Here is a 125,406-nt window from a genome sequence, read left to right on the forward strand (position 1 = left end):
ATGGTGCATTTCATCCCTTTTCCTGGCTTGCCCAATGCTAAGACGCTGGCGCAGCCATTTATTGATAACATTGTCAAATTGCATGGTATTCCTTCAGACATAGTCTCTGATAGGGGCACGCAGTTTGTTTCCAGATTCTGGAAGGCTTTCTGTTCTTGCTTAGGGGTTCGGTTGTCATTCTCTTCTGCTTTCCACCCGCAGTCGAATGGCCAAACAGAGCGCGTCAATCAGAATCTGGAGACATATCTGCGCTGTTTTGTGGCGGAGAATCAGGGGGATTGGTGTTCTTTTTTGTCCCTTGCTGAGTTTGCTTTAAATAACCGTCGTCAGGAGTCCTCTGATAAGTCACCGGTTTTTGGTGCATATGGGTTTCATCCGCAGTTTGGGACATTCTCGGGAGAGGGGTCTTCTGGTTTACCTGATGAGGACAGATTCTCCTCGTCTTTGTCATCTATTTGGCAAAAGATTCAGGATAATCTAAAGAGCATGAGTGAGAGATATAAGCGTGTGGCAGATAAGAGACGTGTGTCTGGTCCGGACCTGAATGTTGGTGATCTGGTGTGGTTGTCTACTAAGAATATCAAATTGAAGGTTCCCTCCTGGAAGTTGGGTCCTAAGTTTATTGGGCCTTACAAAATCTTGTCTGTCATCAATCCTGTTGCATACCATCTTGATCTTCCTCAGACTTGGAAGATCCGTAATGTTTTTCATAAGTCCTTATTAAAACCTTATGTCCAACCCATTGTACCCTCGTCTTTGCCTCCTCCTCCGATTATGGTTGATGGTAATCTTGAATTTCAGGTCTCTAGGATTGTGGATTCTCGTGTTGTCCGCGGTTCTCTCCAGTACCTCGTTCATTGGGAGGGTTATGGTCCTGAGGAGAGGATGTGGGTCCCAGTGACGGACATTAAGGCCACTCGTCTCATCAGGGCTTTCCATAGGTCCCATCCTGAGAAGGTGGGCTCTGAGTGTCCGGAGTCCACTCGTAGAAGGAGGGGTACTGTCACCACCAGACATCTGAGAAGCTCTGACAGATGCCTTTCAGAACCTCCTCCTTGAGCTTCCTTTGTTTTGCTTTCAGTTCCTCATCTCGTTAGCCTCTCTCAGCTGTCATTTAGTTGTACTGATTGCATCCCTTTAAATTCCTCCCCATAGTGCATCAGTTTGCAGTTTATATTACTTCCTGGAGTGTGTGTGCATGCCGATTCTACTTCCCAGTCTTCTACAAGATAAGTGTTGTGCATTCATTTGTGTTTTTCTGTTTGCTGGATCCCAGGTGACCCTGACTCCCTCCGTATCTAGTGTAGGGAGCCGGTGGTCGTGTCCCCTCACTATTATAGGGTGTTCAGGTGTTATACAGTCGAGGTACGAGGATATGTGATCATCTACCATTGGGATTTTCGCATAGGCTGAGCAGTCAGGGAGAGTGCCAGGTCTGATGCAGGGGGATGCAGATGTTCCTTAGTTCTGGATCCAGTGAGTCATATATTCTTTTTGTGTTGTCTTGTTTCCTGTACACATTCCGTGACAGCCACTCAAGAACATTCACAGCGTGGTCCCTAAGCCACTCCTTTGTTTTCTTGTTGGAAGGTGAACCTCTGGCCCAGTCTACAATGTGAGCACATTGGATCAGGTTTTCATAAACAATATCTCTGTACTTTGCTACTTTCCTTCAATCATAACCAGTCTTCCTGTCCCAGCTGCTGAGAAACACCCCCACAGGATGATGCTGCCACTACCCTGCTTCACTGTAGGGATGATATTGGGCAGGTGATAAGCAGCACATGGTTTTCGCCAAGCATGACGCCTACAAATAAGACTAAAAAGTTCAATCTTGGTTTCACCAGACCAAAGAATCTTGTTTCTCAGTCTGAGCATCCTTTAGGCACTTTTATTTTTTGCAAACCCTACTCAGGCTTTCATATGTCTTTTACTGAGAAGAGACTTTTTTGGGCCACCGCTGTCCAGAATGGTAAAGTGCTGAAGAGATTGTTGACCTTCTGGAAGATTTCCCTGTCTGCACATGGGATCTTTAGAGCTCAGCCACAGTGACTATTGTGTTCTATTTGGTCCTCTCTTTACCAAGACCCATCTCCCGCGATTACTTAGTTTGGTGGGGTGGCCAGCTCTAGGAAGAGTCCTGGTTGCTCCAAACTTCTTCTATTTAAGAATTATGGAGGCTACTGTGCTCTTCAAAATTTCAGCTGCACTGAAGGTTCCGTATACCCTTCTCCAGATCTGTGCCTCCACACAATCCTGTCTTTGAGCTCTACAGGCCGTTCTTACCTTCTCATGGCTTGGTTTTTGCTCTGATATGCATTGTCTTCTGTGAGACCTTATATAGACAGGGATTTGTCTTTCTTAATCATGTCCTGTCAACTTAATTTACCACAGGTGGTTTCCAATTAAAGTGTAGAAACATCTCAAAGATAATCAAGAGAAATGGGAGGCCCCAGAGCTAACTTTCAAAGAGCAAAGGTTCTGTATACTTGTTAGATTTTCCTTTTTAATAAATTAACAAAAATTTTAAAAATTCGGCTTTCACTTTGTTATTATGAGGTATCGAGTTTAGCACAAGGCTGCAAGATCAAAAAATGTAAACAAAGTGAAAGGGTCTGAAGACTTCTCAAATGCATTGTGTGTACAAGAATATAATACTGCTCCCGGAATTACAAGAATATAACTACTATAATGCTGCTCCTATGTACAAGAACATATGTACTACAATCCTGCACCTTTACGTACAAGAATATAACTACTATAATGCTGCTCCTATGTACAAGAACATATGTACTACAATCCTGCACCTTTATGTACAAGAATATACAGTAACTACTATAATACAAAATGTAAAAGAATATATTTATTATAATATTACCCGCTATGTTCAAGAATATACACAGTCAAGTCACATTATTATGACTAGCAACTAATATCCAGAGTAACTAATATGTGCAGCATGGACAGCAGCTAGACAGTCTGGGTGTGACTCAATAAGGTAGTGGTAGTCACAGATATCCGGAGAAATGCTGGTTGCAGTGCATCCCACAGCTGCTGGAGGGTGCATGGAGGAGAATCCACAGAGCGAACACGACGATTGAGGTGGTCCCACAGAGGCTCAATTGTGTTCAAGTCTGGTGAATTTTGGGGCCAAGGTAGTACTTGGCAGTCTTGGTCATGCTCTTCTAACCACTGTCAGACATTTTTAGTGGGGTGAGATGTTACATTGTCTTGCTAGAAAATGCCATCTGCCCCAGTTAGGTTAATACGCATGTATGGGTGTACATGATCTGCAAGGACTGATTCATACTCAAATCAGTTGAGAGTGCCTTCCACATGGATGAGTGGTCCCAGCGAATGCCACAAAAACATTCTGCAGACCATAACGCTGCCACCACCAGCTTGTATTCCTCCAACAATGGTTGCAGGGTGTTTGTTCTCTGATGTTTCTTGCCTGACACGCCAAAGTTCTTCAATTCAATGAAACATTGAATGCATTTCATTGACAAAGGCAACCTATTACCAATCATTGGAGGTCCAATTCCAATAATGTTGTTAAAATTGAAACTACTCTTGCAACTCTGTGAGCATAGATGTAGTGACCATCCATCTGTTTCAGAGCCCTATATGCAATAGGGATTCACTGAACTGTTGTTCTAGACACACATCTGGTACTGCCCTGCTTAATTATGGCAGTGAGCTGCTCCACTGTAGCATGCCAGACCGCCCTTGGACACGTGCATAGCCAACGTTCACCTCTCACATTAATGGCATGTGGTGCTCTGCAATTACCACATTGATTATTCACAATTATGCCATTTGTCCACTCACCATACACTTTCACCACAGTAGCATGTGAACAGTTCAGATTGCGCATTTCAAAAATATTGCCACCCTTGGCCCAAAAGCCAATAATCATACCCATGACAACTAGAGACCACTAGAGAACACCAATCAGCTCACCACACGTGACTTTGTTCATGAGCTACATACACACTGCTGACATCAAAGGTAGGAAGTGGTCAGAACAATGTGACTGGACTGAGTAATCACTAGAGAAGAGCGAAGTACTGTACTGGAAAATACGACTAGTTACTTTGTCATGAAGCGTATCTCTTTGTAAGTAGTAGGTGCAATAACAGGGAGTGCCGATTGTGCGGGCCCCCATCATCGTACCCCTCAGATGCCACGTTCGTACATTATTACAGCATCTGATATACATAACACTGTTTAAAATAAAAAAAATAAAAAAATCATACTTACTTGATCCATTTGCTCAGGACGGGCCTTCTTACTTGAAGATCTGGCTCGACATCTCGCACAGGCCAAGATGACATCATCACGACAGCCGTTGTGATGACGTCATATGTCACGGTGCATAGGATTTCGGCCAAGATCTTCGAGCAAGATAGCGGTGGCCGGCCTGTTGCAAGCAAATGGAGCAGGTATGATTTTTGTGTGTGTTTATTTCCGTGGACTTTGATTTTCTGAACACTAATTGCTAAACCCTAATTACTATAATACAACCCTTATGTATAAGACTATAACTACTATAATATTGCTTCCATGAACAAAATTATAGCTATTATAACACTGTCCTTTATGTACAAAATATGGATCACTCTGTATTTTATAATATTAGGACTCTCCTTATTAAGTACACGTTTCAGGTTACCCACAGACACCAGTGATGTTCAGGACTTTCCATGATGTTGTGGTAAGTGAGTAGCTGTACTCTGTCTGCTGACATCCCCATTGCTGAGGCCTCCTGAACATGTAAATGATTACATGGAGAGGAGCCTAGAACAAGCGATGAGATCATAGGGGTTGAAGTCTAGATTAGATGAAGAATCTTGCTGCTGCGCCAACTCCTATCACCGAAAACGCTGCAAGACAAAGTGGGTGCTATTTGTCCACCGGACGGATTATAGCTGTCCTGGGGTGACTGTCTGCTAAATACCAACGGCCTGCTTCTCGCAACTGACCCTGTACAACTTGGCATCCGAGCAAATGTTATAGAGATGACTTCATTCCACTATTCTTATATTTGCCAAAAGTAATTAACTCCTTGCGCCAGTGCAAGAAACGCTAATGATTTCATGGTTCGTAGAACTTTCAATAAAAAGACTTCCAACATCATCATTCGAAATTAAATTGTTAGAATTTTCTTAGTTTTTCAGTATGGTTGCAGTCGCTAGCTTACCATTGGGAATTTGATTATTCCAGGTCAAACATAGAATCTAATTAAATTCTAAAAATGACCCCCACAACACCCGGGTCACTCCTATAAATCATACTTAACGTCACTCCGGATCCCTGCATGGCACAGATCAAAACCTCTGGCGATGGGGGATGCAGCCAATAGCAGGCCGTGACGGTGGCCAGCTCCCTTGCATCACGGATCACTAGAGATACATTATATTACTTATCTTGTAGTCATCTGCGCAATTTGCCATTTTTTGGTCTCTTTGTGCTCCCTCCCCAAAAAATTTAATAAAAAGTGTTCAAAAAGTTCCCCAAAATGGTACCAATGAAAACTTAAAGGGAACCTGTCACCAGTTTTATGGTGTCCTAACTAAGGGCAACATAAATAAGTGACTGATTCGCTTAGCAAAATGCTGGGTCACTTTCTTTAATTGACCCAGTCAATCTGCCAACATCTTGTATTGAAAAGCTCCAGCTGATAATGATGAGTCATGAATATTCATGAGCTCCTGACTCTCCCCGCCCACCTGCTGCTGAATGACAGTTATTTTCCATATGAATCAGCAGCAGGTGGGCAGGGGAGTGGCTATAGCTCTGAATTAAATATACACTGGACTCAATGACATCACGCCGGACTCCAATAAGCTCATTAGCATGCAGCATCTTTGTGTGTATATTATGAGGTAACCATCTGTCACACCAGTAAGTGAATACATCTAAGGCACTTTTTAGTAGTTAATGATTGATTATAATCTAACTAATTATATACAAATATCCACATGACAGGTTCCCTTTAAGGTAACCTTGCAAAAAAACAAGCCCTCACGCAGCTCTGTAAATGGAAATATAAACAGTTAAGTGTGTCAGAATATGGCACTGCAAAGAAAATTTTTATTTTTCAAAGGTTTTTATTTACTTATTTTTCTGCAGTAGTAAAACATACTAAAAACTACATAAATTTGGTATTGCTATTATTGTACTGACCTGCAGAATAAGTTCACCGTGTTATTTTTAGCGTATCAATGAACACTGAATTTATTTTTCTATTTTATCTGACAAATAATTTTTTTTTTATGTTAAGCATAACAAAACATTTCTAAAACCATTACCGTATGTTTGTACTGTGAAAAAATTGTGTGTATGGTTAAGTCGGCTATATTATTGCTAAAAGTTGTAAAAATAACTATAACTTTTTAATTCTTTTATTTTCTTTATTTGATTTTGTATTTATTTTTTATATTTGTATTTTATTTATTTTTTATGAAAAGTAAATTACCAGTCAGGGCAATAAGAGGCTAATTCACAGACTGCAAGCTCATAGTTAACTTTAAAGACAGCAGGGGGCGCTCTCACATCAAGAAGACCACACCCCCGCTGGCTTTTTGACTTTACATTTCAATGAAATGCTGTAACAACTTGTAGGGACACCACTTTAGTTGATCTCTGGGGTACTTACTGTGACCACAGCTGTCTAATGACAGCAAGGACACAGAGGTCTGCAGTGCCAAGGGGCTTCAGCAGATTGTAGTGTAACCCGACACTTTTATACACTGACTTACAAATAAACGCTTACTGCCACGACGTACATAGGATAGGTTACAAAAAATACAACTTGTCTAACAGAAATAAGCCCTTATATGGCTATGTGAATGGAAAATTTAAAAAGATGTGGCTTATGGAAGGCAGAAAACAAAATGTGACCTAGCCCATAAAGGGAACCTATCACCATGAAATGCAGTGTAATCTGCAGGCAGCATGTTAGAAAGCAGGAGGGGAGCAGACTGATATATAGTTTTGCAGGAAATGATTCAGCAAAATGTATAATTTATTTACTGACATCCCTGCTCCTTCTTGGCTTAGGAATCATGTGTTTGGTCCTACTCAAGTTCAGTCAGTTTTATCTGCGTTCAGTTTTTTAAAAAACTGAAGGTTTACAAACAACATCTCTTAGCAACCATCAGTGAAAAAAGCATTGCATCTGCACTTGCTTGCGGATGCAAAGCGTTTTCAACTAAAGCCCCATTCACTTCTATGGGGCCAGGGCTGCGTGAAAAACGTAGAATATAGAACATGCTGCGTTTTTCACGCAACGCAGAACTGATGCATGAAAAAAAACGCACACAGACCCATTGAAAATTAATGGATCAGGATTCAGTGCGGGTGCAATACGTTCACGTCAAGCATTGCACCCGCGTGAAAAACTCGCTCGTGTGAAAGGGGCCTTAAACAGGAAAGTTTATCAATTACTGATTACAACTAAGCCAGTTTTGCTTTACACCAGTTTTGATAAATCTCACCCTAAGCCCTCATTCACATGGCCGTATTTTTGGTCCACATCCTATGTGCATTTTTTGCAGATTAGATGCGGAGCCATTAGTTTCAATGAGGCTGCAAAAAATGCAGACAGCACACCATGTGTTGTCCGCATCCATCTGTCCGTTCTACAGTTCTGCAAAAACTATAGAACATGTCCATTTTACAGACAAGAACAGGCATTGTTACAATGAGTCCAGAAAAACAAAGGACACCAGGGTTTAATTAGGTGCGAAACTGGCGAAATTCCATAACTGCATTGTGAATGCATGTTTGTTGATGCAGTAATTGTATGCAGTTTTCAACTGCATCCCAACTGCGCTGTGTGCCAGTACCCTTAACCCCTTAGCGACCACCCATACGCCTTTTTACAGCGGTCACTAAGGGGCCTTGTAAAGGGCTGCAACTTTTTCACGCCTCCCCAGTCTAAGCACTGCGCGGGTCCCCCATGCAGCTGGGAGCGGGAGTAATTTACTCCAAAGTGGCACCAATGAAAATCAAGCCCTCACACAACTCCATAGAAATAAAAATAAAAAAGTTTTTGGACTTGGGAAGCAGAGATTTTTTTTCTTTTAAAAAAAGGGTTTTTATTGAACAAAAGTAGTAAAAAAAAAAAAACAACAACATGTATTTGGTATCGCTGTAATCGTACTGACCCAGAGAATAAATATATTGTTATTTTTACCGTAAAATTTATAACATAAAAACTCAATGGCAATATTGCTGCTTTTCCCATCTCCCTCCCAGAAAGAGTTAATAAAAGTTCATCAGAAAGTTGTGTGCAGCTATATAGAAGGAAAAAAGTTATAGCTCTTTGAAGGCGACAATGTAAAAAGGAATAAAAACGCTTGGTCAGTAAGACCCGAAACAGGCTGGTCACTAAGGGGCTAAGGTGCATTTAGAGTGATGAATTGAGTGCTTGCTTCCTATAATCTGCCCGTTTGAAGGTGCCGCAGATCACCCGATGAACAAGCAGAATGCTGATTCATCGGGTAAAACGATCTTTGGTGCAGACACCTCAATCATGATTTCTGGGCAGCAGATCTTTCTTCCACCTCTCGTTATGACCATAGGACAACAGCAACTGAATGCCTAAAGGAAATGCATCACCAAGATTTATTTCTTCCAGTTAGGCTACATTCACACTGATCTGCAAAATATACGAATAACGTCCTTTTGGCATCCGTATTGCATCAGTTTTTTTGTGGATCCATTGTAACAATGCCTATCCTTGTCCGCAAAATGGAGAAGAATAGGACATGCTCTATATCAGTGATGGCAAACCTTTTAGAGACCAAGTGCTCAAACTGCAACCCAAAACACACTTATTTATCGTAAAAAAGTGCCAACACAGTGATTTACCCTGAATACTACAGTCCAATATAGTATATCTTCCATGTACTTTATCATTTAGCTATAATAGCCTGCCTGCATTCAGTGCGCTGCCTGTGCTGTTCATAGTGTGCCCTGCGCTGATGGTTGGCAGGAAAAGTCTAAGGCATATTGGTACACCATAGACTTTATCCAGGGTGTGGGTGCCCACAGAAAGGTCTCTGAGTGCCGCCTCTGGCACCTGTGCCATAGGTTTGCCACCACTGATCTATATTATTTGCCGGGCTACAGAATAGACATACAGATGCAGACAGCACACGGTGTGCTGTCTGCATTTTTTGTCTGGGCTGTTCTCAACAGCATTTACAAAGCATTAAGAAAATTGCTTTACAGCAGCCCCATAGACACAATAGTCAGGAGGGGACTCATTAACGTCTATGGGAGAGTCTTCTAGGCATGCTCTGTGACCTGTGCAGAGGTCATTGTACAAGGAAAGAATAGATAAACTTTGACAATCACCTGTTACGAATGGTGGATCTTGTCTTATCTGTCATTCTAATCCTGCCTGTAATGACATCAGCTCTGTGTATAGATAAGCAGGTAACTGCAGTAAAGTGGTGCCTATTATTAGGCTTAGTGGCCAGTGCGAAAACTGCAGGATTTTATAGTTGTTGTTTAAATATAGTGACATGGAAAATTAAAAATAACCACCCAAAATTCTTTAAAAATATGAAACATAAAAACGTGATTTAAACAATTATTTCCTTTAAGCAGGTTTTTCACCTGCTGGCCTTTGTTTCCAAGCATAATTGGGCTGCTGCTTGGTAAAATGTAGGTAATAAGGAGCTTCTCTCTCATATTCATACTAACTCCCCAAAAAATTAATATGGCAGTGACTGGTAATTAGAGATGAGCACATTTCATGTTATGAAATTCGTTCATGCTTTGTTTGGTGGTAAAAGCAGAATTGCATTATGGATTCCATTACCACGGACAATAACGCAATTCTATGATGGAATGCCTTTAGAGGCATTCCGTTATTCATTCCGTCATAATAGAAGTCTATGGGCTGCAAAACGGATCCGTCCCATTTCCTTTATGTAAGGAGTCCTCTCCTGCATAACTGAAACGGGGCGGATCTGTTATGCGGGCCATAGACTTCTATTATGACGGAATGAATAACGGAATGCCTCTAAAGGCATTCCATCATAGAATTGCGTTATTGTCCGTGGTAATGGAATCCATAGCGCAATTCTGCTTTTACCACCAAATGAAGCGTGAACGAATTTCAAAATATGAAATTCTCTCATCGCTACTGGTAATCCCATTTCCAGCCATTTTCTTCAGATTTCAGATGCCATTATTATTATTTATTTGAAAGCGCCATTAATTCCATGGCACTGTACATCCAGATGGGGTTAGACAAAAAAAAAAAATACAATAAACAAACTGTTAACAGACTGGTACAGAGGGGTAGAGGACCCTGCCCACAAGAGCTTACAATCTACAAGAGTAGATTGACAGTAGACTGTATTCTGTTTGTGGAGTATTCGCAGCAGCCTATATTAAATATCACAACGGGCTGTTATCCATAATTGGGGTGTTCACAGCAGTTTGTATTATGTACATGGTGTATTTTCATCAGCCTATATTGCATATATGGAGTATTCACAGTAGTCTGTATTCTGTTTGTGGCAGTGGCGTAACTAGAACCGACTGAGTCCCACAAAACATTTTTAACCCCCCCCCCCCCCCCCAGTCTCCTTAATGCAGTCCTCAGGCCGGACCAAAAAAAATAAATACTCCCCTCTCTTCTCCTCCTATAGGTGCACTGGTTCTAGGCACGCACTACACTATGACCCGATGTCGCACAGTGTCAGGTCATAGTGCACTCCTATGCACACTATGTCCTGTCCTGAAGCTGTGTGCAGTGCAGTCGCCCAGAGAAGGGACCCTGAAAATAAATCCATTTGTCCTCCTCACAGGCCCCGTCCTGAGTTCGGGCCCTGTCGGAGCCACTTCCCCTGCTTCCACGGTAGCTACGCCCCTGGTTTGGGTTATTCAGTCTTGAAGTTGTGGTTTGAACCTTGTAGATAATCATGAAGAGGTGAACTGGCGGGCTGTAAACAAGAGCAGGTGTAAACTCCATGAGCTGATCTTGATGCAATCGGATTTAGCTCTGTGACTAAACACATTTGCAAACTGGAACCAATAATAATAAGCAGATCTTTCACACGAACATGAGCGTTGTAGTCAAGCCTCAAGAATCTTGGTGCTGGACATGATCAGATAGACACTAGTGTTGGTGTGATGTGTGGGGGAATGCAGAACTCCGAACTGTTAGTCATCATGACATAAGTCAGGCTCTTACCGCATCATTCCAGAACAGGTTGATACGTACTTGCTCCAAAAGCTATGAGTCATCGGTGGACAGCAGAACACTGTCCTTGGTGTTGGCCATCAAATAGTTTCCATTATAAATAAGTCCTGAAGACATATACAGCAGATGTTGTGCACCAAAACAGGAGACATAAACTAGGAACACAAGAACATGTTTGTTTCCGTGAGAAATTAACAGAAAAGGTCAGTGCAGTCCTATGAGCGGGTAGACATTGGCCCCGTGTAAGTAAAGAAAGCCTAATTGTGTCCCTGGGAGGTGTCCATCAGGGGCCAATGGCTGCTCAGTGCTGATTTGATCATGTCTACTTTGGTGGCTCGTATGTCTGTTGTGCTCTGTGGTCAGACAGTCGTAGCCATGTAACCGCTGTGCTGTACAAGACATTTTCATAGAATAGGACATTCTGTACATGAATTATTTACATGTAACTGAGAATATACATTGGAGGCAATAATAAAAGGGAGGGATCACTGCAAGTATCATAGGGACCTATCAATGTAAAAACAGAGCAGCATCCTGCATCCTTAGATTTTCCCCTTTGTCTGCCAAGTTGGTGTAAGGAGTCTTAAAGCCAGACAATGCCGCCCATTGGATAGCTAGCCTACAAGTCAATGTCTGACTCTTGGGACATTCAGTTATTTAGACACATTTTTTCAGGGGAAAATAACTAGACCCTCCCTACAGTTATATTCCAGAATGTATAGATACAAATTCCTACTGAAACTCAAATAGGTGGCTCCAACTTTGCGATTTTATCCAAAATGATTCCAGATGCACTGGTGATGATGTACTACAGTTGCTGACATGCCCATTGTTAAGACATACAGTCATGGCCTTAAGTGTTGGCACCCCAGAAATTTTTCCACAAAATGAAATATTTCTCCCAGAAAATGACACGTTTTGTTATACACATGTTTATTTCCCTTGTGTGTATTGAACAACGCAGAAAAAAAAGGCTAATTGAACATATTTTCACATAAAACACCAAAAGTGGGCCTGGAAAAAATTGCTGGTACCTTTTCAGAATTGTGGGTAAACAACTTTATTTTAAGCATGTGATGCTCATTCAAGCTGTGAAAAGTAACAGGTGTGGGCAATATAAAAATCACACCTGAAACCAGATAAAAAGGGGAAAAATTGACTCAATCTTTGCATTGTGTGTCTGTGTGTGCCACTCTAAGGCCCATTTCACACGAGCGACTTTTACACGTGGGCGCGATGCGAACGCATTGCGCCTGCACTGAATCCGGACCCATTCATTTCAATGGGTCTGTGTACATGAGCGTTGTTTTTCACGCATCACTTGTGCGTTGCGTGAAAATCACAGCATGTTCTATATTCTGCGTTTTTCACACAACGCTGGCCCCATAAAAGTGAATAGGAATAGGACTGCATAAAAAATGCATTGCATCCGCAAGCATGTGCGGGTGCGATGCGTTTTTCACTGATGGTTGCTAAGAGATGTTGTTTGTAAACAGTCAGTTTTCTATCACGCGCGTGAAAAACGCATCAATGCGCATTTCACCCGCGCAATAAAAACTGAACACAATCACAAACAAAACTGACTGATTTTGCTTGCGAAATGGTGCGAGTTTTCCTGAAAGCACCCTGAATGCATCCGGACCTAATCCGTATCATTCGTGTGAAAGGGGCCTAAGCATGAAGAACAGAAAGGCTAGAACAGAACTGTCTGAGGAATTGAGAACAACAATCTCAAGGTTACAAGTCCATCTCCAGGGATCTTGATTTTCCTTTGCCCATGGTGCGCAACATAATCAAGAAGTTTACAACCATAGCACTGTAGCTAATCTCCCTGGATGTGGACGGAAGAGAAAAATGTATGAAAGGTTGCAACACAGGATAGTCCGGATAGTGGATAAGCAGCCCCAATCAAGTTCCAAAGAAATTCAAGCTGTTCTGCAGGCTTAGGGTGCATCAGTGTCAGCGCAAACTATCTGTCGACATTTAAATGAAATTAAACGCTATGCTGGGAGATCCAGGAGGACCCCACTGCTGACACAGAGACATAAAAAAGATAGACTGCAGTTTGCCAAAATGTACGTGAGTAAGCCAAAATCCTTTCCGGGCAAACATCTTGTGGACAGGTAATATCAAGATAGAGCTTTTTGGTAAAGCACATCATTCTGCTGTTCACCAAAAACAGAATGAGGCCTACAAAGAAAAGAACACAGTACCTACAGTCAAATATGGTGGAGGTTCAAAGATGTTTTGGGGTTGTTTTACTGTCTCTGACACTGGGTGCCTTGACTGTGTGCAAGGCATCATGAAATCTGTAGATTCCGGATCTAAATCCCATTGAACACCTGAGGAGAGATCTTAAAATTTCTGTTGGGAGAAGGCACCTTTCAAATATGAGAGACCTGGAGCAGTCTGCAAAAGAAGAGGGGTTCAAAATTCCAGTTGGTGTAAGAAGCTTGTTGATGGTTATAGGAAGCGATTGATTTCAGTTATTTCTTTCAAAGGGTGTGCAACCAAAGTTGAGGGCAGGGCGGCGTTAGGGGGGAGCAAACTGGGAAATTGCCTTGGGCCCCCATCACCAAAGGGGCCCCCTTCCAGTCAGTGGCGGATGATGTTCGGGTCGGCAGCCCCGGGCCCAGCACTGCTGGGGGGCCCAACGGCGACCCAAATGCCCACATACTGCGGCGGGGCACAAGAGCGCATAGTTCCCTGCCCTGCCGCCGATCCCCGCCATAGGCTTCAGGCCTAGGAGGCCTGAGGCCTATACGGTAGTGAAATCCCAGCGCAGGCGTGCGTGATGACGTCATCGCGCACCTGTGCCGCGACGCAGTACAGTGAATTGTACGCGCCTGGACATAGGTGATTATTTAGCTTTTACCTTTTTTATGTACCTTTTTTATTATATGTGCCAATTTTGGGGCACATGGGGGGGGACACACAGGAGGACATGTGAAGACAGTACATCGGGGGGGGGGAATTGCAGTATGGGGGCAAATTACTATGTGGGGGGAAAATATTATGGTGGGATTACTATGGGGACATTATAGCTGCTGTGGACACTATAGGGACATTTGGGGTAATTTATCAAACTGGTGTAAAGTAGAACTGGCTTAGTTGCCCATAGCAGCCAATCAGAGCTCACCTTTCATTTTTGACAGTTCTTTTGGAAATCCAGTTCTACTTTACACTAGTTTGATAAATGACCCCAATTATGTCTATTAGGGTCACTATTTTTTCAGCAGTATAGTACCTGGGGCAATGCGGGGCACAACAGGCACAGTATTGGGGGTGGCAGCAGGATGACATTGTGGGGACACCAGGATGGGGAGGTTGAAGGAAAAATTGAGAAATTTAACGTGTCTGTGTTACAAACTCTGTAGAGACGAGATGCGGCTGAAAGAATTTGCCATGGTGGTCTGGGTCAAACGGAGGAGAAGAGGAAAGAGAAGGTCTACATGACAGGAGATGTCCCTGGATGTAAGAGGTATGACATGTAGAAAGTGTTTTTAAAGGAGAGTTACACTTTAAAGGCTATATTTGCTTGTCTTTTCAACATGCTTCTTGTTTTTTCAGTTAAAAGGTTTACCTGGGAATTTGATATGGATGGTCTATCCTCAGGATAGGTCATCAGTATCAGATCAGCGGGAATCCGACTCCCGCCATCCCAGCTGATCAGGTGTTTCAAGAGGCCACGGCGCTCACCAGAGCTCCGGTGAGCACTGCGGTCTCTTTATAGCTTACCAAGCACAGTGCCGTACATTAGACAGGAGTGATGCTTGGTATTGCAGCTCATCTCCTTTCACTTGAATGGGACTGAACTGCAACTAGGCCATGTGACTGATATACAGTGACATCACCTGGCAGGTGTCCCGGGAGAAGGACGCCAGCCGATCTGATATTGATGACCTATCCTAAAGATAATCTTATACACCTTGCTGGCACTGTATTACACTGCAGTTTCTCTGCACGAAAATCTGCGTGGAAAAACTATGTGTAATCCACAATCAGTGCAGGCAGGCTATGTGTGAATGTGTTGTCTGTGCAATATTTCTTTTGGGGCCCACTTAAAAATTTTCCCAGGGCCACACTTTCTTTAAAACCGGCCCTGGTTGAGGGTGCCAGTAAATGTGTCTGGCCCATTTTTTTAGTTTTGCGTGAAATTATATCATTTTGGGCTTTTTTTTCTCCTTTTTTTTGTGTTGTTCAAATACACAAAAAAGGAAATAAACATGTGTATAACTAAACATTTGTAATTGCAATCATTTTCTCGGAGAAACACGTAATTTTCTGGAAAAATTTCAGGGGAGCCAACCCTTGTGGCCATGACTGTAAATCACCAATAATCAATCTTCTCCCTGACATCTGCAGTTTCTGCTGTTGGAAGGCGCAAATACAAACTTTTTTTTTTTTTTTTTTATTCTTTATTTATATGTTTCAAAAGTATTACAAAGCTTGCAACATGTTACATCACATATCACAAATATGCATAGCCGAAACCCGTCCAGCATACTAATACACGGGACACACAGGTACCCTGACAATATAGTCTTAATATACATTGCCGACGGCAATCATGAAAGCAACCAAACCAAATAATAAAGGACATGGCGGACAAATAGAGACTATACTCCAAAAGTAGCTAGTCTTGAAGAACACCTATCAAGACCTGAGAACAGTAATCAGACCGACAAAAAGGAAAAGACACACCACATACGGAAAAAAAAAAAAAAGGGGGGGGAGGGGAACACACCAACGAAGGGAGACTGCATAGACCAAACAAGCATAAAGGACAGCTCAGGTAAGTAACGACTTGTACTCCGCTGAATCTTGGAAGGTGAACCAAGGGGTCCAGGACGTAACACAGGTCTTATTGTTGCACCTCAAGGATGCCGTGAGTTCCTCCATTCTCCGGATCTCCTCCACTTTTTGAATCCACATTCCAACGGAAGGTGGAACAGGGGATTTCCACTTCACCGGGACGCAAGACCTAGCCGCAATGACCATATGCCGCAAACAGGAGCGTCTGAGTAAGCTCATGGGCAAATCCGAATGGAGCAGTAAGAAAAAAACAGGCGAATTCGGAATGTTGAAAGGGAAAATGGAAGATAAAGCCCTATGAATTGAGTCCCAGAAGGGCCTAATTTTGTCACATTGCCAGAAAATATGTAGAAGCGAACCCTGAGACGATTCACAACGCCAGCACAGGGGGGACGCTGTCGGAAACATCCTTTGGAGTCGTGTCGGAACATAGTACCACCGTGACAGAATTTTGTAACTAGCCTCTTGATATTTACTGGCAATGGAAGACTTATGAGCTAATTGGAAGATTCTAAGCCATTGGTCAGAGGAGATATCCAGCTGCAGATCCTGAGTCCACTTGTGTACGTAAGAAGGGCAGAAATCCTTGTCAGGCAGTACCAGTGTCTTGTATACCTCAGCGAGAGAGTGGCGATAGACACCCGAACCTATGCATATTTTTTCAAAGGGAGTGAGGGCTCTATCAAAATCCGGAGAAGATGGAATAGAAGAAAGGAAATGATGCAGTTGCATAGCTCTCCATGGACCGAAAGAACATGGCTCGGATTGCTCCAGCAGTTCGGCGTGAGTAAGCCACCGTCCCGTTTTCCTAAAGAAAGGCGCTCGACACCTCCCACTCCGTCTCCACTGCACAAAAGGGCCTCCCGAAATACTTGCCGGAAAGTCCGGGTGCCCCAAAATTGGGAACAATGGGGATGGCGTAGGCGATATCGCAGGAATGCTTCGGTATTTACTAAATTGGAGTAGAGTAGGGCCTATGATAGGGTGTGAGGAAATTTCAGTCGGGGTCTTCCTGTCCACCCATGGTAGTAAAGCCAACGGGGTACGGGAAGAGAGTTGCTCAATAGAGATCCATTGTTTAAAAGGGACGTGTCGGCACCAGTCTTATACACGCTGAAACATGGAGGCAGCATAATATTTCCTTAAGTCCGGTATCCCCAAACCCCCCCTGTCCTTCGGTACATGCAGCAAGGATCTAGACATCCTTGGACGTCTTCCCGCCCAAATAAATTTGAAGAGGTCACGGTGAACAGAATTGAAAAAACTAGCTGGTAACTGGATAGGAAGGGTTTGGAATAAGTATAACAGGCGTGGGAGGATATTCATTTTGAATATTGCGCACCTACCAAACCAGGTATACAGGCATTTGGACCATCTCTTTAGGTCCACCCTAATCCGACTCAGTAGGGGAATAAAGTTCCTAGAGAACACTTCCTTCAGATCCTTGGGGATCATCGTGCCCAGGTACTTGATGGCATCTTTCGTCCACCTGAAAGGTAAGGAGCCCGCCAGATCCGCCTCAAGGGAATTTGGAATGGAAACATTAAGGGCCTCAGATTTTTGTAAGTTAATTTTCAAATTTGACAAGTTATGGAACTTCTGAAATTCCGTTATAAGGTTGGGGAGGGTGATCCTGGGGTTTGTAATCATAAACAACAAATCATCAGCGTAGGCTGCTATCTTAAACTCCTGATTCCCCACCACCAGACCCGAAATGTCAGGGTTTTTCCTTATCGATCTCAGAAGGGGTTCCAAAGTCAGGATGAAAATTAAGGGTGATAAAGGGCAACCCTGACGGGTGCCATTCCTAATTTCAAAGGGAGGCGAGAGCACTCCATTCACTTTTGTGGACGCTGAGGGGAAGGAGTAGAGAGAACTTATCCATGATAACAGAGGACCTTCGATACCCACATGGCTAAGTACTGCAAATAACCAAGGCCAACCCACCCTGTCAAACGCCTTTTCGGCGTCAGTAGATAAAAGACACAGGGGGGAGCGTTGTAGTTTGGCACAATGCATCAAGTTCAGCACCTTCGTGGTATTGTCTCTCGCCTCCCTTGAAGGGACAAATCCAACTTGATCAGTATGTATGAGATCAGATAGGAAGGGGGATAAACGTGTGGCCAAAATTTTTGCAAACAACTTAATGTCCACGTTAAGCAGAGATATGGGACGGTAACTAGCACAGGCGGTCGGGTCCTTACCTTCCTTGTGGATCACAGTAATGTGAGCGTGTAACATATCCCTAGGGAGGGGAGTACCAGAGCTCACACAGTTCAGGGCGTTAGCAAGAGGTGTTTGAAGAAGGGAGAGATATCTCTTATAGTATGAGGCCGGAAGCCCGTCAGGACCCGGCGCCTTACTAGGTTGCATCGACTTTAGGGCTACACCTATCTCCTCAGTAGTAATTTGGCCATTCAGACCCTCTAGGGCCTCACTCGGTAGTTTAGGTAAACCTGAAGCTGACAGGTATGTACTCATGACTGAGTCCAATGACAAACCAGCTTGGGTAGACTGCGGTAAGTTATAAAGGTCTCGATAGAAGTGGGCAAAAGCCTCCGTTATGGAATCGGGGTTACTCAGAGCGTGACCTCTAGGAGGAGTGATACGGGGAATGTAATTCCTAGCTCTCTGTTCCCTCAATGATCTGGCCAGTAGCCTGCCACATTTATTACCATACTCGAAGAAATGCCTCCTACCCTTGGATAAAAGAAAATTTGTACGGGTGTCTAACTTATCCTTGAGTTTACACCTAGCTAGTACAAGAGCTGAACAAGCCGATTGCGCATGAGAGCGTTTATGCAACTGTTCCAAATCTGAAATCTCCTTCAGGATTTGAGAGATTTCCAGTGCCCTTTCCTTCTTTTGCCGAGCTCCATGTCTGATGAACTCCCCTCTAATCACACACTTATGGGCAGCCCACACCGTCAAAGGAGAGGTATCATTAACCTGGTTCTCCTCAAAATAGCGTGAGAGAGCTAGGTCAATGTCTTGCGAGATTACCAGATCCTGCAGTAACGACTCATTAAGACGCCACTGCCAAGATCTAGCCGTAGGAAGAGGAGATTTCAAGGAGACATGCAGCATGGCGTGGTCAGAGAAAGTAATCGGGTCAATGGAGGAGGAAGCTACTAGTGGAACAGCCGAGTGTCTAATTAGAAAGTAATCCAATCTAGAATACACATCTCTAGGGGCCGAGTAGAACGTATAATCCCTGGTTTCCGGATGGACTGTACGCCAAACGTCTATCAACTGATGAGTATGGAGAAGGCTCCTGATACGGCGGATATAGGAATAGGCCAAGTGAGAGGAACCCTTCGATACATCCACAAGTGGATCCAGCGCGACATTTAGATCTCCTCCGACCAATAGAGTGCCTTCCGCAAAATCATCTAATTTAGATAAAATTCTAGTTAGGGCTCTCAGTTGTTTTGTGTTAGGAAGGTATATGTTAGCCAAAGTGTACACCTGGCCACCTAGTTTACCTTTGACAAACAGAAACCTACCGGTATCATCCGAGCTCGAATCTAGGAATTCCCAGGGAGTAGATCTGGCAATAAGGATACTCACACCCCTAGATTTGGATAGGTCGTAGCAGCTGTGGTAGGCATCCGGGTATCTGGGGGAACCAAATTTCGGCATAGAGTCCTTGCGAAAGTGGGTCTCCTGAATGAAGGCAATCTGCACCTTTTTACACCATAAGAGCCGGAGAATGGAGGAACGCTTCTCAGGCGTATTCAGCCCATTGGCATTGATGGATGCGAAGGTGAGTTCAGACATGACCAAAGACTGCGGAAAACAAAAAACAAAAAACAAAAAACAAAAAATAAGGGAGAAAACAATCGGGAGGGGGGGGGGGGGAGAAAAAGACGAGACAGGAAACAAAAGGCCAGACAAACCACACTAACAAACCAGTTCAACAGATATCAATACGCCCCAAAAAAAAAAAAAAAAAAAAAAAAAAAAAAAGGAAGGCGAGCAATCAGAACTGGCTAGCCCAGTTCAGACCAAACTAATAAGAACCAATACAGTGGAAAGTGGTATCCACTATGCGACTCTTGGAAAGCCCAAAAACAAATGAGCGAGCCAAGACTCACGGACCTAGTGGGGGTTAAGCAGAGCAGACTATGAGGCTACCCTTTCCCCCAGGCCCAGAATCTGTTTTTAAACATTCTGATGCAAAGAACAGCAATTATAAAGGAATCGGGAGGAGACACAGGAAGACAGTGAGAGCAAAGATAAAACACGCTGTCCTCTGTGTCTGCTCCCCAACTAGAACAGTTCCAGGTACAGTAGAACTTATAAGAGGGGTAAGGCTCCATCCCTTATCAACAGGAACAACTCGTCAAGAAGAACAATCCCCTATCCTGGAGAGTGCGGGACCTGAGGTCGGATTCTTTGGGAGCCATTATTCAGGCGTGGCAGGGAGCCAGTTGTTGGGGTCAGGAAAATCGGCACATCAAGCCAGTCCGGTAGAGCGATAGGCGGACTGTCCAGGAACTGGCTAAGCTCACCCGCCTGATCTGGAGAATGCAGAGCAAAAGTGGCACCATTTCTGCGAATTATCAGGTGAAACGGGTGACCCCATCGGTAGGTGGCTCCAGAGGTGGTGACGACCTGCAGAAGAGGTTTCAAAGTGCGCCTCATGAACAGGGTCCTTCTGGACACGTCCGGTAAGATTTAAATCTGTGCGCCGTAGAAGGAGACTGGACCCCGTCTCCAAGCTCTCTGAATGAGTTCCTCTTTTTCCCTGAAGAAGTGAACTCTGCATAAGACATCACGTGGAGCAGAATTTTCTGAACGTCTGGGTCCCTGGACCCTGTGCACTCTGTCCAGCTCAATTTCAGACTCCTCAGGTCTGTCTAAGAGAGAGTTGAAGATAGCGGTCACCGCGTTCCGTAAATCCATAGCTTTGATATCCTCAGGGATCCCGCGGATCTTGACATTATTACGTCGACCCCTGTTCTCCTGGTCATCTAACTGTAACAGCAGGTGCCTGTTTAATGCCTGTTGGGAGGCGACAGACGATTCCACGGCAGTGAGGCGGGCATCCAGCTCGGCCGAGAATTGATTCTGCGAAGTCACTTTAGTGGAAACAGCCAATAGGTCAGTTTTGACTTCAGCTATAGCCTGGTCATGTTTGGCTTCAACCCTCTGTAAGATCACCTCCAGATCCGACTTAGTTGGGAGCATACTGAGGAGAGACCAAATGTCCTTCAGCCTAGGCCGCTTTGCCCTCCTACCTTGAGATGAGGAGGAGGATGATGAAGCATCAGACAAATCTGAGGCGTCTGGAGGGTGGAAAATGGCAGGAGTAGAGGAGAGGTCCACAGAAAGAGCCTGTGAAGGCTGCACATCCCTCGTTGCGGCCTGCGCGCCATTTTGGGCCTCCTGATTAGGTACACGAGAGTCCCGTATGGAACTGCGTCCCCCTAGCTGCATGGATGAGGGTTCGGGGAGTATAGGGCGACTAGGCATCGGAGACTGTGCCTGCAGTTCGACGGCGGCTGGTGTAGGTGTAGCGTCACCACGCGTCTCACTTACCGGAGTAAGCTTGGGGGATGCGCCGGAGTTCATGGGCCCGGTGTCAGGCGCTGAGGGTTGCTGGAGCGGATCACCGCCAGTAAGAGGCACCAGGGCCTGCTGCAGTGAGGCCTGCATAGGAGAGTCCCGAGAACCATCTCGAACGGCCGTAGCGGGGGTAGCCCCCATCCCTGGAGTACCTTCCGCCGCCATCTTGGACCATGCGGCCGCCTGGACATAGGACCTCTTGCCCAGCAAGTATGAGGGATCCGATGTGGCCGCCGATATCACTGGCCAGTCCGAAGAAGAGGAGATCGGCGTTGAGGGGATCACTCCCGTCTGGACGAAACAATCACCCGTTCGAGCAGCGGGAGGGGCCTGCAGCGTCTCGGCGCCCTCCACCGGCGCCATCTTTGAGGGTTCCGGAACGGGAGCTGGCGTGACGGAGAAGAACCTCGCGATATGGGGTTCTGAGGCAATGTAAGTGGACCCGCGACGACCCGATCGTCTGACCATCCTGTGCGAGTCAGTCAGAGTCCAATTGCTGCCCTTAATATCTTTTAGAAGGGCCTGGGATCCGGGAGCTCTGAAAGGTGCGACTTCACGGCTGCATGCTCAGGCCACGCCCCCCCGCAAATACAAACTTCTATAGTTTGAGGATTGTATATTTATCCACCAAAGTCAACAACAAAAGTAAGCAGCTGTGGACGCCAGTTTGTGGACAGAGATAATAAAAAAAAACCTTGTTTATACAGAAAATGTCCAAATATGGACGCTCTTAAAGTCATAACTGACCCAAACATGAGGTTACGCGTGTCCCAGGCAGAATGTCCAGACAGTGACCAAATGACTGGATAACATAATAGTTCATGCTCCATCTGTAAGATCCTGAATTCTGTGCTTATTTCCAGGAACATTTTTGGTAAGTGCTGACCCCGGACTTAAAGGGACTCTGTCACCACTTTCTAACCCCCACTTTTTTAACTATCGTTTTATTCATGGTGCCCTTCTGATTACAGTTGTCATCTTATATGTTAGATCTGCGGTGCCGTTTAGGTAAAAAATCGATTTATATCACCTGTCAATCAGCTAGATAAGGTGCCCAGGGCGTTCCTCTCCTCTTGAATCTGCCGCCTGCCGCCGCCGCCGTTGGTGCCCAGCTCCTCCCCCGGTCTCGTCAGCGCTGCCTCAAACAACACAGATCCGCCTCCGGCTCTCCCTCAATGCCCCCTCCTTTTTTTCGGAAATCTCGCGTGTGCGCACAGGCCTGCGCCCGTGCGTACGCATCCTTTTCTCGCGCATGCGCATAACGCGAACTTAGAGCGATGATGCCGAAAGGATGCGTACGCACGGGCGAGATTTCCGAAAAAAAGGAGGGGGCATTGAGGGAGAGCCGGAGGCGGATCAGTGTTGTTTGAGGCAGCGCTGACGAGACCGGGGGAGGAGCTGGGCACCAACGGCGGCGGCGGCAGGCGGCAGATTCAAGAGGAGAGGAACGCCCTGGGCACCTTATCTAGCTGATTGACAGGTGATATAAATCGATTTTTTACCTAAACGGCACCGCAGATCTAACATATAAGATGACAACTGTAATCAGAAGGGCACCATGAATAAAACGATAGTTAAAAAAGTGGGGGTTAGAAAGTGGTGACAGAGTCCCTTTAAGATGATGCAGCTCTGGCTTCTTTTACTCCACTATAAATATTTACTGACGGCTTGTGTAATAAGAAATAAATGAGTAATATGAGAATACAGCGGCAAGAAGACCGTACTCTGCTGTTCATTTCCTGCCTATGTGTTAAGGGGAATAATAATTGTTGATATTTTGGGTAATCTCAATAATTAATATTCATAAATAGGCGTGAGACGTCTGTTGACGACTCCGCCTATTTATACAATATATACAACTAACTCTCTGTTGCTTACTCTACACTGAACTACATGCGACTTACTACTGCTACTATGGCGGCGACCATAAACACTATACACTGTATTATGAACAATAAAATATTTATGACACAATACAAATACAGTCTATTACACTATATCTATATAGATTTATATATCAATGGTTATAGACGCACACACCACAGTACAGTAATAGCACTACAATACACACCTAACTGCACTACACACAGTACAATGTTCCCATTCCACCCCAAACGCTACCTAAACATTACACACATTACATCAGCAGCAGCTCCCACCCAACCTGGCTCTATACACTGTCCCTGCAGGGTAACGCAATTGTGGCACTGCAAGGGTTAACATAATGCAGGCCAGGGGTAGGAGCGGTCCTGCAAGGGTTGGCTGGAACTGCAGGGGTTAAAGACCTGCAGGACAGTGCAATAGGGGTAAATACTGGGTTAATACAGCCCAGCAAGGGAGGTGATCAGCCCAGCAAGGGTTCAGGGGTTAATGCTGGAATGCTGGGGTTCAGGGCAGCAGGAGTTAATGCTGGGGCTGCACACAGGGAATGCAGGGTAAGGGGTATTCAGGGCAGGGGTAACTGGGGCAGTTCAGGGGTACTCAGCCATTAATGCATTAATGCTTGTCTCCAGGGGTTGCTCATCGTCCTGGGGATGATTTTCTTCACGGCCTCCTCCTCCTTCTCCCTTTGGGGATGCAGGGGTTAACTGCGCAGTGCTACCTCCTCAGGGCTACCTGCGCTTCCTTCGGGGGGGGGGGGGGGGGTCTAGCGCAGCGCAGCTCGGGGCATGGCTGCCTGCTCGCTTTCTTCTGGGGGGGTAGAGGTTCTGACTCCGGAGCGCTGGTTGCGCTCTCTTCTGGGACCATAGGCGTGCGCAGCCTATTACATTAGGGTGTGCACCCTAAAGCACAAACACACACGACGCGCGGGTGTGTGTGTATGTATGTATATATATATATATTATATCCACAGATCCTCCATAACAGTGTGTCAATTTTTATTGTACTAACCTACTACTTAAAAGAAAAGCTTTCAAGAGTTTTCCTTTCTTCCTCGGTACGCTTGAGTATTGAGAAACAATCTATTCCTAAGGGTGGGTTTACATCTGTGTTATCCCATTCCGTTATAGGTTCCGTTTCAAACAGAATATATAACGGAATGGCCAGATGGAATGCAAAACGGAAACCTTTAAGAGGCATTCCGTTTTGCTCTGTCCTAATAGAAGTTTATGAGAAAGCCCAATCCGTCTGGGTCCTGTTATGCTGTTATCCTGTCGACAGGACTTTGTTTTCCGTCTTGCATAATGGGAACCAGATGGATCGGTTTTAATTCCCATAGACTTCTATTAGGACAGAGAGCAAATGGGATGCCTCCTGCAGAGTCTGCACTGTACGAGAGAGAGATAGCAGTGGCTATGAAGGGAAAAGTTCCAGAGCACACAATGACAGCCCCAGAGCCTTTCTGCTGCCTGTATGCTGCCACAGCGCCAGCCTGCAGGACATCAGAGAGGCCTGGGGTCCACATTACAGCACCAATACATTTATTTATCAAAAAGCATCATACATAGCTAAAAACAAAACAAAACAAAAAAATGTTACTGTCCCTTTAAGCAAAAGCCAGAATATAATAAAAGACAAAAAAATAAAACAATTTACTTACAAAAGAAGCTATTTAGTCGTCTGCTGCGCCGTCCTCTGCTTGCTTCCGCAGATTCTTTCCCCTCTTTTCTGTCTCTCCTCAGGCGCACTGTTATGGGGGATTTGTGGATGACACACTGTTATGGGGGATCTGTGGATGACACACTGTTATGGGGGATCTGAGGATGACACACTGTTATGGGGGATCTGCGGATGTCACACTGTTATGGGGGATCTGCGGATGACACACTGTTATGGGGGCATCTGCGGATGGCGCACTGTTATGGGGGCATCTGCGGATGACGCACTGTTATGGGGGCATCTGCGGATGACGCACTGTTATGGGGGCATCTGCGGATGACGCACTGTTATGGGGGCATCTGCGGATGACGCACGGTTATGGAGGCATCTGTGGATGATGCACTGTTATGGGCATCTGTGGATAACGCACTGTTATGGGCATCTGTGGATAACGCACTGTTATGGGCATCAGTGGATGACATTATTATGCGGGATCTCTGGATGACACTGTTATTGGGGGCATCCACAGATCCCCCCCATAACAGTGTCATCCACAGATCCCCCATAACAGTGTCATATTCTACACAGATGCCCCCATAACAGTGTCATCCACAGACCACAGTTATCTCCTTAACAGTCTATTAAGAAGATATTTGTGGAAGGCACTGTTATGGGGGTATCTGTGTGGAATCTGACACAGATGCGGGGGGGTCTGTGGTATGTGGATGACACTGTTATGTGGGGCCGGGGGGGATCTGTGGATGACACATATATAGCAGCATCTTGTGCTATATATGTGTCATCATCCACAGATCCCCCTCCCCCATAACAGTGTCCCTGACAGTGACCCCCAACAGGGGGTTGAGGCCGCCGGGGTCTTATGCAAGCAAAGTATTGTAAACTTAGTGTTGTAATAAACTACTTACTGGGAGACTCCAGCTAGTATTCCACAATCACTGGGCACTGGGCAGGCGGCAGCGTAACGTGACGTCGCTCCGTCACGCCGCACGCACCTGCTCCTCCCACTTTATTAATGAAGCAGGTGGAGCAGGCGTGTGACGTCAGAGTGAGTGACGTTACGCAGCCAGCCGCTGGGACACGGAGCATGAGAGCAGTCTGAAGATATCATTGTGGTTGTGCGGGACAGCCGGGGCTCAAGTGGCAGTGCAGGAGGTTGAGCACGGAGGTGTGATTCGGGTGTGCCCACGCCTATGTCTGGGACACGCTAGGCTAACTTCCCTAGCGCTTTTCTTTTGGGGTATTTAAACCCCGCTGTAATTACAGCACCGGAGGTATGCCACAAACTTTTGTTCCCCTATCTCTGTTATGCTAAACAGAAGACAGCAGATCTTATCGATCCCCTGTCTTTTGATGAGGCCGCACCTAGACATGATTGTCCAGCCATGCAGGCAGCATTTTCCTTCTGCAGGCACGTTGGAATGAGCCTGCAGGAGGATTTGGCTGGGGAGGGGGCACCCGAGATGGGGGTATTATTGGGCCACATTTAGAGTATATACATAATTGGGGCATATCTATATACATGTATATGGATCCAGAAAAAAGAGCCTGGGTGAATAAAGGGTTCACTTGCTTTTATCTACTGGAGTGCCGCTCTTTTTTCTGGATCCGTTTATTGCGGTAAAAAGTCTATTCCCCTGGGGCGCGCACCCAAACCTTGTTCCTTGAGCCAGTGCCGCAATTTTTCTTCAACTATAAACATATAAATTATACACAACTGGGCCCGAAATTACAATATACAGGGAGCATATTATATACACACACACACACACATATATATATATATATATATACATACACATACAGTAGATGTGTGCAATACAAGGGGCATACACACATCTCTCTCTATATATACCTACACATAACTAGGCCCGTACTGGGCATACAGGGCCAATATACATATGTATATAATAAAAGACATATGTACATATATTTGCATTAAAAAAAGACCCAAAAAGACTGAGTGCTGTAATAAAATCAAAAGGTGCTTAAACAAAGTATTAGTGTAAGGGTCCATTCACACATCCGTTGTTTCTTTCCTGATCTGTTCCGTTTTTTGCGGAACAGATCTGGACCAGTTCTGTACCTATTCATTTTCAATGGGTCCTGAAAAAAAATCAGACATTGTGCTGTCCTTTTTTTTTTTCAGGACCCATTGAAAATGAATGGGTCCAGATCTGGTCCAGATCTGTTCCGCAAAAAACTGAACAGATCAGGAAAGAAACAACGGACGTGTGAATGGCCCCTAAGGGTGTGCACACTTATGCAACCATATTATTTTATTTTTATATTTTTTCTTCCCTAAAAGATTTCAGTTTGTTTTTCAATTGAGTGGTACAGTTTATAGGTCACATTAAAGGTGGAAAAAGTTCTGAAATGATTTATCTTTGTCTAATTTTTTTTTACAGCGCAGAAACCTGACATTTTAACAGGGGTGTGCAGACTTTTTATATCCACTGTAGGTCTTTACAAGGCAGGTCAGAATTTCTGAGTAAGAGGCGATGTCATAGTACCTAAATTCTAACTGCGGGAAAGAACACCGCCCTATCTGACATTCAGTACAACCCTTACTAACTTCACCATTCTTGGGGTTAAGGTTGCAAATAACTTGGTAAAGGAGGGGCCTGATTGAAAAAAAAAAAACTTTACCTGTCAGAACTATCAGGCTATGGACGCTCAGAATCCACTGAGCAGTGGGCCTGGCTCGCCAACGTTAAGGGGAATATTAATTGTTGATATTTTGGGTAATCAATAATTAATATCTGTTGACGACTCCGCCTATTTATACAATATATACGACTAACTCTGTTGATTACTCTACACTGAACTACATGCGACTTACTACTGCTACTATGGCGGCGACCATAAACACTATACACTGTATTATGAACAATAAAATATTTATGACACAATACAAATACAGTCTATTACACTATATCTATATAGATTTATATATCAATGGTTATAGACGCACACACCACAGTACAGTAATAGCACTACAATACACACCTAACTACACTACACACAGTACAATGTTCCCATTCCACCCCAAACGCTACCTAAACATTACACACATTACATCAGCAGCAGCTCCCACCCAACCTGGCTCTATACACTGTCCCTGCAGGGTAACACAATTGTGGCACTGCAAGGGTTAACATACATGCAGGCCAGGGAACATAATGCAGGCCAGGGGTCGGAGCGGCCCTGCAAGGGTTAATGCAGGGTTGGCTGGGACTGCAGGGGTTAGGGACCTGCAGGACAGTGTAATAGGGGTAAATACAGCCCAGCAAGGGAGGTGATCAGCCCAGCAAGGGCTCCGGGGTTAATGCTGGAATGCTGGGGTTCAGGGCAGCAGGAGTTAATGCTGGGGCTGCACACAGGGAATGCAGGGTAAGGGGTATTCAGGGCAGGGGTAATTGGGGCAGTTCAGAGGTACTCAGCCATTAATGCTCGTCTCCAGGGGTTGCTCATCGTCCTGGGGATGATTCTCTTCACGGCCTCCTCCTCCTCTCTCTGGGGCTGCTGGGGGGGGGGGGGGGGGGGTCTAGTGCAACGCAGCCCAGCGCATGGCTGCCTGCTCTCTTTCTTCTGGGGGGTAGAGGTTCTGACTCTGGAGCGCCAGTTGTGCTCTCTTCTGGGATACACCAAGCTAACTTCCCTAGTGCAGCGCCACCGGGGTATTTAAACTGCGTGGCGCTCGCCCCCGTACTGCGTGTGCAGCCAGGTCCACGTGGGCTGGCGCAGTGATATGAATCTCCCGCCTGAAGTGCCCACGCATACCGCTGGTGCTGTAATTACCGCACCGGAGGTATGCCACAAACAGAGGGAGGGTAAATTTTGTTCCCCTATCTCTGTTATGCTAAACATGTCCAGCCCTGCTGGAGATGTTTAACGCAAGACAGGAGATCTTATCGATCCCCTGTCTTTTGATGAGGCCGCACCTAGACATGATTGTCCAGCCATGCAGGCGGCATTTTCCTTCTGCAGGCACGTTGGAATGAGCCTGCAGGAGGATTTGGCTGGGGAGGGGGCACCCGAGATGGGGGTATTATTGGGCCACAGCTAGATACAAGTATAAACATAATTGGGGCATATCTATATACATATACTGTATATAATACACAACTGGGCCCACAATTACAATATACATATTATATAAGTATATATACACACAAATATATACAGTCAAGTCCATAAATATTGGGACATCGACACAATTCTAACATTTTTGGCTCTATACACCACCACAATGGATTTGAAATGAAACAAACAAGATGTGCTTTAGGCCTCATGCACACGACCGTTGTTGTGTTCCGTTCCACAAAATTGGGTTCCGTTGTTCCATGATCCGTTTCCGTATGTCTTCCTTTATTTTTGGAGGATCACCAGACATGAAGGAAAGTAAAAGAAAAGTCAAGTTTGCCATGCAAATGATTGGAAAAAAATGGACGCGGATGACAATCTTGTGTGCCTCCGCATTTTTTCACGGTCCAGTTGACTTGAATGGGTCCGCGAACCGTTTTCCGTGAAAAAAATAGGACAGGTTATATTTTTCTGACAGACTGGAACCATGGATTACGGACGCAGATGACAAACGGTGCATTAGCTGAGTTTTCAACGGACCCATTGAAAGTCAATGGGTCCGCAGAAAATCACGAAAAACTGAACAACGGAATGAAACAACGGTCGTGTGCATGAGGCCTTAACTGCAGACTGTCGGCTTTAAATTGAGGGTATTTACATCCAAATCAGGTGAACGGTATAGTTATTATAACAGTTTGCATATGTGCCTCCCACTTGTTAAGGGATCAAAAGTAATGGGATGGTGTCCATGGCCAGGTGTGTGTTATTCCCTCATTATCCCAATTACAACGAGCAGATAAAAGGTCCAGAGTTAATTTCAAGTGTGCTATTTGCATTTGGAATCTGTTGCTGTCAACTCTCAAGATGAGATCCAAAGAGCTGTCACTATCAGTGAAGCAAGCTATCATTAGGCTGAAAAAACTAAAACAACCCATCAGAGAGATAGCAAAAACACTAAAACATTAGGCGTGGCCAAAACAACTGTTTGGAACATTCTTAAAAAGAAGGAACACATCGGTGAGCTCAGCAACACCAAAAGATCCGGAAGACCACGGAAAACAACTGTGCTGGATGACCAAAGAATTCTTTCCCTGGTGAAGAAAACATCCTTCACAACAGTTGGCCAGATCAAGAACACTCTCCAGGAGGTAGGTGTATGTGTGTCAAAGTCAACAATCAAGAGAAGACTTCACCAGAGTGAATACAGAGGGTTCACCACAAGATGCCAACCATTGGTGAGCCTCAAAAACAAGAAGGCCAGATTAGAGTTTGCCAAACGGCATCTAAAAAAAGCCTTCACAGTTCTGGAACAACATCCTATGGACAGATGAGACCAAGATCAACTTATACCAGAGTGATGGGAAGAGAAGAGTATGGAGAAGGAGAGAAACTGCTCATGATCCTAAGCATACCACCTCATCAGTGAAGCAGGGTGGTGGTAGTGTCATGGCGTGGGCATGTATGGCTGCCAATGGAACTGGTTCTCTTGTATTTATTAATGATGTGACTGCTGAAAAAAGCAGCAGGATGAATTCTGAAGTGTTTCGGGCAATATTATCTGCTCATATTCAGTCAAATACTTCAGAACTCATTGGAAGGTGCTTCACAGAGCAGATGGACAATGACCCAAAGCATACTGCAAAAGCAACCAAAGAGTTTTTTAAGGGGAAAAAGTGGAATGTTATGCAATGGCTAAGTCAATCACCTGACCTATATCCAATTGAGCATGTATTTGACAAAACTGAAGGGAAAATGCCCCAAGAACAAGCAGGAACTGAAGACAGTTGCAGTAAAGGCCTGGCAGAGCATCACCAGGGATGAAACCCAGCGCCTGGTGATGTCTATGTGTCCCAGCCTTCAGGCTGTAATTGACTGCAAAGGATTTGCAACCAAGTATTTAAAAGTGAAAGTTTGATTTATGATTATTATTCTGTCCCATTACTTTTGGTCCCTTAACAAGTGGGAGGCACATATGAAAACTGTTGTAATTCCTACACCGTTCACCTCATTTGGATGTAAATACCCTCAAATTAAAGCTGTCAGTCTGTAGTTAAAGCACATCTTGTTCGTATTCTAACAGTCTATTCAGTAGGACTATCAGCTGTGTATCCACCTGACTTCTCCACAACGCAACTGATGGTCCCAACCCCATTTATAAGGCAAGAAATCCCACTTATTAAACCTGACAGGGCACACCTGTGAAGTGAAAACCATTTCAGGTGACTACCTCTTGAAGCTCATCAAGAGAATGCCAAGATTGTGCAAAGCAGTAATCAAAGCAAAAGGTGGCTACTTTGAAGAACCTAGAATATGACATATTTTCAGTTGTTTCACACTTTTTTGTTATGTATATAATTCCACATGTGTTAATTCATAGTTTTGATGCCTTCAGTGTGAATCTACAATTTTCATAGTCATGAAAATAAAGAAAACTCTTTGAATGAGAAGGTGTGTCCAAACTTTTGGTCTGTACTGCATATATCTACACAAATACAGATGTATATATTAAAAGACATATATACATATGTTTGCATAATAGTTCATCCCGGTCGTATGAATCTCAGTCACAGCCATTTCATCCTGAAAAGGGAATTCTGAAGCTTCACCCAACATTATGGTGGACTCTGCTCTTGCCAACAGCCACATCCTGGTGCTAGGCCACCAACGCCTAAAGATGGCATCAGGTCAGGCAACCTATTGAAATGTGGAATTGTCCAGAAATGCCTTAACTGCTGATATACAGACGTGGACAAAATTGTTGGTACCCTTTGGTCAATGAAAGAAAAAGTCACAATGGTCACAGAAATAACTTTAATCTGACAAAAGTAATAATAAATTAAAATTCTATAAATGTTAACCAATGAAAGTCAGACATTGTTTTTCAACCATGCTTCAACAGAATTATGTAAAAAAATAAACTCATGAAACAGGCATGGACAAAAATGATGGTACCCCTAGAAAACACAGAACATAATGTGACCAAAGGGACATGTTAATTCAAGGTGTGTCCACTAATTAGCATCACAGGTGTCTACAACCTTGTAATCAGCCATTGGGCCTATATATATGGCTCCAGGTAATCACTGTGTTGTTTGGTGATATGGTGTGTACCACACTCGACATGGACCAGAGGAAGCAAAGGAAAGAGCTGTCTCAAGAGATCAGAAAGAAAATTATAGACAAGCATGTTAAAGGTAAAGGCTATAAGACCATCTCCAAGCAACTAGATGTTCCTGTGAGTACAGTTGCACATATTATTCATAAGTTTAAGATCCATGGGACTGTAGCCAACCTCCCTGGACGTGGCCGCAGGAGGAAAATTGATGACAAATCTAAGAGACGGATAATCCGAATGGTAACAAAAGAGCCTAGAAAGACTTCTAAAGAGATTCAAGGTGAACTTCATGCTCAAGGAACATCAGTGTCAGATCGCACCATCCGTCGTTGTTTGAGCCAAAGTGGACTACATGGGAGACGACCAAGGAGGACACCATTGTTGAAAACGAATCATAAAAAAGCAAGACTGGAATATGCCAAACTACATGTTGACAAGCCACAAAGCTTCTGGGAGAATGTCCTGTGGACAGATGAGACAAAAATCGAAGTTTTTGCCAAGGCACATCAGCTGTATGTTCACAGACGAAAAAATGAAGCATATCAAGAAAAGAACACTGTCCCTACTGTGAAACATGGAGGAGGCTCTGTTATGTTCTGGGGCTGCTTTGCTGCGTCTGGCACAGGGTGTCTTGAATCTGTGCAGGGTACAATGAAATCTCAAGACTATCAAGGAATTCTAGAGAGAAATGTACTAGCCAGTGTCAGAAAGCTTGGTCTCAGTCGCAGGTCATGGGTCTTGCAACAGGACAATGACCCAAAACACACCGCTAAAAACACCCAAGAATGGCTAAGAGGAAAAAATTGGACTATTCTAAAGTGGCCTTCTATGAGCCCTGACCTCAATCCTATTGAGCATCTTTGGAAGGAGCTGAAACATGCAGTCTGGAAAAGGCACCCTTCAAACCGGACACAACTGGAGCAGTTTGCTCATGAGGAGTGGGCCAAAATACCTGCTGAGAGGTGCAGATGTCTCATTGACAGTTACAGGAAGCGTTTGATTGCAGTGATTGCCTCAAAAGGTTGCGCAACAAAATATTAAGTTAGGGGTACCATCATTTTTGTCCATGCCTGTTTCATGAGTTTATTTTTTTACATAATTCTGTTGAAGCATGGTTGAAAAACAATGTCTGACTTTCATTGGTTAACATTTATAGAATTTTAATTTATTATTACTTTTGTCAGATTAAAGTTATTTCTGTGACCATTGTGACTTTTTCTTTCATTGACCAAAGGGTACCAACAATTTTGTCCACGTCTGTAGGTTCATATGTTGTCCAATATCCTATTCTCCCAGAATTTCAATTTTTTGGCAAATTTTCCATTTTAATCTATTTTTTCCCAGTAACAAAGCAAGGGTTAACAGTCAAACAAAACTCAATATTTATTGCCCTGATTCTGCAGTTTGCAGAAACACCCCATATGTGGCCGTAAACTACTGTACGGGCGCACAGTAGGGCGTAGAGGGAAACAAGCGCCGTGTGGTTTTTGGAAGGCAGATTTTGCTGGACTGGTTTATTTTCACCATGTTCCATTTGAAGCCCCCCCTGATGCACCCCTAGAGTAGAAACTAAATAAAAGTGACCCCCATTTTTGAAACTACGGGATAAGGTGGCCGTTTTGTTGGGACTATTTTTAGGGTACATATGATTTTTGGTTGCTCTATATTATATTTTTGTGAGGCAAGGTTACCAGAAATAGAAATTCTAAAATTTCATCTCCATTTGCCATAAACTGTTGAAGTACACCTAAAGGGTTAATAAAGTTTGTAAAATCAGTTTTGAATATCTTAAGGGGTGTAGTTTCTTAGATGGGGGTCACTTTTATAGAGTTTCTACTCTAGGGGTGCATCAGGGGTTCTTCAAATGGGACATGGTGCCCAAAAAAAAAAAGCCTTCAAAATCTGCCTTCCCGAAACCATACGCCGTTCCTTTCCTTCTGCGCCCTGCCGTTTGGTCATACAGCAGTTTACAACCACATATGGGGAGTTTCTGTAACGTGCAGAATCAGGGTAATAAATATAAAGTTTTGTTTGGCTGTTAACCATTGCTTTGTTACTGGTGAAAACTGATTAAAATGGAAAAGTTGCCCAAAAATAGCTATTTTGGCACAGTTTTTAATTTTTTTGACAGTGTTCATCTGAGGGGTTAGGTCATGGGATATTTTTATAGAGCAGGTTCCTACGGACGCGGAGATACCTAATATGTCTACTTGTTTTAAAATGTCTTTAGGTTTCACACTATATTATCCTTTTATAAACAAAAAATAAATACATTTTAGTATCTCAATAGTCTAAGAGTCAGTTTAAGTTTTTAGCCAATTATCTTAGGTAAGGGCTTACCGTATTTTTCGCCCTATAGGACGCACCGGCCCATAAGACGCACCTAGGTTTTTGGGGAGGAAAATAAGAAAAAAAATATTTTTAACCAAAAGGTGTGCTTTTGGTGGGTTTGGAACTAATGGTGGTCTGTGGGTGGCACTATTACTGGGGATCTGTGAAGGACACTGTTATGGGGGATCTGTGGATGACGGACACTGTTATGGGGGGATCTGTGGATGATGGACACTGTTATGGGGGGATCTGTGGATGACGGACACTGTTATGGGGGGGAACTGTGGATGACGGACACTGTTATGGGGGGATCTGTGGATGACGGACACTTATGGGGGGATCTGTGGATGACGGACACTTATGGGGGGATCTGTGGATGACGGACACTGTTATGGGGGGATCTGTGGATGACGAACACTGTTATGGGGGATCTGTGGATGACGGACACTGTTATGGGGGGATCTGTGGATGACGGACACTGTTATGGGGGGGATCTGTGGATGACTGACACTGTTATGGGGGATCTGTGGATGACTGACACTGTTATGGGGGGGATCTGTGGATGACTGACACACTGTTACAGGGGGGGGATCTGTGGATGGCACTGTTACAGGGGGGGGGGTGTATCTGTGGATAGCACTGTTACAGGGGGGATCTGTGGATGGCACTGTTACAGGGGGATCTGTGGGTGGCACTGTTACATATGTGCCATCCACAGACCCCCCACCCCATAACAGTGCCATCCACAGCCCCCCAGCCCATAACAGTGCCATCCACAGCCCCCCCAGCCCATAACAGTGGCATCCACAGACCCCCCCCCCTTAACTGTGCCATCCGCGGATCAGCTCGATCATCCAATATCCATACCCCCATCCCCCCCCACCGCCGCTGCCATACTAATATTAATTGTCTTATTCAATTAAATTGCATTAGATATGCCCCCTCGCTCCTATATTGCTAATCGAACCTTAAATCCTCATCCTAGGTGCTGTAATGCAGGCCGGGCGGCCGGCGCGTCACTCGCTGACGTCACTTGCCTGCGCCGCCTGCTTCATTCATAAAGTAGGCGGCGCAGGCAGGTAACATCAAGGAGTTACGCTGCCGCCCGCCCAGCCTGCATTACAGCACCTAGGATGAGGATTTAAGGTACGATTCGCAATATAGGAGTGAGGGGGCATATATAATACATTTTAATCGACTAAGACATTTAATATTAGTATACTGGAGCGGCGGGGCGGTGCTATACTACACTGATTGCACCGCCCCGCCGCTATTCCCGGCCCCCAGCTCCTCCTCCCAGTCCCTCCCCCGGCCCCAGCTCACGCTACATCGCATCCAGCGATGTTAAATTGTCAGCATTCGCCCCATAAGACGCAGGGGCATTTCCCCCCGATTTTTTGGGGGGAAAAAGTGCGTCTTATGGGGCGAAAAATACGGTATTTTTTGTGGAATGAGAGGACAGTTTTATTGGCACTATTTTGGGGGGGCATATGACTTTTTGTGATGTAAGGTGACATAAAAAATACCTTTTTTTGCACCGTTTTAATTTAATTTTTTTGACCGTGTTCATCTGAGCGGTTAGATCATGGGGTTTATAGAGCAGATTCTTACGGACGCGGCGATACATAATATGTTTCTTTTTTTATTTATTTTAGTTTTACAAAATAATATTTTTTGTTTTAGTGTCTAAATGGAATTAAAATTGGGGAAGGGGATTATATATGTAGTACTCCACGGAAGTGTGGTACTCCCTGAAGCAACCGCCAATGCAGAGGCCTGGATCATCGGAGCACATGTCACACTGAGTAGTGGTGTCCTTCTGTATCCCCCTCCTGTTACACACACTGCGCTTTTTGGGGGGATCATCCCTTCTTTTCAGTATGGGGGACCACACCTGGAAAGTGTTGGCCAGGGACAATCCGGGCGCCTACAGTTCCCGAGGTACTCCGGCCTGCTCTTTCCAGAAAAGATCAGGGCCTTGAGGACTGCCTCATAGAACTGGAGGAATTTTCCTGTGTTGCCAGCGCTCTGGGACAAAAGAGTTGTACAAGGCAACCTGTACCAAGTAGACAGCAACTTTTTTGTACCATGCCCGGGGTTTGCGCATGGCGTTATATGGCTTGAGGACTGGTTTTGCGGTCTGCGCAGACCTTTAAAAATGAGAAAAAGATAAATGCCGGATCTGTTTTTCCGGATGATAACCGGATAGACGAATCCGCATCCGGATCAGTCTACAAATGGTCTCCGTTTGCATACAGATGGCCGGATCCGGAATCCAACAAGGCACGTGTGAAAGTACCCTTATGCGCCATTACGCAGATCTGGCAGCTGCTTTAGTCATTTCTGTCTGAGATCCATTACTCAGAACAGAAAACTAATCAGAACAGCATGCCTGGGGCTATTTGGAGACTTCAAAGTGCCCTTAGAAAGACCGTCAGGGAGCACTACTACTACCACCATCATTGTTGCTGCCAATACCCAGCAATCGTGAGGACATATTACTATGGGGTGACCTATATATAAGAAGTAAGGACCTCATACTATAAGGTGGGGACGTGATCTATTTTATACAGTGAGGTCCCCCACATGCTGACATACTACTATGGGGTGACCTATATATAAGTAGTAAGGACCTCATACTATAGGGTGGGGACGTGATCTATTTTATACAGTGAGGTCCCCCACATGCGGACATACTACTGTGGGGTGACCTATAGAAGGTCGCATACTGTGAGGTACCGAAAGTCTGTTTTACGGCGCCACAAAAGACTCGATGCTGTATCTAGGCAACCGTGTGAGCCAGACAGTCACCGCCCTCTTTGTCGCGTCACTCTGCTCACCCCCCCCCCCCCCTCTCAGTCGCGCTGCATTGTGGGACACAAACAAACTGATGCGCTGTCCTCCCCTTCGCCATTGAGAAGTGGAAGATTCCGAGCGCCTAGGCCTGTAAACGCACACACGCAGGCAGAGTCTGCCGCTGACGGCGCGCACCAACTACCTAGCGCCAGAGGGGGAAACGGGACGAGGAGTTAAGGCGGTGGCGGCCAAGAGAAGGGAGAGTGTCAGCTTGGACGGGCCGCCGCCAGCCTTGGCCAGAGTCGCTGCCCTGTGGGGGACTGAGGCCTGTGAGACGGAGAGCGCGCTAGGACGCCTTGTAGGCCGCACAAAGCTTAAACTGGCAGGTGAGCGCTGAGCTGTCTGATAGAACGGGGCTATGTTTCCCGCCTGGTCTGGTTCGGGGAGGAGGGATTAACGTGTCTTCCCCCTCCCCCTTATATCTCCTACTGCCCAGGTGCAGAGCCTCATCGTGGGGGGTGGGGGCCGCTCCCTCCATCACCGGCGACGATGAGGCTCCACTTACAGAACTGTCTGTGTGGCTATTGTAACTGTACATGGGACACACAGGGCTCCCAGTATAGCTGTGTATTCCCCATACATAATATACGTCTGTGTACATCACATTATGTGTATTCACCGTAATATACCTGTATAAAAACCATCCAGGGTATAGCCGTATATAACGCCCATCGTATAGCCGTATATAACGCCCAGCGTATAGCCGTATATAACGCCCAGCGTACACCCGTATATAACACCCAGCGTATAGCCGTATATAACACCCAGCGTATAGCCGTATATAACGCCCAGCGTATAGCCGTATATAACGCCCAGCGTATAGCCGTATATAACGCCCAGCGTATAGCCGTATATAACGCCCATCGTATAGCCGTATATAACACCCAGCATATAGCCGTATATAACACCCAGCATATAGCCGTATATAACGCCCATCGTATAGCCGTATATAACGCCCATCGTATAGCCGTATATAACGCCCATCGTATAGCCGTATATAACGCCCATCGTATAGCCGTATATAACACCCAGCATATAGCCGTATATAACACCCAGCATATAGCCGTATATATAACGCCCAGCGTACACCCGTATATAACACCCATCACATATAGTGGCTTGCAAAAGTATTCACCCCCCCCCCCCCCCCGACTTTTTTTGTGTTTTGGTGCCTCACAACCTGGAATTAACATGGATTGTTTGAGGATTTGCATCATTTCATTTACAGAACATGTTCACAACTTTAAAGATTTTTTTTATTTTTTATTGTGAAGCAAACAACAAATAGGACAAAATAACAGAAAAAGTCAATGTGCATAACTATTCACCCCCCTAAAGTCAATACTTTGTAGAGCCACCTTTTGCGGCAATCACAGCTCCAAGTCGCTTTGGATAAGTCTCTATGAGCTGCCACATCTTACCACTAGGATTTTTGCCCATTCCTCCTTGTAATACTGATTCTGCTCCTTCAGGTTGGATGGTTTACGCTTGTGAACAGCAATCTCTAAGGCCTCTTTCACACTACAGTATTTTGCGTTCCGTATACGGTCCGTTTTTTGCGTTCCGTATACGGTCCGTATACGGAACCATTCATTTCAATGGTTCCGCAAAAAAACTGAATGTGTTCCGTATGCATTCCGTTTCCGTATTTCCGTTTTTCCGTTCCGTTGAAAAGATAGAACATGTCCTATATTTGGCCGCAAATCACAGTCCGTGGCTCCATTCAAGTCAATGGGTCCGCAAAAAAAACGGAACACATACGGAAATGCATCCGTATGTCTTCCGTATCCGTTCCGTTTTTTGCGGAAGCATCTATTGAAAATGTTATGCCCAGCCCAATTTTTAATATGAAATTACTGTATACTGTATTTGCCATACGGAAAAACGGAACGGAACAACGGAACGGAAACGGAACCACAACGGAAGCAAAAAACGGAACAACGGATCCGTGAAAAACGGAACGCAAAACACTGAATTCAACATACTGTAGTGTGAAAGAGGCCTAAGTCTGACCACAGATTTTCTATTGGATTGAGATCTGGGCTTTGACTCGGCCATTCCAACACATTTACATCTTTCCCCTTTGCTGTTTTGCCATGTTCTTTCCATTTGCTTTTTATAGATTCGATGGTGTTTCTGGGGATCATCAAATATTTGGATATTTTTTTTATAACCTAACCCTGACTTGTACTTCTCAACAACATTGTCCCTCACTTGTTTGGAGAGTTCCTTGGTCTTCATGGCAGTGTTTAGTTAGTGATGCCTCTTGCTTAGATGTTGCAGCCTCTGGGGCCTTTAAAAAAAAAAGGTGTGTATATGTAATGACAGATCACGTGACACTAAGGCCTCTTTCACACTTGCGTTGTCCGGATCCGGCGTGTACTCCACTTGCCGGAGGTACACACCGGATCTGGAAAAACGCAAGTGTACTGAAAGCATTTGAAGACGGATCCGTCTTCAAAATGCTTTCAGTGTTACTATGGCAGCCAGGACGCTATTAAAGTCCTGGTTGCCATAGTAGGAGCGGGGGAGCTGCATACTTACAGTCCGTGCGGCTCCCGGGGCGCTCCAGAATGACGTCATCCATGCTCCCTGACGTCACTCTGGAGCGCCCCAGGAGCCGCACGGACGGTAAGTATGCTGCTGCTCCCCCGCTCCCCGCTACACTTTACCATGGCTGCCGGGACTTTAGCGTCCTAGCAGCCATGGTAACCATTGAGAAAAAGCTAAACGTCGTATCCGGCAATGCGCCGAAACGACGTTTAGCTTAAGGCCGGATCCGGATCAATGCCTTTCAATGGGCATTAATTCCGGATCCGGCCTTGCGGCAAGTGTTCAGGATTTTTGGCCGGAGCAAAAAGCGCAGCATGCTGCGGTATTTTCTCCGCCCAAAAAACGTTCCGTTCCGGAACTGAAGACATCCTGATGCATCCTGAACGGATTTCACTCCATTCAGAATGCATTAGGATAATCCTGATCAGGATTCTTCCGGCATAGAGCCCCGACGACGGAACTCTATGCCGGAAGACAAGAACGCAAGTGTGAAAGAGCCCTTAGGATTGCACACAGGTGGACATAATTTCACTAATTATGTGACTTCTGAAGGAAATTGGTTGCACCAGAGCTTTTTATGGGCTTCCTAACAAAGGGGGTGAATACATGCGCACATGGCAATTTTCTGTTTTCTATTTCTAAACAATAGTTTTATTTATATATTTTTCTCATTTCACTTTACCGACTTGTGTTCTGATCCATCACATAAAATTCAGATTAACAAAACATTGAATTTAAGGCTGTAATGTAACAAAACCCGAAAAAAGTCAAGGGGGGTGAATACCTTTGCAAGGCAATGTACTTGGATATAACATCCTGTACCTGTATATAACATCTATCATATACCTTGTGGTGATTTGCTCTGGTAGTTAGGATTAGCGGGTGCAGCACAGAGGCAAAGTACAAGTTATTGGTTCAAAACATCAGTGTTTATTCACATGTGAAAGAAAAACAAAAAACGCAAGTTGCTTGGTGATCGTTCACACACATGAAAAGTTAATTTACAAAACAGTCACCTTTTCTCCTGGGTGAAGTACACTATGTGGGAAGTTCTGCTTTGTCAAGTCCACAGGCAGGCGTTAGGCGGCCTGTTCACCCTCACAGGGGTCTGAGCCCTCCAGCCCGGCTCAAGCCGCGGATCCCAACACAGACCTCCTGAGCTCCACTGTCAGACGAAGGTAATCCTCTTCACCTGGCAGTGCTGGCTGGTTTTTATGCCTAGCAAAACCCGGCCTGGAACATGGGGAGTAGTCACCCACCTGGCACTTTGACTACTCCCAGTAAGAGCCGCCCCGGATCAGCTATTACAGCCATGCTAAGTACCAAGGTGTCAAACAGCAACTGCTGCTGACACATAAAAAACGGCTCTTACTCCATCGAGGCTAGGAACCTCGGTGACAAGTACCTATCATCCACAATGATTCCTTGTACCTTCTTACATACCTCCCTCCTTTGTTCAACCCTGAGGGGGTGAACACATGCCACAAAGTATACCCGGGACAGGGCATCCGCGTTTCCCTGCATCCGGCTTGCCCTGTGTTGCACTGAGAACTTAAAGGGATTCTGTCACCTCCCCTAAGGCAAAAAACGATTTTAAAGCAGCCATGAAGCACAGCTTACCTGGATTAGGCTGTGCTCTTTTATCTTGAAATCCGTCCAGCAGTTACTGCAAAAAACGACTTTGATTGATATGTAAATGTGTCCTGAAGGTGCCCAGAGGGGCGTTTTTTTCTTCTTAGAGAGCCCAGTACCGCCCCTCTTTCAGTGCCCAGCCCGCCTTCCTTGTACTGTCTAACCGCCGCCCCCAGCCTGCCACAGCCTCTCCTCCCTCTCCTCCCCCTCCCTCACGCCGAACGAACTCTCGCACAGGCGCAGTACCCACTGAGGGCTGCGCCTGTGCAATCAGCAGGAGACTGAGGGCAGCAGCTTCATCTTCGTCACTGGGCATGCGCCGAGCCCAGTGACGTCCGATGCTCGCTCTTCCCTCAGTCAGCAGGGAAGAGCGAGCATCGGACGTCACTGGGCTCGGCGCATGCCCAGTGACGAAGATGAAGCTGCTGCCCTCAGTCTCCTGCTGATCGCACAGGCGCAGCCCTCAGTGGGTACTGCGCCTGTGCGAGAGTTCGTTCGGCGTGAGGGAGGGGGAGGAGAGGGAGGGGAGGCTGTGGCAGGCTGGGGGCGGCGGTTAGACAGTACAAGGAAGGCGGGCTGGGCACTGAAAGAGGGGCGGTACTGGGCTCTCTAAGAAGAAAAAAACGCCCCTCTGGGCACCTTCAGGACACATTTACATATCAATCAAAGTCGTTTTTTGCAGTAACTGCTGGACGGATTTCAAGATAAAAGAGCACAGCCTAATCCAGGTAAGCTGTGCTTCATGGCTGCTTTAAAATCGTTTTTTGGCTTAGGGGAGGTGACAGAATCCCTTTAAAGTTCTGTAAGGACAGTAACCAAACTGAGAAAAAAAGGGCTGTCTCTCCAAGAGAGAATAGTGCGTTCGCACCTCTCCCTGGGTACTGCTCAAAAGTGTAGTTTACAAAAAATCAAAAAAAGGGGAGCAGTAACATAATAAAACTTAGCTTTTAGGCTACTTTCACACTAGCGTTCGTCGGTCCTGCTCGTGAGCTCCGTTTGAAGGAGCTCACGAGCGGACCCGAACGCCACCGTCCAGCCCTGATGCAGTCTGAATGGAGCGGATCCGCTCAGACTGCATCAGTCTGGCGGCGTTCAGCCTCCGCTCCGCTCGCCTCCGCACGGCCAGGCGGACAGCTGAACGCTGCAAGCAGCGTTTAGCTGTCCGCCTGGCCGTGCGGAGGCGAGCGGATCCGTTCAGACTTACAATGTAAGTCAATGGGAACGGATCCGCTTGAAGATGACACCTAATGGCTCAATCTTCAAGCGGATCCGTCCCCCATTGACTTTACATAGAAAGTCTGAACGGATCCGCTCAGGCATCTTGCGCACTTAAAAATTTTTCTAAGTTATTAATGCAGACGGATCCGTACTGAACGGAGCCTCCGTCTGCATTAATATGATCGGATCCGTTCAGAACGGATCCGATCAAGCGCTAGTGTGAAAGTAGCCTTAATTATACTAGATAAGAACTCCCATAAACCGTGAGAAAGGAACCCCTTACAAACATACAGACGAACAAGTGCAGGCCAATTTCTTATCGCCTCTAGGACCTAAAAATAAAATGTGCTACACAACAGTAAATCAGCGACACACTAAACTAGGTTCCAACATAACAGACCCAAACCCTAATATTTGGTTTTACAAGACGCAATACTCCAGATCTGTGTACCGCAGTGGTAAAGCAGGGTCACACAGAAAGTTAGGTACCTGCGTCCGAATCACAAAAACTAAAGCTAGGCCAAGCAGGACGCTTTATCAAAACAAGGAATGGTCTTATCAGTTTCAGTTCAGAAACCTCACTATTCACACAGTGCGGAGTGTCAGTAGAGAAAGCGGTCGGTCACTTCAGGCTTGTGGGCTTTAGATACCAGATGTCCAGATAGAAGAGGATAATACAGGCATCAAGTCCTCAGGTCACCTGGTGACTCAGGCATTCCTCTCTTTGGCCTGGCTCATCCACTTGAGAGGGAAGTGGTCAGCCACCAGGCGGAACTTTCTCCCCAACAAATAATAGCAGAGAGACTTGAGTGCCCACTTGATAGCCAGGCACTCTCTCTCCACTATACTGTACCTGGTCTTGGCTGGGGTGAGCTTGCGGCTTAAAAACACAACAGGATGCTCCTCTCCGTTGACTTCCTGAGACAGTACAGCACCTAGGCCTACTTCGGAGGCATCTGTCTGTACTATGAATTCCCGCTGGAACTCGACGTCACCAAAACCAGTGAACCGACACAGGGCCGACTTCAAAGTGGAGAAAGCCTCTTCCACCCAGTCATTCCAGTGAACCATCACTGACTTGTGTCCCTTCAATAACCCTGTCAATGGAGCGGCTACAGTAGCAAAGTGGGGAACAAATCTCATGTAATAGCCTATCATTCCTAAAAATGACTTTACTTGTTTAGTGGTGACAGGTCGGGCCAATTTCTTATCGCCTCTATTTTGTTTACTTGGGGTTTGATCAATCTGCACCCAATGACATACCCTAGGTATTTTGTCTCCTCTAACCCTATCACACATTTTTTGGGGTAGCGGTTAGTCCAGCCTTCCTAAGGGAGTCCTCTACAGCATGCACTTTGGGCAGGTGATTTTCCCAGTCGGTACTGTGCATGACCATATTGTCCCGGTAAGCCGAAGCGTACCAACAATGTGGTCGCAGCACAATGTCCATTAGCCTTTGGAAAGTGGCGGGGGCGCCATGCAGACCAAAGGGTAAGACCTTACATTGATACAGCCCCTCCGGTGGGATGAAGGCCATTTTCTCTTTGGCAGCCCCCGTTAAGGGAACCTGCCAGTACCCTTTGGTGAGGTCCAAAACAGAAAAATACCGGGCTTGTCCTAACCTATCAATCAGCTCGTCTACCTGGGGCATGGGATATGCATCGAACTTGGGAGATTTTGTTTAGTTTTCGGAAATCGTTACAGAATTGCAATGACCCGTCCGGCTTTGTTATTAAGACTATTGGACTGGCCCACTCACTTTTGGACTCCTCAATGATGTCTAGTTGCAACATTAGCTGCACTTCCTCTGAGATGGCTTGTCGCTGAGCCTCGGGTACCTGGTATGGCTTCAACCGGATTTTGGCCTGAGGCTCAGTGACAATGTCAGGCTGGATTATGGCAGTGTGTCCAGGGAGGTCCGAGAACACATCCGTGTTCCGACTAATGAACTCCCTGGTCTCCTGAGCCTGTTTAGAGGAGAGGCTGTCAGCAATCTTCACTGTGGCAACCGCTTCCCTTACATAAGACTGAGAGGCCTGTACCTCTCCTCCTAGAAAACTCGTCTATGGGCTATCGTCAGTACTGGTACCCTATCCTCCAACGGTTTGAGCAAATTTACATGGTACACCTGCTCCAGCTTCCGCCGCCCTAGCTTGTGTACCTTGTTAGTTTACTTCTCACGATCACCCGGGTTAAAGATCCGGACCGTGCCTGCCGATTATACACCCGACTTTGAGCTCGCTGAGCTGCCTTCATATGTTCCTTTAACAGCGGCAGCACGGTTTCCATACATTCCTGCATCTGGGTAACATATTCAATTACGCTTTTATATGGTGTAGGTTGTTGTTCCCACGCCTTTTTGGCTATATCCAACAGACCACGTCGATGTCTGCCATATACAAGATCGAAGGGTGAGAACCCAGTAAAGGCCTGGGGCACTTCTCGCACTGCAAACAAAAGATAGGGCAGAAGGAGGTCACAGTCCTTCCCATCATTAGACACTACTCGTTTTAACGTAGGTTTAATAAAATGTTAAAAACTTTCTACTAGGCCGTCAGTTTGCGGGTGATAGACAGACGTCCGTATCTGCTTGATGTTCAGCAACTTACAGAGTTCCCTCATCACCTTGGACATAAAAGGGGTCCCCTGGTCAGTCAGAACCTCTTTAGGTAGCCCCAGTCTGGAGGACATCTCCATTAACTCCTTTGCTATGAGTTTGGCCGATGTATGTCGCAGTGGCACCGCCTCTGGGTACCGAGTGGTGTAGTCTAGGATACCAAGATATGTTGGTGCCCTCTAGCGGACTTCGGTACTGGGCCTACGAGATCCATAGCGATTCTTTTAAATGGAGTCTCGATAATTGGGAGAATCACTAAGGGACTGCGGAACAGGTGCTGGGGGCTAGTTGTTTGGCAGGTCGGGCAAAACTTACAAAAGTCATCCACCCCTCTAAACACACTGGGCCAGTAAAACCGTTGTAGTATCTGGTCCTGTGTCTTTTGCAGTCCCGAATGACCCCTGAGAACATGTTAGTGGGAGTTTTTGATAAGCCCGGGGAACCACCAACTGTTCAATATGTTCACCCCGCAGCTGGTTTACCCGATACAACATATTCTGATGAACCACAAAACGGAGAAACATCAAGTTGGCCCCAGGTTGTTGGGGTACCCCATCAACTATTACCCCATTCTCCCAAGCCCAGGATAGGGTTGGGTCTCTGCTTTGAGACCCAACGTTGAGGTCTGCCAACTCAGGTCCCGGTGGCAATTCCCCCATGTCTCACACCATTACCCTACGCAGGGTTGTCTCCCCCTCTTCCACCGAGGTGGCAGTCACCCCTACTGCTGGCCCTTCGGCCTCAGGTTCCCAGGGTTCTGTCCGTCCTCCTGAACAAGGCCAATCTCCTGGGCTCACCCCCTGACTTAGGGGTACCAGTCACTCTCACAACCGGCCATACGGCCGGGAAACCCGGAAAGTCTCTCCCTATTATGAGTTCGTAGTGCAAGTTTGCGGCGACTGCCATTTTGTTGGTCCTCCTGCCGGCTACCGTGTTTAGAGTCACCAGCGTTGTGGGGTAGTCTTTTAAGTCTCTGTAAATGCACATAACCCCAACTTTCCTGCCAGTATACTCAGCGGGCCGCACTAGAGTAGCCCTTACTAGGGTCACCAAGCTCCCTGAGTCCAGCAGTGCCTCAACTTGAGTGTCTCCCACTTCCACCTGGCACAAGTGGTTTAGAGCCTCCGGGGAACCTGTGGCACACAGTTTCATAGTATACAGTGACTGACGGTAACCACAATTAGTGTCCATGGGCTCAATCCGATGGGGACACTCAGCCCTTATATAGCCAGGTTCCTGACACCGCCAGCAGATTAAATGGGTCCGGCCCATAGTGGGAACCTCCCAGGTAGTTTTCACCGGCTCATGCTGTTGGGCCTGGGGAAGGGAGTTCTGGGGTTTACCTGCCCCTCTCCCAAAAGAACGCCCCTTAAGATTCTTAGTGGCCTCATAGCATTCCACCATTTCCAGGGCATTTCTAGGAGACACCTGGCCGATCCAGTGCTGGAGAGGGGGTGGCAGCGCCCTCCAGATTATGTCAGCCAATAGTCTATCCAGCATAGCCGTGGGACTCAGCACATCAGGCTGTAGCCACTTTTGCAAAAGGTGGAGTAAGTCATAATACTCGGGTTTCACGGGCTCAGCCAGCTTAAACCTCCATTGATGTACCCGCTGGGCCCGGACCAACACATTTACCCCCCAGTCTTGCCAAAATCTCACCCTTTACCTTCGGGAAGTCAAATATACACGCTGGGACTCTGATGCCAGGAAAGGAGCGATGACCTCAGCCCCCTGGTCTTGGGGCAGCTTTTCCCTGGTGGCCACTTTTTCGTACATCGCCAGGTAGGTTTCGATGTCGTCTGCAGGTGTCATCTTAGGGAACGCTGCATGGACTGCTTTGGGGTTGCTCCTGCTGTTTGCTGTTGCTTATTAGCCTCCCAGGTTGGTCTCTCGCTGCTGTAGATTAGCTTCTACGAGGGCCTTCACAGCAGCCTCTATTTTGTTGTGGGGTACAGGTTGTAATACTGCTGATTTGATGTACGACATACAACCGTGCCCAAAAATGCAAAAAAAAATAAAATTCTGCGTTCATGCCTGCCTCACTGCGCTTTCCCGCATCCTCCACCAAATGTGGGGATTCGCTCTAGTAGTTAGGATTAGCGGGCGCAGCACAGAGGCAAAGTAGAAGTTCTTGGTTCAAAACATCAGTGTTTAATCACACGTAAAAGCAAAACAAAAAAGCAAGTTCCTTGGTGATCGTTCACACACATGAAAAGTTCATATACAAAGCAGTCACCTTTTCTCCTGGGTGTTACTTCACACTATGTTGGAATTTCTGCTTTGTCAAGTCCACAGGCAGGCGTTAGGCGGCCTGTTCGCCCTCACAGGGGTCTGAGCCCTCCAGCCCGGCTCAAGCCGCGGATCCCAACACAGCTCTTAGATCACAGCACACAGACCTCCTGAGCTCCACTGTCAGTGCTGGCTGGTTTATATTCCTGGCAAAACCCAGCCTGGAACATGGGGAGTAGTCACCGACCTGGCACTTTAGACTACTCCCAGTAAGAGCCGTCCCGGATCAGCTATTACAGCCATGCTAAATGCAAAGGTGTCAAACAGCAACTGCTGCTGACACATAAAAACCGTCTCTTACTCAACTGAGGCCAGGAACCTCAGTGACACGTAGCTATCATCCACGATGATTCCTTGTACCTTCTTACAACCTGTATATTACACATTGTGTACCTGTATATAACACCCAGCATATACTTGTATATTACACATCGTGTACCTGTATATAACACCCAGCATATACCTGTATATAACATCCAGCATATAGGTAAGTATATGTATGAAGGGACATATAAAAAATGTCACTAATTAATTACAGGAATCTATCCTGTAATTAATTAGTGACATTTTTTATATGTACAGACGTCTATAGATACCTATGTATGATTAACCATTTTTATTGTTTATTATTTTTTTGGGGGATTTACGCTAAATTTTAACTTGGATATGTTGAAAGGTCGTATAGTCCTTGATACTCAGTGACCTATAATGAGTTGTTTTAATAAAGAAGCTAAATATATAACCAATTTATTGCCATCTGTTCCGTGCAGCATCAGATCTGAGTGTGCCTTCATACATATACTTACCTATTTGCATTCACTGAACAGCTTTGGGTGTGCCGATGTGCATAATACCAAACCAGTGAGCCACTGTACCATTATTTTTTATTACAAACGCCTATCATATACCTGTATGTAACACATCCTGTACCTGTGTATAACACCTGTATATAACACCCATCATATACCTGTATATAATATTCATCCTGCAGCTGTATGTAGCATGCTGTACCTGTATATAACACACTTCGTATGCCTTTATGTGTATAGACCTTTATTGTTCAGGTTAGGAGGAGTTCCCATGTAGAACTAACATCAGCCGTATTGAATGGAGTCCAGCTTGACTCCCCCCCCCCCCCCCCCCCCCCCCTTCCTTATCCTTGCAGTACATACCTGCTGCAGGGTCCAGTCTGGGCACTCATTATAAGTCATGTCTGTCTCCCCCATCAGAGACATGCTCTACTGCAGCCACATAAACCATAGGCACAGTAGACAGAAGTTGTCCATTGATATATTTGGGGGAGTTTTCTAGACATGCTCTACCTGTGCAGGGAGGGGAGTATATAAGCTCTGAACATAGCTTATTGTGAATGTTGTAATCCTATGTTATCTATCTACAGATGATACCTTTCATTGTAATCCTGTCTGTATTAATAATGAGATGACTGATCTACTATTGGGTTTAGTGGCCAGTGTGAAAACTGCAGGAGGGGGTTATTTACAAAGACTGCCTTTTACGCTGCGCTGGTGGAGAAAGCACTTAGGGGGTCATTTAGTAATCCGAAATACGCCTAAATGAAGCGTATTTCAGGCGCAGATTCCCCGATTCTGCGACTTTTCCCCCCTCATGCTAGTGCGCTTGGCGTAGGCGGGGGAAGAGGACAGGCCGGCATAGAAAATGGTCTAAATGTAAGACAGCTCGGAATCTGTCTTACATTTAGAACTAGCGGAGGATCCGCCGAAGTTATGAAGAGGCGCCAGTTTAGGGCTTTATTAAGACCGCCGTCTAAAACACCGGCTTTAATAAACGTGTCCCTTAATTTATGACAAGGCTCAGGCTTCAGCTTCGGCAGTCTGTGTGCCTGGAGTAAAAACTACTCTAGCCTTTAACTGGAATAGTTTTCACTCCGCTTTTACACCTTCTTCCAGGAATAAAAGATTGTAAATGTGTTGGGCCCAATGTCACTGCTCCAGGCAGGGCCCCGCTACGCTCCTGTCACTCCCTCCCACTGCCAAAACGCTTGTAAGACAAAATATTGTTACAAAACAAGGTCTTGCGACTATTTACAGCAAAAACTTGTGCAGTAAATGACCCCCAGAATATTTTGCCTCTAAAAGACCCTATTAGCCCCGGCCTTGATGCTCTTAATTTATAACGAGGTGCACAACTTTTCATAAATGAAGCACCTCCTCCGGCAGTCCGTGCACCTAGAATGAAATCTAGGGCATAAATGATGGCAAACCTCCTGTGGGCAATGGCACAGTGCCCACTGCGTCACATCAGTTTCTCAGAAAGTGGCCAGGGGCTTGTGACTTTTTCTCTCCAGTTTTCTAGTGTATGGAGATGATAACTCTCCCCCTGCGTGTCTTAGAAGTTGTTGGCAAACCTCCTTAAAAAGTGCCAACAGCTCCAGCATGCTGTTTTTGATAGCTAAAAGGGCGAAAAACACCACCTAATGAGCAAAAATGGCAGTAGCAACACCCTTGTGTGTCCTGCATTTCCCGCAGACCCATCAGAGCAGCACGGTAGCTCAGTGGTTAGCACCTTGCAGCGCTGGGGTCCTAGGTTTGAATCCGGCCAAGAGCAACATCTGCATGGAGTTTGTATGTTCTTCCCGTGTGTGGCCTCATGCACACGACCGTTGTTTTGGTCCGCATCCGAGCTGCAGTTTTGGCGGCTCGGATGCAGACCGATTCACTTCAATGGGCCCGCAAAAGATGCGGACAGCACTCCATGTGCTGTCCGCATCCGTTGCTCCGTTCTGTGGTCGGAAAAAAAAATATAACCTGTCCTGTTCTTGTCCGCTCTTTGCGGACAAGAATAGGCAGTGATATCAAAGGCTGTCTGTGCCGTTCCGCAAAGCACACACCAATCGTGTGCATGAGACCTTTCTAGAGGTACTCAGGTTTTTTCCTAAACTCTGAAGACATACTGATAGGAAACACAGCTTGATGCTGGTATAATATCGTAGCCCTAATAAATGTGTAAAAAAATAAATAAAATAGACCTTCATATAACATCTGAAGGTGGCGTTTTTGCTGAAAAAACGCCACTGCAGAAAAAGGGTGTAATACCACAATAGTACTGTCACCCACAACCCGGCCATGGAATGCATAGAGAGGACTCTCAATACACAGCTTTTTACGCCGGACTTAGTTGTCCCCCTGCAATGCCATTGTATATGGCTAATTTATGATGTGGCTTCTATCCCACCCATCCTTCGTACTTGGCGTAAAAACAAAAATGCCCATTGCAATTATTTTTACTCCAGGCGACCTTAATAAATAACCCCCCATTGTACACCTGGTTTGAGGACACACAGCAGGGGGACCATGGATGGTTATCCAGATAACATTGCTGACCTGGAGTCCACATCAGGTGTTCTATTCTTGTATAAGGGGGCAGTTCCATTCATTTGAATGTGGCAGCAAGCGCATGGATTTCTGCAAGTCTCATTACAGTGAGTGGAACTGATTTTCAGTGGTGGACTTTTCTGCCGCGTGTGAAGGCACCCTGGTTGTGGTTTATAGGGTTTGTCCTAGGTGGCAGGGTCCCTTTAAATATAGGTGAAGACAGAAAATGAAAAATATGACCAAAAGCTGTATTTAACATAAAAACGTGATTCAAACAAATCCTTTTCTGATGACATTTTTGGCGTAAGGATGTCATACTACTTACCCTTTTTGTAACTTTTTGAGCCCCCGTGTGGCAATATTTTGACTCATAGACGTTTTTGTGCCGCATTCAATACATAGGAGTGGTGAGGTCCGGGACCTCAGCCCCGACACATTTGCCAACATTTACACCCGGAAACAGGCATAAATGTTGGCGAAAAACTACTGCAGCCAGGGGCTGGTCTAGTCTTTCTGCCAGGCACACGGACTGCTAAAGGGCCGCCTAATTTATGACTAGGTGCACGCCCCGTCATAAATGATTTATTTATTTTATGCACGTAATATATTCCGCAGCGCTTTACAGACATTATCATGACTTGCTGTCCCCAACAGGGCTCACAATCTAAGGTCCCTATCATTATGTCTTTGGAGTGTGGGAGGAAACCGGAGAACCTGGAGGGAGAACATACAAACTCCATGCAGATGTTAGGCGCATCTTCCACCAGCAAAGTCAGTGCTTCCCTGAATCTGCCGCTGGAACCTGACCTTCTGGGTTGTTTTCTGTTAATGTCTGTGAAGGTTCTTGTGGGGCAATTAAAAATGTCACCCTGGTTTTTGGAGCAGTCTGCCGGCACAAGCACCTGTAGAAACAAGTGAGAAGTCCACATTAGTTTGGGTCCAGGTACTGATCTATAGAATGGCATTTTATGAATAGATCTTTGCGTCACCTCTACCACTAGTCGCTTTGCTAAGATATGTCAGATAGGTGCTGGTCTCACCTCTGGAACATGGTCCTATCTACAGAATGGGGCCCCCAAATTGATGGAGAGCACATTGCGCCTGTGCGGCACAGTCTCCACTCACTGCTATGGGAGCTCCGAAAATTGTGGAGTGAGTACTGTCAGCTTGTTTCAGAAATGCCATAGCTGTGAATGGAGAGCATACCGCGCAAGCTAAGCTACCTCTCCATCCACCGCTACGGGACTTCTGGAAATAGACAAGCCAGCACTCAGCTCTCGTAGAAGTGAATGGAGGGTGGCCGCACATCTGCAGCTGCTCTCTTTTCACTTTGGGGGTCTCAAAGTCACCTATTTAACATTGATAGCATATCCTAGAGATATGCAATCAGTATCCCAGATGGAATACCCCTTTAAACTGCTAAAAATGTATGTGTTCAGTCCATGGAATGATGATATGTGCATGACGTGATAATTGTAGGGTATGATTAGCTTCACTGCTCCACATAGAGCGGTTGGGGCTTGTCTTGCGGTCTGTAGTGAGATGCAGGAACGAGGGTCCTTACAGTATCTTTAGCTGTGGTTGGTAGTCGCGGCTCAGTCCCGGGAGGGAACATTAGTCTTTGCATATTGAGCGTGAACAGATGTCCTGAGGGCAGTGTGGGGGGCACGGAAATAACCTAGTGTGGCCATCTCTCTATCTGCCATAGACTTTAAAGGGACACTACATCAGGAACAGGTGAGACAGCATTGGTCATACGTCCCTCTGCCATAAGTGTCTACGTGGACTTAAGACTGTGCAGGTTATTACTTAGTGAATACCCAGTTCAGGCATGAAAATAGGAGGCAGCTGAGGGTGGCAGCGCTTTACCTGCTGCTTATTATAGAGTGGATGGCACAATCCCTCTGTAGGATTTAGTCACCATAGAAACCAAACTAGGACAGATAAGGTGGGTTCCTGCGCAGCGCTCGTACATCCTCACGCCCATCCTCTGCCTGCTTGTTCCTGATTTAAATGTATAGACGGTGTCCCCCCACCCTCCCAGGCATGCCTGCTGCAGCCTGTGTGCCAAAGAGGAAGCTGGGGTAGCGCCAATCCTGATATCTCCAGGTCTTCTCTGGGAGATAAAACGAATATTCATGGGTTTGCAAACTGAAGAGACTCCAGGATATAACCCTATTGGCGTACAGGATATTGTCTACTTATTAGCAAGAGAAGACAGCACTCACCCTCACAGAGAAAAGAGAGAAAATGAGGTGCCCTTTAAGATACAGGATCCGTTTTTTTTTTTACCGGATCCATTTATTTTTATTTTTTTCAGTTTTTCAGAAGAACGGAATCCCTGATACTGACAGAATTATGTCAGTATTAGGGTACCTTCACACAAACGTAAGCCGTGTTAATACCGTATTGCTGCGCGGACCCATTTACTTGAATGGGTCAGGGATCCGCAACATACGGCAAAAGATGGGACATGTCTTATCTTTAGCACTGGGGAGGCATGGACCAAAAGGCCCACGGAAGCACTTCATAGTGCTACCGTGGGTTTCCAATCCGTGCCTCGGCGCCGTATATTGAGGATTGCGGACCCATTCAAGTCAACGGGTCCGCATCCATGATATGGGATTCACACGACTAGTGCCTGTGCATTGTGGACCACAGCTTTTGGTCTGCAGCACTGGCACGGACGGCTTACGTGCATGCAAATGTACCCTAATTCAGTAGATAGAGGCAGTGTTGGACTGGGGTACTTCGGGCCCACCAGTGTAACTGATTCTGGGGACCCACCTAAGGGCTCCTGCACACAAACTTATTTTTTTGCCATGTCCGTGCCGTTCCCTTCACTTCAATGGGGCTGCAAAAAATAAATGACTCCGTGTGCATTCCGTGTCTGTATGTCCGCATGGCCGTTCTGCAAAATGATAGAATGTCCTATTATTGTCCACATTACAGACAAGGATAGGACTGTTCTGTTAGAGGCCGGCTGTTCTGTTCCGCATAATGTGGAATGCACACACACGGTATCCATGTTTTGCAGACTGCAAAACATCCAACAATCGTGTTCGTGAGGCCTTACAGCGATAACAGAAATATTAAAGATGAAGTATGAGGGCAGACACTCACAGCACAATGCACAAACATACAGGTTGCTGAATTTACACATATATGGATATCCTGCACTTAAGTCAGTCAGAAACAAGACACGCAGCGCACACCAATCACTCATTGGACAGATGTGGGACACAAGACACTTATACACATGTCACATACTGCACATACACCACTGTTACATAGAACATATATAGCACACGCAATGCACACACCAAGACATTTATGCCTAAGTGTAGCACACTTAAAGGGGTTGTCTCACTTCAGCAATTGGCATTTATCATGTACAGAAAGTTAATACAAGGCACTTACTAATGGTTTTGATCACTTGCAATCCAGCAGCGGTGGTCGTGCTTGCACACTATAGGTAAAGGTGTTGGCCTATGCGCACTTCCAGCCTTTCCCTATAGTGTGTAAGCACGGCCACCGCTGCTGGATTACAGGGTGGTCGTAACCACAGATACGTGCTGTGTATAATGTGATGCAAAGGAGGCAATACACAATACACTAGTAAGTGCCTTGTATTAACTGCATGATAAATGCCATTTACTGAAGTGAGATAAACCCTTTAAGCACAAATGTCTGGCATGAAATTTTACCAAATTGTAACCTCCTCATATTGTACATAATCTACATTATAACGGTTGTCCTACTATAATGACCGATCGCCTATCTACAGGATAGGTAATAAATATCAGATTGCTGGGGGTCTGACTGCTGGAACACCCACGGATCATGAAAAAATGGGTCCTTAGACATTCAGTTACATTACCACCAATTTATGTACACAAGGGTCTTAAGACCACGTTCCCTTGATCATGGGGTCCCAGCAGTCAGCCCCCCACCAATCAGACACTTATCACCTGTCGTGTCATAGCTGTTGGACCTTTTCACAATCCCTATCCTTAAAGGTTTTCTTTGGGTGTAAAAAAATTAAAATTAAAAATCTGACTCAAAATATGTGTCAAACTAAGGTAACTTTCACACTCGCGTTTGGTGCGGATCCGTCAAGGATCTGCACAGACTGATCCGTTCAGATAATACAAAAGTCTGCATCCGTTCAGAACGGATCCGTTTGTATTATCTTTAACATAGCCAAGACTGATCCTTCTTGAACACCATTGAAAGACAATGGAGGACGGATCCGTTTTCTATTGTGCCAGATTGTGTCAGAACGGATCCGTTTGGCTCCGTTTCGTCAGCTTTTTGGTGTCTGCCTCCAAAGCAGAATGGAGACGGAACGGAGGCAAACTGATGCATTCTGAGCGGATTCTTTTCTATTCAGAATGCATTAGGGCAAAACTGATCCGTTTTGGACCGCTTGTGAGAGCCCTGAACGGATCTCACAAACGAAAAGCCAAAACGCCAGTGTGAAAGTAGCCTAAAATAGAAATGCTTGCCAGTTAAAGGGCCTGTGTCCACTTTTCTAGTTATCCTCTATCCACAGGATTGGAGATAACTGAGTAGTGGGGGGTCTGAATGCTGGGGGCCCCACTGATCCCCCTTTTTTATTGTGACTCACTGTGACTGAGAAATCAGCCCAGCACCGCAGAGGACTCCTTCTCTCCAGCAACCACAGTTTTCTGACAGCTGATAGGGCAGGAGGATGGCCAGACATGTTCTCTCCTCCTTCATAGACAGCAGCATGGTAGGATTTTAGCTGTAATGGTTGTTGCCTGTGATCAGCCATATTCTCCCTTCAAGACTGATGCACAACCCCACAGACCTCCTCCCCCTCCCCAAATATACAAGACTCCCCACCCTTTCCAAATGTCTGTATTGAATTAAGAGGGATTGCTCTTTATGTCTCCCTCAGATTTGGAATCTTCCATCACTTCTATTTCTAATGTCAGACATGGTCAGCGCTTGTTCCCTGAGCCCCAGTGGACAGTATAGGGAGCGTGTCCCTGTTGGTGGCTCTTCTGAGTGATTCCCCCTGCTTTTCTGGGGGCAGCCTGCTCCTTAGTCTCAGGCACAGTCCTCAACCTTGTGCTGCGACCTGCAGGTTACAGATTGGGTGTCTGGGGATGTTTGGGTGCCCAGCTGCATTGGACATTGGGAGTTGGCGCACTTGCTGCTCAGTTGGTGCTGCTCAGGGGTAACACTGCCCAGGAGCAGTCATTGAGGGGGGGAGCCAGTCTCTAATATACATGTTACCCCACTTCTTCCTCCCTGCATTATACAATTTCCTCAGCTTGCTGTCAGTGAACGGGACAATTCTTGTTTAAAGGGAACCTGTCACCGGGATTTTGGGTATAGAGCTGAGGAAATGGGTTGCTAGATGGCCGCTAGCACATCCGCAATACCCAGTCCTCATAGCTCTGTGTGCTTTTATTGTGTCAAAAAAATTATTTGATACATATGCAAATTAACCTGAGATGAGTCCTGTCCCTGACTCATCTCACGTACAGGACTCATCTCAGGTTAATTTGCATATGTATCAAATCATTTTTTTGACACAATAAAAGCACACAGAGCTATGAGGACTGGATATTGCGGATGTGCTAGCGGCCATCTAGCAGCCCATGTCCTCAGCTCTATACCCAAAATCCTGGTGACAGGTTCCCTTTAAGTACAGACCTAGTGCTTCTCACAGCTCACGCACGCGACTATGCTATGTGCAGTCCGAGAAACGCATGTGTCGGCTCGGCTGCATATCCCAGACCGACACACTGTATTATGGTGACTTATGATGCTGTCAGTTCCTATCTGACAGTGGGTCTATTGTACTGTACTCACATCATCACGTGAGCACAGTTCAATAGACCAATGATCAGACAGGAACTCGCTGCATCATAAGTCACCACGATACAGAAAGTTCAGGTCAGATGAGCCTCCATCAGTTCTGGAGATGCACAAGGGCTGGGTACATAAACCCAAAGGTTGTGAGAACATGAAAATCAGTTATAGGCTTCATGCACACAACCGTGTTTTTTTGTTTTTTTTGTTTACGGGCTGTTTTTTGCGTTCCGTATACAGAACCATTCATTTCAACAGGTCCGTACAAAAATGTACTCCGTATGCATTTCGTTTCCGTATTTCCATTCCATTGAATGATAGAACGTGTCCTATTATTGCCCACAAATCACGTTCCGTGGCTCCATTCAAGTCAATGGGTCAGCAAAAAAAGGAACACATACGGAAATGCATCCGTATGTCATCCGTTCAGTTTTTGCCGAACCATCTATTAAAAATTTTACGCCCAGCCCAATTTTTTCTATGTAATTACTGTATACGCCATACGGAACAGAAAAGGAAACACAACTGAAACAAACAAAACGGAACAACGTATCTGTAAAAACCAGACCGCAAAACACTTCTCGTTATAGAACAATGAAGCTTTATTCCCAGAAGATGGGACGAGGCCAGAAATCTATGCGCCAGCCTCCGATTCCTGGGTGCAGTTTCCTCCTGGCCCCTGCTTTTGCCTTGCATCATATAATATTAGATATTATCCTGAGGTTCACGCTTGCTGTGATTGCATTAGCCGTACTGTTCATCTCAAGGTCACTCGCAGGCAGAAGCTGCCATTTTGCTTGAGGGCAGAACGCTGTGGAATGTGAGTCCCTGGTGCTGGGCCCGTCCTATTAGCACAGTCCTGACTTCCTGCTGCTAGTGCCGGCCTGTGATGATGAAAGCCGGAGGAATGTCCTTTCTGAGCCTCGCACCTGCGTTACATATGGATGAGTTGTTTTTGCAGGGTGGACGGCCCCCGGCTGTATGTTTCCACCAACCCCCTCTTACTACTGGAACTGAGCAAAGAACAAACTTATCGCTATTTTTAGGAGCTACTTTTTAATGTTCAGCTCAATAAAACCTACAAGGACCAGCATTGCCGCAGCAGACCAGATGTCCACGCCAGCTCTGGGGGCCGCACAGGGGGTACTGGGCCGTCACCTGACTCCGCAGCCTCAGTACTAGCTTTTATGCAGGTACGCACGACTCAGTAAGGCTTCATTCACATCTCCCTTAGGGCCCATGCACATGTCCATAGCCTGTTTTGTGGTCCACATTTTACCGAACATTGTGTCCTCTTTAGAAAGGTCCTATCCCTGTCTGTAAAATGGAGAAGAATAGGACATGTATTTTTTTTATTTTTTTTTGGTGGTGCAACTGAATGGACATACGGATGCGGACAGCACTCAGTGTATCTTTTGTGGCCCTGTTGAAGTGAAGGGGCCCACTTCCACCCATACTAAATGCAGATCAGATGTGGACAGAAAATACGGTCGCGTGCATGAGCCCCCATGGAGATCTGCCAGGCTGTTCCAGCACAGAGCAGCCTGCCAGATCTGACAGGATGGATCCCCATTGACTGCAATGCGGTCCGACATTTGCACCAGATCTCCGAAACAGCCTTATATACCTATGGTCCGTAAACGTGTTCCTTTCACAGCTGAGGGTTTGTTACAGTTGTATCCAGTCTAGACAATTCTGAGAACTAGACAGCCTGGAGTCGGGGCACACTGTAACAAACCTTCACCTGTGCACAAGTAGAGTTATGCTTGAAAGTGGCGAGTGGAGGAGGTCTGTAATGCTGCCGCTGTGTACCAGTTGTGGCGGTGCCCTGCAGCACATACACGTGTGTCGCCATCAGCTATTCCCACCTGCTGGGATACCGCACACAGGACTACTGTAAAAGGCCTTGTTATGGGCCGGCAGGCTGGCATTCCAGGAGCATGACATTCACGTAAGGCACAAGGTGGATGGCATGGAAAATAGCTTCAAGGACCCTTGAGATCTCCCAGAAGCAAGGAGTTGAGTTTGTCAGCTTTGGCGCTGGACACATTTCTTGGCCCAGGGGTCAGGAACTTAATTTTCTCTTTTGCCAGTTGAGCTCCTTTCATGGTTTCACATGTAAACATAACATAATATGCCCAGCAAGCTGGCACTAACCCCCGCACCCAGCAGCCAGGCACATAATTACAGCGCTGTTCTATTTTAATCTGACCAGCTCACACAGGCACGCGTACAAATCCCCAGACTCTGTGTATTACAGTGGCAGGAGCGGCCCGAGCCCCTATACCAGATCACGTGTTTGCAGCAGGGGGCCTGACAAAGGAAAGCTGGAAATACACTTCTTTTATGGTACAAGAATATCCTGAATGGTCGCTGGGGTCTCTTCGCTCATTTTCATCTAAAAGTCATATCCGCAATCATCATGGATTTAAAAAGAGAGAAGTTATCTGTCCTTTATGGTGCAAGGGCCATGCCATGTTTTGCTGTCCGCAAATTGCAGATCAGCAAGACACGGATACCTGCTGTGCGCGTTACGCACAGGGCTGGCACTATATAGAAAATGCCTATTCTTGTCCGCTTGCAGACAAGGATAGGACACACTCTGTATTTTTTGCAGGGCCGCGGAACGGAACTACAGATACTGTGTGCTGTCTGCATCTTTTGCGGCCCCATTGAAGCGAATCGGGAGGAACGAGTCCGGCATCAATAATTCCATGGGGAGTCTAGGAGGGCCCTTACACTTTGCAAAGATAGGTTCTGTTGATATCTGGGTTCATCGGTTCAGTTGATGGAGTGGTGGATCCTTTACCTGATCGACATCAACTAGCTTATAATATGTCTGTCGGTAGTATGTACAGAAGCATATTTCAGAGCTGCACTCTGCAGGTGGAGTCACAGTAAACCACTTAGACCCTATTCACACAACCGTAATTTTGGTCCGCATTTTTTGGCAGATTGGATTCTGACCCATTTGTTTCAGTGGGTCACAGCCTGTGCTGTCCACATCTGAATATCCATTCCACAGTCCCGAAAAAAATATAGAACGTGTCCTCTTCTTGTCCGTTTTGCAGACAAGGATAGGCATTGTTACAATAGGTCCACAAACAAAATGAATGCAATGCGGATGTCACAAGGAGGTCAGCCGTATTTTTTGCGAACCTTAGGCCTCATTCACGTTTCAGTTTTTTCGTGTGCTATCCACTAGGGATCGACTGATTATCTGTTTTACCGATATTATCGGCCGATATTAAGGATTTTGATTTGCCGGTATACCGATAACGTATTGGGAACAAGGATCGCGCTGCTGTCAGCGCTCTCCATGTTCCCTCAGCAGCACAGGGGAGAAGGAAGCAGTGTCTCCCTCCCCCTGTGCCGCTGCTGCCGCTGCCACCAATGAGAGGAGGGGAGGCGCTGTGGCCACTGCGCCACCATTGAAGATGACTCTCTCATTCAAATTCAACAGGAGGCGGAAGCTGGCTACAGAATCACATAGCCGTCTCCCGACCTGTATGACCGGGAGCCGGCTATGTGATTCTGCAACCAGCTCCCACCTCCTGTATATGAATTAATGAATTATCTTCATTGGTGGCGCAGTGCGCCCCCCCCACCACAGTATTAGACATTGGTGGCGCAGTGCGGGCCCCCCCAACCCCAGTATTAACCATTGGTGGCGCAGTGCGCCCACCCACCAAAGCCCCCTAGTATTAATCATTGGTGGCAGTGGCCACAGGGTTCCCTCTCCACCCCTCCTCAGTGGGAGTTCCGATCGGAGCCCCAGCGGTGTAAGCCTGGGGCTCAGATCGGTTACCATGGAAGCCAGGACGCTACTGAAGCCCTGGCTGCCACAGTAAGCTCCATGCTGCTGTGTGCACAGAGTAGCAGGGACAGTGTGAGGTCCTATTCACCCTGATAGACCCTAAGGGGGCTAATAGTAAAAAATAAATAAATAAAAATAAACACACCATAATATTAATTATAAATGAAAAAATAAAGATTTACAAAAAAAAGCTACACGTTAACAATAAACATTAATTTTCAGCAGATTTGAGTAGGAATTGATAATTTTTTGTTTCAAAAATGAAAATTCACTGAATATCGGTATAAATTATCGGCTATCGGCCGGAAAGTTCACAGATTATCTGTATCGGCCCTAAAAAATCAATATCTGTCGATCCCTACTATCCACATTTTCCACGGACAGCACACATACTCATTTATTTCAGTTTGTCTGTTCACACATCAATATTTGACTGTGGGTTAGTGAAAAAATCACGGAGACATGCACCACTATGGCCTGCGATGCGGACCAAACACGCCCATTGAAGTCTGAAAATCACGGATGGCATCCAGATTGAGTCTGTTTTTCACTGACCACTAATAGATGCTCTGGAAATTAATTTTCAGCTGAGCAGCATCCGTGCAATATGGATGATACATGGAGGGTAAAACATGGATGCTTCTTAGACCTCTTCACAGAAATTACACAGACTGATTTTTTTTTTCCACAAACGGAAATGTGAAAGGCCTGTGACAACCAAATATAGTGAGTGCAGCTCTGGAGCATAATGAAGGTAATGTATGTACACAATGACTCCACCAGCAGAATTGTGAGTGCAGCTCTGAAGTAAAACACAGGATGTAACTCTGGATCAATACAGGATAAGTAATGTATGTACACAGTGACTTCACCAGCAGAATAGTGAGTGCAGCTCTGGACTATAATACAGCATGTAACTTGGGAACTGTACAGGACAAGTAATAACTTGAATGTACAAGGAAGTTCAGATCTTCAGTATATTAAAGGTTTTAACTCAGGATGAGTACAGGGCAAGTAATGTCTTGAATGTACACAGTGACTCACCAGAAGAATAGTAAGTGCAGCTCCGGAGTACAAGGGTATGTTCACACAGTTATGACTGCAAAAAAAGCACCACATAAAACCTACAATGCTGTTTTCGATGTGATTACAAATACAGATGAAACATTTCTTTAACCCCTTAAGCCACCATGTTGTAACTGTATGTTATGGATAGGTTTACATCATGGATATCTCAGCGAGAACTCTGCTCTGACAGATACCGTAATTCAGATCCCGGCCATTTAACCCCCTTGATGCTGCTGTCAGTAACGACCATGGCATCTAGGGTTTCCATCACCATGTGCATATTAGGCACAGGCACAACCAAATAGACAGCCTGTCGTGTGGTGCTAGTCAGTTAGCCTTCAGCAGGGTTTAATAGGAAGACTGTAAAAATCCAATAGACTGCAGTAGAATATTAACGCAATCTATGGCAATGATCGCATGTTCAGATTTCCTAGGAGGAAAACATAGAGTTGTTAAAAGTACTAAAAGAACAAATTAATAAAAAATTCTAATTCACCCCTTTTGCGAGTTTACATACAAAAATAAACAACGTATATGCATAATGTGTAAGTGATCAGAAAGTTGTATTTGCCCCAGAGTAGTACCAATACAAACTACAGCTCACCCTGCAAAACGTACACCCTTACATAGCTCTAGACAAAAATGGAAAAAAAATTATGGGGCTCAGAGTACGGCAATGCAAATAAAATTTAGATTTTTTTTCCTAAAGGATTTTACTGGCAAAGCAGCAGCGAGCAGGAAGAAAGACAGGACTGCGTGCGTCGTCCCTTCATACAGCTAATCTGCAGGGTTGTCATGTGTCGGACCCCCACCGATCTGATATTGATGACCTGTTCGGAGGATAGCAATCAATATTAAAAGCCCGGAGAACCCCTTTTAACTTTATTTATTAACTTTTCTTTGTCCCACTAGGGACATCACGTTTATAATGCACTGATATATCTTAGGCCGAGACCATTTCCCTTTACATTTGTACCCAGTGATCAGACTTGAAAAAGGTCACTACGGCCAAAATGTCGTCCTCATCATCATGCTGAGAAACGATTTTTGAAATGATGAATGTTCTCCCTTTTTTTGCTGAGACCATGTACAGTATGTACAAATATATCTCATCAAATTAAAAAGGATATAACTTTGATGGCATCTATTTAATATTTTAATAGGGTTGAAGAACCCTTTTTGGTTGCACGCACCCCACATCTGGCGTGCTTTCTATTTCCAGCTTTGAAGTATAATACAGGATATCACTTGGTATCAGTGATGTCATATATTTACAGGGTGATTCTACCGTTTAATTTCTTCAAGTAAAATGTACCATGGTGATCAGAGGTGATGACGTTTATGAATTGGTGTAAGATTTTTGGTGAACCAGTGTTGGAGGAGTCACGCCCGTTCTTGTTTCTGTCTTTCAGATTCCGAGTTACTGCACTTGTTTTTAAAAAGGAGAAAGCAACATCTCTCCAGAAACCTCAGGATGGGGGTGAAAACGTTTACTCACAGCTCGCCGGCGCACAGCCAGGAGATGTTGGGGAAACTGAACATGTTACGCAATGACGGTCACTTTTGCGACATCACCATCCGGGTCCAGGATAAGATCTTCCGCGCACACAAGGTGGTCCTGGCGGCATGCAGTGAGTTCTTCCGTACCAAGTTGGTGGGTCAAGCAGAAGAGAGCTCGCAATGCGTACTGGATTTACATCACGTCACGGTGACTGGATTCATCCCTCTCCTGGAATATGCTTACACTGCCACCTTATCCATCAACACGGAAAACATTATAGATGTGTTGGCTGCCGCCAGCTACATGCAGATGTTCAGCGTGGCCAGCACCTGCTCAGAATTTATGAAATCCAGCATTTTATGGAACACGCAACAGGAGAAGGTGCTCGACACAGGACAGGAGAATGCAGGCAGCAACTTCCGAGACGGCAGCCTCTCCCCAGTGTCTTCTGAGTGCAGTGTGGTAGAGAGGACCATTCCCATCTGTCGAGAGTCCAGGCGCAAACGTAAAAGCTACATTGTCATGTCACCTGAGAGCCCTTTGAAATGCAGCACACAAACCAGCTCCCCACAAGTGCTCAACCCCACACCTTCTTACACCGAGGCAAGGGGTCAGCCTGTGGATTCATCCCACGCCTTCCCATGGACTTTCCCCTTTGGCATTGACCGGAGGATGCAGCCAGACAAGGTGAAGCAGATAGAGTCCAGAACATTAGAACTACCCGGGCCTTCAGAAGTTGCTCGGAGGGTAACTGAGTATGTACCTTGTGAGAGCACTAAGGTCAGCTCACCTCTGGTAATGGAAGACGATGTCCGAGTCAAGGTAGAAAGGCTCAGCGATGAGGAGGTTCATGAAGAGGTGTCCCAGCCGGTCAGTGCCTCCCAGAGCTCAATGAGTGACCAGCAGACCGTACCGGGGAGTGAGCAGGTGCAGGAGGATCTGCTGATAAGCCCACAATCGTCTTCCATAGGTGAGCACCCTTCCCGATTCATTTTCCTGCCATCAGTTGTTGTTTCTGGAGGTTTGTCGGGGAGCGTTCATTACATATCAAATGTCTTGGTACACAGGAGCTCACAATCTAATCTCCCTATCACACTCATATAATACATCACTCCCATTATCCTTGAACCAATGCACTCACAATATAATCTCATTATTTTACACATTGTCACTGTCATATTCGCTAATCTCCATATATTACACACAATGGGGCAGATTTACTGTGTAAACCTAAAGCCCCTTTATACGGCTCAGTTGAGCAGACGATTGTCGGGAAGGAAGCTTTATTTCTGGCAGTCACCTGCTTTTTTAGTCACCTGCACTCACCTGCTCATTTTATTGGAGGAGACCGCTGCTAGTACATGCAGTGATCTCCTCCACAGTATGCAATTGCTCATCCCCATACTGAATCAATGTTTGCCGGCAGCAGAGGCTGTTTAGATGGCATGATCTACTGCCGGCAAACAATGATCTAGGTGTCTGCACAAACTATCCTATTACCCGATGAGCGAGCGTTTCGGCAGCACCTTTACACTGGCAGATTATTGCTAATAAGCGTTCCTATGAATGATGCTATGTAACCCTTAGAGGTCTGGAATGTATTGTATAAAACTGACATAATGCTGTCAGTGTTATCCAATACATTCCAGAATTGTAAGGGTTACATAGCATCATAAATCTATATAATGCTATGCGGCCCCGGCAGTGCTGGAAGTTCAGGACGGGTGCTGCACTGCGAGTCAGGAGCATGACACTCGCTCGTCTGAAAGGGGCCTTAAAGAGGACCTTTCATGGGTCCAGACATTATAAACTAAGTATCAGGATACATAGGGGATAGTGCAGGGATCTAACTGCACTTACTATTTTTCCTAGGCGCAGCTCTGTTCGCCCGCTGTGGCCCCCAATGTATTCTCCCACCTGGTATGCTAATTTTAGCATCAGAGCAATGATGAGGAGACGGAGTCCTTCTCCGTGGGCGTCTCCTTCTCCCTGGCTGTGACGTTCTCCGCTGCGATTGGACAGAGCAACAGCCAGGGAGAAGGAGACACCCACGGAGAAAGACTCAGTCTCCTCCTCATTGCTCCGATGCTAAAATTTGCATACCAGGTGGGAGAATACATTGGGGGCCACAGCGGGGGAACTGAGCCCAGGAAAAAGAGTAAGTGCAGTTAGATCCCTGCACTATGCCCTACGTATCTTGATACTTAGTTTATAATGTCTGGACCCATGAAAGGTCCTCTTTAAGCCTTCACAGTCTAAGGCCGCATGCGTTGTGCGGCCGTTCCGTGCATTGGGAACTGCAGTTGCAGTCCCCAATGCACGGGCAACATCTGTGCAGCGGGCCGGACCCATTCAACTTGAATGGGTCCGTGGTCTGTCCGCACCGCAAAAAAAATATGACCTGTCATATTTATTTGCGGTGCGGAACAACAGAAAGAAGCACTACGGAGGCATTCCGTAGTGCTTCCGGTGTTCTGTGACTCCGTTCCATATCTCCGGAATAGCGGACCCATTCAAGTGAATAGGTCCGCATCCGTGATGCGTGGTGCCGTGTGTATGAGGCCTAAAGACCAGCTTTATCACAGTGCCTCACGCTGGTAGAGAGTTATATACTTTATGTTGGTTGACAGTTGAACAAACATCTGGTAATCAATCATTTCACAGACGCGGACATACACATTTTACCATACTGGCCATTACAATTGATCAAACTGCCTGTACATGTTCAATGAAACCGGGAGATGGATGAAAGATCTTTCTGGGAACACTCTAAGGGCTTGTTCACACGGCCGTTGCCCCTCCGTTGCCGTATTGCGGCCTGCATACGGCAGGTCCGCAATACACGCGGCACCGTCCGTGTGCATTCCTCATCAAGTATGTGGACCCATTCACTTGAATCGGTCTGAAAATCCAGAGATGCAGTGCTGAACGGAACCACGGAACTGAACCCTATGGAAGCACTACGGAGTGCTTTTGTGGGTTTCGTTCCGTGCCTCTGCACCACAAAAAGAGAGCAAGATCTATCTTTTTTGCGGAACAGATGGACTGTGGACCCTTTCAAGTGAATGGGATCCGCATGTGGTTGCCCCGCAGGTCGGTAGCCGTGCATTGTGGACTGCAATTTGTGGTCCGCAGCACACGGTCGTGTGAACAAGCCCTAAAGCTGGATTTACATGGCCCAATATTCCGGCAGATTATCGAAAATGAACGTTCCTGCGAACACTCGTTCCTGATAATCTGCTTATCTAAAGGTGCAGCGGATCGTCCGATGAACAGATGAGACGCTCGTTCCTCGGGTGTAATGATCGTAGGTGCAGACACCTCAATCATCAGATTGTGCGGTCTAAACTGCACTATGCAGCCTAGGAGCAATGATTCTCTGAGGACAAGCAATAGCGACCCCTTGTCCTCAAACTGTGGAGGAGATCGCTGCATCTAAATACAACACTTCACGTTAACGAGCAGCTGACTGTCTGGAAGGAAATCTTCCGTCTTGACGATCGACTGCTCCTCCGATGCGCCTTTATTCACAAAGATTAATGTTTTATTTAAAATCGTCCATTTTGATCAACTTTAGACTAATGTGTAATGGCCACCTACAGGGTCCTCTTACTTGGGCCAGTGCCAGCCATGGATGCCCAAATTGATCAGCTCTCATGTAAAGAGGACCTGTCACCACAATCTGCCGGCAGGAGGAGCTGATTCAGTAAAACCTGTCATTCCTACATCTGAATTTAATAGCACACTTGTGAACCGATGCTGCACAACTCCATCTATAAAATGGCAATTTCTTCTGCTTGGACTACTACTCCAACCGTCAGTACACCTGCTCAGAGCACTGTTTGTCTGTGAGCTGGGAGTAATGCTGCAAACACAACCGCCATTCAAAATGTATGCAGATATCCTGTGCGTCCCCACACCTGTCCTGCCTGTGTCCTCTACGTATCCCTGTCTGAACAGTCTGGGAGGTCTCAGCAGCACAAAGTATTTCAGGTTGGATGACTGGGTGGTGATCTGCTAGCATTGCTTTCATATATAAGCAGTGCTTGCTTCAGTGTCTCTCTATCTGCGTTTTCATTGTCACAAATTCTCATTCTCCTGATTCTTCCATAAAATGAAATTGCAGAATGATATGGATTTGGGACTCCTCCGTTTGAAAAAGAATGTGATGGCGGGTTGTAGCTTCCCTGAGGCATTCAGTCCTGTATTTTTCGTATTATTCGATAACTGTCTGATAATCCAGAATTGATTTTTTTTTATTTATTTTTTTTTTTACTGTACTTGTGGCACAATAGACCAAACGGGCGCTTCCATCTTGTTGGCTGCCTGGTTTCAGGATACAAACACAGCAAGCTCCTGTGTACCTCAGAATGTACCTCCTGTGTACCTTACCTCAGAGTGTACCTCAGAATGTACCTCCTTTGTACCTTACCTCAGAGTGTACCTCCTGTGTACCTCAGGGGGTACCTCAGAATGTACCTCCGTGTACCTCAGAATGCACCTCCTGTGTACCTCAGGGGGGACCCCCTGTGTACCTCAGGGTGTACCTCAGAATGTACCTCCGGTGTACCTCAGAGGCCCCCTCCCCCACAGAGCCGGGTCAGGGTGTTCCACATGAGCCTTATGATCGTCCCTTGTAAAGTTCACTTTGCTGCTAATTGCAGCTTTTTGGAGGTTGAAAGGCTCGCCGTCAGCCGGGGGAGGGGCCGCTGCCATCATAGCGTCCCATTGTTAAGGAATGTTCCAGAAATTTTGCCAAGCAAGGAGTTATTTCTTTCCTGTCGACCGTTGTACGTTTCACTGAAGTAACTGCGTATTTTCCACTTTCCTCATCACTATTACGTGGCTCCTTTCACTGAATACGCTGATGTTTGGAGCACCCTGTAAGATTTCCACTAGTAAATCAGTGGTGATATCACGACGCATGGCTTTACACAACAGGGGACACCTTTTTTCCTGTCTCAGTTTTCCCTCAGTTTTTGTACTACCATACATTCATTTTGTGTGCAGCTCAAAAGAAACCACCAACTGCATCATTGCTGCCCGGAGGTCTTTGTAGCCTGAGGATGGGGCTGCGTACAAAATCCATAGGAGTAAGGTTACTTTCACACTTGCGGCAGGACGGATCCGGCAGGCTGGTCTCCCTGTCGGATCCGTCCTTCCGCTGTTTCGCCGGACCGCCGCTCCGTCCCCATTGACTATAATCGGGGCGGAGCTCCGGCGCAGCACGGCGGTGCCCGGCGAAAGCTGCCGGACTAAAAAGTTGGACATGCAGGACTTTTTAGTCCGGCGGCTTTTGCCGTGCAGCGCTGGAGCTCCGCCCCCGTCCCCATTATAGTCAACAGGGACGGAGCAGCGGTCCGGCGAAACAGCGGAAGGACGGATCCGACAGGGAGATCAGCCTGCCGGATCCGTCCTGCCGCAAGTGTGAAAGTACCCTAACGCTGCGCTGTGTCCGTCTTGTGTGGTAGTCACATGAGAATCTCATGTCCTCACCGTGCTCAGCGTTATTGTTGTGAACTACAACGGTCACCTGACAGCTGGGTACGCAGCTCCAGCCTCGCTCCTCATTCACACACGCTGAAGGTTCTGCCAGCTGCTAGCTCAGTACTGCTCAGGATAAGGGTCCATTCACACGTCCGTTGTTTCTTTCCTGATCTGTTCCGTTTTTTTGCGGAACAGATCTGGACCAGATCTGGACCCATTCATTTTCAATGGGTCCTGAAAAAAAATCTGACATTGTGCTGTCCGATTTTTTCCAGGACCCATTGAAAATGAATGGGTCCAGATCTGTTCCGCAAAAAACGGAACAGATCAGGAAAGAAACAACGGACGTGTGAATGGACCCTTAAGGGCTTGTTCACACGGCCGTTACCGTATTGCAGGCCGCATACGGCAGGCCTGCAATACACAGGGCACCGGCCGTGTGCATTCTGCATTGTGTGCGGACCCGTTCACTTGAATGGGTCCGCAAATCCGGAAGAACGGAACCCTACGGAGTGCTTTTGTAGGTTCCGTTCCATGCCTCCACACCACAAAAAGAACGGAACAGACGGATCGTGGACCTAATCAAGTGAATGTGTCCACGATCTGCACGTGACAGCCCCACGGTCGGTGCGCATGCATTGCAGACCACAATTTGCGGTCCACAGCACAGGCAGCACACGGTCGTGTGAACAAGCCCTAAGTCTGGATTCTTTTAATAGGTTTTCTCACTAGAATGTCACTAGTGATGTCACCGCAATATTTCATCAGATCCTGAACAATGAAGGTCTGACTGCTGGGATCCCCATGATCCTCAGTCCAAGGGCTTATGCACACAGCCGTATGTACGGATCCACGAATAAACGTCATCTGTGTGACATCTGTCGGATCCATTGTAACAATGCCTGCTGCAAAACAGAGAGTCATTTAATTATTTTTTTTTTTTTTAAAGCCCCATTGAAATGAATGTTTCTGCATATGGACCTGTAAAAAAACAGAACGGAAACAGAAGAAAAATAAGTTTGTGTGCATGAGCCCTAAAGGGGCAGCATCACAGCTTGTATGTTCAGAGGAACTTTTACCATTTGGGTCCCAGTTGTTGGACCCCTCAATCATGAAGTGATCACACACCCCAGTCGCAGGTTATCACTTCCTAAGATGGGATACCCTTTATTATTGTTGTTTGATGGATGATTTGCCGCATTTGTTTCCCCTCCTATGTAGAAAGGGATAACGGCGGGGACCCCAGTAAGCGTAAATACATGTGATGGGTGAGTGATGTGCCTCTTGTGTTATGTCTGGTTCCTGATTGGATTGATCATAACCAGTCTTCTGTGCCTACTGTCATCCAGGCTCCATCGATGAGGGCGTCGGGGACGGTCTACCCACACTTCAGGGGACGGCCAGCAGCAATGTCCATGCAGATGATGATGACAGGTAAGTGGCTCCTAAATAAGATGGTGAGAGTAGCATATAGAGTAAGCGGAGGATGTAAAGTTCAATCATTTGGTGACTTTAACCCCTGGAGTCCATCACAGACCAGTAAAGAGACCCTAATTATCCTACCATTAGTTATATTATTCTTACACTAACATCCAGTCCATGTCTGTGAGTCTGATGCTCTTGTTTTCTTTTAGACTGGAGAATGTCCAGTATCCCTACCAGCTGTACCTGACTCCTTCCACAAGCAGCACAGAGCGGCCAAGTCCCAATGGCCCCGACAGACCTTTCCAGTGCCCAACCTGCGGAGTGCGCTTCACCAGGATCCAGAACCTGAAGCAGCACATGCTCATACATTCTGGTTAGTTTGCAGACGCTGACGAAGTGCTGTGTGTCTGTCACCATCTTCATTATATCATTGTAAAGTTCCCATCTCTGTACAGATCTCTTCTTTACTTGTTCATCTGGCCACAGACACAGATGAGGTAGGCCAAGTAGCAAAAGAGCAGAGGCAGCTCCCCGGGATTCTGCAAAAGCAAGTGCGGCATTTCGGCTGACAGATTTTTCAAGCATACATAAACATCCAATAGTGTGTGTGTGTGTGTGTGTGTGTGTGTGTGTGTGTGTGTATGTATGTGTGTGTGTATATATATATATATATATACATATACAGTACAGACCAAAAGTTTGGACACACTTTCTCATTCAAAGAGTTTTCTTTATTTTCATGACTACAATAATTGTAGATTCACACTGAAGGCATCAAAACTATGAATTAACACATGTGGAATTATATACATAACAAAAAAGTGTGAAACAACTGAAAATATGTCATATTCTAGGTTCTTCAAAGTAGCCACCTTTTGCTTTGATTACTGCTTTGCACACTTTTGGCATTCTCTTGATGAGCTTCAAGAGGTAGTCACCTGAAATGGTTCTCACTTCACAGGTGTGCCCTGTCAGGTTTAATAAGTGGGATTTCTTGTCTTATAAATGGGGTTGGGACCATCAGTTGCGTTGTGGAGAAGTCAGGTGGATACACAGATGATAGTCCTACTGAATAGACTGTTAGAATTTGTATTATGGCAAGAAAAAAGCAGCCAAGTAAAGAAAAACGAGTGGCCATCATTACTTTAAGAAATTAAGGTCTGTCAGTCCGAAAAATTGGGAAAACTTTAAAAGTGTCCCCAAGTGCAGTCACAAAAAACATCAAGCGCTACAAAGAAACTGGCTCACATGCGGACCGCCCCAGGAAAGGAAGACCAAGAGTCACCTCTGCTGCGGAGGATAAGTTCATCCGAGTCACCAGCCTCAGAAATCGCAGGTTAACAGCAGCTCAGATTAGAGACCAGGTCAATGCCACACAGAGTTCTAGCAGCAGACACATCTCTAGAACAACTGTTAAGAGGAGACTGTGTGAATCAGTCTTCATGGTAGAATATCTGCCAGGAAACCACTGCTAAGGACAGGCAACAAGCAGAAGAGACTTGTTTGGGCTAAAGAACACAAGGAATGGACATTAGACTCTACATGCCTGGTTCCCACCGTGAAGCAGGAGGAGGAGGTGTGATGGTGTGGGGGTGCTTTGGTGACACTGTTGGGGATTTATTCAAAATTGAAGGCATACTGAACCAGCATGGCTACCACAGCATCTTGCAGCGGCATGCTATTCCATCCGGTTTGCGTTTAGTTGGACCATCATTTATTTTTCAACAGGACAATGACCCCAAACACACCTCCAGGCTGTGTAAGGGCTATTTGACCATGAAGGAGAGTGATGGGGTGCTGCGCCAGATGACCTGGCCTCCACAGTCACTGGACCTAAGCCCAGTCAAGATGGTTTGGGGTGAGCTGGACCGCAGAGTGAGGGCAAAAGGGCCAGCAAGTGCTAAGCATCTCTGGGAACTCCTTCAAGACTGTTGGAAGACCATTTCAGGTGACTACCTCTTGAAGCTCATCAAGAGAATGCCAAGAGTGTGCAAAGCAGTAATCAAAGCAAAAGGTGGCTACTTTGAAGAACCTAGAATACGACATATTTTCAGTTGTTTCACACTTTTTTGTTATGTATATAATTCCACATGTGTTAATTCATAGTTTTGATGCCTTCAGTGTGAATCTACAATTTTTATAGTCATAAAAATAAAGAAAACTCTTTGAATGAGAAGGTGTGCCCAAACTTTTGGTCTGTACTGTGTGTGTGTGTATGTATGTATGTGTATGTATATATATATATATATATATATATATATATATATATATATATATATATAAAAAATAAATACCTAGCAGTACCACCAAGCCAAAAACAAAGTAAAAAACGGGTGCACTGTCCGAGTATGGTAACTGGTGCTTACCCACAAATACGGAATAGAAAAAACGGACTGCACTCCAAAGAATCTTCAGTGAAAAAGGATTTATTCACCCAAAAGGTGGCACAAGCGACGTTTCGGCTCTCACATGAGCCTTTCTCTCCATTTTTTCTAATATATATATATTATATAATGATTACATCATCAAGGTGGATCATCCTCCCGGTGACATCACATAGTGCAACAATTGACCGGTCCTATTGGAGATCACCTGATCACTCGGAGTGCGTAGGCGCTGACTGCGATTGTGCAGCTGTCATGTCCAATACTACATCACTGCACAGTCTGACCACAAGCAGACTCCCAACACCAATAACATCCTGAATCTGGCCCTAAGGAGCTGGGACATGGCTCACCTGCATTTACATGGATGTAGAATGATGTAGAGCAATAAGTAAGACGTGTTTAGCACCATTTCACCTATGGTATAGTGATTGATGTGGCCAGTACTCACACACCAGTGCTAGGTAGGAAGTCAGAACTCATTTCACCGGAAGGACATTATAGGTATACTCAGCTTAAAGGGGTTGGCCATTTTCGGGCTACCGTTGATCAATGTGTATGTAAGATTACTTAGATGGCCCCTACTAATATAGCTTTTGTTGATATCTGTGCCATGTTAGGTAAATCTTCTGTGCTGTTTGCCTAGAGGTCCTCTCTCTAGGATGGCTGCTGATGAAACGTATAGATTTGACTGGTCACATGATCCTCCATGAGCAGCCATTTTATGGATAGGACCTCTGCGAGGACAGCATACCCTATGGAATATAGAAAATTGCACAGAATATTAACTAAGACGTTATTATTAAGTGAGATATCTTACAATACAGATCATCAGTGATGGGAAAGCGGCTGAGCCCTTTAATGGCAGCTGACAGAGAGCAGTAGACCCATCAGCTGTAAAGTGTCTATTTATTCTAGAGTCGTGTTGATTGCCTCCTTCTCTCTTTTCTAGGAATTAAACCATTTCAGTGTGATCGCTGTGGGAAAAAATTCACTCGGGCTTACTCCTTAAAGATGCATCGGCTGAAACACGAAGGTAAACGCTGTTTCCGGTGCCAGATATGTAGTGCCACATTCACTTCCTTCGGGGAATACAAACACCACATGCGGGTTTCCCGGCACATTATCCGCAAGCCTCGGATATACGAGTGCAAAACATGCGGCGCCATGTTTACCAACTCTGGAAATTTAATCGTGCACCTGAGGAGCCTGAACCACGAAGCGTCAGAGCTAGCAAACTACTTCCAGAGCAGGTGAGGTGCACAGCAAGAAGCCAGCAGACACCAGCATAAATAACCGAATATTCCTCCACACAGCAGCTTCTCCACATCCAGCAGCAGCGGATAGTAGACCTTTATATGAGCCGGCCTACCGTTAGTAGTGCTCCAGTCTCGGGGATGGGTGAGGAGTAAACTTGGGTATTATTGATCCTGTCCACCTCTTCAGGGATCAGTCACATACAAAATGTTCCAATTAGATTAATTATTATAGATTCCTGAAGAGAGAATTTGCTAATACTGAAATTAATGTGCCTGATTTATTCCTGGGAATTTATACAGAAGAGTTCAAATATATTTATGTATGACGAATCGCAGCACCAGGGGTATTTTCTGCTTAGCCTTCAAATTGCTCATAGGAACCTGCTGCTCCACAGTATAGAGAATGCATGGAGTGGCAAGGCGCCTGCTTGACCTGCTGCTCCAACAGGATGGGAGAATGGGCTCCCCATTCTTGAGATTGGTGGGGGTCCCAGCACTCGGACCTCCGCCAGTCAGTTAGTTATCCACTATCCTGTGGTTAGGGTGATAACTTGAAAACCTAGCAGATTTCCTTTTGTAAACTCTAATACCCACAATGGACTGGATGCTCTTCAGGTTAGTTGGCAGCACTTAATAGACTGACCCGTTGGCATCTACCCATCATTTGACTCAAAGGAACAAGAAGGCTAGAAATTTTTACCCTCATGTCACATGTGAAGGGTTGGATTGGTTAGCAGGGGCTCCACATGTATATGTAGTGTGTGCATTATTTTGAGCCCACAGCCTAGTCATGCTTTGGTGGGTGCTCGGCATCAGTGATGGCGTGTTCGCCAGCGAACACATGCGGGCTGCCATCTTGACGCACAAGTCCGGCGATGCACAGGTAAGCCCTTACCTGTGCCGCGAGCCGGTCTGAAACAAATGCGGTCACCGGGAGCAGGCAGTTCCGAGAACAGCCGCTGGGGGCCTTCATCTCGGAACTGCCTGCTCCCAGTGACCACATTTGTTTCAGACCGGCTCGCGGCACAGGTAAGGGCTTATCTGTGCATCGCCGGACTTGTGAGTCAAGATGGCAGCCCGCATGTGTTCGCTGGCCATCACTGCTCAGCATTATTAGTGCAAATTTGGAGCAAATTGTTGTAGTAATGCCCGGTTGAGTCGTGGCCACCCTCTCACACACGCTCTGAATCCTTGGAATACACAAGAAGATGTCCACGTGGATCAGTGTCTCTATCGTTCAGTCTAGTTCTGTGAATTTCTTCCCACAATATAATGTGTGGACCTGCTTTCCTCCTGCCGAGAGACGCTCTGTCCTCCGCAACGGTTTTACTACCAGAAATCTTTTCTTCTGCTGTATGTCACACATCCAAATTCTCAGAAGCTCTCAGGCCGAGTTATTTGCTGGCAAAACCAATAGGATGTGGGACCTTGTTTTTCCCTCGGTGGATTGTAAGATTGTGTGTATAAACTTGTTAGCACTGGCTCTATTTAGGGGGAGATTTACTAGCAGACCACCCAGTGTTGCTATGGAGGGGGGTGGTAAGGTGAGCAGAGGACATTCCTCTGTCCTGTTCTTTCATCAGGGTCAGGGTTCAGTCATCACTTGTATCTTCCTAAATGTACATTCTAACATGTCTGACAACAGCATTGGGGGAGTCTAAGGTCTGTATAACTCTATGGGATGAGGAACGGTTCCTTCCCGGCAATCGCCTGCTCGTCAGCGGAAGAGACCGCTGCTATTACATGCATCAGTCTCCTCCGTGGTATGAGGAGGAGAGATCGCTAATGCCATTGCTTGTCCCTATACTGAATCATTGTTTGTCGGCAGCAGAACTTGATTAGACACCACGATCTGCCAAAGCAATGATTATTAAACCTGCTGAAAGAATCCGATTGCCCGATGATCGAGCATTTGTTCGTACATCGGGTAATCGGCGGCAGTATTACACTGCCAGATCATCGCTAACGAGCGATTCCTACGTACAATTGTTAGCGATGATCAGCCTGACAATCGCCTGGTGTAATACAGGCTTAACGATTCCAAAAAAAACAATGGGGCAGTGCTCAAGACTTTTGTCACTTTCGGTAGAGCATCTTCTTTACAGAATGCTACAGCTCATTAGCTTGGGGTTTGGTATGTCCTTGGGCTCCGCCAGACGCTTGCTTGTCTGATTTCATTTAAATATTTTCATATTTTGCTGATTCTTTGCTTTACCTAATTTCTTAATATTTTACATTTAACACTTTAAATGCTTCCCCTCCAAGTGAGATTCCAGGTCCTTTTGAGGATCCTGTAGCTTAATTTGCCCTCACAGACACAGGGGAACCCACTGCCCATTCTAGTATGCTGCATTTTGCTTTGCCTTTACTCCTATGTGGGAGGGCATGAGTGTTTTATCCTAGGATGCTAGCCAGGGGTACTGTGGAAGCAGAAGTCGCCAAGGTGAACGACTCCTTTAAAAGACCAGCAAATCCAGAGCCACTCCTTCCACAAGGATCTCTGACAACACTCCTCTATAAGATGTGCAGTGACAGTAGTAGTGACACTGGATGGTGTCCGATAAGTGCAGGCAGTAAATGTATGACCATTCATTAACATGGATTACTGTTCCTCTGCATTTTATCATCACTGTCACTTTGTCTGGGCGAGGGGGCTAGTTTGATCTTTGTAATTAAAGGAGAACAACTAGAAGGAATCTATAAGACTTCCTTTACTGAATGTAAAAAAATGTGATTTTTTTTTTAAAGCAACCCTTCAGTTCAAGAAAAAAAATGTGCCTTAACGGGAACCTGTCATACTATTTTATACTGACTAAAATAGGGAAAGAAATGCTGATTTCAGAAGTGTGTCATTTATGAGCTAAAAGTAAGTGGTTGAGGGGAACCAGCATCATAATTATAATAATTACATAATTTATTGCCCAGGCCCTAAAAAGAGTCAAATCTACTTGAGAAGAGTCATGGTTAGGCCTCATGCACACGACAGTGTTTTTTCACTGTCAGTGATTTGGCTTCAGTGGTCTGTGTCCGATTTTGCTTCAGTTGTGTTTCCTTGTGTCCTTCCTTGTCTGACAGGGGGGAAAAAAAAGGAAGGTTAATGAAAAGTGTAATTTTATTGCACCAAGGTCATACCAGTTGTGCATCCGTTTTTTTTTTTTTACGGACCCATTGACTTGAATGGGTCTGTCCTCCGTTTTCCACTGACAAGAATAGGACAGGTTATATATTTTTTTAAGTGGACTGGAATCACGGACGCGGAGGAAAACTGCTAAACTGTGAAAAATGACGGAACGGACGCAGATGCACACAACGGTCGTGTGCATGAGGCCTTATTCATAATCTCCTGTTCTCCCCACCCATCTTCTGCTGATTGTCAGTTCTCTCCTAGCGAGAAAGGGAGAAAACTAGGTAGAAGAGCACGAACTCATGAATAACCAGGACTCCTCTCAGGTGGCCGGGACTCTTTTCCAGACGTAGTCTGCAATGATTGTGATGTTGGTTCTCAGCAACCACTTACTTTTTACTTATAAATGACAGACAGCTGAAATCAACTCGCATGTCTCTACTTTATGCTACTGTTAGTATGGGCAGCATAAAGTTGATAACAGGTTCCCTTTAACTGGGGAATGAGCAGAACATGTACATGGTGTGCTCCTTTCCATCTTTTTAGCTGCAGATCCTTCAATCCCCAGGCTCCACTTTTGCCATCCAAGATGGCCGCACCATTTATCAGAATGCCTGATGCATACTTTGCATCTTGTACTCCAAGACACTTCCGGCTGCCTCTGGATTGGCCAGCACTGCTCATGTGAACAGTGCTAGCCAATCCAAGAACAGGCCTAGACAAGCCGTGAATGTCTTGGATTGTCTGAGAAGTTTTTGGTGTCAAATGAGGAGCCTGTGGATTGGCAGATCTGCAGCTAAAAAGATGAAAAGCAGGTAATCATATATGTGTTTTGTTCATTCCCAAGTTAAGGTGAATTTTTTTTTTCTTGAACTGGAGGGTTGCTTTAAAGAGGACCTTTCATCGGTCCAAAAATTGTAAGATAATTATCAGGCTGTATAGTGCAGCGCCCCGGGATCTCACTGCACTTACTATTATTCCGGGGCGCCGCTCTGTTCTCCCCTATGTCCCCCGGTATTTTTGCTGACTTAGTTATACTGGGAGGAGTCTGCCCTGTTTCTCCCTGGGCGTTCCTTCTCCCAGGCTGTAGCACTGGCCAATCGCAGCGCAGAGCTCACAGCCAGGGAGAAAAAAAACTCCCAGGCTGTGAGCTCTGCGCTGCGATTGGCCAGTGCTACAGCCTGGGAGAAGGAACGCCCAGGGAGAAACAGGGCAGATTCCTCCCAGTATAACCAAGTCAGCGAAAATACCGGGGAACATAGCGGGAGAACGGAGCGGCGCCCAGGAATAATAGTAAGTGCAGTGAGATCCCGGGGCGCCGCTCTACACCGCCTGATAGTTATCTTACAATGTTTGGACCGATGAAAGGTCCTCTTTAATTTCTTCCGTCTGTGCTGAGATCTTATTACTTGAAGTCCTAGGTCCAAAGTCTGAGGCTGCACATCTCAGAGAATCTGACGATAACCAGTCCCCTACTGAATTTAATGTCTTTTTAATGACCTTGACTGGATACAAGTCAGCATTCCCCATTAACATGTACATCCTGTGTGACATTTGTGTGTGGTCATTGGATATCATATGAATGTCCACCCAAAGATCTAGATATTCACTCAATATTTCTACGTAGGTTAGCTATGTACTCAAAATCTCAGTAGTGCAACCTCGGATTTTGGGCTGTAACGTCAAGCCATCATATGTCAACACAGAAGGAAAAGACAGGAATCATCTCAGATTTTTCTTGTTCACTGAAGGTTTACTTATCAGTTTCTTCTGGCTATTCTCATTTAATCCTAGGTCATTACCACTGTCAGTCATTCTTTGTGATTTTCAGGTGTCAATGCACATTTCTGCCTGATTTTCACAATTCTTTCTCTTCTTGAGTCCACCTCGTTTCTTGCTCTGTGCCTCCTCGAGATGTTGGCTTCCTTTCTTCACTTTGCTGTGAATCTTGGCAGAAAGGGTTATAGATAAATGATCAGATGTCAGAAGTTAAGGCCCCATTACACGTGTCGATTGTGCAGGCAATTATCAGGATGAACCAGTCGTTCCAAATAATTGCCTGATTGTGTATGGAGGTGTGAGCTGCATTTACATGCAGCAGTCATCTCTGCTGGTATCACCATACTACTGCAATCTCTCTTCCCCATACAGACTCATTGTTTATAAAGAATGATCTTCCAGAAATGACGATTTTAGTGCCCACATTCGATGATCAACTACAGCTTTGCAATTATCGTGAGCGAGTGTTCCTAGGAATGCTTCTTCCCGATAATTAACCCGATGGTCAGCCCGCGTGAAGAGACATTTAGGCCTCCTGCACACGACCGCAGGTGTTCCGTTGCCGTATTGCAGATCCGCAATACACAGGCACCGTTACGTGTGCATTCCGCATCACGGATGCGGACCCATTCACTTCAGTGGGGCCGCAAATCCGGAGATGCAGAACAGAAGCACGGAATGGAACCCTACGGAAGCACTACAGAGTGCTTCCGTGGGGTTTCGTCCTGTACTTCCGTTCCACAAAAAGATAGAACATGTCCTATCTTTTTGCGGAACGGCTGGATCGCGGACCCATTAAAGTGAATGGGTCCGCGATCCGCTGCGGCTGCCCCACGGACAGTGTTAGTGCATTTTGCGGGCCGCAGCGCGGCCACGGGGCGCACGGGTTTGTGTGCAGGAGGCCTTAATCTTGTATTTTCCTGCACAGCCTCCCACCCTTACTGTCTACTCATCGGAGGATGTGGTTGTCAGAAGCCACTACTCTCGCTGACTGAGTGAAGAGCAGCAATTTCCCATTTCCAGATCTGTAAATATTACCTAGGGGCTGAGCAATATACAGGTCAGGATGGATTCACATGTCACATTTCAGTGGCTTCACACAAATCTTGGCTCTGCTTTCCTCCTGCCACTAAACTGTGACATTTGACCCCCTCCTCTGTCTGTTGTTGGGTGGGGGTCCATGCTCCGGTTAGTTTCCATGGTAAGATTGTCTGTCTTTTTCTCCCCAGCGATTTCCTAGTCCCGGATTACCTGAGTCAGGAGCAGGAAGAGGCTCTTGGGCAGTATGAGCTGGCAGAACACGGCTTTGAAAGCAACTCCTCTGTCCAAATGCCTGTCATCTCCCAGGTCTCCTCCACTCAGAACTGTGAGAGCACATTCCCACTGGGCTCCTTGAGCGGCCTTGCAGAGAAAGAGGGAGATGAAGAGGAAGTGACCGAGCCTGCAAAGGCTACCCCCTTGGAAGAAACCAGCCGAGATGACACCCCTAAAACAGAGGTGGCTTCCATTGCTGTGGAATAGTTGATACCTAGAAGCAGCCGCCCTGCACCCGGACTTCAGCCAATGCACATTTCTTCATTTATATATTTTTTTTAAATCTTTTAGCCTTTTTGGGGGGAAATGCCTGTGTTTGGTCAGTTCTACTTCTCTTTACATTTCCTTTTCTGATGAAAGTAAATGAGGCCCCCAAAGGACAATGCAGGGAGGGCATCTGCACCCACGGCAGGCAGAAACCTGGAATCCGCTGCTCGTCCTCGAACAGGAGGAGCCTTTGCATTTGTTTGTCTGTGTGCCCTTACCTGGATTACGCCCTGCACGTTGCTGGTTGATGTCCTTTTACGACACTATCACACATGTCACCATTGAGCCAGTGGTGCAGGATGATGCGACTGCCAGTAACTCCTCCCCCACCCCTGGTGCCACGTGGGGGGTCTGATCATAGAAACAGGCCCGCAGGACAGTCACCGGAGGTGCGTGCAGCAGGAATTCACTGTTCCTGAGAACTACAGAACTTTCTCTTCATCATAGGAAGCTTGAAATTTTTAATGTAATTGTGTTCTATGATTGAAGTGTTTGATTCTCTTTTTTTGATGTGAGGAGTGACCTGTATTGTCTCGGTGGGACGTCGCTGCACTGGTACAGACAATTTATCTCCATTGTCCAAGCTTAACCTTTGTGTTCATTTTAGAAATTCTTTGACCAAATGTGTTCACCAGCAACGTGAATTGTACAGATCATCTCCTGATCCATCACCTCTGTAAGAGCTGTAAAGACGTTTAGGCTGACCGACCTAATCCTACGGTTCAGCTGAAGACGGTAAGCACAAGGTATAGACGACCTGCACTAAGCTAAGTTTTGATTGGTTAATATTTGATAGTTCGGCTGCTGTTGCTATAGGTAACGATATGACCCAGTTTGCTCTTTATTTACTAACCTTTTTATTATACCTGGAACTTGTAACTTTACTACTTTATAGGTGTTTACTCTATTATCATTATGTGTTTTATTTTTATTTTAAGCCTTACCGGAGCGGAAATCCCAGCTTTAGGGCTTTTCTGCTCCACATGGAAATCATAAGACCCATAGTATTGGCCGGCACAGCCTTTGTAGTCATCGGCTGGCGGCAGCCTTTGGCACATTGCATACGATGACAGTGAGTGAGGAAAGAATAAGGAATTTCTGCTCAGGGAAAGCCACCAGCAGATACCAGCTACTTTTTAATAGTGTAAGATCAGGGCCTGTCGCATGGAGGACGACTTCTCAGGCAAAATGCAGTGTAAATGTCCGCAGGGACCAGGCTGCCGATTTAGTTTCTGCTCATAACGGTGCCCAGAGCATTGGGAGATGGGATGGAAACTGCATCTGAGACCTGGTCTGTCCATCTGAGAGCACTCCACTATGTAGGGCACAGTCTTTTCACCAGTTCCTGTGATCTATAAAGAGCCCCTAGATGTTACACCAGGGTTGAAGCCTTGTGGTAATTGTCACTGAGCAAATTGCTTCTCCCTTGGTAGCTGATAATAGACCAATAAATCCTCCCATTGAGTCCTGTGGAGTCAGAGGGAGGGGGGGGAAGTCATTCATCTCTAATTGTTATGGTTTATGGATGAGAGACCAGGACCCATCTATATTAGTGTTGGGGCCATGGGTTAGCGGCGTGGTTTACTGCATTCAGTGACTGTGGAGTCAGCTCCTTCCCATCCTGGTTTTCGTCTCTTTTGCTGGCAGGGGTTCAGGTGTTTGTGGATTGATTTCTACTATTATAAGTAAGGCTACTTTCACACTCGTGTTTGGTGCGGATCCGTCATGGATCTGCACAGACGGATCCATTCATATAATACAACCGTCTGCATCCGTTCAGAACGGATCCGTTTGTATTATCCACATAGCCAAGACGGATCCGTCTTGAACACAATTGCAAGTCAGTGGAGGACGGATTTGTTTTCTGTTGTCATAGAAAACGGATCCGTCCTGGCACACAATGTAAGTCAATGGGGATGGATCCGTTTGGCTCAGTTTCATTAGACGGACACCCAAATGCTGCAGGCAGCATTTTGGTGTCCGTCTCCAAAGTGGAATGGAGACGGAACGGAGGCAAACTGATGCATTCTGAGCGGATCCTTTTCCATTCAGAATGGTTTAGGGCAAAACTGATCCATTTTGGACCGCTTGTGAGAGCACTGAACGGATCTCACAAATGGAAAGCCAAAACGCCAGTGTGAAAGTAGCCTAACATGTCAGTGGATGGGAGGATTTGGCAGACAGGTACACCCCTGAGATCCTGCAACACCTAGTCATGATGCCAATAAACAGTGTGTGGGGTTTGTGCAAATTGTCCTAGTTCACATGGTTGGGTGCGGCCCATTATAGCTGTAGCTGTGGGTTTTGCCGCTTTCCAGTTTTTTTTGAGGATGTTGTAATCCAGCGGTAACTACACTGTAAGAACTCTGCCTGTCGGCCTCCTGAGGGGATGTGCACGGGTCACTGGCTGCATTGATTCACGGTTGAATGTTTGATTATTGTTGTGGATTATTCTCATTGACTTCAGTCAGCAGAACCTCATCATTAAAACCATGATTGGTTTTCATTTGAAGCAGTTCTCGGAAGGTTAGTCCATTGCCGTAGTCCCCACCTTTACCAGGAAGTGTGACTGTTGCGTACAGCTATGTACCGCTCGGACCACACCACACATAAAACGTAACAGATGCTACAGAAAACCATGTCACAGGGTGAGTCACATCATAGACTTCTAGAGTCTGTGAGACTTAGGCAAGTTTCGTGTTTGTGTTAAAACTGATCTGGCAGGCTGTCTGGCTGTCAACAGCCTGCCGGATCTGTGAATATTGGGCGCTACCGAGTTTCCGTCCGGCCCCATTTACCATAATGAGGAGATCCGACCGCAATCCAGCAAATATGCCGAGGGGCGGCTGGACTAATACCGCTGCATGCAGCCGTTTTCATCCGGCTGCCCCTCACACGGAACAGCCTGCCGGATCTGTTTTAACATGAATGTGAAAGGCCTGAGTGTCATGCTTTCTGACCTGCTGCACATCGCGGCAGTATTTTAATCTAGTAATTTTACCGTGATGCCACTTTCATGCAGGTAAAACTCTGTGAATGGTGTGTGCACAGTCTGGCTCTGCTCAGCCACCGGTACTATATGGAAGCACTTTCACATGGAGGGTACTATGATGTAGAGCTCCTGTAAGGGAATGATGCCTGTTACACTGAGCAGCAAATCACCGTAGCTATCCGCCACTGGATTAGCAGCAAAAAGTGGCTGGCCGCCACTAATTCAGATATCATCTACACGGACTTTAGTACAGTGGTCTGCAGCTGAGGGGGAACTGCAACTCCTAGCATGCCCAAATCAATAGTGAGAAATCAAGGCAGATGTTTTCAGCCTAGGATGGCGCTGTAGCTATAAGCAAACAGTGGACAGATGTCCTCCACTTACAAATTGCACATTAAGGAGAGTTTCCTTCAGGGTCAGTCTTGGGGTGATGATCAAGTGACAGTGCAGCATCTCTCATGATAGGGGCTACGTTTATTCACTAGTTTTCCTTGCGAAGAAGTCCGCCAAATTAAACAGCACAACATGTATGATCGCACAATCCCCATCCCCCCTTCCTTTGAGCGCAACTCCCAGCAGGAAATGGTCATCTGCTTATTCCCACCTCCCCCTAAATCAGTAGGTTTGGTATCAGCCCCAGACCTTAACTGTCCCTGATCCTGAGATCCAGCAATGACCCAAGTCCAGTATAGAGGTCACATATAACGGTTCCCGCTCAGTGTTAAATATGTGATCATGGATTCCCCTCTTTATTAGGTGCCTGGTACCTAAGGTATAGCATTATCAGGCTGGGTGTAACCAGCATTACAGGGGCCTGGGACACAAAGAGGTCTGATGGTATAGCACAGTCAGTCAGTGATCATGATAGAATATGGTAGAAGAGAATGGAGGTCCCCTAATCTGATGTATATCAACACCCACCTCCCTACCCTGACACCCAGATGTTGCACAGTGACAATGTCTGGACATGAGCGCGGTGCAGTCTCCGGATGTCAGCAGGGGACAAGGATGGTTATGGTGATATATCTTCCCTTTGGTGATATAGATTGACTTATAACAGTCCTGGGCAGCCCCCTTTTGAGTGGTATTTTCTGACTGTGCAGGGTCCTCTATTGTACTGCCAATCACTGCTCTACCGTGGGCTATATAATACATATATATGACTGTCTGTGAGTCCTGGCACCGTCATCCACTCAGCACAATCCTCCACCACATCCGTCTACCGGTCTGCTGCCCTCTAACCCTAAGAACCTGTATTCTGTCTTTGAAGCGGTTTGCGTACAGCACCCTGGGGTAAGGGGGTGGGGTGCTGAGACGCAACACTGGGGTGCGCTCTGACCATGCCCCTGCTTTCTGGACATTAGAAATTCCATTCTACTTGATGATCTGTCCTAATATATGACGTACACAATTCAGTTGTAGGGTCCCCTTTCCTGAACGTATCTTACACCTAGCATGTATATTAACCTGTTGGCGAGGATTGCTTTCTTTTTGTTTTAAATATATACAATGTTTAAAGAGAATTGACACATTTTATATACTTGTATCTGGCTTTTAACATTTTTATAGTACCCCATTGTTCTTGGTGGCGACAATATCTATTTTTGTGCCCATTTTTGGAAAACAAGTGCCGTTTTGGAAATGTTACAATTATTTCTACAGTTCTTGTATTCAGTGTGAAGGTCACGGTTGTTAATTTTGTTGTCCTTTTTTCTTTTCTGATCTGTTTTTTGAGCCTGTAGCTGTACGCTTTTGATGTTTCCCAATGTCTGAGAGGGGGCGGAGCCAAATGCCAAAATCCCGCCCCTTCTCTAAAGTGGGAGAAGCAATTGTGGCCCCTGGAGGAAAGCATTCACGTGTCATTATTAAGTCTGTCTTGTGTTAAAGGGCCATCCCTCAATAAGTAATGCTCCTTGTCAAATGAGGGCATCTATGAGATCAGTTATTATTGGGGAGGTAATAATATCATATGCACCCACTAAAATAAATTTAGTTGTAGGAGCTACCACAAGTGTTCCCTCAGAGCTGTGGCCCTCTGGAGAATAGTGTACATCAGTGGTCTGCAACCATTGGCTTTCCAGCTCTTGTAAAACTAGAACTACCAACATCCCCAGGCAGGCTGTGGATGTAAAGTGCATACTGAGGTTGCAGGTCACTGGTTAAAGGGAGTCTTTCACCTAAAATCACCATTATAGAGCACTAACATCAGGATCTCCATTACATTCCCCCATATTAGAATGCTACAAGAGCGTGCCGGCCCGTACATCCCGATCTAGCCGGCCTTGTGCCTTTGCCCATAATGGGGAATGAAGTGCGCAGGAGCGGCGAATCTGTTGAACGGAGCTGGATTTCTCACTAAGAGGAGGATGTAATCAGAAGAACCTAGGGTGGGCCAGAGGGGTGAAAGGGGAGGGGTTTTGTATGAAAAGCACCGAGGGGCCTAGGCACCGGTCACATGAACGCCGCCCCTGGGGACCTATAGAAGCCAATTAACATATCGAATAAAAGGGTTTTTATCGGCGATGGCCAGCAATACGGAAGGTAGCATTCTAATATGGGGAATGTAATGGAGATCCTGATGTTAGTGTTCTATAATGGTGATTTTAGGTGAAAGACTCCCTTTAATGGATTCAGATCCCACCTAGTGTATCTGTGTTGTAGATACTGAATGTAGAAAAATGTAGTTTCTCTATTTTTCTCATTATAAATAAAGAGAAACATGTTCATTTAATGCACCAACATTCAGTAGAAATCTTCTAGTCAGAAAAATGCAGCATATGATAACCAGAGGAGGAGACTTGGAGAAAAGTCTTGAAAGTTCCCTCTCATCCCCTCATCTGTCATTTATCCTTTAGGATAAATTGGTGTGGGGGGTGGGATTGTGCACTTGGCTCCACCCCTCTTCTGTAATGTATATACTCTGTATAGCTACATGGAATCCAAGCTTGTGGGATCTACGAGGACGATGTGTCGGCTACATTCTGCCTGGTTGTTTAATCAAAAATAAAAGGAGAAAAAAAAAAATTGTGTATGAAAACTCAGAGAACTTCGGTTCTCGCCCGGCACCGTCTTAGGTCAAATTAAAGAGAAAAAGATAATGTTAGTTTTGAGTGTCTTTGGATAGAAACCTGATGATGATGATGATGCGAAGATTTTTCATTAAAATATATTATTATTAATGTTTTCTGATTGTGGCTACTGCTTCTTTGTGGACAATTCATCGTTTTCTGTGTCCAATGAAGATCCGGAGGACCTAAGGCTGCTGACCCGACGAGGGATGGTAACCATTACAGAAAAAATATCACGCAAGAAAGTCAGAGAGTCTTGACTTTTCTCTCAATCTGGTTCAAAAAAGCTGAATGACCACGTCTATGATAGGCACCAAAAGCCTTAACATTGGTAGTCACCCAGCTTTCACTCTTGAGTGATCTGCTCCGTTATGCAGCAATACAACACAGTCAGATTTGCAGTTCACGACTGTAGGAAAGTTAGGTGGCCAATAAATCCGCCACTGCCCCATCTCTGCTCTTATCCCCGCATACTTGCTGTTTGCGAGTCGCCTAGCTTTGTCAGAAACCAAATGTTAACAGCTGAATAGAAAAGGACAAATCACAGACAATGAAGAACACTGCCAATACAGTGCAGCCTAGTCTACTTTTAGGCATAGTGGGAATTTTTTTTCAAGCCCAGCACTTCAGAATTCTGGTTTGAAAAAAGTAGCAAAATAGGGCTTTGTGACTTTTGGGCTCAGGCTAGTTTCACACCAGTATTACAACCATCCGACAGGCTGTTGCGGCAGAAGAAAACTGACTTCACATATTATCCTCCAGTATGTTTGGTTTATTTGATGTGCCATTTTTGGGTTGTCTGCCATCTTAGCTCTTTTTACCCTCTGACATGGAGGTTACATTACCCATTATCCCTCTGGCTGGCCTGAAAAAGATGGGGGTGAAGTCTCATCACACTGCCCTGGCCTGAAAGTGATAGATCAGTGACGAAGAGCTTCTGTCCCCTAAAGGCGCCCTTGCACAAGCCAGTGACCTTATTAAAAAAAAGTTCTGCATGCTGGTCTTTTTTTTTCCATCCAAAATAACGGCTCTCCGATGGAAAAGGCATACCTGATGCTCAGGATAAATTTTTTTTACAGTATAGAGAGGCAGTGGGAATCAAGGGACAGAAATGATACCTTCAGCAGCACTCCATGCAGGAGGGGTTTGGTAGACATAATCCTGAAACTCAAATAAAGGCCCCTTTGAGACGAGCGAGTTCTACACATCGGACTCGCAGTGTGAGTTTGCAACAGCTCCCGTCCTGAACTTCCAGCCCTGCCGTGGTCGCATAACATCATTTTGATTTATGGTGCTTTGTAACCCTTACAGTTCTGGAATGTATTGGATAACAGTGACAGCATTCTGTCAGTGTTATGCAATACATTCCAGAACTGTAAGGGTTACAGAATAATGCTGTGCAACACTGGCAGTGCTGGGAGGTCAGGACGGGAGCTGCCATATACTCATGCTGCAAGTCCAATGTGTGGAACTCGCTTGTCTGAAAGGGGCCAAAGTAACAAAGAGGAGACTGACCTCCTGTCTACCCAGGAGAAAAAGCTCTGGTTAGATTGTCATAAAACCTAACTGTCCAAAATAAAAGGGCTCAAAATGTATGGATGCAACTGGAACGCTTCTAGAATATTGTTTGAATTAGCATTTAGGGCTCATGCACGCGGCTGTTGGCGCTTTTGCAGTCCGCAAAACACAAATACTGGCTGTGTGTTCTGCATTTTGCGGAACATCCTGCCCTCTATAGAACTGTCCTATCCTTGTCCTTAAAAAGGAACTGAATAGGACATTTTCTTTTTGTGTGTGGCCACAGAACGGACATACATTGTAATGAATGGGTCCGCATCCAACCCACAAAGAATGCAAATTGGATATGGACCAAAAATATGTTTGTGTGCATAAGCAAAAGCTCATCTTGCAAGAGAAGACAGAGAAGAAGACTTCTGGTCTTCTGTGTTATGGTCAGATGAAACAAAAATGTATTTGTTTGGTCACAATGATGTTTCCTTTATTTGGCTTAAAAAAGTTGAAGCCTTCAACCCAAAGAACACCATCCTCACTGTCAAACATGGTGGTGGGAACCTAATGCTTTGGGGGTGTTTTTCAGCCAAAGGACCAGGGAACCTAATCACAGTAAACGGCACCATGAAAAATGAGCAATACATGAGGATTCTCAACGACAACATCAGGCAGTCTGCAGAGAAACTTGGCCTTGTGCACCAGTGGACATTTCAGCGTGACACCCAAAACACACAGCAAAAGTGGTGAAGAAATGGTTAGCAGACAACAACATTAACATTTTGGAGTGGCCCAGCCAGAGTCCAGACTTGAATCCAATTGAGAATCTGTGGAGGGAGCTAAAGATCAGGGTGACGGCAAGAAGACCCTCCAACCTGAAAGATTTGGAGCTCATTGCTAAAGATGAATGGGCAAAAATACCTGTGGAGACATGCAAAAAGCTGGTCTGCAATTATAGGAAGCGTTTGCTTGCTGTAATAGCCAATACAGGCTTTTCTATTGATTATTGAGAAGGGTATGAATAATTTTGGACTGGACACTGCTCAAATGTAAATAAAACTGAGAATTTTTTTTTTCCCACAATAATGCCTCTTGTACATCGTCTTATTATCTTTTGGGAGACACCTATGTCATTTCCCGTTAAAAAATTACTTGCTGGTTGAATAAAAGTAACTTTAAGTCAAAATTTGCCAGGGGTATGGATAATTATGGGCAATTAAAAATGTATTATAGCCACTGAGTTATTCACTGAATTCTGTTTGCTTGTTTTCTAATTTCTTTGTCCTGCTCACTGAGATGGAAGCACATGCTCAGTCCCATCCTTGAACTGCCACCAGCTAAAGTAGAAAGGACACACCCCTGAGAAAGTTCAGGCCCCTGAGCTGCCAGCTTGAAATAAATCTAACAGGTCAACTGGATCAATGAATGTGGAGATCTCTGGGTCCATGTGAGGTACAGGGCTGGTTCCAGCTTTGCTAGAATGAGATAGCCATGTACTATATGATGTATGGTTTTAATTTTTTACATAATTCATGGGATAACTCCTTTAATATAGTTTAGTTCCACCCTGATCGGGTGCCTTCTATGGTCCTGTGGTCGTAGACAGCAGAGGTTATTGCGATCATGTCTTAGAACACCGAAGTCTCAAGAGAGGCCAGTACTGAACACTGCTCACTAGTGATGGGATAGAGAAGGAGTTTTAACGTAGCTCCGCAAGCTGTCTCATCACACCTCCCTCTGGACACGGATTGCTCTGGCAGTACACTTGTAGCTTCACTTCCGAGAAGAAGCCACACATACAACTTGGCTGCACTCAGCAAACGTGCCTACCTCCCGGGCCGCTGCATGAAGACACTTGATCCCCTGGCATCCAACACAACGCTGATTGAAATCTTTACCCTTCCTGACAGTGAGGTCATGAGTTTCAAATATAAATACACTGCATGGATTAGCAATGTAAACTGCCACAAAAGGTGGTACACAATATGGACACCAGTACACTGCTTGTGAATTCGTGGCCAGCTTTTTCAGACTCCTGCGAGGTAATACACCAAGTTATGTATCCAAATCCCAGCTGTAATATCAATGATATGGGTTGTCACTCAATTTTGACAGAAACAGATACAATTGATTACAACTAGGCAGAAGACTGGCAAGGACTTTTTATTTTCTATAGGTTTTCTTCATGTAAAAATAATCCATCAACAATAGCTTATTGACTGTTTCCAATGAGCACCATTGAAATTTATAATGTCCACATTCAGGTTCTGGACCATATGTCTCCTAATTACGGTCATGTACAAGAGACTAAAGCACAGGCGCACAACCTGCCACGATGCCATTATGTGCGGCGCCCAACCATCTGGTCACACACATGCTTGTCTGTGTCTGGTGGCTGCTGTCATGTATTTTCCTGGTCAGAGAAAAGAGTTACCTATCAGACATTTGTGGCATATGCTAATCATATGCCATAAATTTCTCTAATGGAAAGGCGTCTTTATGTTTTATTGCGGCCCTTGGACCAGAAAAAGGTTGTGCATCCCTGGCCTATGATGAAGGGGCAGCGTTGCAGGAGCTTTGGCATTAGTAGTGATGAGCTGGAGCTCAGCAGGCTTCTGTCTCATTCACAGGTCTAGATGTAGTTTTGAATAGGGCTGCCATCAAGGCGCATGAAGGAATTGTACCGGGAAGTCTCACAGCCGGTTTTGAATCCTGAACTTTCCTGTGTGTTGGTGTCAGGGCCTAAATAGAGCTCACTGTAGCTGCTTGATATTCATTGGAAGTAGAAAGGGAGCTCTCTACACAAAGAAGCCCCACAAGGCATTTCCACGGAGAAGTGTCATACTGTCCGAGCATCCAGACTTCATACACAATAGTACTTGAAAAATGGGGCACGCCAGCCTTGTCCCCAGCACATCAGGGTCAGGGCCAAAACTATAACTATGAGCTGTCTGAATGGACCCTTATTTCTGTCCCCTGGAGACTACTCACCCAACATGACATTGAACAACCCCTACACATCATTACCTGCAAAACAGAGAGTTAGTGTTAGGAAAGATGGATTACAACTCAGAGCAAGCATTGCAATTATGTTCATGTATGTCTGTATTTTGGCTGGTCACTTCCCCGGTCTGCAAATCCAGTACACTGCTAAAACCAATCACTGGCCAGTGTGGTGTACTGCAATAGACTGCTGAGGCCAATGATTTACTGGTCTATGGTAAATCATTGCCTGTAGGCCAGAGAAGAGAAAGGACTAGTGGTGCCAGATCTGAGGGCCTGGGAAGGAGAGTTTAGGTACTTTTATCATTAAAAAAAAAAAATAATACATTCTTTGACAAGACCTTTAGGGTACCTGATTACCCAGGCGTGGTTTTCAGAACAAAATCTGTGGGGTTTTTAGTGCAGATTTCTGTACCTTTCTGGCTTTGCACCATAAACCGGATTTGTTACTTACGGTTTTCAATTAGGATTTGATGCAGTTTTGCCACAGATCTCAACCTTAAATTAAAAAAGATTGAAATCCATACAAAAGTATTGCACAAATAATTGACATGTAGTGGATTTCAAAATCCGCACAGCAGGTCAAGCAAAGGGGGTCATTTATGTTTTTACGCCACTTTTTGGCGACTTCCACGCTCACACCAATTTCCATGGTGGAGGAAATAGGGACATGGTGTGGGCGGTTTGTGGCATGGAAAATGGTAGTAAAATACATCAGCAAGGGAGCTTACGTAGTTTAAACCATGTCGCACGGCAGGCGGCACCAAGCTCCAAAGTTATGTAGAGGCCTGCGCCTCTACAAAACTTTGATGCATCCGCCACCAGCACAGGGGGATTAAGACCGCGTCTAACTCGACCCCAAAGTGTGTATGAGATTTGTCTAATCTCGTTCACTTCGCTAGTACAGTATCACACTGCAGTTTTTAAAAAAGTGGCGAGGGCAACATAAAAGTTGCTGTAAGAAGGTACAAGGAATCATCGTGGATGATAGGTACTTGTCACTGAGGTTGCTGGCCTCGGTGGAGTAAGAACCGTTTTTATGTGTCAGCAGCAGTTGCCGTTTGACACCTTGGTACTTAGCATAGCTGTAATAGCTGATCCGGGACGGCTCTTACTGGGAGTAGTCAAAGTGCTGGGTGGGTGACTACTCCCGACGTTCCAGGCAGGGTTTTGCCAGGCATAAAACCAGCCAGCACTGCCAGGTGGAGAGGATTACCTCCTTCTGACAGTGGAGCTCAGGAGGTCTGTGTGCTGGGAACTGAGACCTGTGCTGGACTAGAGAGCGGAGACCCATGTGTCAGGGGAACAGGCCGTCTAAAGCCTGTATTTGAACTTTCTGAGGCAGAACTGTCACCAAGGTGACTTTTGTTATATTAACTTGCCATTGGGTGTGAAGTAACACCAACACTGCAAAAGTGACGTTTTGTTTTTGGCATCAAGTGTAAATAAACACTGAAGTTTGAATTACGAACTTGTATTTTTCCTCCCGGTGAACATAGCTTGTTCGAGTTCGCCGCGGCGGGCAAACATATGCGATGTTCGGTCCGCCCCCTATTCATCATCATTGAATAAACTTTGACCCTGTACCTCACAGTCAGCAGACACATTCCAGCCAATCAGCAGCAGACCCTCCCACCTCCTTGACAGCATCCATTTTAGATTCATTCGGAAGCTGCATTCTTAGTGAGAGGAGGGAGAGTGTAGCTGCTGCTGATTTAATAGGGAAATCGATAGCTAGGCCAGTGTATTCAGTGTCCACTCCAGTCCTGAAAGACTCATCTGATCTCTGCTGTAAGGACAGCACCCCAAAAAGCCCTTTTTAGGGCTAGAACATCAGTCTGCTTTTTTTTTTCCTGAGTAATCTAATTGCAGTTGCCTGCCAGCGTGTGTGTCAGGCTCACAGCGTATACTGTGCCCACTTGCCCAGTGCCACCACTCATATTGGTGTCACAGTAGCTTGCATTAAAAAAATAAAATAAACTTTTTTGACTGTGAAATAATAGTAGTCAGTTGCCTGCACGTGTGTGTGTTTCAGGCCCTGCAAGTGCATAGTGTCACCAGCGCGACTCATATCTGGTGTCACAGTAGATTATATAAAAAAATATATATATATTTTGACTGTAATAGATTGAATAGCATCTATTCTGCCAACTTCTGCCAGTGCAAGGTGACACTCATATCTGATGTCACAGTAGCTTGCACGCATAGTACAACTAAACTAATAAAAAAAAAATGACAGGCAGAGGCAGGCCACCCCGCAGGGGCGGTCGTGGTGCTGTGATTCCCTTTGGCCCTAGAAAAATGCCCAGTGTTCAGAGGCCACGTGCCCTGAACTCGAAAAGTTCTGAGGACATAGTTGACTTGCTAACACAGGACACCCAATCTTCTACAGCTTCCGCTCGGAACCTTGACGCACCATCCTCCTCCAGCTCAGCTTCGGGCACCTCTCAAGTTACCACTCGCCCGCCTGCCACCAACCACCGACACTAGCACCACAGCTGCTTCACTTGATCTGTCAGAGGAGTTATTTACACATCAGTTGGAAGAAATGAGTGATGCGCAACCATTATTGCAAGAGGATGTAGATAACAGGGATATGTCTCAGTCAGGCAGCATTACACAGATGGATGTACGGTGTGATGATGATGATGTTGTACCCGCTGCTGCTTCCTTTGCTGAGTTGTCAGATACAAGTGAATAGATACAATTTGTAGCTATTGGGACACCGCAGTGGAAAGTACCCGGCCAAAATTTCTTTTCACAAAATGCAATCCCCAACCTGTACTCTATTGTGCAAAAGGAAGCCATGGCATGTCTGGCACACAGTGTTGGGGCAAGGGTCCATCTGACCACTGATACCTGGTCTGCAAAGCACGGTCATGGCAGGTATATCACCTACACTGCGCATTGGGTAAACCTGCTCACGGCTGCCAAGCATGAAATGCGTGGCTCTGCAGAGGAGTTGGTGACACCGCCATGACTTGCAGGCAGGCCTGCTGCCACCTCCTCTACTCCTACTCCATCCTCTTCGCTAACCTCCTCGGCTGAGTCCTCTTCTGCTGCCGCGTCTTGCTCCACATCAACTGCACACCCCCAGCTCCCCAGGGGCTATTCCACATCCCGGATAAGACAGTGTCATGCCGTCTTGGGGTTGACTTGCCTAAAAGCAGAGAGTCACACTGGACCAGCACTCCTGTCCGCCCTCAACGCACAGGTGGATCAGTGGCTGACTCCGCACCAACTGGAGATTGGCAAAGTGGTGTGTGACAACGGAAGCAATTTGTTGGCGGCATTGAATTTGGGCAAGTTGACACATGTGCCGTGCATGGCACATGTGTGTAATCTGATCGTACAACACTTTGTGCATAAGTACCCAGGCTTACAGGACGTCCTCAAGCAGGCCAGGAAGGTGTGTGGCCATTTCAGGCGTTCCTACTCGGCCATGGCGCACTTTTCAGACATTCAGTGCCAAAACAACATGCCAGTGAGGCGCTTGATTTGCGACAGCCCGACACGTTGGAATTCAACACTCCTAATGTTCGACCGCCTGCTCCAACAAGAAAAAGCCGTCAACGAGTATTTGTATGACCGGGGTGCTAGGACAGCCTCTGCGGAGCTGGGAATTTTTTTGCCACGTTACTGGACGCTCATGCGCAATGCCTGTAGGCTCATGCGTCCTTTTGAGGAGGTGACAAACCTAGTCAGTCACACCGAAGGCACCATCAGCGACATCATCCCATTAGTTTTCTTCCTGGAGTGTGCCCTGCGAAGAGTGCTGGATCTGGCCATAGATAAGCGTGAAGAGGAAGAGTTGTCACCATTATCACCACCAGAAACAGCCTTATCAGCATCGCTTGCTGGACCTGTGGCAACGCTGGAAGAGGAGTCTGAGGAAGAGGAGTCAAAGGAGGAATGTGGCTTTGAGGAGGAGGAAAGACCAACCACAGCAGGCGTCCCAGGGTGCTCATTGTCACCTGTCTGGTACCCATGGAGTTGTACGTGGCTGGGGGGAAGAACAGACCTTCAGTGAGATCAGTGAGGACGAGGAACGAGACATGAGCTCAGCATCCAACCTTGTGCAAATGGGGTCTTTCATGCTGTCGTGTCTGTTGAGGGACCCTAGTATAAAAAGGCTGAAGGAGAACGACCTGTACTGGGTGGCCACGCTACTAGACCCCCGGTATAAGCAGAAAGTGCCTAAAATGTTACCGAATTACCAGAAGTTGGAAAGGATGCAGCAGTTCCAAAATAAATTAAAAAGTATGCTTTTCACAGCACAACAGGAATCTAACAGGGGAAGAGGTGAAAATAATCCTCCTCCTACCACGACCACGCCGGCAAGGACAGGACGCTTTACAGACGTGTTGTTGATAGAGGACATGCAGAGCTTTTTAAGTCCTACGCATCGCCACAGCCCTTCGGGGTTTACCCTCAGAGAACGACTCGACCGACAGGTAGCAGACTACCTCGCCTTAACTGCAGATATCGACACTCTGAGGAGCGATCAACCCCTTGACTACTGGGTGTGCAGGCTTGACCTGTGGCCTGAGCTATCCCAATTTGCGATAGAACTTCTGGCCTGCCCCGCTTCAAGTGTCCTGTCAGAAAGGACCTTCAGTGCAGCAGGAGGTATTGTCACTGAGAAGAGAAGTCGCCTAGGTCAAAAAAGTCTAGATTACCTCACCTTTATTAAGATGAATGAGGGATGGATCCCGAAGGGACTGACAGTGGGCGATACATTCGACTAAAAAAGGCCTGATGAGATGAGCTGCCTCGGGCTAAAAATGGTCCACATGCTGCTGTATTTTATCTCTGAATGCCGGATGACTTGCGTGACTTATCTGCCACCAACTAGGGTTCAAGCCGCAATGTTTTAGGGCACTTTCTACCTGGGAAACATAAATTTTCCTGGCTGCTGCTACATTTTTGGCACAGACTTCTGACAGTGGCTGCGTCGTGTCTGGCTCCCATTGTTCTCAATGGGAAGCAGTACTGCAGTTCACAGGTATGTCCCTTCTTGGCACGGTGTGCGGACAGATGCTGCTTGAAGCTGTGGCATGTGCCTGCTCTCATCCGAAGTGAACAACCGCAATAGAAACCACGGTCATTTGTGCCACTGTGTACTTGCTGAATTTTGACAGTGTTAAAATCTACTGTGAGTGGGACCTAAGAGAGGAATTTATCATGTCCTATGCTCCAGAATACTGCCTTTAAAAAGTTGCAGAACAGGGCTTTTGTGACTTTTTGGGGTTATTCATGCAAAATTTGCATTTTTACACCACTGACTCCGGTTAATAAACGTGAGGTTAGCTATACTAGTTTCAATCCAGATTAATCACTGTTCCCTAGTGCACGGCACAGCACAGGCAGCACACATTTGTGTGCATGAGCCCTTAAGCTGTGCTTCTTTGTACAATCATGCACGGCCATGATAGTTTATTCTTGTTTTGACGAGTTTTACCTACACAGGGACATTTGGTACATAGTTATATAGTTAATACAGTTGAAAAAAGTCCATCAAGTTCAACCAAGGGATAGGAGGGGATGGGAATTTTAGAAAAGGGGAGTGAGACCTAAACTTCTACACATTTTCATACGCATAAGGGCTCATGCACGCGACCGTTGTTGTTTTGCTGTCCATGTGGATTCTGCATTTTGCATAACGGAGCGGCCAGCCCCTAATAGAACAGTCCTATCCTTGTTCATAATGCGGACAATAATAGGACATGTTCTATTTTTCTTGCGGAACAGCAATGCGCATATACAGACACGGAATGCACACGTCATTCCCGTGTTTGTTTTTTGCGGTCCCATTAAAGTAAATGGTTCCACATATGGGCCGTAAAAAACACGGAACGGACAAAAAATACGTCTGTGTACATGAGCCCTTGATGTTATTTAATTTTAAGAATTTATCTAAGCCTTTTTTCAAACTGTCCACTGTTCCTGCTGTGACCACGTCCGGAGGTAGTCTATTCCACAGATTTACAGTTCTTCTGGTGCAGAACCCTTGTCCCCCAGTGGATGCCTCTTCTCAAAACTTATAGTACATTTAATTATTTTAATCTTTCCTCATAACTAAAGGCCCCTTTAACACTGTTTGATCAGAAAATTGTCGGTAAGGAAGTGTTCCTCAGTGGCGGAGAAGGCAGCATTTACATGCACTCCATAATATGGTGAGGAATAGGGATGAGCGAACTCGAACTGTATAGTTCGGGTTCGTACCGAATTTTGGGGTGTCCGTGACACGGACCCGAACCCGGACATTTTCGTAAAAGTCCGGGTTCGGGTTCGGTGTTCGTCGCTTTCTTCGCGCTTTTGTGACGCTTTCTTGGCGCTTTTTGAAAGGCTGCAAAGCAGCCAATCAACAAGCGTCATACTACTTGCCCCAAGAGGCCATCACAGCCATGCCTACTATTGGCATGGCTGTGATTGGCCAGAGCACCATGTGACCCAGCCTCTATTTAAGCTGGAGTCACATAGCGCCGCCCGTCACTCTGCTCTGATTAGCGTAGGGAGAGGTTGCGGCTGCGACAGTAGGGCGAGATTAGGCAGATTAACTCCTCCAAAGGACTTGATTAACTGATCGATCTGCAGCTGTGGATCATTGAGCTGCTGATCCTCAATTGCTCACTGTTTTTAGGCTGCACAGACCGTTTGTCAGTCTCATTTTTCTGGGGTGATCGGCGGCCATTTTGTGTCTTGTGGTGCGCCAGCACAAGCTGCGACCAAGTGCATTTAACCCTCAATGGTGTGGTTGTTTTTTGGCTAAAGCCTACATCAGGGTGAAGCTGTCACACCAAGTGCATTTATCCAGCAATAGTCTGTTCATTTTTTGGCCATATACAAAATCAGGGGCAAGCTGCGCCTGTCACCAAGTGCATTTAACCCTCAATGGTGTGGTTGTTTTTTGGCTAAAGCCTACATCAGGGTGAAGCTGTGACACCAAGTGCATTTAACCAGCAATAGTCTGTTCATTTTTTGGCCATATACAAAATCAGGGGCAAGCTGCGCCTGTCACCAAGTGCATTTAACCCTCAATGGTGTGGTTGTTTTTTGGCTAAAGCCTACATCAGGGTGAAGCTGTCACACCAAGTGCATTTAACCAGCAATAGTCTGTTCATTTTTTGGCCATATACAAAATCAGGGGCAAGCTGCGCCTGTCACCAAGTGCATTTAACCCTCAATGGTGTGGTTGTTTTTTGGCTAAAGCCTACATCAGGGTGAAGCTGTCACACCAAGTGCATTTAACCAGCAATAGTCTGTTTATTTTTTGGCCATATCCCAGTCTAATTCTGTCACTAAATCCATACCGGTCACCCAGCGCCTAAATACTAGGCCTCAAATTTATATCCAGCTAAATCTGTCCCTAGTGCTGTAGCTGGGCGAGTTATTTAGTGTCCGTTCAAGCACATTTCTTGTTCTGGGTTGAAATACAATTCCCAATTTAGCAATTTCATAATTTAGTGGTTCCTGCTATATCAGAGCTATTTGAAATCTATCCCAAAAAGGGTATATAATATTGAAGGTGCACATTGGGTCATTCAGAATAACTTCACACACACCCGCTACTGTGTATTTCCAAGTCTAATTCTGTCACTAAACCCATACCTGTCACCCAGCGCCTAAATACTAGGCCTCAAATTTAAATCCCTCTAAATCTCTCGTTACCCACCGCTGTACTGTTGTTGCTGGGCAAGATATTTAGTGTCCGTCAAAGCACATTTTTTGTTCTGGGTTGAAGTACAATTCCCAATTTAGCAATTTCATAATTTAGTGGTTTCTGCTATATCAGAGCTATTTGAAATCTATCCCTAAAAGGGTATATAATATTGAAGGTGCACATAGGGTCATTCAGAATAACTTCACACACACGCTTCTGTGCATTTCCAAGTCTAATTCTGTCACTAAATCCATACCGGTGACCCAGCGCCTAAATACTAGGCCTCAAATTTAAATCCCTCTAAATCTCTCGTTACCCACCGCTGTACTGTTGTTGCTGGGCAAGATATTTAGTGTCCGTCAAAGCACATTTTTTGTTCTGGGTTGAAGTACAATTCCCAATTTAGCAATTTCATAATTTAGTGGTTTCTGCTATATCAGAGCTATTTGAAATCTATCCCTAAAAGGGTATATAATATTGAAGGTGCACATAGGGTCATTCAGAATAACTTCACACACACGCTTCTGTGCATTTCCAAGTCTAATTCTGTCACTAAATCCATACCGGTGACCCAGCGCCTAAATACTAGGCCTCAAATTTAAATCCCTCTAAATCTCTCGTTACCCACCGCTGTACTGTTGTTGCTGGGCAAGATATTTAGTGTCCGTCAAAGCACATTTTTTGTTCTGGGTTGAAGTACAATTCCCAATTTAGCAATTTCATAATTTAGTGGTTTCTGCTATATCAGAGCTATTTGAAATCTATCCCTAAAAGGGTATATAATATTGAAGGTGCACATAGGGTCATTCAGAATAACTTCACACACACGCTTCTGTGCATTTCCAAGTCTAATTCTGTCACTAAATCCATACCGGTGACCCAGCGCCTAAATACTAGGCCTCAAATTTAAATCCCTCTAAATCTCTCGTTACCCACCGCTGTACTGTTGTTGCTGGGCAAGATATTTAGTGTCCGTCAAAGCACATTTTTTGTTCTGGGTTGAAGTACAATTCCCAATTTAGCAATTTCATAATTTAGTGGTTTCTGCTATATCAGAGCTATTTGAAATCTATCCCTAAAAGGGTATATAATATTGAAGGTGCACATTGGGTCATTCAGAATAACTTCACACACACCCGCTACTGTGTATTTCCAAGTCTAATTCTGTCACTAAACCCATACCTGTCACCCAGCGCCTAAATACTAGGCCTCAAATTTAAATCCCTCTAAATCTCTCGTTACCCACCGCTGTACTGTTGTTGCTGGGCAAGATATTTAGTGTCCGTCAAAGCACATTTTTTGTTCTGGGTTGAAGTACAATTCCCAATTTAGCAATTTCATAATTTAGTGGTTTCTGCTATATCAGAGCTATTTGAAATCTATCCCTAAAAGGGTATATAATATTGAAGGTGCACATAGGGTCATTCAGAATAACTTCACACACACGCTTCTGTGCATTTCCAAGTCTAATTCTGTCACTAAATCCATACCGGTGACCCAGCGCCTAAATACTAGGCCTCAAATTTAAATCCCTCTAAATCTCTCGTTACCCACCGCTGTACTGTTGTTGCTGGGCAAGATATTTAGTGTCCGTCAAAGCACATTTTTTGTTCTGGGTTGAAGTACAATTCCCAATTTAGCAATTTCATAATTTAGTGGTTTCTGCTATATCAGAGCTATTTGAAATCTATCCCTAAAAGGGTATATAATATTGAAGGTGCACATTGGGTCATTCAGAATAACTTCACACACACCCGCTACTGTGTATTTCCAAGTCTAATTCTGTCACTAAACCCATACCTGTCACCCAGCGCCTAAATACTAGGCCTCAAATTTAAATCCCTCTAAATCTCTCGTTACCCACCGCTGTACTGTTGTTGCTGGGCAAGATATTTAGTGTCCGTCAAAGCACATTTTTTGTTCTGGGTTGAAGTACAATTCCCAATTTAGCAATTTCATAATTTAGTGGTTTCTGCTATATCAGAGCTATTTGAAATCTATCCCTAAAAGGGTATATAATATTGAAGGTGCACATAGGGTCATTCAGAATAACTTCACACACACGCTTCTGTGCATTTCCAAGTCTAATTCTGTCACTAAATCCATACCGGTCACCCAGCGCCTAAATACTAGGCCTCAAATTTAAATCCCTCTAAATCTCTCGTTACCCACCGCTGTACTGTTGTTGCTGGGCAAGATATTTAGTGTCCGTCAAAGCACATTTTTTGTTCTGGGTTGAAGTACAATTCCCAATTTAGCAATTTCATAATTTAGTGGTTTCTGCTATATCAGAGCTATTTGAAATCTATCCCTAAAAGGGTATATAATATTGAAGGTGCACATAGGGTCATTCAGAATAACTTCACACACACGCTTCTGTGCATTTCCAAGTCTAATTCTGTCACTAAATCCATACCGGTGACCCAGCGCCTAAATACTAGGCCTCAAATTTAAATCCCTCTAAATCTCTCGTTACCCACCGCTGTACTGTTGTTGCTGGGCAAGATATTTAGTGTCCGTCAAAGCACATTTTTTGTTCTGGGTTGAAGTACAATTCCCAATTTAGCAATTTCATAATTTAGTGGTTTCTGCTATATCAGAGCTATTTGAAATCTATCCCTAAAAGGGTATATAATATTGAAGGTGCACATAGGGTCATTCAGAATAACTTCACACACACGCTTCTGTGCATTTCCAAGTCTAATTCTGTCACTAAATCCATACCGGTGACCCAGCGCCTAAATACTAGGCCTCAAATTTAAATCCCTCTAAATCTCTCGTTACCCACCGCTGTACTGTTGTTGCTGGGCAAGATATTTAGTGTCCGTCAAAGCACATTTTTTGTTCTGGGTTGAAGTACAATTCCCAATTTAGCAATTTCATAATTTAGTGGTTTCTGCTATATCAGAGCTATTTGAAATCTATCCCTAAAAGGGTATATAATATTGAAGGTGCACATAGGGTCATTCAGAATAACTTCACACACACGCTTCTGTGCATTTCCAAGTCTAATTCTGTCACTAAATCCATACCGGTGACCCAGCGCCTAAATACTAGGCCTCAAATTTAAATCCCTCTAAATCTCTCGTTACCCACCGCTGTACTGTTGTTGCTGGGCAAGATATTTAGTGTCCGTCAAAGCACATTTTTTGTTCTGGGTTGAAGTACAATTCCCAATTTAGCAATTTCATAATTTAGTGGTTTCTGCTATATCAGAGCTATTTGAAATCTATCCCTAAAAGGGTATATAATATTGAAGGTGCACATTGGGTCATTCAGAATAACTTCACACACACCCGCTACTGTGTATTTCCAAGTCTAATTCTGTCACTAAACCCATACCTGTCACCCAGCGCCTAAATACTAGGCCTCAAATTTAAATCCCTCTAAATCTCTCGTTACCCACCGCTGTACTGTTGTTGCTGGGCAAGATATTTAGTGTCCGTCAAAGCACATTTTTTGTTCTGGGTTGAAGTACAATTCCCAATTTAGCAATTTCATAATTTAGTGGTTTCTGCTATATCAGAGCTATTTGAAATCTATCCCTAAAAGGGTATATAATATTGAAGGTGCACATAGGGTCATTCAGAATAACTTCACACACACGCTTCTGTGCATTTCCAAGTCTAATTCTGTCACTAAATCCATACCGGTGACCCAGCGCCTAAATACTAGGCCTCAAATTTAAATCCCTCTAAATCTCTCGTTACCCACCGCTGTACTGTTGTTGCTGGGCAAGATATTTAGTGTCCGTCAAAGCACATTTTTTGTTCTGGGTTGAAGTACAATTCCCAATTTAGCAATTTCATAATTTAGTGGTTTCTGCTATATCAGAGCTATTTGAAATCTATCCCTAAAAGGGTATATAATATTGAAGGTGCACATTGGGTCATTCAGAATAACTTCACACACACCCGCTACTGTGTATTTCCAAGTCTAATTCTGTCACTAAACCCATACCTGTCACCCAGCGCCTAAATACTAGGCCTCAAATTTAAATCCCTCTAAATCTCTCGTTACCCACCGCTGTACTGTTGTTGCTGGGCAAGATATTTAGTGTCCGTCAAAGCACATTTTTTGTTCTGGGTTGAAGTACAATTCCCAATTTAGCAATTTCATAATTTAGTGGTTTCTGCTATATCAGAGCTATTTGAAATCTATCCCTAAAAGGGTATATAATATTGAAGGTGCACATAGGGTCATTCAGAATAACTTCACACACACGCTTCTGTGCATTTCCAAGTCTAATTCTGTCACTAAATCCATACCGGTCACCCAGCGCCTAAATACTAGGCCTCAAATTTATATCCCGCTGAATTTGAATACAATACATTGGGCCAAATAATATATTTGTTGTTGTGGTGAACCATAACAATGAGAAAAACATCTAGTAAGGGACGCGGACGTGGACATGGTCGTGGTGGTGTTAGTGGACCCTCTGGTGCTGGGAGAGGACGTGGCCGTTCTGCCACATCCACACGTCCTAGTGTACCAACTACCTCAGGTCCCAGTAGCCGCCAGAATTTACAGCGATATATGGTGGGGCCCAATGCCGTTCTAAGGATGGTAAGGCCTGAGCAGGTACAGGCATTAGTCAATTGGGTGGCCGACAGTGGATCCAGCACGTTCACATTATCTCCCACCCAGTCTTCTGCAGAAAGCGCACAGATGGCGCCTGAAAACCAACCCCATCAGTCTGTCACATCACCCCCATGCATACCAGGGAAACTGTCTCAGCCTCAAGTTATGCAGCAGTCTCTTATGCTGTTTGAAGACTCCGCTGGCAGGGTTTCCCAAGGGCATCCACCTAGCCCTTCCCCAGCGGTGAAAGACATAGAATGCACTGACGCACAACCACTTATGTTTCCTGATGATGAGGACATGGGAATACCACCTCAGCATGTCTCTGATGATGACGAAACACAGGTGCCAACTGCTGCGTCTTTCTGCAGTGTGCAGACTGAACAGGAGGTCAGGGATCAAGACTGGGTGGAAGACGATGCAGGGGACGATGAGGTCCTAGACCCCACATGGAATGAAGGTCGTGCCACTGACTTTCACAGTTCGGAGGAAGAGGCAGTGGTGAGACCGAGCCAACAGCGTAGCAAAAGAGGGAGCAGTGGGCAAAAGCAGAACACCCGCCGCCAAGAGACTCCGCCTGCTACTGACCGCCGCCATCTGGGACCGAGCACCCCAAAGGCAGCTTCAAGGAGTTCCCTGGCATGGCACTTCTTCAAACAATGTGCTGACGACAAGACCCGAGTGGTTTGCACGCTGTGCCATCAGAGCCTGAAGCGAGGCATTAACGTTCTGAACCTGAGCACAACCTGCATGACCAGGCACCTGCATGCAAAGCATGAACTGCAGTGGAGTAAACACCTTAAAACCAAGGAAGTCACTCAGGCTCCCCCTGCTACCTCTTCTGCTGCTGCCGCCTCGGCCTATTCTGCTGCTGCCGCCTCGGCCTCTTCCTCCGCCTCTGGAGGAACGTTGGCACCTGCCGCCCAGCAAACAGGGGATGTACCACCAACACCACCACCACCACCTCCGTCACCAAGCGTCTCAACCATGTCACACGCCAGCGTTCAGCTCTCCATCTCACAAACATTTGATAGAAAGCGTAAATTCCCACCTAGCCACCCTCGATCCCTGGCCCTGAATGCCAGCATTTCTAAACTACTGGCCTATGAAATGCTGTCATTTAGGCTGGTGGACACAGACAGCTTCAAACAGCTCATGTCGCTTGCTGTCCCACAGTATGTTGTTCCCAGCCGGCACTACTTCTCCAAGAGAGCCGTGCCTTCCCTGCACAACCAAGTATCCGATAAAATCAAGTGTGCACTGCGCAACGCCATCTGTGGCAAGGTCCACCTAACCACAGATACGTGGACCAGTAAGCACGGCCAGGGACGCTATATCTCCCTAACTGCACACTGGGTAAATGTAGTGGCAGCTGGGCCCCAGGCGGAGAGCTGTTTGGCGCACGTCCTTCCGCCGCCAAGGATCGCAGGGCAACATTCTTTGCCTCCTGTTGCCACCTCCTCCTTCTCGGCTTCCTCCTCCTCTTCTTCCACCTGCTCATCCAGTCAGCCACACACCTTCACCACCAACTTCAGCACAGCCCGGGGTAAACGTCAGCAGGCCATTCTGAAACTCATATGTTTGGGGGACAGGCCCCACACCGCACAGGAGTTGTGGCGGGGTATAGAACAACAGACCGACGAGTGGTTGCTGCCGGTGAGCCTCAAGCCCGGCCTGGTGGTGTGTGATAATGGGCGAAATCTCGTTGCAGCTCTGGGACTAGCCAATTTGACGCACATCCCTTGCTTGGCGCATGTGCTGAATTTGGTGGTGCAGAAGTTCATTCACAACTACCCCGACATGTCAGAGCTGCTGCATAAAGTGCGGGCCGTCTGTTCGCGCTTCCGGCGTTCACATCCTGCCGCTGCTCGCCTGTCTGCGCTACAGCGTAACTTCGGCCTTCCCGCTCACCGCCTCATATGCGACGTGCCCACCAGGTGGAACTCCACCTTGCACATGCTGGACAGACTGTGCGAGCAGCAGCAGGCCATAGTGGAGTTTCAGCTGCAGCACGCACGGGTCAGTCGCACTACAGAACAGCACCACTTCACCACCAATGACTGGGCCTCCATGCGAGACCTGTGTGCCCTGTTGCGCTGTTTCGAGTACTCCACCAACATGGCCAGTGGCGATGACACCGTTATCAGCGTTACAATACCACTTCTATGTCTCCTTGAGAAAACACTTAGGGCGATGATGGAACAGGAGGTGGCCCAGGAGGAGGAGGAGGAGGATGAGGAAGAGGGGTCATTTTTAGCACTTTCAGGCCAGTCTCTTCGAAGTGACTCAGAGGGAGGTTTTTTGCAACAGCAGAGGCCAGGTACAAATGTGGCCAGCCAGGGCCCACTACTGGAGGACGAGGAGGACGAGGATGAGGAGGAGGTGGAGGAGGATGAGGATGAAGCATGGTCACAGCGGGGTGGCACCCAACGCAGCTCGGGTCCATCACTGGTGCGTGGCTGGGGGGAAAGGCAGGACGATGACGATACGCCTCCCACAGAGGACAGCTTGTCCTTACCCCTGGGCAGCCTGGCACACATGAGCGACTACATGCTGCAGTGCCTGCGCAACGACAGCAGAGTTGCCCACATTTTAACCTGTGCGGACTACTGGGTTGCCACCCTGCTGGATCCACGCTACAAAGACAATGTGCCCACCTTACTTCCTGCACTGGAGCGTGATAGGAAGATGCGCGAGTACAAGCGCACGTTGGTAGACGCGCTACTGAGAGCATTCCCAAATGTCACAGGGGAACAAGTGGAAGCCCAAGGCCAAGGCAGAGGAGGAGCAAGAGGTCGCCAAGGCAGCTGTGTCACGGCCAGCTCCTCTGAGGGCAGGGTTAGCATGGCAGAGATGTGGAAAACTTTTGTCAACACGCCACAGCTAACTGCACCACCACCTGATACGCAACGTGTTAGCAGGAGGCAACATTTCACTAACATGGTGGAACAGTACGTGTGCACACCCCTCCACGTACTGACTGATGGTTCGGCCCCATTCAACTTCTGGGTCTCTAAATTGTCCACGTGGCCAGAGCTAGCCTTTTATGCCTTGGAGGTGCTGGCCTGCCCGGCAGCCAGCGTTTTGTCTGAACGTGTATTCAGCACGGCAGGGGGCGTCATTACAGACAAACGCAGCCGCCTGTCTACAGCCAATGTGGACAAGCTGACGTTCATAAAAATGAACCAGGCATGGATCCCACAGGACCTGTCCGTCCCTTGTCCAGATTAGACATTAACTACCTCCCCATAACCATATATTATTGGACTCCAGGGCACTTCCTCATTCAATCCTATTTTTATTTTCATTTTACCATTATATTGCGATGCTACCCAAAGTTGAATGAACCTCTCCTCTGCCTGTGTGCTAGGCCTAAATATATGCCAATGGACTGTTGCAGTGGTGGCTGACATGAAGCCTGATTCTCTGCTATGACATGCAGACTAATTCTCTGCTGACATGAAGCCAGATTGTCTGTTACGGGACCTCTCTCCTCTGCCTGGGTGCTGGGCCTAAATTTATGACAATGGACTGTTGCAGTGGTGGCTGACGTGAAGCCTGATTCTCTGCTATGACATGCAGACTGATTCTCTGCTGACATGAAGCCAGATCCTCTGTTACGGGACCTCTCTCCTCTGCCTGGGTGCTGGGCCTAAATTTATGACAATGGACTGTTGCAGTGGTGGCTGACGTGAAGCCTGATTCTCTGCTATGACATGCAGACTGATTCTCTGCTGACATGAAGCCAGATCCTCTGTTACGGGACCTCTCTCCTCTGCCTGGGTGCTGGGCCTGAATATATGCCAATGGACTGTTGCAGTGGTGGGTGACGTGAAGCCTCATTCTCTGCTATGACATGCAGACTAATTCTCTGCTGACATGAAGCCAGATTGTCTGTTACGGGACCTTTCTCCTCTGCCTGGGTTCTGGGCCTAAATTTATGAAAATTGACTCTTACAGTGGTGGGTGACGTGAAGCCTGATTCTCTGCTATGATATGAAGACTGATTCTCTGCTGACATGAAGCCAGATTGTCTGTTACGGGACCTTTCTCCTCTGCCTGGGTTCTGGGCCTAAATTTATGAAAATTGACTCTTACAGTGGTGGGTGACGTGAAGCCTGATTCTCTGCTATGATATGAAGACTGATTCTCTGCTGACATGAAGCCAGATTGTCTGTTACGGGACCTTTCTCCTCTGCCTGGGTTCTGGGCCTAAATTTATGAAAATTGACTCTTACAGTGGTGGGTGACGTGAAGCCTGATTCTCTGCTATGATATGAAGACTGATTCTCTGCTGACATGAAGCCAGATTGTCTGTTACGGGACCTTTCTCCTCTGCCTGGGTTCTGGGCCTAAATTTATGAAAATTGACTCTTACAGTGGTGGGTGACGTGAAGCCTGATTCTCTGCTATGATATGAAGACTGATTCTCTGCTGACATGAAGACAGATTCTCTGTTACGGGACCTCTCTCCTCTGCCTGTGTGTGTGCTGGGCCTAAATATATGCCAATGGACTGTTGCAGTGGTGGCTGACGTGAAGCCTCATTCTCTGCTATGACATGCAGACTAATTCTCTGCTGACATGAAGACAGATTCTCTGTTACGGGACCTCTCTCCTCTGCCTGTGTGTGTGCTGGGCCTAAATATATGCCAATGGACTGTTGCAGTGGTGGCTGACGTGAAGCCTCATTCTCTGCTATGACATGCAGACTAATTCTCTGCTGACATGAAGCCAGATTGTCTGTTACGGGACCTCTCTCCTCTGCCTGTGTGTGTGCTGGGCCTAAATATATGCCAATGGACTGTTGCAGTGGTGGCTGACGTGAAGCCTCATTCTCTGCTATGACATGCAGACTAATTCTCTGCTGACATGAAGACAGATTCTCTGTTACGGGACCTCCCTCCTCTGCCTGGGTGCTGGGCCTAAATATATGCCAATGGACTGTTGCAGTGGTGGCTGACGTGAAGCCTCATTCTCTGCTATGACATGCAGACTAATTCTCTGCTGACATGAAGACAGATTCTCTGTTACGGGACCTCTCTCCTCTGCCTGGGTGCCGGGGCCTAAATATCTGAGAATGGACTGTTCCAGTGGTGGGTGACGGGAAGCCAGATTCTCTGCTATGGAACCTCTCTCCAATTGATTTTGGTTAATTTTTATTTATTTAATTTTTATTTTAATTCATTTCCCTATCCACATTTGTTTGCAGGGGATTTACCTACATGTTGCTGCCTTTTGCAGCCCTCTAGCTCTTTCCTGGGCTGTTTTACAGCCTTTTTAGTGCCGAAAAGTTTGGGTCCCCATTGACTTCAATGGGGTTCGGGTTCGGGACGAAGTTCGGATCGGGTTCGGATCCCGAACCCGAACATTTCCGGGATGTTCGGCCGAACTTCTCGAACCCGAACATCCAGGTGTTCGCTCAACTCTAGTGAGGAACAATCACTAATACCATTGCTCTTCCGCATACAGAATAATTGTTTATGAGCAGAGTGCTGTTTAGACAACACGATCTGCTGTCCACAAATGACAATTTAGGTAACCACAACAACAATCTGTTACTCGATGAACGAGCGCTTCAGGTAATCAGCGGCACCTTCAAACAGGCCAATTATCGCTAACAAGCTTTCGAATGAATGCTTATTAGTGATAATCTATCTGAATATCGGGTAGAGTAAAGAGGCCTTAGGATCCTCCATGCCCCTTGTCAGTTTACTTTTTCCAACTCCAGGGCATCCTTTCTGTGGCCTGGTGCCCAGAACTGAACTGCATATTCCAGATGAGTTTGCAACAAAGCTTTGTATAGTGGCAATATAACATCCCTGTTCCATATGTGACACTATACTGCTAGCCTCAAGGTGGATTTACACTGCTCGATTTTCTGGCAGATTATCGTGAACGAGCGCCTTTGCAAAATCCAAGAACACTACATCCACAGCCACCCTCCTGTTCTAGTCACCTCCTCATAAAACAAATCAGGTTAGTCTGACAACTTCTGTCCTTGGTAAACTCATGCTGATTGTCACTTATGATATTATTAAAAGTCACATACTGTATATAGTCCCTGCAGAATTCTTCAAACATTTTTCCCACAACAGACATTAAGTTTACTGGTCTGTAATTACTTTTGGAAGACCTAGAGGTCTTTTTTAATATGGGTACCGCATTTGCCTTTCAACAATCACTTGGCAATGTATTATTCTTTATAGAATCTATAAAAATTATGAACAGGGGCAGAGCAATAACTTAATCAAGTTCTTTAATAATTATTGGGTATAATACATCTGGACCTGAAGCCCCATTTACCTTATTAAACTTAGCTTGGACCATATCTACAGTTAATACATCCAGTCATATACTCAACTGGCTAACAGCCCTGGCACCACCAACATCAGATCCTTTCTCTTCTATTGTATATACAGAGGTAAAACGTATCTTTAGCAACCACCCTGATTTTCCATTATGTAGGGGGACCTACCTGCTCTGACAATTTTTTTTAGCATTTATCTATTTAAAGAATTTTTGGGATTTTTTTTTGTTCTCTTTGACCATCTGGAATTCATTTAGTATTTTTGCAGATTTTATCTTTTACAAATTTTATTAATCCTTTTGTAAATGTCAAAGGCTACAGCTGACCTGTATATTTATATTTTTTAAATACCCTTTTTGTCATTTAGTGCCCTTTTTACAGTAGCTGTAAGCCATGTGTGGTTTAATTTTAACCGTTTACACTTGCATAGGAATACATTTCGCAGTGTAACTATCTAGTGTAAATTTACAGCTTTCTCATTTATCCTGTGTATTATTATGTGACAATAGCTGTTCCCAGTCTATGCCCTGAAATGCTTCCCTCAACCCGGGAAAATTAGCTTTTTTTAACCCCTTAAGGACTTATGACGTACCGATACGGCATATTTCCCGAGTCCTTAAACCAGGTACGTCATAACTTTAAAACTAGCTTGCGGTGGGTGTTAATAGGAACAGGATGTCTGCTGAAATCATTCAGCTGGCATCCTGTCACAACGTCGGGGGGTCATGTGACCTGCGGTTTGCGGTTTTACCTTATCCGGCGGGCTGCTGTGCCATCTGGTCCCCATGCGGCTGTAGGGGAGACCCGATGGCATGGAAGGCAGCGCGATGCCTTCCTGAGGCATCGCCGCTGCCTTCCTGTGACGAGCCTGTGAGATCCAGCCCCCTGGATCTCACAGGCCGGAAGCTGTATGAGTAATACACACAGTATTACTCATACAGCCAATGTATTTCAATACAGAAGTATTGGAATGCATTGTAAAGGGGATTAGACCCCCAAAAGTTCAAGTCCCAAAGTGGGACAAAAAGTAAAGGGAAAAAAAGTTGGAAAAAAAAAGTTGGAAAAAAAAAGTTTCCCCCCCCCCAAAAAAATAAAAGTTTCAAGTAAAAATAAACAAAAATGTCATTTTCCCCAAATAATTTTTTTTAAAAATTGGTAAAAAGTAGGGGGGAAAAAAAGTATACATATTAGGTATCGCCGTGTTCGTATCGACCAGCTCTATAAACATATCACATGACCTAACCCCTCAGATGAACACCGTAAAAAATAAAAACTGTGCTAAATAAACCATTTTTTTGTCACCCTACATCACAAAAAGTACAACAGCAAGCGATCAAAAGGGTGTTTGCCCACCAAAATAGTACCAATCTAACCATCACCTCATCCCGCAAAACATGAGCCCCTACCTGAGACAATCGCCCAAAAAATAAAAAAAACTATGGCTCAGACTATGGAGACACTAAAACATAATTTTTCTGTTTTAAAAACTTACATAAATGAAAAAAAGGAAACATACTAGGTATCGCCGCGTCCGTATCGATATAAAAATATCACATGACCTAACCCCTGAGATGAACGCCGTAAAAAATCTTTTTGTCACCTTACATCACAAAAAGTGTAATAGCAAGTGATCAAAAAGTCATATGCACCCCAAAATAGTGCCAATTAAACTGTCATCTCATCCCGCAAAAAATGAGACCCTACCTAAGATAATCGCCGAAAAACTGAAAAAACTATGACTCTCAGAATATGGAGACACTAAAACATGATTATTTTTTTTCAAAAATGATAGTTTTGCGTAAAACTTACATAAATAAAAAAAAAGTATACATATTAGGTATCGCCGTGTCCATATCGCCTGGCTCTATACAAATATCACATGACCTAACCCCTCAGATGAACACCGTAAAAAATAAAAACTGTGCTAAATAAACCATTTTTTATCACCTTACATCACAAAAAGTGTAATAGCAAGCGATCAAAAAGTCACACGCAATAGTAAAAACCATCATCTCATCCCACAAAAATCATACCCTACCCTATCCCGTAGTTTCTAAAATGGGGTCACTTTTTGGGAGTTTCTACTCTAGAGGTGCATCAGGGGGGCTTCAAATGGGACATGGTGTAAAAAAAAAAACAGTCCAGCAAAACCTGCCTTCCAAAAACCGTATGGCATTCCTTTCCTTCTGCGCCCTGCCGTCTGCCCGCACAGCGGTTTACGACCACATATGGGGTTTATAGAATGGGGTAATTTTTGGGTGGTTTCTATTATGTAAGCCTCGCAAGGTGTCTTCAGACCTGAACTGGTCCCTAAAAATTGGGTTTTTGAAAATTTCTGAAAAATTTCCTAAACTTCTAAGCCTTGGAACATCCCCAAAAAATAAAATATCATTCCCAAAATTATCAAACATGAAGTAGACATATGGGGAATGTAAAGTAATAACTATTTTGGAGGTACTACTATGTATTATAGAAGTAGAGAAATTGAAACTTGGAAATTTCCAATTTAAAAGAAATTTGGGGTAAATTTGGTATTTTTTTATAAATAATTTTTTATTTTATTTTTTACTTCATTTTACCAGTGTTATGAAGGACAATATGTGACGAAAAAACTATCTCAGAATGGCCTGGATAAGTCAAAGCGTTTTAAAGTTATCAGCACTTAAAGTGACACTGGTCAGATTTGCAGTCCTTAAGGTGAAATAGGGCTGAGTCCTTAAGGGGTTAAACTAAGTGTTTGTGTCCTCCCAGCCAGTGTTTGCTTTTTACAGTTCAGGGGAAATATAATTACCATATTTTTTTACTTTGTAAGACACATTGGGTTATAAGACATACCTAGGTTTCAGAGAAGAAAAATCAGAATTTTTTATTTTTTTTTGCAGACCTCAGATCCGACCCCCAATCTTCATCAGACCTCAGATCAGACCCCCATATCAGACCTCAGATAAAACCCCAATAGGCCCCCATATCAGACCAAAAATGTATAAATGAATTTACCTCTCCATACTGCACCACCAGTTCTGCACATCCAGCTGCTCTTCCTGCACCCAACGCTACTTGTTCTTCTCTGGGCCCGTGCTGCGCTCTCACACAGCATCAGGTCATAGTGCGAGCCCGGAGAAGAGTCAGCCAACGCTAGCAGTGCTACAGTCACTGCTCCCCGCTCCTTCCTGCATACTAGTGAGCTCTTCCTTATTCTCCACCTCCTACAACTCTCCCCTTTATTTGTTTGGAACCTAACCCTGGAGAACAAAGGTATCCAGGTAGGAGCACCGTGACACACACAGAACTAGTTAGGCCGCATCATCACCACTCGGCATCCTAAAAAACCTGGGACATGATCGGCCCTGGGGGGCAGCATGTTGCAGTTGGTCACACTTTGTCCTCCCAGCCAGTGTTTGCTTTTTACAGTTTAGGGAAACATAATTAGCATATTTGTTTACATAGGTTTCACAGAAGGAAAATCATAAAAAATATATTTTTTATCAGACCTCAGATCAGACCCCCAATCTTCATCAGACTTCAGACCAGACCTCCATATCGGACCTCCTAAAAAACCTGGGACACGATCGGCCCTGGGGGGGCAGCGTGTTGCAATTTGTCACAATGGATTTTATTTAGGGGTATCAGAGTACAGGAGGCTGAATACAAATGCACACCACACTTTTCAGAAAACCATGTATCATTTTCTTTTCACTTCACAAATAATTGCTTTGTGTTGGTCTATCGCATAAAATCCCAATAAAATACATTAGATCGTTCACACCAGGTCTAAAATTGTGGGCAGGGAAGGGGACGGGCTGGTAGGCAAGTCTCATACTTCATTTTCTACGGCTGTACAATGGGGTAATAGGACCCCAGTTTTCATGATTGGTGGGGGTCCCAATGGGCAGACACCACGACCAGCTAGTTATCCCCTATCCTTTTAATAGGGAATAACTTACAAAAACTTGGTAAAACCCCTTTAAGGATCAGTAAAGCACAGGATGTACATAGTGATTTTCCTGTACTGAGGCTCGTGTCAATGATAATAACTTCAGTGTATGTAGCAGATTGTCATATTTTCCTTATATAGAGGCATATATAATCCTTAAATTTCTATACGAAGGTGATCGGGGACCCAGCTGCGGAGTCTGTGTTTATGATGCTGCATCTGATATCGATAATGCAAACGTTCTGTATATAGCTATAGTTTGTGCTGCGCTATTCTGGTGACTGTATACACAGAGGACGGATTACAGGATCTCTCTATATAATACACATAGATAAGCAGCAGCATCTGCTCAGTGTTGGTTTATACTGGGCCCGTTCTGTTTATAATATTACAAAATGGAGGATCTGAAGAGGCAGAGAACATTAATAGAAATAACCAATGACCCTCCAAGCCGGCCCCCACCCAAAAGAGGATCATTACATCAGCAGCTTCACACAATCTCTTAGTAGTTTGACTCAATGTATCAGTCTGGAGTCATGGCTCAAAAGCTCAGATTTACTAAGACAGGCTAAAGTTAGTGCATTTTTAGTCTTACCTATTGGCTTACTTTGGGAAAGATATCTGTGCCAGAATTTTGGCACACATTGTTGCATCCTAAAGTGGCACTGTGCAATGTGCCACCCCTAGGGCCGATTCTAGTCCCAATGTGTAGGAAATGCAGAGTGGTGATGTGGCCTTACTAGTTCTGTGTGTCACGGTGCTCCTACCTGGATACCGTCAATCCCCAGAGTTAGGCTCTGTAGCATTCAAAGAAGAGGGTCATAGTTGGCGGAGAGTAAGCCAATTCCAGACTTGAATTCCAGACTCAACTGTTTTACTTGAATAAACTTGCATCCAGATAATATTTGATCTTTCTCTGGCTCCAGCAGGTTTTGGGGTAGACTGGCAGGTGAAATTGAACACTGTACTTTCTCTTTCTCTGCTGTGCTAACCTCTGGCTTTAGTCTGACATTGAGTGAATACAACTTGGATTTTTTGGAGTGCTTCCTTCTCCTTGTACACTTATTGGCTTCAGTCTGGTTACTGGACTATCTAGAGGTTCTGGTACCGTTGAGTGGGGTGCCTTTGGTTGTTGACCCTCTCATAATACTCAGTCTATGAACTGCAAGGAGTCATAGTGCTCTTTAAGCTGCTTCCCTGGGCTTCTGCTGCAGGGGGGAAAGATGCCCTCTCACTGCGCCTTTTTATCTCCTCTCCTTCCAACTCTCAACTCCACTATAACTTCCTGCATCCATTCCCTTGGTTGGAAGCAGGACTAGCCCACTTCTGCCCAAAAGTGGGAGAATGGAATGGTAAGTTTCATTCTATCTAAAGATACTCTCTGCCATATACACTGCCCCCTGTTGGACAAACATTATATGTAATGCATTACATAAGTTACGTAGCAATATTATTAAGGCACAATATAGAAGGACCTTGAATAAAATACACAGATGACATTATTTCTTAGCCATTAGAGACCGTAGCAGGGTGTAGGAATGGTAGTGCCCGCTCTGGGGTACTACATACCCCCTTATTAAAACCAATCCGGCTTGTGCTTAGCTTTACATGATAATGTCCACTTTTAAGTTTTAGGGTTAAGTGCCAAGGTCCCATAAATGAATAGAAGCTGAGATTGCTGTCATCTAAAAATGAAAGAACTCTCTAGTCTTAAAGGTTATACCCATATTAGGCGTTCACTTATTACTCCAAAATCCGTATGACATGGCCAGGGTCGTATCTGGAGCGTGGGTGTGTCATTACTCTGTAATTCCCCCACTGTACAATGAAGGCCTGCAAATAGAAGGGTTGCTTCATCCTGTTCTCCATTCACTGCATCAAGGTCTAATTATGCTTTACGCCTCATCACCTTGACGTCCTGGTAGCTTTTCATTTTTCTTTGAGGTAGAGCATAGTGCTTTAAGGAACCTAGAACCAGGAGAAGGAACCAGCCCACCATCCTTAGCTCCCGTGAGCACTGAGCCTCTCTATTAAATAGCTTAACTCACATATTTTTGGCAGCAGTGTTACCCTTTAAAATATTAAGGCATCGTTGCTGCTCATAGCAATGGTATTGCTTACAGCAATGGTACCGCTTGTGACTCTACTTCATGGTCCTCCTGTGTAGCAACAGCACATGATCCCAAAGACACAGGACATACTGGCTCCTTCCCCTCCCAAGTCTGTGGAGAGAAAATGGTTAAGGGCATACGCAAACACAATACCTAGGCCTTCTGAACTGACACAGGGCAAAATTACCATTTTATACTTTTGAGTCCTCAGAGGCAGTCCACAACAGCAATGGAGCGAGGGGTAGCTACTGGCTCACAGGGGTGCAGGTGAATCCCCTGATAGGGTGGTCCCCTTGTCTTCCACCTCATGCAAAAGTGGCACATGATACAGTAGACTTACTACACTACATATAGATAGGCAGCGTACAGCACCTTAACCAACCTAAGTTTATATAAAAAACTGGGTACATTATTTAAGAAACTACCCAGTTTATTATTATAGACACATTCATGTGGCTGAGATGACTTAAAGGTACAGAGGCAGGAATGCCAGTATCCTCCTTTCCCAGGGACCTGCCTTCTCAAAGTTGCTGCAAGGACCCCATAATCAGTCATATTGTAGCATTTTGCTGTTGTCTGCTGCTGTGTGAGTAGACAGCAGCAAGTCCATTCAAAAAGTGCAAGAAAAATCACATTGTTGCTCCAAACAAGAGTCCTGTAGGGGATTAGCCCTTTTCCAGGGGTTGCAAACACACGCTTCTTCACAGATACCAGGATTTAGGGGCCAAACTGTGCTTTATTGTGGCACACGGCATAAAGCAAAAACACACAAAGCCAAAATAAAATACCTTGCCCGTCAGAGCCCTATCTAAACACATAGGTTTCCCTGACTCACCTAAAGCGTACCACAGTTCACACCCGTGATGAGATGCGGTTTTCCCAGCCCAACCTTCAGCAGCCTCCAGGCTGCTCCCACACCAGTGTCTCTTGTGGGATAGTGGTCTCTCAGCCCTCCCGGCTCAGACCACACAGAGCCACTCCAGCCTTCTGTGTGCAAGTCCCCACCCCCTCTCACTCTGAGGATTCCTTTATCCCCAGGTGATTACTGCACCTGGTCTTTCTTCAGACCTGGTGATTCTGGGGAAGACACAGCAAATCCTGCCATATATCTCCCCTAACAACCATGAGGCCTGTCACTTCCTCACAGTCCATATAATGAGTAAAAATACTTAATGCAAAAACTTTGAAAGCTTAGTGCAAAAATATCACAGTTGAGGTCACAAAGAGCTCAGGTACTTGTTTGAGTCTATTCTTTGGGTGCTGGCTTATAACGTTTCAAAACCATAATACATAGTGCAAAAATAATTTTAAGTGCAAGTTATTTGTAATCCACATGAGCTAGCAAAAATTATATTTGTAATCCAAATGAGGTAGTGCATTGTGATTTAAAGGGGAGCAAGCAATTCCCACGGTGGGTAGGGTTCCCACTTAACCTGAGAAGGGGGAAAAGGATGTTTGGCACCAACCTGCGCAACCTGGAGACATTTATTGGATGCTGGATGGAGTCCAGGCGCAGAAGGGATGAAGGAAAAAGGGTCAAAATATGAACTCAAAACAGGGGCCAATGTGTCTCACCCATCAGATGCAGTCCACGTTGTGGCTCCAGTAGTTTCCGCACCTAAATATATTTATCCTGAAGAACTCCAAGTAACGGGCAGGTGACTTACCCTTTTTGGCCAGTTGGGACCTCCGCAAGGTCAGTTCAGAGACTCTCGAGACGGAGATAGAGTCTGGCAATTGTGAAGGAGGATCAGCAATCAGACTTGGTTCTGTAGAAGCAGTGATCTCCGCAACTGGCATCAGGACTCAGATTTGAGGCTGGAGAAAGGCATCCTCTAAGCGCTGATTGAGGGAGTACGACATAGGGACATTGAGGTCAAGGTCTGTATAGACAATCTGTCTGTCCCTGGATCAGCACTCTTTCCATTCGGCCAGGTGATTTTAATTAGCAAGGTATTTTGCATGAGGGTTTAAATGAATCTACCATGCTCTAAGTTGGAGTTCCTGAGGGCTTCAGGTAAGGTGAGCTTTGACAACTGTTCACATGGTGCGGTGCTGCACGGGGGTCACTGTGCTGTTTTTCTGGCGGGTTGGTGGGGCCCAGTGCTAGGTTTAGCATAGTCGGGCAGCAGGGGTGCTGTTTGACTGCTGGGTCCCGCCACCTGCCGGATTGGCGCCACAGTGTCGGTGGTCGCCGTGCAGCGCCGCACCAATTTTAGAGTAGGACCCACTCATAAAGGCAACCTTGGCGTGGTGAGTGGGCTTATGCCTTTTGATTAAAATGTACACTAATACCTCATTTAGCATGTAGCATAGGAGGCGGTACACATGCTCTATTTAGTGCTGTTTTCTGCTAAAATAGCAGGAATGAGATCATAGCATAGCAGCTTCATTTTTCTTTTTTTTTTTTTGTATATGTATAGACAAGTTGCCGAGTACATGCATCCCCAGGACCACAGGGCAATTGTCATCTTCCGGTACCTGGATCACAACTACCCTTTGTCGTGGGAGTTCAGTATCTCAATTTATTTCAAGGACCCTATAGATCCGGGATGTGTAAATAATAAAGTTCAAATAGCCTAGGCTACTTAATTCCCATTTCTGGTCAATTAAAACATAACGTTTATTTCATTTATTAAAGTTAATATGAATCGGGAAGGAAAGGAACTTTTAAAATTATAGGTGCTGTTAAACTCAAGCGGCTGAGGATATAGGTTGCTTCACCTATATGTCCTGCCTCATTCAGATGCGTCTATCTTTCTTTGGTTTGCTGTTTCAGCGATTATTATTTTCTACTTTCCAGTGCTTTCTGATATATTCGCTGATGCTTTCCTTAATATCTAAATGGATTGCATTGGTGAGGATCAACTATCTAGTTGCTTCTGATTCCTATCACTCGCTTTTGGTTTTATTCAATCTCAGTTGTGCAACTAGCTGCTGCTAATGTGTCTCGAGCGAGGTGGGTCTGCAGACAGTCCACTCCACACTCCGACACTTAGTCTAGCATGCACCTAACCTAAAAACCGAATTGCAGCTCCCTCAACATGTTTCGCCACAGATGTGGCGTCTTCAGGGGAATGGAGCTACTGTCAACATGGATCATTCCTTATCCTGCAACCAATCACTACCGGCGCTCGTGTCACAGACGGGCAAACCTAACCACTCGCCTCCATTTGCGTTAGTTTGTCATATTTTCGCTTCATTTAGACCCGCGGCGCATGCGTCTGAACTTCGATTTTCGTAAATACGTTACATGTCAGGCCCAAGTATCGAATTTATTTTGTTCTAAGGGCCCACGCATGCGCAAGATCTTTTTGTTGGTACTCTAGGATATCCAGCGCATGCGCCCGGACTTTTGATTGAAGTCTTAAACTTATGCAGCACCATAATCAGACAAAATCAAAGTCTGGGTGCATGCGCTGGATATCCTAGAGTACCAACAAAAAGATCTCGTGCATGCGTGGGCCCTTAGAACAAAATACATTCAATACTTGGGCCTGACATGTAACGTATTTACGAAAATCGAAGTTCAGACGCATGTGCGGCCCTTTTGGGACATGCGTAGAACAAACTCAAGATTAGAAAGAGATTTAAAGTTCTTACGCATGCACCGCGGGTCTAAATGACGCTAAAATATGACGAACGAACGCAAATGGAGGCGAGGTGATTGAGTTTAACAGCACCTATAATTTTAAAAGTTCCTTTCCTTCCCGATTCATATTAACTTTAATAAATTAAATAAACGTTATGTTTTAATTGACCAGAAACGGGAATTTAGTAGCCTAGGCTATTTGAACTTTTTTAGTTCAGTATCTCCAATCTGTAAAGTAGGCTGCCAATAGCCTCGTATAGTTACCAGTTGACCGTTGGTAGCTATGAGGTGGAGCCAAGATTCCGGGGGTTGTGTCAGCTGGGCTCTGCTCCAGCATTCTTCAAATGCTAATTGACGGATGGTAGTCACTTGGCATCCACTGTCAATCAAAGCAGGAAACATCAATCTATTGATGCTAACAACGGGCTGGGTGCCGATACCAAATCAGTGCAAATTGTTGGAAAAGAGAATGGGGATAAATTCTATCCTCCTCAAATTTTTCCATAAAGGCATTTGCGTATGGAGGCACCACATTCGCGCCCATTGCTGTACAGCGTTTTTGGATATAGTAGTCATCACCGAACATGAAATAGTTATTATGTAAAACAAATCTCAAAAGGGTTAAGCAAAAGGCCTGTGCATTTGATGAATAAATGGAGATAGAAAGAAGGGAGGAGACTGCTTCAAGCCCCTTCTCATGGGCAATAGAGGTATACAAACTATTTACAGTGGAGAGAGAATAGAGTCTGTGGATGCGACTATAGGCCTACCTGGGGGATTGGTAAGGTTCTTATGGATTTTAGGCAGTATATACAGAACAGGAGTAACTGGATGATCAGTAATTAAGAAAGTGTAAGTGGATTTATCAATGGTGCCTAGCTGAAGATGATAGTCGAGGAAAGAGATAATTTATTTTTTGATACGGAAGATGGGGTTGATGGACACTTTAGAACAGCTACCAGTGTCAGATAGTTGTCATTTTATCTCCGTGATATAAGCTGTGGTGGCGATGACTACAATAGCCCCACCCTTATCAGCTGGTTTTATCGTGATATTTTTATCCTCTTTCAATGTGTTAAGGGCAATCCTTTCTTCGCTTTTAAGATTATCAGATATATATATATCAGGATTTGTCTTTAGGTTTCTATAGACTAGTATCGAGATCTTGTTTGATAAGATCGATAAAGGCCTCAGCCGCATGATAGTGTTTAGGGGGCATAAATGTACTCTTGTTCTTAAGATTAAGAGAACTGATTGATGAGGCGTGCAATTCGGTTTCCTCCTCGTCGTGCTGATGGTACATGTTCTAGAACCTGGAACTGGAACATGTACCATGTACCATCAGAACGACGAGGAGGAAACCGAATTGCACGCCTCAAGGAACGTGAGGCTTTCTGGATCTTTGAACTTAGAACTTTGTCTCCACATGGAATGAATAGGGACTTTGATTTTCGCATTTGATTTTTGCATCAGATTTTTGTATATAACTTACTATTCATCCTGGTTTCTGTATTTTATATTCTATATTTAAGTTTTCTAAATGAATGCCAGTATTCCTATTGGTAGATATATATATATATATATATATATATATATATTTATAGATATACCTATATATATATTGTGGGGATTTGCTCTGGTAGACAGGCTTGCGGACGCAGTACAGAGGCAATGACAACGTCTTTAACTTAAATAGTGCACTGTTTTATTCACACAGACGTAAAGTGACAAAATAATAATTTCAAGAAAAACAGTCACCTTGAGTCTGGTGTTAGTTCACACCAGACTGCAGCACATAAGTCCTTGAAGGAAGCAGTAGTCCATGTGCTTCTGTCCGTAAACAATGTAGCAGGCTTAGTCAAGGCCCAAACCCTCAAGCTCCAACACCCAGACTGCCAGCACTCCACTAGCAGATGGTGGATAATCCACACCACCTGAACATGCTGGCTGGGTTTTTATATTTCAGCCAAAACCCGGCCTGGAACAGTGGGGAACAGCCACCCACCCTGCTCTTTGGCTGCTCCCAATAAGAACCGGCCCGGATTGGCTTTACAGCCATTCTGACAGCTGAAGTGTCAGACTGCACTACAGAACTGACACTTCAGGAAAAAAATCCGGTTCTTACCTCACCGAGGCCAGGAACCTCGGTGACACGTATCTTCCGTCAATGACGGCTCCTTGTTCCTTCTTACAATATATATATATATATATATATATATATATATATATACTCTTGATTACTAATTTTCTTTTCTCTTTATCTTCCACAGAAAAAATGACCCCCCTATAGTCTCAACATATAAGGTAGTATACCATCACATAATTTAGAGTCATTAGTAATGTTGCCCTTTATCCTTATTAGCTGATTTACATATCTCTATTGGCTATTATCATTCGGTTATCTAAGTAATATTAATGCTTCATACAGTGTGCGGCAAGTATTGCTAAAACACAAGCGCAGCTCTCCAACTCTAGCGCCTGCACCCTAAACCCCTATCTCCGGACACTCTAAGTCCGGAGCGGGGAACCAGGGCGCATGTGCGTATGACGTACCTGTTATCGTGATACCTCGGCACGAGCCGAGAGACGCCGGCGCATGTGCACTTTCATATCAGCTCGATAATTTAAATCCCCAGTCTCCGCGCCTGCTAGCAGTCCTCCCGATACCTCTGGATCTATAACGACAAGGTCTGTACCCACTTGTATGAACTAATTATTGTTTTTTTCCCTACAGCAACCTTGCGGCTATGCTATATATATACTTATATGTGGGAACATCCATATTTATTTATATATTTTCTCCTGACCCATGGGACAGAGTTTCTTTTTGATCATTGCTTTCTACATGTATAGATGACCTCTATATAGCCAATATGACCAAGTCCACATGTGATTTATATGACGCTGTATATAACTGTCTCCTGATAGCGATTATGTGCTAATGTTACTCTTACGACTAGATGTGAACTACTATATGAGATCTCTTATATATATCTCTACATATTGCTGTATATATATTTTTATATACATATTTTTCGCTTATCGACTACTACCCTTTTACATAGGTCCTAGATTAGTTCAACTCGGACTGAAGAAAAATGTCTGGAATCATCCTACTCAGATGGATATGTCTATATGATAATATTCAATTCCAACTTTCTATGTTTTTTTCTGACATCTGTGTATTTATCTTACACATCTATACTTTGTCATATGATATTGTCTGCCTGTCCCGAAAGTCAAGTCTGTATTTAAAATTCTCTGTATGTATTTATACTTAGGCCGTGAACAAGGTCCTGGTAGACCGAAACGTTGGCCATTCTCTAAAAGATCACTTTGGGATGGACAATTAAATAAATGAATTATCTCTTGATCATCCAAATGAGTGCCGTGGTTACTTCATAAATCTAGTATAGAAGTCCAGGCAGGAAGCTCTTTATCTGGCAACCAGAGAAGTGGGAGGGAGAATATAAGGAGGTTGGGAGTGATGGACAAGAAACAACTGAGGAGAAGAAGCTACGGATCCCTGAGTGAGACAAAAAGGATTGCAAGGCAAACACAGAAAGCTACGATTAAGAAACAGCACGATCTTTAGACATAGAGCGCGCAGCCACTCGCTGCGACTTCCTGACCCCGGGTATAACGGAGTCAGACGTGGCTCTTGACACCCTCATGACAGGTATTTTCTCCCCCTCTCTTGTTGTTATCAAGGAGGTGACCCAAGTGTATGTTATCCTTTTGCGATCATCCATTATAACGATGGGAGACATTTGTTAGTGCATGTCCTATTATTTCCCTAGCCTTTTTCATTTGCGAATGCTAAAACATGGACTTTCTCTACGATCCTTACCTCGTAAATAAGACCATGGTCAAATAATGATTATATTATCGCTACGCTATCCTTGGCATCTTTGAAGGCAATCTGCGTTTTAGTATGCGTTCCACCATAAAACTGGAAGTGATGTACAAGAACTTCCGGTCTCTGGGTTTGACGCACATGAACAGGAGCTCAATATGTGGTTCAAAGTGCGTTTCACGTCACCGGAAGTTACCCAGAAAGGAAGGCGTGCGCTTCAAAGTGCGGTCTGAATACCGGAAGTAGTTTTCCGGCGTCCGGACGTCGGCTCTGGGCAAGCGCACCAATTTGAATAAATAGCGTGACTGCGGCCAGGCATACTATGGCTCAAGCAATTTGGTTTTGGGACTGTATCATTTGTCCAGATGTAAGTAGGCCTTTCTCTCTGATTGGATATACCTCGGCTTCCTATGAATAGATACCTTCTCTAGATGATGCAGGTTTTTTTTACTGATTGATATATATATATATCCTCTCCAGGTACCCACAGTAGGACAGCCTTATTTCTGATGGTCAACAAAACCATCTATATCCTTCTTTGAGCTAAGTATCATATCTTTATATCTATGACTGTTTTGAGATCACCCCCTGATGAGCCTAGAAAGTTCTAGGTGAAACGTTTCGGGGTCTCTTTTCCCTATTTGGAGTGCCTCAGTGGTACCCATTCGTTGGGAAAACCATTGACACTCATTATTGAATTATCTTCCCCTTTCTAGGGTTTAACAGGGACTGGATAGTATTAGGTTCGAGGACAGGGAACCTCCACCATCATGGGGTCGCCCTGGGCTAAGAAGTCTGTAGGGCAACTAGGGTGAGATTTGTCTACCCATGCCCTCTCCACAAGACCTTGGTCTCCTCCTCGAACCCCCTTCTTCTATCCTGTCACTATGAATGTCTTCATGGGGGTTATGACTCCCCTGTAAGAAATTCAAGTATTTGCATGTCCTTTTGCACATTGTAGTGGTACATATATACCTATACCCTTTCTAATATAATAAAGGTAATTTTAAAAGTCACTTTCTTTAGTTGATTAAATCCCTGTATTCAATTACCCCTTAATTCCACATTTTTGTTCCCTATACTGCCTATTTTTACCTGTGCTTAAAATAGGGTTGCTAGGCAGGGTCCGTCTATGTGTTGAAGGACGGAGCACGCAGAAGCAAGCTGTGTGCAGGGTCACATTACTGACAGCCAGGGACTGTAAGTAAATGATTAAAGCCAGGTCCTCTCCAGCAGCTGATAACAGTGCCTCGGCTGTGTGCACTTCTCCCTGTCCCTGCGCTTGGCAGACGCTCCCTCACACAGCAGAGCTGGAGAATGCAGAGTTGGAGCAGCGCACACCAGGGAAGGGAGATCTGCCATCTGCTCAGTGTATAAATGAAAGCAACATGTGGTAAGAGGACCCCTTTGTGCTGCAGGAGATTAACCCTTTGGGGGGGAGGGCTCTGGTTACTGACACTTTTGGGGGTCTATTGTTACTGGCTAGTGCATGTGAGGAGCTCAATGCATTGTGGGTAGTGAGGGCAGGCGGTATTAGCCTCAGGGTGAGGGCAGTGGCGGCCGTCTAAACTGAATAGTGAAATTGCAGTTTTATGCAGACTGATTGCTAAGGGCTGAATTTTATTAAATATGGGGTAAGTCAGTCTAATAGTAACTGATTCTGGAATATCATGTTATTATAGGGTCTAAATGTGACAGTTATCCTTTAAAATCCAAGAACAGGGTATCTGGGTGCTGAACTGACAGCATCTTTAGCTGATGTTTGAGGGATTCATCCAGGACACCTTCAATAAACTGTTATCTGAGGGTTTGATCCTGTACCTCAACCTCACGGGGATCTATGTGAATAAAAGCCTGCAGAGCTTCTTGAAGGGACAGGGCAAAGTCTCTCATAGTCTTCTTCGACTGCTGTCACTTTCCAAAGAAGCATATCTTAAGCTCGGAGGCAGTCCTAGTCTCAAAAGTGGTACTGAGTCGGTCTAGGATCTGCTCAGCTGTTCTTTGCTGTGGCCGAGGTCAGAACTTGACCTCCTGAAGCGCATCTAGCTGTAACTGACCAATTAGGATTTCCACCAGCTAGCTAGGTCAGCAAAAGGTTACTCTCTTTCTCTGCTATGCTAACCTTTGGCTTCAGTCTGGTTACTGGACTTTCTAGATTTTCTGGTACCATTGAGTGGGGTAATTTTGGCTCTTGACCCTCTCATAATACTCAGTCTATGAACTGCAAGGAGTTTGGTGCTGTACAAGCTGCTTCCTGGGACTCCTGCTGCAGGGGGGAATAATGCCCCCTCA

General features: G+C 45.4%; 1 protein-coding gene across 2 annotated transcripts; it reads left to right on the plus strand.

The window, feature by feature from the left end:
- Positions 1-37,584: 37,584 nt before the first annotated feature.
- Positions 37,585-82,303, plus strand: ZBTB44 (zinc finger and BTB domain containing 44). 2 transcript variants are annotated; one of them, XM_044281735.1, is made up of 6 exons: positions 37,585-37,888; positions 63,369-64,427; positions 70,294-70,378; positions 70,579-70,742; positions 73,706-74,006; positions 80,145-82,303. In XM_044281735.1, exons 2-6 carry the CDS (start codon positions 63,431-63,433, stop codon positions 80,434-80,436), a joined length of 1,839 nt encoding a protein of 612 aa, XP_044137670.1. In that variant the 5' UTR covers positions 37,585-37,888; positions 63,369-63,430; the 3' UTR covers positions 80,437-82,303. The 2 variants fall into 2 exon arrangements, with proteins under 2 accessions (XP_044137670.1, XP_044137671.1); XM_044281736.1 differs by having other exon boundaries at positions 73,706-73,789; positions 80,145-80,287.
- Positions 82,304-125,406: the final 43,103 nt, after the last annotated feature.

The sequence above is a fragment of the Bufo gargarizans genome, chromosome 2 (genome assembly GCF_014858855.1).
Source record: "Bufo gargarizans isolate SCDJY-AF-19 chromosome 2, ASM1485885v1, whole genome shotgun sequence".
Lineage (NCBI taxonomy): Eukaryota > Metazoa > Chordata > Amphibia > Anura > Bufonidae > Bufo > Bufo gargarizans.

What these genes read in the sequence shown, in the direction of transcription:
- ZBTB44 (XM_044281735.1), top strand. Translation starts at nt 63,431, where the DNA reads ATGGGGGTGAAAACGTTTACTCACAGCTCGCCGGCGCACAGCCAGGAG. An exon ending in GCACATGCTCATACATTCTG is followed by an intron (nt 70,743 to 73,705) that starts GTTAGTTTGCAG and finishes TCTCTTTTCTAG; the next exon opens with GAATTAAACCATTTCAGTGT. An exon ending in GCAAACTACTTCCAGAGCAG is followed by an intron (nt 74,007 to 80,144) that starts GTGAGGTGCACA and finishes TTTTCTCCCCAG; the next exon opens with CGATTTCCTAGTCCCGGATT.